At 33.7% G+C, this 144179-nt stretch overlaps 7 protein-coding genes across 9 annotated transcripts in view; 4 read left to right on the plus strand and 3 right to left on the minus strand.

Annotated features, from left to right (window-relative positions):
• The first annotated feature begins 5493 nt into the window (after nt 1-5493).
• On the plus strand, nt 5494-62350 carry LOC130654181 (protein sidekick-2-like). 2 transcript variants are annotated; one of them, XM_057456722.1, is made up of 29 exons: nt 5495-5601; nt 8561-8627; nt 9435-9743; nt 14199-14248; nt 14744-15023; nt 26265-26318; nt 32480-32617; nt 45521-45691; nt 45761-46057; nt 46982-47275; nt 47357-47653; nt 47819-48121; nt 48361-48526; nt 48610-48737; nt 48817-49119; nt 49195-49494; nt 49665-49842; nt 49958-50088; nt 51105-51348; nt 51860-52008; nt 52177-52467; nt 53977-54285; nt 54401-54864; nt 55469-55563; nt 57669-57828; nt 59825-59891; nt 60081-60343; nt 60423-60660; nt 60960-62350. In XM_057456722.1, the coding sequence occupies exons 2-29, from the start codon at nt 8561-8563 to the stop codon at nt 61295-61297; spliced, it is 6084 nt and encodes a 2027-aa protein (XP_057312705.1). In that variant the 5' UTR covers nt 5495-5601; the 3' UTR covers nt 61298-62350. The 2 variants fall into 2 exon arrangements, with proteins under 2 accessions (XP_057312706.1, XP_057312705.1); XM_057456723.1 differs by lacking the exon at nt 26265-26318 and having other exon boundaries at nt 5494-5601.
• Nucleotides 62351-71763: 9413 nt separating this feature from the next.
• Nucleotides 71764-87836, plus strand: LOC130654216 (disintegrin and metalloproteinase domain-containing protein 12-like). Its single transcript, XM_057456759.1, has 29 exons — nt 71764-73198; nt 73458-73567; nt 73755-73834; nt 74163-74223; nt 76729-76811; nt 76979-77030; nt 77333-77396; nt 77479-77537; nt 77615-77695; nt 78324-78395; nt 78487-78662; nt 80210-80291; nt 80382-80460; nt 80764-80815; nt 80888-80987; nt 81169-81240; nt 81317-81487; nt 81561-81611; nt 81753-81819; nt 83930-84047; nt 84468-84578; nt 84651-84729; nt 84894-84977; nt 85178-85336; nt 85806-85967; nt 86327-86459; nt 86720-86855; nt 87263-87484; nt 87753-87836. The coding sequence occupies exons 1-28, from the start codon at nt 73141-73143 to the stop codon at nt 87474-87476; spliced, it is 2766 nt and encodes a 921-aa protein (XP_057312742.1). The 5' UTR covers nt 71764-73140; the 3' UTR covers nt 87477-87484; nt 87753-87836.
• Nucleotides 87837-88532: 696 nt separating this feature from the next.
• LOC130654217 (calnexin-like) lies at nt 88533-97307 on the minus strand. The gene is made up of 18 exons (XM_057456760.1): nt 97108-97307; nt 95710-95792; nt 93645-93703; nt 93322-93386; nt 93123-93199; nt 92685-92835; nt 92143-92456; nt 91860-91973; nt 91562-91715; nt 91414-91488; nt 91092-91195; nt 90737-90785; nt 90211-90333; nt 89727-89852; nt 89573-89650; nt 89288-89335; nt 89165-89217; nt 88533-88966 (listed from the first exon to the last, which is right to left on the minus strand). The coding sequence occupies exons 1-18, from the start codon at nt 97201-97203 to the stop codon at nt 88930-88932; spliced, it is 1806 nt and encodes a 601-aa protein (XP_057312743.1). The 5' UTR covers nt 97204-97307; the 3' UTR covers nt 88533-88929.
• A 1739-nt stretch (nt 97308-99046) lies between these two features.
• Nucleotides 99047-112753, plus strand: LOC130655761 (pre-mRNA cleavage complex 2 protein Pcf11-like). The gene is made up of 14 exons (XM_057458552.1): nt 99047-99347; nt 102607-102732; nt 103363-103581; nt 104860-105018; nt 105110-105259; nt 105333-106901; nt 107934-108780; nt 108854-108986; nt 109068-109251; nt 110128-110173; nt 110296-110420; nt 110500-110592; nt 110716-110751; nt 111594-112753. Exons 1-14 carry the CDS (start codon nt 99186-99188, stop codon nt 112350-112352), a joined length of 4608 nt encoding a protein of 1535 aa, XP_057314535.1. The 5' UTR covers nt 99047-99185; the 3' UTR covers nt 112353-112753.
• Nucleotides 110892-129043, minus strand: LOC130655764 (spermatogenesis-associated protein 4-like). Its single transcript, XM_057458554.1, has 8 exons — nt 128905-129043; nt 127593-127722; nt 115601-115719; nt 115261-115354; nt 115116-115184; nt 114843-114903; nt 113986-114093; nt 110892-113879 (listed from the first exon to the last, which is right to left on the minus strand). Exons 1-8 carry the CDS (start codon nt 128982-128984, stop codon nt 113794-113796), a joined length of 747 nt encoding a protein of 248 aa, XP_057314537.1. The 5' UTR covers nt 128985-129043; the 3' UTR covers nt 110892-113793.
• A 4372-nt stretch (nt 129044-133415) lies between these two features.
• Nucleotides 133416-138123, plus strand: LOC130655763 (histone PARylation factor 1-like). The gene is made up of 7 exons (XM_057458553.1): nt 133416-133564; nt 134249-134282; nt 134381-134482; nt 135498-135687; nt 136297-136395; nt 136911-137149; nt 137651-138123. The coding sequence occupies exons 1-7, from the start codon at nt 133481-133483 to the stop codon at nt 137956-137958; spliced, it is 1056 nt and encodes a 351-aa protein (XP_057314536.1). The 5' UTR covers nt 133416-133480; the 3' UTR covers nt 137959-138123.
• A 1354-nt stretch (nt 138124-139477) lies between these two features.
• The window catches only part of LOC130655122 (vesicular inhibitory amino acid transporter-like), a 6240-nt gene continuing 1538 nt past the window's right edge, over nt 139478-144179 (minus strand). For both annotated transcript variants that reach the window (XM_057457820.1, XM_057457821.1), the window contains exons 2-3: nt 143163-143318; nt 139478-142897 (exon numbers count right to left, since the gene is read on the minus strand). In XM_057457820.1, coding sequence (XP_057313803.1) covers nt 140286-141635 — 1350 coding nt within the window. In that variant the 5' untranslated portion in view covers nt 141636-142897; nt 143163-143318 and the 3' untranslated portion in view covers nt 139478-140285. The remainder of the gene's footprint in view (nt 142898-143162; nt 143319-144179) is intronic.

The following is a 144179-nucleotide window of genomic DNA, read 5'->3' on the forward strand; positions in this document are numbered from 1 at the left end:
GAACATCAAAGTTGTCTGTCAGAAATGGAACCCTATCCGAGAGCATATTCTTTTTGTACATGCATTTTGCGGCTGTGATAAAAATTTCAGATACAATCGAAGATGTTCGGGCAGACACCAGAGATGTCGAAGAAGCTGCCATTAAAACGTTTCAAATCATTTATTGTGGTAACGACTTGACTAAATTATGCAAACTTAGGTGAGTTTCTTAAATATAATAACATTTATTTACAATATAAAAAGGTTCTCTTCATTTAGTATAATCTCAAAGCATGAAAATAGGGTGTTGATCAGAGAAGACTTTGGATACAAACATTACCACCAATATTTCCATATCATTTTGCAGATAACAGAAATATCTCGATATATGTTGTAAAGGAAAAATTCATCCTGAAAAGATGCCACCTTCAAAAAGTGCTGCTATTCTACACGGTTTTTGAGTTCATCTACAGATAATGAATTAGAAGATATTAGAGGAAGAAGAAGTATAAATTTTTAATCACACAAGTGTCCAAGCAATGTCAGTTAAAGTAGCAATTTCTAGCAAATTGATCCAAGCAAATGGGGCTGGAAAATCAAAAATTCTCAAATGATGCCAATAAAGACAGATAAACAAGTCGCCCTTAATAACCTCCTAAAAATCATTACATGCAACTGCAAGGCTACTTCGAAGTCACCCTGTTCCATAAATTTGTGTTCGTGCAGAAAACATGGTCTGAGCTGTATGCAGTCTTGTGGATAATGGCATGGTGAAATATGTGAAAATAAAGAGGTCCGCTGTCTATAATTCTTCATTTTTAAGGGCAAATCTTATAATGAGTCAGTTAAGCAAAAAAGCCAACCTTCGTCTTATTAATTATTCTTTCTTAGGTATGCGATGAAGATGATTTGGAAGATGAAGAAGAGAATAGAAGCATTTTTGATATATTTTGATACATATTTTTACTTTTTCTATGATGAAAACTATTAAAGAGAGTCCATGAATTTAAAAATAATGATTTTTGAGAGTTGGTATGAAAATAGTTTTTGTTCTAAATTGACCAACTTTCGTTTTCTGGAAATCTACCATTTTTAAAATGGGCGCATATCTTATTTTCTACAAATGCTATCGATGAGGATTTTTTTCTGGTCATCTACATATTAAAAGAAGTAAGTGTACTAAATTTCAGCTCTATAATTTTTTTCATGGTAAAACACTTAACGACTGGACTAAATCAGCTCCCAGTTTCAGTTTTGGACCTGGTGGGCGCTTAATCGGAAACCTGGGCGCTTATGAAAAAAGTTTCCTCCAGACCTGGGCGCTTAATCGGCCATTTACGGTATAGATAGCTAATAAAATAATGAGACAAGGTTAATAATAGCGCGCAATTACGCGTTCTGTCGTAACACTTTTTACTGATTACAATGGATACAAGTACAATTATGATAGCGTTAAGGGATATTTGTATATCGTTCCCTTTAATTAGCGCCCTCCTTACGCTCGTTGTACCTTTAAACGCGTAATGTTTCACAATAAAGGCGTTAATACGCCCATAGTGTTTAAACAACGATTTTTTCTATGTCTATAGGTTTTATTAAAATAAATTCATTTAAAAAAAAGGTCGTTTAAATATTTTTGATTTATCAAATGACATTTCAAAGTGGATATATTTTTCTTAATTTTCAAAATTCTCTTTCATGAAAGTGTTGCAATCCTCTTGTCTTCAAGGCCTCAAATTATGCTGCATTCAGTAAAAAAACGAAGATTCCAGTACCGGATTTTCTGCGTTTGGTCGAACTTGTTCTAACCAAAACATGGTATCTGTTTAATAAGAACTTCTACACTTAAACAAACGGAGTTGCCATGGGAGGCCCTGCATCATCAATAGTCGCAGAAATATACATGCAAGCACACGAGACAACAGCTTTAGTCACATCAGACAGACGTCCAAAGGTTTGGAAAAGATTTGTTCACGACGTATTCGTCATAATCAAAAGATCTCATCTAGAAGAGTTCCATGAACACATCAACGGCCTACATCGACAAATCAAATTCACTGTTGAGCTTGAACACGATGGAAGTATCGCTTTCCTGGACACTTTGGACAAACGCAAGAATGGTTCCCTTTCAGTTTCAGTGTATCGTAAACCAACACACACTGACCAGTACCTTAACGTCGAGTCAAACCATCAGAAATCTTGCAAATAAAGTGTCATATCTACATTACTGAATCGTGCCAACAGTGTAGTCAGTGACAAACAGGAGAGGAAAATAGAAATTTGACGTGTAAGAAATGCATTAATCGCAAATGGATACAGTCATAAAGTCATCACGCAAGTAGAAAATAAAATGAAGAAAAGATGCAACGGAGACAACAAGGAAACATCAGAGGAATTTATCGCATCAGCATTCCTAGCCTTCTTACCAGGTACCAGCGAGATCCTTCGTCGAGTTTTAAGGCAACACAAGATCAAATGCATTCTTAACTCTAAAGACACCCTAAGAAGCACTTTGTCTAAACCAAAACACAAAATAAACCTGGAAGAACAAAGCAATGTTGTTTACGAAATCCCGTGTAAAGATTGTGATGCAGTGTACATAGGCGAAACAAACATATGCGCGCAGTGAGAAACGGAGATGTGAAGAAAAACGAAATTGCGGACCACAACTGGAGCAGAAGTCATCAGTTAATTGGGATGAGAAGAAAATCATTGACAGAGAATCCAGAAAAACGGCCAGGAAGATTAAAGAAACCATCAACAGTGTAGAACGTAACAAACACATAAACAACATCTCGTATCAACTTCCTGAGATTTGGTTACCAGCCCTAGAGAAAAAGTAGTTACCTACATCTAGGTCCGAAAATGTTAATTACTGTAATTAACTGTAATTCTCAGCTCGTTTCTGATTGGTTAATTTTTATGAATTTCGATCCTCTGCAATTATATAAATAAATGCACAACATCATTATACTTTGCATGATGATGGGAGAAGGATCTCCCGAAACGTCGCCTACTAAACTATCATGTTCAAGAAATGATAAACTTTCCATAGTAATTTGAATACTGAACAGACAAACCGAAATAATATCTTCAATAGGATTATTATTGTAAGACCAATCACACAAACTGTCCACACATTGTGCTCAGTTGAGTTTTTCCGCAACCCCTATTTTTAAGTTTACTGCACGGCAACCGGCACCACGGTTTGCCGCATTTTCAAGCTTGACGGTGGCTTTGATTTTAGTCGTCCGATATGTTGTTTAACGAGCTGCCACTTATGTTTATTCTAGCTAGATCTCCCTGTTTGGAATGGAAGGAAGGTCAATTTCAAGAAACAAAGAAAGGGTACGTTTAGATAGTATATCATTATTTTTTACATGTAATGAAGCCATCTTAATACTTTCTGTCCTCACTCCTGATTAATGTGTGGTCAGGTGTAATCGTTTACGCTGCTCAGCCACAAAGGGCAGTTGTTAACGTTGTATGACGTGGAAAGAGGGGGACTGGAGAGATAGATAGATGTGCATATTTTACATAGCTAGCCTCACAATTATCGAGGGATATACCCTGTCTAATATTTCCAAGAGGGGCCATGGCTTTGCTGGGGAGTCCTGGACTGATTTAATGCTTTCTTTAAGCTACACAATCTCAATTAGGGTCATCGCTCTGCCAGACAACTTCCTGGCACATCCAACGGCCCACACAGTGCGCTATCTATCCAATTTCCTTCACATGGCTTGGGTTAACCCGGGGCTATGGTAATATTCAATTGCCCATATTGAATCGCCGCCAAGAGCCAAATTTTTGTAATTATTTTTGTAGGCACGTCACAAGGGATCCGGGATAGTAGACATTGCTATGTTGTAGTTCACACAATTGACTTTCTTAGCTGTCAGTAGCATGCACCATGAATGTGTGACACAGTTTACAATTACTATTAATCGCTCCACCAGACCACTTTCATTTACATTATCACAAAAATGCCATGTTTAAAAATGGCAGTTATATTTGTTCGTTTTGCCATGTTTTAAGGCATCTTTTCAGAATAAGGCCCAGTAAAAAATTTCGTTTGTGAACCTAAGGGACCCTGTCCCACCCATTCTATATTCTTCAATAAATTACACTGCCGCCTAAATCTACCATTATGTTTTTTCCAATCCGGCGGCGAAATCCACGTCAGTATATACTTGACATATTTTGCTTTCCGCACTATAAGGAGTTATCGAGGCATATTGAGAATAACGCTAAATGACGACACAAACCCCTGTTTTGCGGAAAAAGGATGTCGTTTATCGACTTTTTGCTCTTACAGTCTTAATAAAGGTCTAATCTGAGAGGCAGAAAATGGTTAATATTTTTCTTGTGGAGCAATATTCAGCACAGGCAGCATAATGTGACTGGGTCCTTTGTAGTGCGGAAAGCTAAGTGTCATTCTGCGGTCACGGTATAAGTCACCTGCGTGTTAGTTTAACAATGGAATTTGCTATATCTTTCGGCTTACAATAATCGTAACTAGATATATCATCAGCAAATTTGTAAATCGTTCCATGTACTGTATCCTGTAAGTCAGTAACGTGGTTAAAAAGAATCGACCCAAGGACCGATCCCTGTGGTACACCAAACTGAGCAAGCCCCATTGTTGAGAAGCAATCATCGATTTGGACGTACTGATGTCGGTTGCTAAAATAAGAAAACATCCATAATAAAGGTGGTTTAGAAAATCCAAGATGGTGCAGTTTTGTTAAAATAGTTTTGAAATCAACTGTATCGAATGCCTTGGAGTAATCTAGAAACATGGAAAGTGTCACTTTTATTGTAAATAAAATGAACTTAATCAATGCTTAAATTCTTCCTTGTGTTAAAGCATTTTTAGAGATATAAGAACCACGGATATAAATACAGAATTATGGTTCAATTGGAGATTTGATTTTTTTTGGAAGAACTAGTAAGTTTAGCTGTAAGATTCACTATTTATTTATTATAGAGAGTTAGCCATGTTTTTAATTTGTTCTTGTTCTCAGTGCAAAAAAAGTTATTCCCTGATTTGAAAAGCAGTGTTTTGGATTTTAGATTATAATTACACCATCTGCACTTCATATGCACTTTGTAGTATTTCGATATGATTGTTTATCATGTCGTGAATCTGAAGATTTACGTTTGGCGACGTTTCGAGAGATCCTTCTTTGTGGTAGTAGATCTTTTTTGTGGTATTAGGTTTTTTATATTATTACTATATTATTTTTTTTTAATAATGTAACTGCAGATTATTTAAAAATGGTAGCTAAATTTCTTATATGTTTAGTATCTAAGGGATCTCAACAACAAAAACAGTTCTATTTTGTCATTGCATTTAATATTCTTCGTCTGTTAGTTACTCAATAAGGATTCACACCTGTAGAGCGTTTTTTTCATTAGTAATATTAGATGGCGGAGCATGTTAAATTAGAACCTGTGTTGCAAATTGATACATCATGCTGAGATGGTATATTTCATAAATGTTTAATTATTCGAAAAAAAGAATGAAAAAATAAAGTGAAGGTAAAATGTGACTATTTTGTGACGACGTCGGAAGAAAAAGGTTTTGTGTTGATTGATTGTGTTACTTCCACAAAGTTAATTGTAAGTTAAGGTTCTGGTTTTTTGTTTGTTTTCTGTTTGTTTGTTTGTGTATTGTTTCTAGTTATTGCAGTGCATTCTTAAGAAACTTCGTTATAAGTGGCGTGCGGTAAATTCTGTTGTAAGTAAACCTACTCACATCTTCCTCTTTATGTATGTAATTTTAATTTTTAACATAACTTTTGTAAAACTACAGACAAAAATTATAAAAATTAATAATAATTGCCTTGGTAACTAACTTTTTTTGTACCTTGATTGAACAACAACTTTGTGTTGTTGTTTTTTTTCAAAAATGTAAGTAACTAAATTTCGGCAAGTTTAAGTTTTGTTAACGAAGAAACTTTTGTGAGATAGACTTTCACGAATCAAAAAACTCAGGCAATATTTCCAATGAAATTTGCGAATCCATAAAAAATTTGGCGGGTAACATTTTCGTAATTCGTGTTTTATTTCGAATTGCTGAACGGAAATAAAAATGTTATTAAAAAAGCAATATTTAAACTGTAAAGTGGAATTTAAATTCATAGTTAATGTAGTTTCTTTTTCGCCGTAGTAAATGTATATTAAAACGACATGTTTAAAATATATATGTGTATTAAATTAAAACGAAGCTTTTTGTAAGTATACTTTCATCATCATTAAAACATCGTCTAGGGGATTTATACTAAAATCTAATTTGTCATAAAAATTTACTTTTTTAAGTTATGCCATTATGAAAAAGTGTTATTATGATAAGGCCAGTTTACACTTGTATAATATCATGAAATATCTCTTTAATAATAGCCGTATTTTGTCTGTCTGTCCGCGAAAACCGCGTCCTGTTACAGAAACACGAAATGCGATATATAAAGGACGGGCGACCCCGTGGATTTTCCAACGGGTAAACGGCTAGTCTATATTATAATACCCGTATACGTCTGTCCGTCCGTCCGTCCGTCTGTCTGTAACGCAAAATGGTAGCTTAGCTGCGCAGATAGCGAGACGCACGCAATGCGGTATAAAAAGGACGGGCGAACCCGTGGATTTTTCACGGGCTAACGACTAGTGTTCTATAATACAGTTATAGTTTTTCTACAATATACTTATAATTTGTTAAAATATTGTTATAATTTCAATTAATTTCATAACATCGTTGCCACAACAACGCTAGCTGATAATAGTTCTATTGTCACACAAACAAAAGGCATTCGAAACCAGATCACCAACAATATTATTAAAATCAAATTCGTTTAATTTTATTCAAATATTATAGCCATGCCACAAATTATACATTTATAGCTATATTATAAGAAATTATAAGAAATTATAACCATATTTTAAACATATTTTAAGAAATTATATTGATATTATAAGTTATATTTCAGTGATATTGTACAAGTGTATCAAGCTCTTTAGAGTCTAATTGTTTATTTAAAGTTGGATTCTGTATCCGTATAAAATATGCTTAAGAATTTTTCTTTTACGAAAACCCTGAGGCGCTCTTGAAATTATTTTCCACGTAAACGAGTGACCACTATATGCAACAACATGCATGGCTGGCTCTGACTTTCCTTTCATCGATTCATGCTCTCTCCAGCGGATTTTTGCATTACGAATTGTTTCGCCAATGTAATTCTCGCCACATGTTGTTGCATATAGTTGATGCAGAAATCAAGCACACTGAGACCATGTTCACGTTATACCGGATAGATTTTCATGCCGTTATGGAAATCTATCCGGTATAATGTGAACAGAATCGTTGCATGTCGACATGTGTCATTCACGAGTGTTCACATTACACTTTTTTGACTGAATCATCCCTTGCAGCACAATTTCAATTCAGAAAATCTATCTAAAACATCAACGGGGAAGTGTATTTCCTGTATTTTTGTGGGCATGTTTGGTTCAAAGTGATATTGAATTGCTCTTCTACAAAGTGCTTTTTTATCATATAAGTATAAGAGTTAATTTATTCTTATGTTATTCAAAATGCTGTTGATTAGTCTATGATGAATTACGATCGAGCAACTCCAAAGATTTTGCAATGTGTTAAAGATCCGTAATAATTGATGGTTTGATAAAACTGTGCATTATAAATTGAAAAAAGAAAGTATTTCAGCATAGAATCCATACAGTATGGCTGTTCACATTATGAAACGTTGCGTTATGATAACCTATCCGATACATAACGTATCACTTATTGAATCGTTGCGTCATGATAGCTATCCGGTATGAAAATGATGCTGCATTCTGTGTGAACAGAAGGCCTATCTGATATGATTTTTATAACGGCATAAAAGCTATCCGGTGTAATGTGAACATGGTCTGAGTAGCATGGATATGCAGAGAAAAGATGTGTTTTTTAGAAAACGGCTGATATCAGCAAAATGTTTTTTGACAATTCATTTTTGTTGATTCTTTAGTTTTATTCTGCGATGCTTTATAAATAAGAGTTAACCATTACCCACCGTTATCACCACCGTCAACATATATATTTTCGAATAGCTTTTTAATTTTTCTTAAACTTTCAATTTTTCGTTACAAATTCTAACAAAAAAAGCGAACGCACCTATTTCTTTATTGAATTTCTGTTATTTACAACAATGTAAAAAAATTGTTTGAATAAGTGTTTTATTTTGAAGATACCCACAAGCAATAATTTACGGCGTTTCAATATTATACCCACGCACTTTAGACTTGTCAAAGTTTACTTGTCATAAAATCTTAGGTTATTTGTTTAGACCTGTACCCCAAACTGCGATAATTCTTTCTGATGATACTTCGCCAGGTGGCGCGTTTTTGTTCGACAATACAGACATCCCAGACATCGCAAGAACAGCACCCAGTGCATTTTTGACGCTCTTCACCAGGCCCTGCGTATCTGTGAAAGAAAAACACTTGCAGCCAATGTAGTTTCCTTATCACACGTAAGGACGCTGGGCTTAGATATTCCATTTATAGAAAATGCTATAATTATTTTTAGATGCGCTATATTTTGATAGTCACCTTATTATCAATATTATTGATAAAGTTAATCTATGGTGGGATTGGTAAGTGTTTTACTAATTATGTTTCGTCATATTTTGTATTTAAATTTAAGAAATGTAGTTCATATTTCTGAATGCAATGTGAATGAAAAGCCTGGAAGTTTTTCGTGTACAATACAACTTGTATAATGCTTTCTTTCCGCTAAGAAGACAACTATATCAAATTTTAAAGTTAAAAACAATTTCTCTGTAAAGGATATCTGCTTAACCTTACTATGGTGCGGACGTCCATTATGGATAACCCCTGAGTATGTCTCAGTATTTTTAAGCGAAATAAAGCGAAAAAAGAACAATAAGTTCACAAAATATTACTGGCAATAATACTGTCATAAAAAAACAGACTAAACAATATATTTCTTTATTGTATACCTGTCAACTCTTTTTATATACAATAAATCTAAAGGTTCCGCACAACCGCGCACGCTTGTTTTAGTATTTTTAATTTACAATACAATGACTTCTGTAAAATGCAATGACTTCCGTAAACAAAAACAAAATCGAGATATCGTTACTGCATTTCATACTCGGCTGCGCCTCGTGGAATATTGCCTCACCAAAATTCAACGAACGGTCCTGCAATATCTGCCTAATTATACAGTTACCAAAAAAATATAATTTGTTTTATTATTTAAAGAAATAATCTTTATTAATATTAAGTTTTACAATTTCCTGTACTATCATTCATAGAAAACTGATAGCCACAACAAGTTTTAAAAGTTAATTAAGTACTTTTTGTCCTCTTGATGTTCCGTGAAGATTATGTCTCGGATTATGAATCTTTCTATACTCTATTTTAAATTTCATTATTAGGAACCCCTGCGCAAGCCAGACAAACAATAAAAGCAAAAGTATTGTCCTTCTCTTCACTGGTTATATCTTGGTTAGATACTGATTTTGATGGGGACGATTTCACTTCATTTGAGTCAGTAGAAATATCATATCGTGATGCTGAAGATGAATCTGCTACAGTTACAACAGAATCTGGTATAGCTAGAACTGATCATGGAAAAATTATAACTGGACTTTCAGATACAATTTTTTATATCTTCTGGGTGAAGTATGTTAACCCAGGAGAGTTGGAAGCACTACCATTTATCGTGGGAACAAGGCATATATACCGTAAGTTATTTTGTCGCAATCGTAGTAGTGATCACACAATGCCAAGAAAAAAATAGGAAATACTGTTTTAATTTTTTTATGTTCTTGTTTACACATATGGCGAGCATGTAGGCGAGTGAAATGTAGGAGAGTTTAAAAAACAAAAAAATATGATGATATTTTTCCAGCACATGTGCGATAAACCGAGCATAAATCATTGTAATTTGATATGCTTGGCATGAAGGTCAACACCCTAAAAATTATTGCAAGATAATATATGTGATCATGTCTTTCAATTCAAAATAACTTTTTTTAATTAATGATACGATGCGCGATACGATACGATGCGCGATACAATACGATGCGCGAGATGGAAATTATTTTTAAAGAAAAACAAAGCGTGTTTATGTCACGCCTCAATGAAATTAAACAAGAAAACCTGTGATAAAAAAACACTGTAAAGAACATTTACAATAAAAAGACATTAATAATATTTTTGTTTTCTTTTTACTTTCTTTTATTTTAAAAAAACATGAATAACAAAATAATATACCCAATTGACTACAGTATTTAATAAAAACATACAACACTGGGTAAGCGAAAAAATCGATTCCTGTAAAGCCCAATAGGCAAGTCTCGTTATCACTTATGAAGGCGAAGGAATTTATAAAAAGTAGCAGCTTGGATGTGATTCTCAAAAAGTTTAAAAACAGGAACTTCAGACTTTAATGCTTAAAAATTGTGTTATTTAACACAACAATAAGCGTTAAAACTGTGGCAAAAGAGCAGACAGTTATTCACATACACCCCAATATTGACATTATATAAACAATTATATACATAAAATATAATATTCATCCACGTTGTTTCCCATTTTTTATATAATTGCTGTAATTGTAGTTTTTGAAAGTGAAAAAAATGTAAATCCTCTATCCATCTTTTTATTAATTGATTGTATAAACAAACAACTCCAGCGACGACCTGGTGACTCTGCTTGCCATATAACTTCATGGTTCTTATTCCATAAAAAACTTTGCAAAAATGCAAGAAAGAAGAAACATTTCCCCGGGTTGAGCAAAAAAGAAATCAGCTGAAACATCAAAACATCGTAGTTTACGTCTTAATTCTGTGATGTGTTTTTTCCAATGCAAAATACACTGGAATTATTTCCGAAGTCTACTTTACTAATGATCTGATAAGGATGTTATATAGTAGCCATTATGATTTAAGGGGAATACACACCCTTCACGCTGTCACCTCTTTATAATTAAGGGCTGAATTTTTCGTAGAATCTTTATTTTCTAACTTCAGACCTGTCATATTGTGTAATTTTAGGTGAGTTTTTGCTAGATTAGCTATAGTTTAATTTAGATACTTGTAGTTCTTGTTTAATCGAAGCTTCTTTTGTGAGATTTTGACCGTGAAACGTCTATGTTTTCCCTCAACTGAAAGTTGTACGACGTGACATTCCGACCGGGAGAATGTGGGCAATAAGACTCAAAATGACAGAAAAAATCAGCCAAACTTTTATACGGAAAGCAAAAGAAGCGCCTTTTGGGGAAAAATAAATAAACGGCGCGCCATCAAAAACTTTTTGTTCCTGAAATTGCATTTTAAACACTAGCCACCTCTAAGGTATGAGTCAATAACATGTACAGGATTATTAAATAGGTTTATCTTAAGCTAAACTTGACTACACTGTAATAAATACAGTATTATGAGCACTAGATCTTAAGACATTCTTTTAAAACCAATGTCGACCTACTTTATAAATAAAAATTTTACCGACTCGGCTAGTTTTTCATGTAATCATGCACATGAACGGGCTCCGCGTAAAAGATTCACCAATGTGCTCATTTTTTTTTCCGGGGACGAAGAATGGCTAAACCAAATGCACATTCCTGCGGATTGTGTGAATAAAAATAACTTTAGAGTAATATATTCATGTTAATTCAATACATATTAGTTGAAGCATGGAGGTAAAAATAAAAATTTATCTCCATGGTTGAAGTGAAAGCAGTAAACACGACAACAATAACATGTTGTATTATTTTAACAAAGAAGCAAATATGTTTTAAAAATTTATCGTCTGTAATAAGAAAAAGATTGGCAGGATATCTTGATTTCTTTTTAATAAAAAAACACAAATATTGAACGAACAATCTTCACACGGGATCTATATAATAATACGCCAGTTCCTTGTGTCTGTAACAGGCAAAGCTGATATGCTTATTTTCTTTGATGTTGCCGAAGAATGCATGTCTAATAAGCTAAATTTTTTAACGTTACGGCGCGACAAAAATAACACTACTTTAACGTCAATCTCTTATAATAATACGCTAAGTGTGTCTGTCTGTCACTTTTGCAAAGTGGATTACATTCTTCAAAATTTTCTTTAACAAATTCTATAAAACATCGCCTATAAAATTGTTCTGTAATTTACCAAACTTTACCGATAAAATAGTATTGACGTCAAAGGAAAGTTAATTAAGATTAGTGAAGCCATTACAGTGCACCTAAAACTTTGAGGCCAAATAACTTGGAAACGAGGTGGTGACGTCAATGATTTTTCACCGCGTGGGTAACTAGGGTTTTGACGGGGCCATTGCTGACGTCAGCAAAATCTTTAAATTCTTATATCTCATTAACATCAAAATTTTTATCCTGCTTTAGTAGATTTTTCCACGGGCTTTATCGACTAGTATCCTATATTAAATTAATGAAGCGATTACAGTGCACTTAAAACTTTGAGGCCAAATAACTTGGAAACGAGGTGGTGACATCAATGATTTTTCACCGCGTGCGTAACTAGGGATCACCTGGGATCGATTTGGGTAAGTTTCCCGAACCTGGATCCCCAAATCCGTTTTAAAATGGACGGATTGATGACGTCATCAAGAAACCTTCAATCCCTAATATCTCATTAAACGCTTATCAAAAGCACATGAGCATATACATTTTCTTGATCAGCAATTTAAGCTCTGCACAATAGACGCAACGAATAAACTGAATTTCGTCAATTGTTTTTTTGCATATGCACTACTGACATCAGCGAGAAGTCTAAAATAACCATTTTATATATTGTCCTCCTGCCTAAGTGGATTTTTCCACGGGGGCCTTATCGACTAGTTTTAAAATAATTGGACTGTGAATGTTTATGATTGATTGTTAGTTTGTTTCGTAAAAATAATTGATGCTTTTTTTGAGGAGAAAATTATGAAACAAATTTACTGACAAGTTCTCTTTTTTCAAGAAACAATAACTTTACTCACCGAGTTATTAAATAATCAGGACAAAAATATTAGCTTCTTGCAAATATTGGACGAACAATCTCGGTTTTTTAAAAAAACTATCACACTGGGTTTTAGAATAATCAGACAGCAAATATTTATCTCTGATTGGCCAAAATAATTCAGCCAATCAGAGAAAAAATAAAAGCTTTTTGCGCTGTAGAATTAAAAATTGCACTCGTTTCCCAGTAGAAACTAAAAATATAGCATGAATTTCATGTAGATTAGCTAACCACAGTGCAAGAATAATTCTAATTATATGAAAAGTTCATAGAACGTAATCTCAGTCTCAAACCATATCTTTGAATGACAGACAGAAAGTTGGATATTAGAGTAATATTAATTGTTAGCCACTGGAAGAATGCACGCTTTTGTAGCTAGTCAGATTTTCACCCAAAACACATACTGATGTGATCAAAGAAACTTGAAGTTGCTATAATTTGTAGTTTTTAACTTGTGTTAACCATACGTTAACCATATAGAAGAGAAAAAGGTTAAAAGAGACCTACAAAACCCGACACCATCACTTCCAAACCAATATAGCCTTCGTCGCATGTTTCCGTTTTTTGGGTATTATTAAGTTACTTCTTCAGTAAACATCACACACCGTATGTGAAGAGAATTGTAACTTTGACTATTTATAAAAAAAGATTTGAGCGAGTCGACTAGCTGCTGACAACAATTAAAAATGAGGTTTGTGTTGCTTAAAAACCAAATCTATTTCTTTTTCTTTTCTTTATCCCCTCAGGCTATAGAGTGGTCACTTGTAGAGGATAATGCAAATTTGGACTTTGTAAGGGCGTCTGTTTTTGAGAGGTGTTCGCTATAAAGGATGTCCTCTAAAAGGAAGTCTCACTATAGTTAAAGGGTTGAGGATGACACTAATGACACTAGTATAAATACAAAATACATTATTAATACCTGTGTTTTTATAAATAATCAAAGTTACAATTCTCTTAGCATGAAGTGTGTGATGTTTACTAAAAAAATAACCTAGTAACTTTCTACAATTGAGTTCTTTTGTTGGTCGCCATGCTATGCTTACTCCATGGCGGTAAAAAAACATGTAACGGTATTATTGAAACTTTTTTACTCGCGCCTTTTCGTTGCGACCGCACGAGTTGATATTGTGGAACACTTTAGGGACACCAAATACTTTAATTTAACCTACTTCATTTAACTTTAGATCGTGATGATGGTGTTTATGATCTCCTCCTAAAGGCAACTCCAACGCAGGTAAATCGATTTATATTTTAGAAGAAATGTAATAACCTAATAGATTTTGTAGAGACCTGATAACAGCCTTTTTAGCATAATTTAAATTTTTCAGATATTCTCATTAGTCTTTGCGCACAAGGGTTGATTTTTTTTAGTGTTTATTTTTACTATATACATTGATAAGGAAAATAAAATACAAAGCGAAATTAAACATTCTTGTGCACATGTTGGCAATTATTTGAATTTAACCTTTGTTCACAAATCGAATTGTTAACCTTCACTAACACTACTTTTCGTTCTTCTAGATGTCTAATGTTCTCTACGTACAAAACACTGAAAAACAATTATATATAGCAAATAGCACGATGCACAAGGGACATGCAATAAGACGGTACAACGCATAAATCGTCACTGTTACGCACATCATGGATTAAATGTTCTAATAAAAATATATCATTAACACTCTTCTTTATACACTTTGCCTAATTTCCATAATACGCTTATGTTTTTTAGCAATGGGATTATGGTAATACTGCATGGGAAAAACTTTTTAATGATGAAACAATCAACACTGGTTTAAACACAGGATTTGACAACCAAGATGCTTTATCACCATTTGCATCAAGTCAAACTTACAATCGTTACCTAGCAGGAATGAGACCTGCATCATCTGGCACAAAATCTTACTGGTATTATTTTGGCACTCACCATTGGTCCTTAAAGCTGGTGCTTGAAACACACGCATATCGGGATGACAAATATATTGGCAACTTTATGCACATGTATGGACCAGGTTGGTATCATGCTTGCGCTCATGCACTCATGCAATATTTCATAATAATAAATGAAGGCAAAAGGTCAAAACTTTTAATGTTATCTTTGTTCTATACCAGTTAGGATACACTTTAAATTAATACAGGTGGAATTAAAGTTTTGCGTTAAAATGTGTTACAAAATAATTCCAAGTATACAACATCATACAATTGTTATAGGCTATCCCCTAATTAGTGTCAAATAAGGTCCTACAGAGAGCTTTCTATGACTTTATTTAACAGTTATTTTTTGTTAGCAAAATTTCCTTTTCCCACATTTCGTTCTTTTTTTACCAATCAGAAAAAAAGGTGTTAAAAATTGAAAATGCTGTAATAAAACCTTCAAAGTAGAGCGATTGTATATTTCGTTCACAACGCCGTTAGATATAAGGAACAAAGCTGCAAAACTATGGACAAAAATACTAACTAACAAGTTTCAATGCTCCTCTTAAATGGAGAATATTTAAATAATATAAGATGAACGAAATAAAATGTTGTTTCATATAAACATGTTTTGCGATAAGTGAATACAGCCACTACATTAGAGAAAGTAAGCTTTCGACAAAATTATTGACAATGTAACAGTTTTGGTTTCTTCTTGTCCTAAGATCGGATCCTTATCAGTTAGATTAAGTAGACGATAAGCAGGGATACTTTTTGCATCGTAGCCGCTATTCATCGACAATTTCCTGTTGTATTGAAGGCATTCTATAATAAAATCGTAATTGTCTTTTCGTAGAGATCTAGGTAGTCGTTCCTCGCAACAAACACAGCAGATGTAAAAAAAAGCTAATATCAAAAGTATCAAAACTTTCATCATCATAAAATTTTACATACGCTTAAATTTTCTTGTCAAACTAGTCTACATATTGACACTTAACTTTAAGATGCTCTTGTTTCTGTCGTTCATTTTCAACATTGCAATTTAAAAAATAAGTACGAATATAGAAACCGTTTTTAAGTTAATTAATTAATAATTTATTAAAAGGAAAGATGTTTCCATTAACAAGTAGACGGTAACGGTCGATAACGGAACGAAAAGCAGTTGATTTTATCACACTTGCAATTTTTGGCGCACCTTGGATGAAATTCCGAATTTATTGGATCCTTGTTCTGTACACGTTCGGACCCGATAATTCCAAAATCGTAACCAAAGTGCTCCAGAAACGCAAGTCTGTTAGAATTCGGCTGCTTTTACGCCGTGATCCATGATTCCTATCTACTACTGTTCTGATCCAGTGGAGGGGGCATGGATGATAATGATAATAATAGTTTTATAATATATGCGCCAGGGTTAAAAAGATTCAAAGCTAAAGAAATGGATGCAATGAAATAAGCTGCTAAATCGTTATCCCTGACCAAATAAACGCTGTTTGGTCTGCTATCAAACCCTTTATAATAGAGAAAGAAATTTACAAAATAGTTTTAGGAAAAAACCTAAATTAATAGAGACTGCGTCATTAATGGTGTGAAAAGTTGCTGTTTTGATGGTACTGCAGATCTTGATGTCAATCGATATGTAAAGATATGTACAGGCGGCTTCTGGAGGGTTATAAAGGAAGAACATACAGTCGCCCATGTTGAAATAGTAGAGTCATACCCGATCACAAATGAGTACAAAGATGATAACAATAATCCTTGCATATCCAAGATAAAATATCCATGACGATCAATTTGATCATATTTTCAAGGAATTCCTCGACAGACTGGAAAACTGGGCGATTCTAACAAATCTGGTTCGATGATGACATAGATTGTAGCTATGGATGTGGAAATCTATGTGTTTAAATGACATAGATTGTAGTGACATAGATTGTAGCTATGGATGTGGAAATCTATGTGTTTAAATGACATAGATTGTAGCTATTGATGTGGAAATCTATGTGTTTAAATGACATAGATTGTAGCTATGGATGTGGAAATCTGGTTCGATAATGACATAGATTGTAGCTATGGATGTGGAAATCTATGTGTTTAAATGACATAGATTGTAGCTATGGATGTGGAAATCTATGTGTTTAAATGACATAGATTGTAGCTATTGGTGTGGAAATCTATGTGTTTAAATGACATAGATTGTAGCTATGGATGTGGAAATCTATGTGTTGTCATTTTTGTAACGTTTATCACAACAAAGGTTGTGATAAACGTTACAAAAATGACAACAAATGTCTTACGTACACAATACTATCAGCACTTTATCAACAAAAGGATGCACAAAGAAGAACAAAATACAAAATGCTCTATCTCAACGATCTCAACTTCAACAACATTGAATTTCCGGTAGCCATCATAAAACATAACTAATTTTGAGCAACAAAACAATATCAAGATTAACGTCTTCGGTTATGAAAAAATAGTCTAACTCGCACGACTAGCACACTACAAAGAACCAGTCAATATTGTTATATAAGGAACTTTCCAAAACTATTATCATCACAGATGAATTACAATGGTCACGCCAATTTTTTATGCAAGCGTTGCATCAACCCTTTCCAGGTAGAATTTGCATGTCCAAATATGCCAGACAAAAAGGGGTTGTTGTGATCGATGTGTTGAAATGCCATTTAAAGCGTCATTCAATTTCTATATCTTTCTGTGACATATTTGATGAATTTTAATGTCGCCAGGATTGTATACTGTGGACTGCGAACACAGATCTAAATGCTAGAGATCATAGTAAGGCGATGATTGCGGGTGCAGATGCTTATGCCCCTACACCGAAAAAAGTACTCACACATTCAGCTCTACAACATAACAACACTTTACGGACGATCTCTTGCAACTTTATGCTTATCCACATCTTATCCCTTGTTGACCTCATTTCGCTGCAGTACACCTTTATAATATCAGCATTTCCTTGTTTTTATTCCGGTGGAGCGGATGGAAGTTTTGGATAGATCTCTTAGACTCCCATTTTTGCTTGCCTGGAAAAAAGCGATGGATGGACCTATAGATATGCAGAATTTTGATGATGGTATGCTGAAGATGATAATTTTTATGACACAGTCGACCAGGAAGAGGAGACAGATAATGATGAAAGTCTGTCACAACTGACCAGAGTGGTGGGAACTAAGATGAATGATGTTTATTAAAATATTGACAATGAGTTTGCGTATTTATCAGTTTCCATTGTTAAATGTTATGATATTTTTAATATAGAAGGAAAAATCAGATGGTAGTAATAACAACAAGGCAAAAGGAGGAAGAGATAGTAGACAAGATACCAGATGCTGTTGAGATATAAGAGTTGGAGGTGAAGGTGATAAGTTGGTGAGTTTTTCGGGCATGTTGAGATTTTGTAAAATATTAATGTAGACGCTTTAGTTTATGATGTATTTGAGGGATATAGTGGTTCATTGCGGGATATTAGGGGTGAGTTTAAGGTTGCTACAACGAAATATGTTATGGCTAAGAATCATTTGGATCTGGAGTATGTGCATGACGAAGAAATTTTGATTTTAGTAGGTAAGTTGTCCAGTGGGTTTGCAAAGATTAAGTAGTCGTTAAGCAGTTGATAATATCTGATGTTGCATTAAGGGAAAGAGTAAAGACGTTGCTTAGGGAGCAGGGGATTACCATTGTCTCTATACTGGAATGACAATTAGTACTTATGTGTTGGCTGTGGAGAGTGATAGTAGAGGTGGTGGTGATAATGCTGGCCGTAAGCCCAAAGGTGGGGCAGGTGAATGGGCTAAGAAACAATTGTGAGCTTTGTCAAGGTTACTGGGTAAACTAAGGGAGAAGGCAACGGATGCGCTTCCTGGTCTTATTGGGTCTGTTCTAGCATGGCTGTTTAATGCTGCTAACGGGACTATGAAGTTCGTTCCTTGTATATCTCAAGAAGAAAGGAGTATTTATAACTACAAAACGGGTGTGAGTTATTCGATTGTGACAGGAAGAGAGTATAGAATTGGTGTTGGGTTCCTATTTATTGTGCTTCTACGTGTTTAGGAGTTTCAGCCGAATATTTAGAGAAAGGTACTTGGATGTTGAAATCTCTTTATAGGTTGTCCGAAGGATGTTACACAATCTTCAGGTGAAGTTACCTGGTGAAGTGGTTTTTCTCAAAATTATAATGTTTGGTCGGTTGGGGGTTATAAAAGTGTTTTTGATGAATATGGTACTGATAGGGACGTGAAATATGACCCTGAGAGGTCGTTTATGTGTTGGGATAAGAACGGTCAAAGTAATTTGTTAGAGAATTATAAGTATTTCGGGTGGAAAAATCATAAAAGTAGAGGATGTCGAGGAATGATTTACCGTTGATCTCTGGAAGTGTGAGAGAATATTGTCATTGGTTAATCGTTAGTCAGGTTGATGCGAAGAGGAGTATTTATCACCCGGATGACAGGAGGAGATATCTTCAAAAAGTTGAGGTTATGATTGTTGTTGACGGTTATATTAGGAGATGTAAAAGTTTGTTAAAATATGTCAGGAGTAAAGTTGATTTATCTGTAGCTTATTTTAAGGTCGAATACGTTGTTAGGGTTTGGTATTTTTGAAGGTTACAACTATATTACTAAGCTAGCGGGAAATAGTAGGAGGATTGAGGAGCCTAATATTGAGGTTAATATTAATCATGTGTCTAATAATCACGTTTCGAAGATGAGTCATGTTGTTGTTGTTTTCCGTCATAATATTCATGTTGTTGGTAGTAATTACGTTACCACAGTAAGCAGTTTTTCGAATATTGGTAGATTGCATGAAGAGGAAAAGACGGCGTTGGTTTAGTTGGTCGGTGGAGGAATTGGATTTATTTTGTTTTTAAGGAAGAATAGCGATGATGGTTGATTTTGTTGTGGTTAATGCTGTTGCTTTTCTTGGTGGTGTTGTGATTGCGAGAATTCTTAGTGGTATTGACGAGGAAAGTTGTGGTTAAGATTGAGTCAGATGAACTTGTGTCTATTGACGATTTTGATAAGTTGAGGAGGTAGGAGCGAATTTTGACTGGAGTGGGGAGAGGGAGAGTAGGGTTCGTCAGGTCATTCGTAGTGAGAATTTAAGGAACTTGCAAAAAATATAACGCAGCAATGACGAGGTTGTTAAACAGTGCAGTATTTGCAAATTTATAGCTGCGATTTCATGTGCCAGGCACGCCTCCTGATAAGGCAACCCCTTAGTATGCTCAAACCACCTAAAGTGTCAACCAAAAGTCTTTCAAGCATTGGTTAAAGAAAAAGTATGTTTTCTTAATGAAGTCAGAGTTGAATACAAGGGTGTTTGTTAAGAATACCAGTTGCGAATAAATACGATCATGATGCTATACTTTAAGTGTAAAAAGACACCATCCTCACCAGGTGTCCAGGAATCGAGGTTGAAGATTACAATAAAAATATACTGAATATTATATATAGCACTGTATTTCCTTAAAAAAAGCACCGACTCATGCATATTCCATTCCTTTACTAGTCAAAAGTCCGATTTCTTGTAGAAACACTAAAAGTTGTTGAGCTAAAATCACTTTAACATTTTGCCATTCTAATTTTCTACCACCCAATGAAAATTAATATAACCTAGAAGAATTTATTACGGCGCTTGAAAATTTTACAACCCTGATATAAAAGTTGTTGTTGACAAGTTGGCGATTATTTATTACTAGAAAACTATTATTAAAAACCGTGGTGATAAGTTATTTAAAAATTAATCGGGTTAATCTTCTTCGGCATTAGTTCTTCCAGCTCCTCCACATCTATCAGGTGCATATTTAGGGAATGATGACGTACACGCATGAACTTCTCTTTCTGTTGCATACTTGTGATGTTTGATAACAATTTCTACAACGTCACAAAATTCTTATCACATATTGATGGAGGTAGTTTACAGTACAACTGGACAAATAGATTTCCTCAGATTAATGTGTATTTTTTGCCCTGAACGCCGACTACTTAAATGTCACAATTTTTTGCGAATCGATCGAGTTCAGATATTTCGCGGGAATAAATTTTTGTCAATATGACTTTTCATGAAATGTTAAATTTTTTAAGTCAAAACAAATTAGAAGAGTTTACATGGGCTTTGGAACAAAATATGCAGCTTTTTAAATATGATGATGTATAAATAAGAATTACTAAATACTTGATATTTAACTTCAGCTATATGTACATTTTTGTCACAATGTTTTCAAATAGATTGCTATAAATGCTTGCATATGCCAGGCACGCCCTCTTATAGGGCAGCTTGTTAGCATGCTCCAACCACCTGTGTGTGTGTGCATAACTGGTGCACATGAAAGCACAATAGCAAAAATTTTAAATGGTTATTAAATCAAAAGTTATATCTTCAAATAGATTGCTATAAGTATGCTTGCATATGCCAGGTATGCATTAATTTCGCGAATCAGTCAATGAAAATTTTCTCCGCCAAATTTAATTTTTTTTGTTATCTGCCAAATTTTCTTCCCGCCAAAATTTTTGGATTGCAAATATGTGTAATGTACTGTAAAATAATAAAAAAAGCTGGAAATACAAAATAACCTGGCTGAACATTAAAAAATAAGACCACCTCAGCTTGGGGATTATATCCATTAAATATTTTTTGAGAAATCTAGCTAGCATTGTTTTTTCAGAGATAAGTCTCTGGAACTTCATTCTGAAAAATCCCCATCTTTCTTGTACTGAAATGCCGATGTGTTGACATGCAGACAAATAACATCATTTCGGCAATTTTTTGCTGACATGGAAAAAATTGATTTAAAAGAGTAGGGTCAAACGATTTATTTCTAGAATTTGTCAAATATCTTTAGATTTTGCTACGAATGCGACCGAAGCAAAGTTTACGAATTAGCATGTAATGTACAGAAATGTTCTGTACATGTTGTACAGAAATACTTTACTCACGTCTGTGGTTCTTCGCCCTTTTCGCCTTGTGAGTTGATACGAAATTCACAAATCTTGTAAAGGGGCTTAGGCGCGAATTTCCTCATCAAAAGTTTCCCGTCAATGACTAGAAAGGATATTACATGCGACAAAGTAAAGGTTTAAATATGCGAAAGCGAAGTAAATAAACAGTTATTATGGAATTATAAATTATAATTTGACAAAATGGATTGTATTTTAAATGTCTTACATCCATAATATAAGTTGAAATATTTGTTTCTCTCGAAATACGAAGACAAAAGACCCCCTGATAAATATTACAAAAAATAAATCGAACGTTTGTTACGCTCTGTTGAAAAAAAATCCATTGAATGTTTTGTGTACGTTTCATGTTTGTGTTCATTCATTCTCTGATGTTAAATCACAAACGTTTTAACATAGCATAAGAGAATGATGCACATTCGGCTCTTATGTAAAAAAGTACATAGATGCGGCTGTAGTAAAACTGCGGTAAAATTAGCGATACATATGAAAAACAACATAACGTTGGCATTCATATATCCAAAACAAAAAAATAAGTAAAACGTGCGTTGTTTATTCCTAGTTTGTGACAATCTTTAACAAACACCGAGTACGCTTCGTTATTTTGTTGGACAGTTTTGAACACTTCTATGAACGTCTTTTTGAGATATAACTTTGCAGGCCAGTGTGTGACGAACTAAAACAAATGAGATTTGAACGAAACAAGGTCTCGGTAAAAATTTAATTTGATGCAACGTTGAATAAACGTCGATAAGACGTCGGTTGAATCAACGTTGCGGGTGGGACGTTGAATTGACGTCGGTTCAATCAACGTTGCTGGTGTGACGTTAAATAAACGTTGATAAGACGTCGGTTGAATCAACGTTGCAGTGCGACGTTGAATAAACGTATGGTTACGGTCGTTGAAACAACGTCTTTTTTTCGACGTTGTATCAACGTTGATATCACGTCGGTTGAAACAACGTTGTGGAAACGACGTTGAAAAGACGTCAATGATGCGACGTTGTATTCATATCGGAATTTACGTCGGTTGCATTGACGTTGCAGACCCAACGTTGATTAGACGTTGAATTTTTGGTTGCGACGTCGCGACAGAATATAACGTCTAATCAACGTTGAAAAGACGTCGTGTGCCCACTGGGTCATGATTTTCATAACTTAATCGCATCCGAATACGTTTACTTTGGTTGCTTTAATTCTTAGCAAACATGTTAGTCAATTTTTAAATAGGTGTCTTTTTAAAGTTTTTCTAGAATAAGCTTGGGTGTTATACAGTTACGTCTTAAAACTGTGAAGAACCGCAACTCAGCTCTCCTAACTGTTGAAAAGTGCCACTTAGCTCTTCTAACTGTTGGGATTAGACAGTTAACTTTTACAATTATGAGTGTACCTAAAAATGTAATATACATGCCACCGTAAGTTTATTGTGCTTTTTATCACTTACAAAATAACTTTTTGTCAATTTCATTTAAAAGAATAATTGAACAATCAATTAAAACATTTAGTTTGAACGAAATAGACTACAATAATAACAACTTTAATTGATGGTGAATTTATCCGGAAAATAATTTATAATAAAGCATTACTATTAGTATTATTATTTAACCTTTTACCAGCGAAGGGGGTCCTAGTGGACTTAAAACTCCCATTTGAGCTATGGAAGGCGTGCCTTTACAACAATCAATCAATAGACAACCGCCTAATATATAAATTATATTTCCATGCTAAGCATTAAGCAGAAAGGATCTATACACGCTTTCACAATCTCTGGCATGACTGCACCGGACGCAAACGCTCTACCGCAAGGCCACCATTCGAAAAATTTAGGCTGGAAGTCAGCGACTAAAACTTTGGCATAGAAATTTTATAATGCTTTTTGAACGAAAACAAAACGACAATGTAAAGAAAAAAATGTGTACTTATGGTTATAAAATATATTTAGGAGTCTTTTTAAAAGAAAAAAAGATCGACTAATTCACTAAATGGCAAACAGTCATGAAAAACAACAATAAAACGGTTTAAAAACATAAACATAGGGTTGCTTTTACAAATGAAATAGCTATTTAGGCGGAACAACTTTGGTAGAAGTTGTTGTTGTTCAGTCATATATATTGAATAATATAGATATTATGATGTCGTGAGTAAGCGAGTTTATTCTCGGCTACGGCTTTACGGAACGGTCGAAACGTAGCCTACATAAATGATACAGAGTTTTCATTTTAGCATATAGCATTTCCTCCTACTAACTTAAATTATATTTCAGAAAAAAAAAAGCTTTCCTCATAAAAAATAAAAAATGCTATTTTTTAAAAAAAAATTAAAGCTCATCGCTACGAAATCGCCATTTTGATTTTTAATTCCCGCAAGGACTTTCCGAAAGCAGAGTACAAGATTGTTGTTTTTAGCAATCCTTACACACTTTTTCTATGACGTCGTCGGAAGCTTGGAATGTGTAAAGTTAGTTCTAAAACAAATTTTTACATTTTTAACATTTTTAAAATTTATTGAATAAAATTTTCTGCTTTTCACGTAATTCGCATAGAAAAATCCGTTTTGTTTTTTAATAACACGTTTAAATGGTGTTGCTAACCCTCTTTGTGTTATATTGACATGGGTAAGATGTTGGAATCGAAGAAAACTTGAATTACTGACTTTTATAAAGAGGCAAGAGAGGATATATTGTTGATGTTGGTTTTAGCGGTTGGCTTCCTGTTGCAAGCTACATATACCATACATTTTGTGTTGTGAGGAATAAAGTAATGGTTAAAAAGGAACACTATTCTATCATTATCAGTGCACTTTGGCAAGAAGAAATAAAAATTACAGCTAGCTATAGACAGACTTAAAGGAAGTTTTTTTACAGTAAGCTATAGCTTAGCTAGCTATATATGGATCTGCAAGTTTGACATGGATTAACGTGGAAGAGCATTTAATAAAGTATAGCTAACTAGTTATATAAAAAAAAGCACAGATGAAATCGATTGAAAATAAAATACACACTTCAATGATATAATGACTGGCTTTGACTTTTTGTTAAAAATATTGTATATAAATATTACATAACTAGCTAGGAAGGGATATATATAATAACATGTTACACTGTATTACTGTGTTTTTAATTTTGGTAAAATGCAGGAATAAATTTAGGCAAAGTTCACTTTTACAATTTTGTGATAGCGTACTAATTTTGGTACATTGACATAAGAAAAAATTGGCAACCGAAAATATTTGACGAAAACATTTAAAGTCACTAAATTTGTTTAAAAAGTTATTTTCTATTAAATTTGTTTATTTTAACCGCAGTATATTATTTTACACAGCGGTCGAAACTTTGTACTTTACAGATTAAAATTATTCCAATGCAAAATTGAGACGTAGCAATTTTTAAGGCTAAGTTGTTGATCAAACTGCACTGTTTGATGTTTTTTGAAGGTGAGTGATCTTAGAAATGAGTTTTTATGATCCTATTTTTAGCATCTTGGCACTTGCCCACCTATATATCTGATTACTCTATAAATAAGGCTGCGATATATATGAGTGACCCAGTGTGACCCCTAGCTAACAAAAATTACGAAACAGATACAGCCAGCTTTTTGACAATTTTAAATTTGGTTTATAAAAAATGTAGGTAGCTTCGCCCTGGTTAGTTAAATAAAGTTTCCTAGCAAACACAAAATAGAAACACAAAATAAGAAATTTTGGAATTGTTTTTAAATATTATAGCTAGCTAGGTATCTTTTTAATGGGCATGAAACTATTAGTTTAGAAAAAAAACTCATTGTTTTCTTTACTTGTGTTTAATGAGCTACATTATTTTGGCTGTACTAGTAGTTATATAAATCTTGAATGACATACTAGCAATTCCTCTTTGATCAGCACTGTGACATTTTTAAAACAATATTAAAACTTGTGATGTAACTAACTACCAAAATATGGTTTCTTTCTCTTTTGGCTGCCAACTTTTTATGATGAGTGTACCCCACAACTTAAAGCAATTAAATTAATATCCATGTTTAGATCTTGAACTTTCATAATATGCAATCTGATGTCAATACTGAGTATCATTCCTTTAAATAAATGTAGAATCAATATATTGCACCAGTTTAAAATGTGAAAGTACAAAGAAAAAAGTGAATAATTCTCTGCGTACTGCATGTTTTTCTTAGCAAATGCCTTACGCTCTGCGGGGGATATAAAAGTTTGTCCCTACAAGCGCTTCGCTAGTGCCCAGACCTGGGCGGTAGGAAACTCCGTAGAGCAAAAAATTTAAACAAAAAAGATTTAGGACAGAATAGTTTTTAGAGACGAGAATATAATCAACTCTTACAGATAAATAAACATGATATCCATAATCTTTTTTAGACATACCAAGCTACAGTGATTATCATCACAAGAGATTAGGTTACGATATTTACAGTAAGTAATATCATTGGTGCTAGAAATAACTTTGCTTAACATTACCTTTGTTTAGAATCTATTCTAATAATGCGCAGACTGTGTTCGTCTGTCACAGACAAAGTGGATGTGTTCATTTTATTTTGATGTAGCCATTAACGTCATCTTTAATTTGGTTTAGGCCATCAAAAAAAACTTTTATCTCCCCCTGTAACCATAAAGCGTCATTATTCCAGCCTCGAACCCAGGGCCTGTAGCGTTTTTTAAAAAACTTATGTAAAGGAATTGAACTTTTTTTTTCAAAATATTTTAAAAAAATTTCACTTTTCTTCATGGTCTTTTTAATTTATAACGGTTTACTTCCTTTTTTTATTTCTCAATAACTGAGAGTTGTAACAACAGAGAGATTTATTTAAACAATAGTTAACTGAAACTGTGTAGTCGTGTATTAAATATTTTTCATCTTTTTTTCAATTTGATGACATCTGGTAGCTAGCTAACAGTTGAAAAATTAAAGATTTTCCATATTCTTTCGATAACACTACAATGACTTGTCCTCGTACTATTGACTCTAAGCATTTGACGTGTTAAGGTTAGGAAAACTTGGATTCTCCAAAAGATCTCTGAATTTTCTCCCAACATTGCTAAGTGGTTCATTCTTTTATCTCTTATTTTTGCAGCTGGTGTAAATTATTCTTTAATATTCATAAGTACTGTAGTTTTTACTATATGTATCATACACCACAGGATGACTAGAAAGCCACCAAGGTTTATTTATTCTGTAATTTTACGGTGTGGTGGCTATAAGTAGCTCACTAGCTATAAAAAATCCAGTAAAAGACTTTTATAAACTACTGCCACTAAAACTCCATCTTTGATCGAAAACGTCACGCATGCATTACTTTTCTCTCATTGCTAAATTTTGGGCAAATTTCAATCTGTTGTGCCAAGGCCTTGTACGCGTTTCATCTTCATATCAAAAAAGGCTACAGGCCCTGGGTTCGAGGTTGGCATTGTTCTATACATATTCTTTTATCAGAATTTTTAGCTCCAAACATAACAGCAAGGCTAAACAGACTTCTTGTGTGTACATCAGAGGAACTGCTGAAAAAACCTATATTTTTTCCATTTGTCTTCAATGGGTTTATGGACTAGTCCATTATATTAATACGTGTTTATGTTTGTAAGGGAGTGTGGTGACATTTACTTTTTTTCCTTAAGAATAAGTAATTTACTATATCTCAGTTGCTAACTAACACAATGTCTTTTATGGGCCTTTTATTTGGAAAAGACGCTATAGAAAAATAAAAAATGTCTGACAGAAAAAGAGAGGTTAGGTATATAATAAAGCAGATATTGCAGAATCATTTGTTGAATATCAAGATTTATGCCATCGAGGTGAGAAATATTTCACAAGGGGCAGCAGAGTGGAATATTGCTCACCAAGAGTGAGTTATTAAGTTATTATAGAATTATTAAGTTAGTGAAGCCATTGCATTTCACTTGTAAGTTTGAGCAAAAAAACGTGGAAACCGGTAGTAATAAATGACGTCTTCTCCTGCGTGGGTTATTATAAACCACTTGGGATTAAAGTTGCACCAATGGCCTACACCTGCGTTAACTCATATTATTTTTGTTCTTTATATTTTCTCTTTGATTTGAATCATTTCTAATGACTAGATATAGAGCGCCAATACTGCCTCATACTACTTCCTTATTATGCGAGTTTTTAACAATATGATGCTTTGCCGTTAACACTTTAACATTATATTATGACTAGTCGATAAGGCCCGTGGAAAAATTCACTGCGGCGGGATAAAAATGAAAAAGAATCGTCATTTGAATTTTATGACTAGCAACCCATCCACAAAAAAAATTGGAACCTTGTTTTCACGTTGCCTCTATTGTGTAGAGCTTAAAACGCTGATCAAGAAAATGTATATGATCATGTGATGAGGGGTTTTATGAGATATAAGGGTTTAAAAATTTTGCTAACGTCAGCAATGGCTCGTCAAAACCTGAAATGCTTTTTTTTCACCACCTCGTTTCCAAGTTATTTAGTTTCAAAGTTTTAGGTGCATTGTAATGGCTTCATTAATTTAATATAAGATATATAAGATCGTGAAGTAGTAGAATTGACGTCTCGCCGTAACGTCAGAAAATTAAACATATTAGACATGCACTTTTCGGAAGAATCAAAGAAAAATGAAGACATCCACTTTGCCTGTTACAGTCACACAGACACACTCTCCGTATTATTATAAGAGAAACTGTGGCAAGGTATTGCGATAGCTTGACATTATGATACTTGGCATTATATTATGATAGTTTAGCATTGTATTATGATACTTTGGCATTATGATACTTTTGTAATATGATACTTTAATATTACAATAGTTGAAAATTATGATAGTTTGACATTATGATACTTGGACGTTATTATATAGATGATATAAAAAAGTTAAAAAAGGCTGACAAAACATGTGTAGAGTGCTACAAAAACTGAATCTAGAGAAAGAGTTGTTTCTAGAGTTTCTACAAGAAAAGATAACTGTCGTCATTTGTAAGCTAACTTATGCGCAGCTTGGAGTTGTGGATATAACTTTATTTATGAAACTAAGGGTTGAGCGCTTGAAATATGGCAGCGAATCTTTAATGACAGTATCAGAAACTAAGAAGTATTATAGTTCAAAGAACGTTCTAGAGAATCTCATTAAAAAGGGTTTTACTCTTTGTAAAATAGCTGCTATCCTGTGTGTTTTAAAGAGAACCATATCGTCATATGGCAGGGTTTCATCTCTTAAGAAGAAGTCTTTCAGAGATAACTGATAAAGAAATTGATTGTGTTATCTCAAACTTGGTTTAGAAATTCCATGTCATGGAGAATAAATGCTTAATCAGCTATTGAAAGCAAGAGGTTTACATGTACCAAGATTTCGGCTTAGATGAGATTGGTGTGCAACCTAGGAAGAAAGGTCGACTTAAAAACAATAAGACTGCCGAAAACCACCTTTGGCATGTAGATACCAATCATAAATTAGTGAAATGGTATTTCGTCGTCTTTGGGGCTATCGATGGCTTTAGCAGACTTCTTGTATCTTTGAATGTATTATCAATAACAAAGCGGAGTTGTTCTTTTCATCTTTTTTGTCTTTGATGAAGTGTGATCACTTCACTATGAAATGTTTTACTTCATGGAAGTAAATGATATTTTGGATCCCCTGATCCAATTTATATTTCAGCTCTCCACTACGTTTAAAATTACACACATGAAGGACGCTTTGCTAAAACATTGAATACGCAGTATCAAAACTTGACCAATACAGTTATGGGTACCAGGACAATTGAATTGTCCCGTAGATGTTGACATTGGAAGGGCTATTATTTTATTTACAAAGCACCTATTGACGAAGGCGTGTCAGATTCATTGAAAATCATTCTGATGGAAACTTTTCCGTTTGAAACTAACCCTATCAATCATGATATTGACAAATTCATTCCTGTTTAATCCTATTATACCTGAGCTTTTTTGGCCATTGTTACCCTATGGGGATGACAAAGTGCCCACGGGCCATAAATCCTGAACCACTTGTGCTTAAGTGATGAAACTTGGCTCAGTCGGAGAATTTCTTAATACAAACTCAATCCAGGTAATAAAATAATTTGATGATGTCATAGGGATCGGAAATGAAGTCACACATGTGAAAAAACACATTTCATTTTCCCAATTTTTCAGTACGTTTTAATTTCTCACGTGTTACTAATGATTCTTGCTGGATTTGTGGATTGAATACCAAAATATGTGTTTCACATGAAAAAAATAATTTTAATGACGTCATTGGGATAATAAAAAATGACGTCATTTCGGCAAGAAAATTTCTTATTTGAACGATAAAGATAAAAAAGACCCGTCCTAGCAAAAATATTGATGCTCATGTCATTAAACTTGGCATATGTGTAGAACAGGGCATTTAAAGACAATAAAGGGAAGGAAAGCAATATAATGACGTCATTGGTATCCGAAATGACGTCGATTTGCTGGATCAATATTTCTTTCAAATCTAGTCGGTTTTTTCTCCTTAGTAACCATGTATCACCTTAGCAACACCTTGGTTACCACTTAGTAACCAACATACATGTAATAAATATTTATATGCCCAATACAACATCTTATGACATTCTTACTTGAATGTCAACGGTTTTCCAAATTCCAAAAAATTTACCCCTGTCCAAAAAATGCAACACCCCCCGCAAAGCACAAAATTTTTTCAATATTTTTTTTTCATCAGAACCCCTAATAAAAGTTAGAAATAGTCCTAAAATTTTAGTATCCAAAGTTATGCCCAGTCAAAGAGTCCGCGGGTACTTTGTGCCAACACCCCCCAGGTATAATAGGGTTAACGAACCATTGATGAACATCAAAGATTTATAACTTGATAAATCACTTTTACAATGAAATAAAAGCCGTGAAAATTAGTTTTAAAAAAGATATTACACTCTTTTTATATAAACAAGTATATGTAAGTATATAAAAAATATGTATGAAAATATATAATATATATAAAATATAACCAAAACAAAACGATGAAATAAAAATATTATAACTAGGTCATAGTATTCATTTTGAAAAGCGTAATCGTAAAAGGTAAAAATAAATGTTTTTAGCAACGGCTTCATTGGTACCGCAAGGAAGTTTTAACTGGCTTATACATGTGTAACCTATTGGATCTGTGGAAGAAAATTTAATTGACGAGTAAATGGTGAAACCAAGGATAGGCTCATTATCGGCTCCTGTCGCAAAACGTAGTACTTTTTCCAGTCTCATCGACCCACGCCTTCCACCTTGAGAGAAAAAAAAGTGGATGCAGATAAAAGTAATCTTAATCCATAAAACAATAAGTGGCTTTTTTGTCCTTTTGACAATAGTACATATTTGAAGACCAAAAAATATGAAAAAACAATAATAAAAATAAAGGATTTTGATTGAACTCTCCACAAATGCAAAATGAATTGTAACTTAATATTGCAACTAATAACCTTGAGCAATAGTGATATGTGAAAACAGCATAACCCTCTTTTTCCATATTAAGATTTAAGGCCTGCATTCTATAGAACCAATTTTTGTGTCAGCGTTGGCACTTCTGTGCTTTGAGGGTCTGATAGGTACACAAATTGAGCATTCCATATTTAATTTTTTTAACTGCATTTTCCCGTTACTTGCAGATTTACTTTTTCTGTGAGTTCCAAGATCTAGCTAGAAAGATCTTCATTACTTGAATAAATGATGACATCTACATCACTTTTCTCTGCATTCAAAGTGTCAATGAAGTGATTTCCTCTACCGCTGTAGCTGTCATCCTGGAGATGTGTACAAGTGTTCCCGCGTTCAGACCAAAATGCATTACGATTACTTAAAGAACAAGCCAAAGGGGCAAAAGGGACAGCAGTTCCGCACACTACGTGCCGAATGAACTATCATGATACCAAACTATCATAATGTCAAATTATCATAATACAAAAGTATCATAATGTCAAATTATTATAATATATTTTCAGACTAATATAACTTAATGCCAAAGTATCATTTTGGTAAAAACTCGCATAATAAGAAAGTAGCATAAGGCAGTATTGGCGTTCCATAACTGAATACAAGGAAACATATAATTCAACTGTGCATAATTATAATGGAATGACCGAGAAAACATTAGTTTTACTTACTAAATTATTACCCAAACAGGAAAAAATATAAGTTTTTCGCACGCTTTCTTAGCCAAACAAAAAAAATACAAGCTTTTTGCACTAAAGCGAAGCAAAGAAAGAATATTGGCTAGCAGAACTGAGAAAAGGAAAAAGTGGTTTCTTAAAAAAAAAAAATAGCATACATTTGTGCAGATTAGGCAATCAAAATTTTTTAACATCAGTGCCTCCAACACATTTTGCAACATTAGGCGTCAGATGTGCTAAAGTTTCCTTCTATCTTTTAGCAGGTGAAGCCTTTTTATTCGTTGAAAAAGCGTAAATCATACCTCAGTTTATTACTGAACAAAAAAAAGTTCTGCAAATATCTGTAAATTAAGTTTAGAGGAACTATGTTGATTTAAGATAGTCCCTCTGTGATCAAATAACAAGCAAGTGAAAAAAGAAACTATTAATAATCTCCATACAAACATCTCTGTTTATAGATCATATCATGTTTGGTTGCTGGCACACACGGGGCCATAATGACTATTACTTCGGTTTTGGGTTGAATAGGAGCCCTTACGTAGGTTTCCTCGAAGAATCACCTGATACAAATGTGCCATACTATGGCTATATACTAGGTAAGTTCTCTTTTCCTCGTGTGAAGATATTGAGTTGATTTGCGCGTGTACAAAATACACATCACAGTGTTAAGCAATTTTTCAAAGAATATAAATTTGTTTGTTTTTCAGATTTTCTTTAAAAAATAATATGCCGATTGCACAATCTCTCATAGTGTTTTTTTAAGAAAAAAAGTTTTATTCGCAATCAAACGCATTAGGGATTAGGGATTTTGTTTTATCACCAGAAAAATAAAAATTTTATATTAAAGTAAAAAATACCTTTCTTGAATTTTTCGCTCAAAAAAACTCACAGTAACTTACGTTATTTTAATAATAAAAAAAATGATTGACAGTCATATTTTAAACAGCGCCTTTTTTAGATTGCAAATTAATGCATAATTACCCTTTTTAAAAGGGCAGTTTATTAATTTTTCATTAATTAAAGGAATTCCGAGGTACTTTTTAACGTTGGACTGGACTTGAAAACTTTAAGGAGGAATTCCCAATGACGTATCCACTTTTTGTCAAAAATTCATGTAACCCCAGATATTGCTCCTCGACCACCACTTTGAACTTCTTCTTCGTTACAAAATGCAAACCAGTTCCACTCTTTTTGTGTGGAACGTGACCCTAAGATTTACTTAAGATGTCATTCTGACACTAGAATTGACGGCTTTCATAGCCAAAAACACTTAATATCCCTTCACAACGACATTAACATCGTTATCTGCACGAATGATTTTTGTTTAAAAAATACAGTTAACATTTTATCTTCTTATGTGACCAATAAAAATATTTTTTATATATTAGCAACAGGTGTGTACATGATTTCTTGCTTTGAATTTAAGCTTGGTTTTCATTGCGCGCTAACGCAACGATAATCTTGGTGGGCATATTTGTGTTAACGCTGAAAAAAAATCAAAAATTTTTATTTTGATTTTCCCGTTATCGCGATTCTTAGCAGGTGTCCAATGGGTGCCGACAAAAAATGTTCTGAAAATAAGCAGTTTGTTTTGAACATGAAAGTTTATGTATGTTTCTGTTAAAAATGGCGGACGGACAGATCAGAAATGCGTCCCCCCTTTGGCTGTCAGAAGAGGAACTTTTAGCAGAAGAAGTGAAGTGTTTTTATTGTCCAAAACCGCTTCTTCCTTTTCTGAATTTTTCCCATCTTTTCTTCTCTTTTTCTTCGCCTTCTTCGCCTTCTTTGGAATAATAAAAGCAGCAGTAATTTTTTCTTAAGTACAAGTTTGTCCGCCATTATGTTTTGTGAAAGTGTTAAGATAGAAATAAGTTTAGAGGTTGTTATGTAAAGGGGTGGATCGGACATAGCTATGGCGTACTGGCATAAATATTTTGCACTCGAAGTCGGACAACATGCGCATGCCCTCGGCGTATAAAACTGGTTTTCGGAGTCCCCGTTCCTCGCGTCCGGGTTTGATGCTCTTGTTTTTGTGAGAAAATACAAATGTGGCATTTCATCCTGCAAAATATTTGATTTTTCGTGTCGGTGCTACACCAGTTCTGCTGGAGAACATTAGTTACAAGAGTCCATTGGTAGGTTCAAAATTTCGCAAAAAAAAAATAATCCAAGTTCAACCTGTAGTAAAGCAATAACTCTTATCCAAATCAGCCAAAAATACCCAAAAATACGTTCACACTTCATTTCCAGGCTTTCCTTTCTTTGTTCGATCTCTTCATTTAGCACATTCTCCTTGCAGTTGCTCATGTCCGCCATTTGGGATACTACAAAGGCATAAAATGTACTCGAATTTAGACTAATTTAGAGATACACACGCTGTTTGTTTCACGAGGGTATTTCACATTAGCTATGCATATCCAGTGCAGGGATCCTGTGTGCCAATCTCGTTCCCAGAGCTTTTTTTCACTTTATGTATGTTTTGATTTTTTCAAAACCGTTAGCCAGCGCAAGCGTTGTATCAGGGTGTCTATCAAATATTGGGAACTGTTTACGCAGTAGATTTTGTGCCATGTTGATGGATTCATCGGTGAGCATTTTGTTTTCCAATATGACGTCTTTCTCCTCAGGTAAAAAACAAAGTTTCCTCTGGGTTCTTTTCGGTCCTTCCATGGACCTTTTTTGCTTATGATTCGTACTTCGTCATTTTCCTAACAGTCCACCTGTACATCACAATCTTTTGGCAATGATTGCCTCTACCCCTACAGCGTTTGTGTTTTCATCGTCTTCAAGATTCTCATTTTTAATCTCATTTCATCATGTTCCGTTTCATTAATTCATTCATTCGCGATAGCTTTTTAAAATTCTTCATCACTCGATGAATCTAAAAAAAGATGTTTTATAGGACCATTTTTTTCTAATGTAACATAAGAACAAGCATTTTTTTTTACAGTTCTAAACTTACCTAACGATATTGGATTAAATTTAACCTCCGCCATCTGGTAAAGAAAAACATTTAGTTGGTAAAAAAACATTCAATCAGTGAAAATGGAAACCAGAACAAGTACTAACAATAACAGATAATAACAAAAACTGTACTTTCATTAAGTTTTATTAATCAGCCATATATCTTCTTCTTGTCCTTTCCCCAATCTGTTTACCTCCAACGCCAAAATGAAGGCGAATCGATCGCGAAATGTTTTTAAATGAAATGAAATAAAATTAAAAAAAAAGCACGAGTTATCAATTTTATATAAATTGCAAATCTCACATTTTTTTACTAAATAGAAAAACCACGTGCGCAAAATTTTATGTTACTGTGTTGCTTTGTTCGGTATTTTCTCAGTTTGCTCTATGTTCGGCAATTCTCCAGTGCAAGTACGACATGATAAAAAAACCAGAAATTAAAAAAAAGGTTGCGAAGCATTTCGTAAATTGCAAGCAAAATTAAACTAAAAAATACTTTGTCCCTAGCGCTTCTTGTTTCTTTGGCGCTAACATCTTCCGAAATACATCAAAATTGAATATCATAGCGTAGAAGAGCCCTGGGGACGAGGTAGGAAAATGAACGCTCTGCAGAACAATTAGAATCAATGGTGTCTTTATTTCACTAAATAATTTTTTTTACAATACAACACTAAAGGACGTAGACGTTATACGTGGATAGATAACAAAAAACATTGATAGTTAACATTACTGAACGACACAACATAAACTAAAATATCGATTTAACAGTTCAACTTTCTCGGATTATTGCTAACTCATTTGTAATCCGCACGTCGTCGTCGCACATGCTACGGACGGAATAGTTTCTGGAACCACGCAGACATAGAATTGCCGAACGCACCAAACTAAACGAAATTTTGCGTCTCAGCCACGCTACCACTTCTCCCTTTGTTTCATCTTTTTTTTCCGCGATCATGTCGGCTAGTCTGGATACGAAAACACTTGTTTCTCGACTCATACCCTCATTGATGCTAAATATCAGAGGTGTAAACGTCCCATGTTCGACGTCTATGATGCGTCTGTTATAAGATTTTTTTTTCTCTTTTTCTTGAGAAGTAAATAATGAGAATAAACGTTGTCCTCTCTGCCAAAAACTTCTTACACTTATGTCAGCTCTTGCTTCTGCGTCTGTAACTGCAGAACGGGGAAAATCAGTTGCTTCAGTGGTCAGGGGAATCAGGGGAGGTTCACAGCGTATGTCCCTGCATACCTCCTGCAATAAGGTAACCATCAGATCGCGCAGTTCGTTGTGGCGAATATTCACGAAACCATCAACATGACATGACAATGCATGCTCAATAGAATTTTGTTTGCCACAAGCACAAACTAGTGGCAATCCTTTAATGCTCCATCCGTAACGTAAAGAAATACTGTCAAGAAATTCACGCTTATTCAGGCAAAATCCATGGTCTTTTAATGGTAGAGTTGTTAACCAACTAGAAGCACCATTCGACCTTGCAATTTCGTTAATTTTGCTTCATCTTGGGATAATCGTGTCGTCACATCTTTTAGCTTGTTTAAATAGAATACATTTCTTTCCCTGGAAACCTTTGACTTAATTTGTTTGCTCGTCAAAGCACTTGTTGTCACCATCAAGTTTTGATGCTTTATCTCTTTCGTGAGTTCGTTGGTGACAAGTTTTGAAAATTCATATTCCATTTTCGAGATCTCAACAACATTTATCAAACCAAGGCCTCCCATTTTCACCGGAAGAGACAACAATACTCTCTCGTCATCGCTACATGCCCTTCCATCACATAAGGATGGGATCCATTTTGTGCGAATTACATTTTCTACTGGTTGCAACAACTCCGAAATACCAGGTATTGTACGAATATAATAGTTAAATTTATGCCTGTATCCAGATATAAAGGCAGAATAAGCAGCTTGAGGTTGAACCTCTGCAATTGCTGATAAACTCAGCAGTTCGTTCACCCATGTATTGACCAAGTCTTCTACGTAACGCTTCTTGTATTTAAGGGAACCAATTGAGGCGCCTAGATGTTTTCTTCCTTCCGATGTTATGTTGATGTTAAAGCTTTTGAATACCTCACTAGCCAGCTCCTCCTTGTCAGCTTTATCTATCAGCCATGATTTGGACGCTTCTGGATAGTAGCCAATTAACGGGCCCTTTTCGATAAGCATTTGCCACCAATTTTTTAAGCGGGCTAGCTCGCCCCCAGCACTGATATCATCAGCATAAGCTACATGTTTTACCTCGTGTATCATCAAAAGTTCTAGCAGTGGGCGAATACCAAGTGCATATATTGCCATCGCTGTAGGATCTTCCTGAGTGGTTCCCTCACAAGACGATATCTCCAGTCCACCAGTAACAAATAATCTCGCTTGAGTCTGATAGCAGTTGGTAACATAAATAGCTAGTTTCGGATAAATAACTTTCAGATTGTGCAATAAAACTCTTCTGTTCAAACTATTAAAAGCATTTGATGCGTCTACTAAAAGTACACCATCAGTTTCTTCATCTTCGAATATATCCTTCATTGCATGAACCGCTGCTTCGCACTCGGAGTCTTGTCCAGCACATAGTTGGAGATTTCCAGCTGCATCGATAACGTCGCTTTTAACAAGACACATTATGGATTTGCCAATGATTCGTCTTAGTACCTCCCCAATACCAATGGGGCGCACACCAGGTGATTTGTCCAAGGGTATGAGGCGACAAGCGGTATAGCATTCTAGAGAATTGTCTCTCTCACTAATTTCTTCCATACACAAGGTTCTAGTCATTTTAGCGATAGCATTGCATAAATCTGTAGAGTATGAACCAAATGATTTCGACGCCAATATTCTTCTCCACCCATCAGCGTCCAGATTTGATGGTCCAGCAGCACCTTTCGTTCTCAAGGCAGCCTTTCGTATCGCATCACCGGTTAATTCATTAAATGCAGCACTATCAATCAATTCAACAGGTCCTTGAAGAAGAAATTCATCAAAACGTTCTTTCGCCGCAGGGTGTTTCATTTTCAAAATTCTTTCAGTATCATCATTAATTTGCAATATGCCCTGTTTTCCTTCACATGATAGTAGCTTCAATGCCGCGTTCACTTTTCCTGAAAACATCAAATCTCTAAAAGACTTTGCTAGAGATTCTGTCGATCTTTGATTTCTGCCAGCTATTAGATTTTTTTTAATCGCTCTGGACTCTCTCACAAGTGCATCAAAATCGCCATCTATCCATGATTGCAAACGAATATTCAAGCAATTAGAGTGTTCTTTTGATATTGATGACCTGCTTGGTTTCTGTAAAAGAAGGGAAGGCATGACCATCAGCGCTTTAATAGCCACATTCCGTAATGCGCTGTTGTTGTTCCATGAGTCGATAAGTCTCGTGCATTCAGCAATGAATTTCTTTCTTTTCTTTCTTTTCAATTTATTTAAAGTCGATTATTCACATATTTACAATAGTTTCCAAAAAAAAGTAATTAAGAAAACTAATCTAAATCGATTAAATTTTTTTTTTGTTTACAATTAAATAAAATCATTTTTTTTATATATATAAACAATAATAACAACAAAGTTCTATAAAGGGACCTTACATTCATCACAGTTACATTTAGATCCGTCCCACATTTTATTCATGCTTTTAAAAACTTTGAGGTTGTCACATCGTTTCAAATGTGATGGTAGGTTATCCCAAATCTTTGGTCCCAGGGCTGATAAGCTATTAGTTCCAAAAGTCGCGGTCCTTTTCCTTGAGACTACCAAATTATTTGTATTTTGTTCTCTGACTATCCTACCGTTATCATTTAAACAAAATATATCTTTCATAAAAAGAGGGCTGCTGTTATTTATAGTTTTAGAGATTTCTATACACAATGACCGTAAGCAATTTACATTCATGTGACTCTTGCTGGAATTTTTAAGTAAATTTTCGTATGTACTTACCGTATCATTATACAGAAATCTTAATGCTCGTTTTTGTATCATTTCGACTTTAGATAAAGATTTAGAAGAAGAAAAATGCCATATAAGGGAACAATAATTGAAATTTGCGTTGAACTAAAATATATTTTGCTTGAAAGGATAAGAAACTTCTAAATCGAAATAAGGCATTTAGTTGGGCTGATGCTTTGCGACACAAATCACTAACGTGTCTGTCAAAATTTAATTTATTGTCTATAGTCACACCTAGTAATTTCACGTTATTTTCACTTTCAATAGTTTTATTTCCTATATTAAATTTTAGACCTAAATTATCTGCCTTATTCTTTGTCAGAATTATCGAGTGAAACTTTTCAGGGTTTGCAATCATTTTATTCTCTTTTAACCAGGAGAGGGCAGTTTTAGCTTCGTTTTCTAAAGTATTTATCAAATTAGGAATAGAATTTGAGAAGTTGGATATTGTGTTATCATCAGCGTAATTATGTAGCTTATATTTTTCTATAAAAAGAAACAAATTATTTATAAATATATTGAATATGATAGGTCCCAAAATAGAACCTTGTGATACACCAGATAAGATAATTTGAAATAGACTATAGATCCCATTTATTCGAGTGGCTTGCTATCAGTAAGATAAGATAGAATGAATTGAAGAGACTTATTGTCAAATCCATAAGCAGCTAATTTCGCAATTAGTAAGTCATGTGGTACACAGTCAAAAGCTTTTGAAAGATCCATCAAGATCGCACCCACCACATAATTCTTATCAAGTTTACTCTTCCATTCCTCTATTAAGCGAATTAGTACTTGTTGGGTACTATAGCATTTCCTATAGGCGGAGAGAAAGGTCGACAATTTTGATTCCATATAAGCGGTTATTTGTTCTTTCATAACCCTTTCGTAAAATTTAGAAAAAACATTTAAAACACTGACAGGCCTGTAGTTTGATATTTTAGTTTTATCTTTTCCTCCCTTATCCAATGGCGTTACAGCAGCTCGCTTAGCTTTGCTTGGAAATTTGTTTGAAACTATGCTACTATTTATAGCATCTGTTAGTGGCGTTACTAGGTGCCTTTTTGCTAATTTTGTCAGCTTTGATGGTATTGTATCTTCACCTGTTGATACTTTGGTGTTTAAATCATTAAACAGTTTAGAAATTGTATTTTCATCAACTTCTTGGAATGTAAAGTTCTCATTGTTGTTAGAATCATTGATTTCCTTTATTTTAATGATACTTGGATGATTTTCAAAACTATCAACAATTTCTTCAATCATTTTTGACTTATCATTTACATTCTTATATTTTATAGGATTTGGTTTCATGCCACAAGAATTTTCTAAAATATTGATGTAGTATTCGTTGAAAAGTTTGGTTAGCTGTTTTTTATCAGTAACTAAACTTTCATTTTGAACGATCGCTATATCTCCTTTGCTTATTCCACTTTTATTTGATATCAAGGGTTTAACAGTTTCCCAAAACGTTTTTTTGGAAATAAAACCTGATTCTGTTACCCTTTTGAAATGGTTTTTGATAGCCTTTTTGCTTAAATTTACACACTTGTTTCTCTGTTTCTTGTACGTGATTTTGTTTTCAGAAGTAGGATTTTTATTGTATTTATTTTTGAACCTAGACCTTGTATATATTGCCTTTTTTAACTCTTTTGTCATAAATGGTGCCTCGTTTCCACGCAGAATTTTTTGCTTCTGTGGGGCATGCTTTTCTATAATAGATGTGAAAACATTGATGAGGTTTTCATAATTCAGTTCAGGATCTTTACTATTACAAATAAAATTTGCGTTCTCAACATCACGTAAAAAGTTGGCTTCATTAAAATTTTTGTAACTTCTGTAAATAATTTTTTTGGATGCTAAGCGTGCTAAATGAGATTTTAAAAATGTTGTTACCATTTGATGATGATCACTTAATCCTGTTTCACATGTTAGTGTGTGTTAAAAACATCTGGGTCTATTTGTAAGAATGACACCTATAGCTGTTCCGTTAGGACTAGCAAAACAGGTTTTGTTTTTGACAAGATTTTCAAGACTAAAAATATCACAGAAATTATTTAAGGTTTCGAAACCAGAATCGTTCGAGTTATGGCAATCGATATTTATATCACCCATAATTATTATGTTTTCGACTTTAGATAGAGCTTTATTTAAAGCTATCTCTAATTCCTCAAAAAAGTTGTTTAAGTTTGAATAATGAGGTGGTCTATAAATACTGATAACTGTCCATTTTTTATTTCTTATCGTTAATTCTGAGCAAATGATCTCATTATTTGTTATACCCAAATCATTAACTTGTCTACAGGCTATTCCTTTCTTAACATATTCAATTAACCCTCCTCCATTTTTGTTCCTATCTTTTCTAGTTCTAATTTTATAGTTATCAATATAGAATTGTTCGTTTGGAAAACTCTCATCTAGTTTGGTTTCAGCAAATACAAAATAATCAGGTGAAAATTTTGTCAGAATTTCTCTTGCATCAATTATTTTGTTTCTGAGACTATTAATGTTTAAATAGCCTAAAAGAGGATTGGAAGGGTACTTAATTCGTAATTTATGTATTTCATCTAAAGAACTTTGGTGAGAATTATGTGTCTTTCCAGCAGAGCCGCTCGGCAAAATAAACATATTCCGTCTCCATTTGACCACTTCATCGTACGTAGCATTTAGGATAACTGTCAAATCATGGATCGTATGATGACCCCAAATTCCTTTAAAACGTAAAGATGATGGCACTGCTTTCGTCAAATCATCACCGTTGTAAAGCGCTGTAGTGGCTTCACTGTCGTTTCCGTTATCTTCCAAATTCTGTTTTAAATTAAAAACAGTGCAACTTCTCTGGTGGTTGTTAAGTCCAGACACGCTCTTTAATATTCGTCCACAACTATTACAGGTCCTATTAAAAATGCCTATATTAACTGCCGACTTCTGAATCTTTTCTGCATTATTGTTCGTATCTTTAAAAATAATATTCGTAGCCATTGTCTCAGTGTCATGAACGGAGGTGTTGTTGGAAGAATATTCCTCGACTGAGACGTTTAAGGTTGTAGAATCTTCTCTCGTTGTATATGCATTTTCCGCGGAAAAAAATTTCTTTATCATTTCATCCATGTCTAGTTGTCAAATCATTGGATCACTCAAATTTCTTTTGGTATATAATGAAAGAACACTTTAAATATTATATATCAGCAACAAAGTCTCTGAAAATAATCTAGTAATCTTGCGGCAGTGTTTCTTTACGTTTTAACGTCACGTCGCTGCATTACCAGATAAATTTTTCACTTCCGATTACAAATTCATATTCATGCATCCGCCATCATTAATTTTTTTTTTTTTTTTACATTATATTATATTTAGAAATTATAAAATTACATAGTATCATCCGTTTATTCGGCTTGATACCTTGAAAATTCAAACATACGTTATTTTATATAATTTTGTTTTGGTCTATTTCTATAGCGAGAGACCGCCGATCAAAATATATAATATATAATGCTATTTCGGCTATCGGAATTCCCTTATTTCCGATAGTGTGTTGGTCAAAGACATGTCGATATCAGATATGTTAACATCCCGCCGCAATGATCTTGATCCACGCAGGCATAGCAATGTCGATCGGAGTAACGAAAAGCAAATTTTCGTTCTGACAAACGTCGTAGCGATAGACGTTGGTATACCACGTTTATCTGTTATCAACTCAGCAAGACGTTGATAGAATCTCTTGCATTCTCTTCCTAACCCACCGTGTGTAGAAAACACCAAAGGTGTAAAAGAACCATTTTCAACCTGCAAAACCCTTTCGTTGTATAACCTTTTCTTTTCTTGCTCATTTCTTTCATAGCAACGTTTGATTTCTGTGTTCCTATACCTCTGGGCGTTAAGGTCAAAGACCCTGACATCGCAGAATACCCGTTGGCCAGGAATCCAAAAACCAAGTGCGCTAACATCTAATCGAGCTTCATTGGATGTGATCGCACTTTTCTGGTCAAAGCGTTCGTTTTGTAGTGGAGCAAGCATCGGTTCAATTCGTACGTCTTTACACACTTCTTTCAAAAGCTGAGCAGTTATATCACGAACTTCGTTATGACGTTGTGTGACAAACCCACCCTTTTTGCAGGATAACGCATGAGCAAGATCAAACTTTGAGCCACATGCACATTCAAATGGTAACCTGGGTAATTCCCAGTTATATCGAATTCTCAATGCGTCGAAAAACTGCTCCTTTGTGAGGTAGTAACCACTCTCTTTTATTGGCAGAGTCGTCAACCATTTTGACGCACCTATTTCCTGATTTGCTTCGTTCTGCCTCTTAGCACTTTCATCCATTTGTGACAATAGTCCTTGCAGAATATTTTGATGGCTTTTATTTCTCTCAGACTTTATTTGGCTTTTCGTTTTGCTGATCTCGTTCGCATTTTCATTTTGTCTGAGAAGAATATTTACGAGCTCCGTCGTCATTTTCCGAGAATTCTCGTATTCTGTGTCAGAAACATTCTCAAGGATTTTTATTCCTAGACCCCCGAGACGTGGTGGCAAGGACATTAGCTCCCTCTCTACATCGTTTACAATATGACCACCAGTAATAGCCGGCAACAGTTGGTGTCTTATTACACTTTCCACTGGTCGCGATGATATTTCTGTGATGGTCCGTAAATAGTATGTGAAGCGATGTTGATATCCACTAACATAGCATGTGTAAGCTGCTTGTGGTTCGATAACAGCTATTTCTGAAATTAGTGTGATTTCTTTCACCCATTTCGCGACAATGTCTTCAACGTACTCTTTTCGAAAAGTCTCACTGCCAATAACTGCTCCGAGATGTCGTTCTCCTGTACATGTAATTTGGATATTTGTTTCTTTGAAGTGTGTTTTTGCTCCTTCAATGTTCTTATCTTTCACAATTAGCCATGATTTCTTTAGCTGTGGTTGGTAACCAAATTTTGGGCCTTCCACAATGAGCTCGTCCCACCATTTCCGAATGGTGGAAAAATTTCCAACAGCTGTTAAGTCATCAGCAAAAGCTACCAATTTCATATCCATATCAGCAATGTTTTTCATTCTATCAAGTAATGGTGTGAGTCCTATTGCGTAAATGGCCATCCCCAACGGGTCGCCTTGAGTGGTACCTTCTCTTAAACTCAGTTCAGTTCCACCAATCACAAAAAGTCTCGCAGGCTTTATGTAGCAGTTGTTGATGTATGTTGCTAGAATCGGGCAAATGATCTTGGTATTATGAAGTGTTGCACTACGGTTCAAGCTATTGAAGGCATTTGCAGCATCAACTAATAAGACACATTCGGCTTCTTCACTAGAGTATGCATCTTTCATTGCATGTATAGCAGCTTCGCACCCAGATTCATGACCGGAGCACATTTGAATTTTTGAACAAGATTCAATAACATCATTCTTTGATGCGTGCATCACGGCTTTTCCAATAATGCTTCTTAAAACCTCTCCTACTCCGATAGGTCTAAGACCAGGGTTCTTGTCTAAAGGCACAAGACGACATCCTAAATACGCGTCTAAAGAATTATCGTTTACTTCTTCATGGCAAAGTCTTCTTGCAAACTTAGCTATCGCTTTCCGTAAATCTGTTCCAGTGTCGCCATAAACTCTAGACGCTATGATTTTGATCCATCCATTCGCATCCATTCCAGATGGTCCGGAGCCGTCTTTTGTTGTCTTCGCTGCTCGCATTATCATGTCTTCGTCAATGACGTCATATACAACGGCATTAACTGATTTGATCGGACCTTGTATCAGCGTGTCTTCGTATGATTCACTTCCTTCAGGATGTTTTTGTCTTAGCATTTCAAGAGTTTCGTCATTCAAAGGAAGTATTCCTCCAGACATATTGTTCGTCACCACATTAATCGCTTTATGAACATCTCCTTTTTGCATATGGTTCCGGAACTTCCTTGAAATAACTGCAATATCTTGCTTTTTTATTACTTTAGGTAGTCGGCTTTAAATCGTCTGTGCCTCATCCATTAGGCTCATAAAATCTCCTTTAAACCATTGTGTTAGACGTCTGTTTAATGCTTCTACGTGCTCCTTAGATTTCGATGCTTGTGATGGTTTTTGCAGCAGCAGAGCAGGCATGATATGTATAGCTTTTAATGCTATAGCTCTTAAAGGTGTGTTTTCAATCCACGCATTGAGCAATCTTGTGGTCTCACGTATGTAGGATATATGTATGTAGGATATGTAGGACGCCATCATAATTCTGTTAATCGCCGTTTAACTCTGCAGAACAATTCGTTGCGCAAAAAAAGTTTTTTTTTTTGCGAATAGACTGCGGGAGTATTTAATGTGCGTGGGACATTCTTTTCAAAATGTGCGAGAAAATTAGATTACGCAAAACTAACAAAACTTATTAAAATACTGCCGCGGAATTTTAACTCGTTTTGGTAAAAAATTTGTAATGTAATTTTTTAACTTAACAAAACAAAAAAACTGTTTTAGCTACCACTCCCCAAATCAAAAAGAACAATTTTTACTAGACAAAGTATTATATTTATAACAAATAGTTGTCTAAAAAGTCTCAGTACTAAGTTAATTTTGATGTAACAACGTTTTTTCAGGACATAATAGCAAGAATTTTATCATATCCACTTCAAGTGCGTGTCATTATTCACAATGTGGTACTGGTGTATTAGTATATACACACAATTGTGAAGTCAACTATCCTTTATGGAAAGACAGTTTTTGTCCTCGATACAGTAATGGCACATGTATCGAGAAAGAATGTCCATGTGAGTATTAATTACAATTATCTCCTATTGTGTTTTACTTAGACAATAGTACATATCTAAATGTTCTAGTTGATGAACCTCAAAATCTACAAGTGTTAAGCACTGGTCAATATAACATTCACATTGAATGGGATTCTTATGACTTAAGCAGCTTGTATTCGCAAGGCAGTTTCATTCTTATCGTAAGAGCATATGACAGTGACAATGTGTTGGTTGCTTCCCATCATATATCGAGAGGAAGCACTCAATATAACTTTGGTGGACTTAATATATTTTCAAACTATACTTTGAGCGTAGAGGGATATTCCCATCTTGGAAAAGTTAGAGGAAATGCAACAAAAATCTCTTCAAGAACTAAACAAGGAGGTAATATTTATTTAAATATATTTCCAGCAATTTTGCCTAACGGTAAACTTTATACTCCAGTTGTTAAATCATTACCTTAGTTAACTAAGCTTGTTTGAGGATGATAAAATTAGTTTCATTTATACATAGCCAACGTGGCTAAATTTTACTCTTTTAAGTAATAGAGGAATTAATTATGTTACTTGGAGTGAGTGAGGCCATCCGCTTTTCAAAACTTGAGGAAAAACTTGCAATAAAGATCACGTGAACAAAGAACAATAAAAGAAACCAAGCCCTGTCATATTCTGACTGTAGAAAGTTCATTTGCAACCCCAAGTAATTTTTCTTCCCTCAACTATTTCAATTATGTAATAAGAAAATTATGCTAAGGTCTTCTGGCTATAAAATCATTGTAATAAAATATTCATAAGTCTCCTTCGTTCTTCCATTGATCGCGTGATCAGTGACGCTTAAGTAAGGAATACCACAAAAATGTGTTAAAAGGTGAATAAAAATTTCTAAGTTAACACTTACCATACATTCCCTAACAGAATGGAAGTAAGGTGCTAGTTTGAGGGAAGTGATTTTTGTTAGAACTTCTTGACCTTAAACTCTAGTGAACAAGTTAGGAACAAAAACACTTGGGCTTGAAACACTTTTGACTTAACTTGGGATATTTTTCAAGCAAAAATACATTTTTTTATATTTACGCGGCAGCAAACATGACAAGAAACCAAAACGCGTTTAGCTACATCACTCATTCCCTTCAAAAATAGGTTTATTATTTTTAAAAAATTGTGAAAATTATTGTTGCAATTGATCATTTTTTATTGATTCGGCCTGAATTTTCTATTTAGGTAGACTCAACCCAATAACATTAAATTAGGTCACTAATATTCCATCTTTCTTTATATATAAATATATATCTTTTCATTGATTTTTTAGTCCCAAATGGTGCAGCATCGTTTATATTTGCAGAGCCCTATAATTCATCCTGCATGGAATTAAAATGGGAGCATATTCCAGAAGAGAATGTATTGGGTTATCTTCGGAGTTATGAACTTAAGTATTCTCTTTGGCCTCCTTCAAATTATGTATTTGTTGAAACAGGATTGGTTAATGAATATTTGGTCTGCGGATTAGATCCTTTCAGTGATTACAGATTTGAATTACGAGCAAGAAATGATGATTATCTTTCAAATATATACGACCAAATTGAAAACAAAACAGGAGAAGCAGGTTAGTGGTTGCTCGAGATTATTAAACTGAAAGCATTAATATTATTGTGCGTCCTTGACAAGCATTTTATATTTGTTGTAGAACCGTCAACAGCTCCTGCTATCCAATCAACCACGAATTCAAGTAACACATCCATTTTAATCAAATGGAATAGTGTTGAACTACCAGAATGGAATGGCGTTCCATACCTATATTACGTTTTCTACAGTTTAAATGGAACACAGTCATTTCAAAATATGACAGTAGATGCTCCAAATACAGAAGCAAATATTGTTGATTTGTTTAGCTACACTCTGTATGATTTCCAGGTTGCGGCAGCAACTAGGGCTGGGATTGGACCTAGGAGCAGCATTGTGACAGAAATAACTGGAGAGCATTGTATGAACTTCTTTAACTAAGTTTTGTATTTCCATTCAATGTCAACATTGTACACAGTGTCTGTAAATAAAAAAATCTTGACTAAGAAAGGTTCTGTAGTCGAACTTTAACTATATATAGCTGTTGAACTTTAACTAATATATATATAGCTTTTTTTTATCATAGTACCACTGAGTCCACCTCTCAATGTAACAGGTGAAGACATTAATGAAACAAGCATAATTGTTCATTGGCTAGAAGTTCCAGAGAGATTACGCAAGGGAATAATTATTGGCTATAATGTTACATGTTATTCCAGCAACTTGACGGAAATTATTCAAATCATCCAAATCAATAATGGATCACAACTTGCAACAAACATACACAATTTAACATCATTTACTTGGTATGCTGTGACTGTCACTGCATTCACATCTGTAGGTGCTGGTCCGGAAAGTAACGCAACATTAATTCAAAGTGGTATTGGACGTAAGGAAAATAAATTATATGCATAATTTTACTTGTTTTTACAACCTGCTTTTCTGTCAATGCACTCTCTCTACATCTCGAACTAAAAGTTATCCAGAAAATGTTTCTGAAGTAAAGTGTAAGAGTTAGCTAAAAGTACGAAAAATTACCAATGCATGTGTTTTAAGTTGGAGATAGTTTCAGTGTATACGTTTGTAAAGAAAAAGACAATTTTTTACTCATATGCACTTTATTTTTAGCACCGGATGGATATCCCTTGCATATTTCGGGATATAACATGTCTTCAACATCTATTTTTGTACGATGGGATAATATTTCATTTGATCAGTGGAATGGTGCATCAGATGGATTTACTCTTCATATCTCACCTCCCGACATTCCTGGTGGTGAAAGAAGCTATCATAGGTAAATTATCGCAGCATATAATTCCTAGATGCTAATAACGATGTAATTGCTAATTGGTACCTTTTTTTTTCTTTTTGTTTCAGAAGTATAACATCTGCTGTAATTGCAAATTTGGAAGAATTCACACATTACAATATAAGGATTAAATGTTACAATGAAAAAGGATCAGGACCAAAATCACCAGCTGTGACAATCTTAACGGATCAATCCAGTATTAAATTTACTTTCTCTATTACTTTCAGACTATTTAAGAAACTTTAATCCTCTTTAATTTCTGATTTTTTTTATAGTTCCTCTAAAGTTTAAAAAAAATGTGTGGGGATATGACACTGGTTCTTACTCACTTAAAGTTAAATGGAACGAAGAAACAAATGTAAGAGAATGGCTTGGTTATCCATACCAATACCATGTGTACTATCGTCGTGTTGGAAAGTCGGAATTTACTGACCACATAATTGTTAATGCAAGCACTTATGAAGTTGAAATTGATGATTTGGAAGGTTACAGAGAATATGAAGTAGCTGTTGCAGCGGCAACAACAATTGGTGTTGGAGCATACAGCGATATTGAAATAATAAAGACTGGAGAAGCTCGTAAGAAAAAAGTTAATTTATTTTGATGAATTTTAATGCGTTTCCTAGCTAGCAATAACATTTCTTCTTTTAAAGCTCCTACTGGACCGCCTCAAAATGTTACTGGTGCGTACAATAATTCCCGTAGCATTTATGTCAACTGGACCGAGCTCATTGAAGAAGATACGCGTGGAATTATCACTAAATATTTAACCATTTGTATTACATTGGATGAAGTTGAAATGGGAAGGCAAAACATCTCAAGTAACGATGAACTAACTACCATATTTGGAGGGCTTGAAATATATACACCATATCTAGTTACTATTGCTGCATACACTGTTGCTGGCCTTGGACCTTTTAGTGATCCAATCACTGTTTGGACAGATGCAGAAGGTAAACAGCAAATAGAAAAGCTAAGCTTAACCCTCTTTTCTCAAATAAGAATTAATATGAACCAAAATGTTGAACCAACAATTGACCAAATTTTAAGTAAATGTGCAGTTGTCTCCTCATAGCTAATGTTCTTTTTAGCGTATCCTCACCTATAAATTTCTATTTTTCAGCACCATTTAGAGGGCCTTATAATCTCACGGGTTACAACACAAGTTCGACATCGATCTACATTGAATGGAATGACATATACGATATAGAATGGGCTGGAGTTGTTGGGGATTTTAGGTTGACTATCCAACCTGTTGACAATCCAACGGACAAAAATACCACAAATATAACACGAAAAGGGTTAGTGTGTGTTAAGCTTACAAAGAAATAATTAGTTTATCTTTCTGTAAAGTACCAATTAGACAAATTTATATTCCTTTTTCTGATTTAACCAATACAGTATGACTCTTTTTAGTAACGAAAAAACATTTAGCTACGAAGCGAAGGATCTGAAGTTTTTTACTATCTATCGGATTGAAGTTACGTGTTTTAACTTTAAAGGAGTGTCACCTGTTTCTAATATTACTGTAACAACCGAAGAATCATGTAAGTTCAGCATATATTTATTCATTAAAACGCTGTCCTACATTAGATTCCGCTCTGGATGTTCCAAGTGCTCCATTTGGAGGAACTTTTCGAAGAGTAGTTTACTTGGAGCATTTAGAGCAATTCGTACTAATAATTGCACTGACTACAGTCATAAGCCTCCTTGTTCTAAAAACCTATTTCTTTGGCACAATATTTTTTCGCTGGTAAAACTCTTGCAGTGAGAAACTATTATGAACACTTTGCATAAATAAAAAGCCACGGGAGTGGCAACTTAATTATGCCCAAAAGCAGGACAGCTTTCATTATAAATTAACTATCCAAGTCTTACCAGATATGTCTCAGATTTAACAACTACACACACGATTTCCAACACATAGTTTCAAGCTTTGTCTATTGGACTTCATTACATTCAACTGTGGAGTGCTCTGAAGTGAACGTTTTGGCCAAAAACATTCTAGCCCAGCCAGCTCAGGGACTTTCTTCTTACTTTAAGGAGTACTTTTTGTTTGTAGCAGACTATGCAAAGATCATGTTAATACTGTATTTCCATTAGTTAAAAAAATGAAAGAAAGCATTCTTATTGGTTTCTCAAAACCCCGCAATATCTGAGGCACTGGTTGAATGGACTAGCAACCCTACGCGTCCAGGCTCCGCGCTATCTCTATTTGTATATCATCAGGCGATATTAAGGATTTCTCCTTACATGGCAGAAATCAACAAGGTTTAACCAAAATTAAAAGTAATGTCATTTATAACACTCATGCCGTGAATGGAGATGATTACAAAACTACAGTTTGTATTTACAGTGTATATGGGGGGAAATGATGTAGCTGGAGAACTACGATAGATGCAAGCGCCATAATATGACCTGTATGTTCATATCAGATTAAGATTTCGGAGCACTTAGTAACAGTGCTGTGCCGTTTTTAGAAAGAAATATCCCCTAACTCAAACTTTCCTTAGTATGTCCAATTTTTTTAGTTTGTTTAAACTTGTTACCGTATTTACTTTAGGGTCAATTATTTCTCCCCCAAACCTACAGGCTGTGGCTACAGGGTATAATAATATAAGCATTTCATGGGAGCTTCCTGACGAAACAAAAATTCCAGGCATTATAAGAGGTTACACTGTGAGGTTGCAAGCGATATATAGAGCTGAAGATTTGACAATTGGAACGTACTCAACACGACAACGAAGAGATGCATCAAGTGCACTCTGTGTGGAGGGACAGTACTGTGATGGATTGCCGATGGAGATGTAGATATTTTTTATTTTTTTCACAAGTACTTTAATATGATATATAACACAAAGAGTTTATATATTAAAAAATGACCAATACGTGCCTTATTTTTGCCGCACCATAGTTTTTTTATGCTCCTATGCTTCAGAACTTTAACAGAAAACATATAGAACAAAAATAAAACATTTAGGTTAGAGGAATGAAATCACTATGAAAAAATTCATAAGGTATACTTGCCTTTAAAACAATAGAAGTAAAAACTATAAGTAAAAATTGGTTGACATCCACGTATGTTTTCTTCTGTATTCTCAAGTCAGTTATTTCAGATTAGTTAACCTGTGATAGCTAGTCGTGCGCGCTGTGATGGATGAATTTATGTGGACTTTTTCGATAGCTTGCTACTAATTTAAGGTATTTGCACTGTGAACCTGAGAATAAATCTATTCGCGTATTAGTTTTGTAAAGAAAAGATATTTTTACTTTTGTTGCGCTCACTTGATTAGTAATTTATTTTTAACTTTCCCATAGGGACAACATCACTGTTCCTGGTACTAGTACTGTAAGCTTCAACACTACTGGATTGCGTGGCTATACATTCTATAATATCAGTCTTTCTGTTGATACGAAATTTATTGGTCTGGCTAGTCCACCTATTCAAATTTTTACGCCTGAAGGAAGTAAGTATTAAATAATGTGTCAGGTTTCTATATGTTGAATACGTCGCAGAGATGTGCTGTTTAATGATTCTTCCTGCTTTTCGGTAATTTATCCTTGCCAATAATAGGTGATTTCTAGGATGAAAGGCTATATAGTAATAAACTCGTGCATAAACCGTTAACTTTTAGCACCATCGATGTCTGCTTACAATTTTACCTGCGAAGGAGTGAGTTACAGTTCACTTCTACTGCAATGGAAACACTCTCCTCCTGCTTATTTGGAAGGTATTCGAACAAAATATATGATTTACTACCAACTTGGCAATAAAATAGTCAATGAAACTGATGAACCATATAAAAGAAGAATGGAGTTATTTTTCTTGAAAGCAAACACACAATACACGGTTTGGATGACAGCTTTTACCAGTGTGGGGGAAGGAAAGCCAACTGAAAAGTTAAACTGTTCAACGTTTGAGACAGGTAAGAATCTAATTTTAAAGTATGACTGATGAATTTGCAACATGACTAAAAAATTTTACTCTATAAAATTAGGTAAGGAAGCGTTTTAAAAAAGGAAACATTTAATCAGATTTATTTTATTATTACACATTTTGGTTAACTCTGATATTTATTTTATTTTTAATATAATGTGTATTAACTTTTCATTATCCAGGGTTTCGCGGAATTTGTGTCAAATTAAGTTCTCATTATTGGCACTAATATTTGTTTAAAATGATGTATGTCTCAATTTATTTATTTATTATTTTTTTTAATGAATACATTGACATTACAACACTATCCGCTAGAAAATTTAAAATTAATAAGTATGTAAATTAAAAACAGGCTTAAAATAAGTGAAAAAAAGACAAATGACAAAAACCGAAAGCAAATATATGCAAGTTATGTATTATACTAGTTAGAGATATCCACAGAAATTTCCCCAAGCTTGGTTCTGACTACGGGCTAATGATAAGCTAACCATAGTGTGCATGGTGTTAGCTGTTTTCAATTCTTAAGCTACAGCTATCTCACGTTTTCATTTCACTGTCACATTGCGAGGCATCGTTAGCTCTTTTGCAGCCGAAACAAATATTATTGCCAATTAACACTTTCCATTTACGATAAATTCAAGAGAATTAGCAGTCTTTCTTTTTGTATTTCCTATCCGTCTTGTCAAAAACAAAATTTTAGAATGACCTTTTACAACGATCCATACTACTATATTTAAAAACATAAATCCATACTACTATATATAATCCATACTCTACTATATTTAAAAACATAAATCGCTTGTAGCACGATTTTTTGCCGGCTGCCTTTATAGATTGCTGAAAGTCAGATAAGTCTGCCGATTTATCAAAACTAGTCGATGTCTTGTGGAAAAATCCAAGGGTTCGCCTGTCCTATTTATATCGCATTGCACGTGTCTCGCTACTTGCAGTACCATATATAGATATTTTGATAATTTTTTTTCGGCTAACGACTGCTGCAGCGAGTTCAAGCTAAGCAGATATTTTTATGTTCACACTATGGGCTAAGGTCTCTAGCGAAAATTATATATATTTTTGGAGTAGATGGACTTTTCTTCAGCTCTAAATACAGTTTTTGTTCCTGAATTAGGTTTTGGATACGTGCTTGTTCTTTCAACCAAACATTATATAGCAAAATGAAGTAGTACGACAACACGTTTGTAGTATTCAATGTTCAGGCAGAGATAACAAAATTACCACAATTATAGAATTTTTAACTGAAATTTGTGAACTTGCTCTGCAATAAAGAACCGCTGATAAAAATTAATTTTGCTCTTTAAAACTTCTGTACATAACTGAAAGTAACTAACCTGCACCAAAACTATCTCGTATGCCTTGATTTTCCCATTCTATATTGCGTATTTATTATTTAAAAAATTGTGGTACTATCAGTAAAAACGTCTATTGCGCAAGGACTTTTTCAAAATTTCTTTTATTCGTAAGTTTTAAATTTGTTTAGAACCCACTGCAGCTCCTTCTAATGTACGTGCATCTAGTTTCCATTATCCATATGCAAGCTTAATTCAATGGGAACATATACCAGATGATCAATGGCAAGGATCTAAACAAGGATATACTATCTTCTATGAAAAGTTATCTACCGGTGAAGTCGATGTTGATGATGGATGGATAAAAGCTACAAGAGTCGATGTCCCTTTAACAACTTCTTATGTTCTCGAAGGTTTAGAATTGTATAGTGTTTACAGAGTTCGTGTAGCTGCAAGAAGTAATGCAGGTGTTGGTTTTAAAAGCGATCCAGTTCGACTTGGTGAGTTACAAGTTATATTAAAAAAACTTCTGACTATTTCATTTTATTTTATTTCGTTTGATTTGATTTTACTTTATTTTACGTTTACAGCGCATTTTAAACTTTTCACACTTAGAAACATGCCATGTTCCACAAGCAAAGTTGATTCTCAATTACATGGTATATCCTCCCTATGTTGATTATCCAAAAGGTAACAATTTGCGTCCAGAAGGTATTGTAATGGATTTAACTGAACAAATGCTGCTGACATGTGCTCACAATTGCACTTCATTCAATCAAAGTGTTTACATCTCTTACAATCGCGTCGATTTGGACTCGTTCAGTGATATAAAGAATTTTACGGTAAATGGCACTGCATTGCAAGTTCCGAGGTTGGACACCGGAAAGTTTACACCCCATTACTCTCTTGTTGTTACTACAACCAGTCCTGGATTTATCATTCTTGAAGTTCCTGATAGTCCTGCACAGGCCTCTGCAAAAGTTGAAGATGGATTACTTGATGGGATATTTTCCACGCTGCCTATATGTGCTCTATATTTTATTCTCAATTGGTTCTTTGGAGCAATGTTTTGGTTTTGTGTAAGTCTAGTTAATTTTTTATGCACTTTAAGAGCATGAGCATGGATAAAAATAAAATATTTCATATCTTTAACTTAAAAACTGCTGACATAAACAGAACGAATCACGAGACTATAGCGGTATCTATGAAAAAAATAAATGCTCTATATCACTTCTTATTCACTTATAATTGAATTATATTTATATTTGGCATGACTTTTTAAGTAATTTAGGTAATTTATAAGACGTGTAAATAGCTGGTTACGTAATCAAAATATTTCGAAACTTTTACGATTATCTTAAGGAATACTTGTTCCATATTGTCAAAATGAAATAATTTGATGGTAAAGTAGTCGATTACAAAACAGAATATGGGGAGTTGTATGAACCAGAGAAAAATCTGCTATAAGAATTAAAATATTTAAAATGGTTAAAGATTAAATCCTTTATTAGATAAATTAAACTTAACTTAAATGTCAAAAATGCTTTGATAATAAAATCATTTTTTGTGCAACAACTATTTCCCCATGAGAAAATCCACTTACACCTATCATAAATATCACATACACTCAGGCTTATCGTATTATTTATAGACGATAACGAAACTTAACTCATTATTCTTTAGGAACCAACAAAAGTCGAACACAAAGGTCGTGGAATGTCACTTGCTGGAATATTTGAAGGTTTATATTTGGCTATTATGACAAGCACCACTGTTGGGTCAGTTCTTGTTGTTATTTTTATTGTTTTTGTTGTTGTTTTTTGTTGTTTCCTTTTTGTGTTAATTATTTTTCCAAAGCATCATAAGTTTTAAATTAAAGGGGATGAAACACTTAAGCTTGGTTTCCAGTGGTTTACTAACATAAAATAACATGAATTAATTTTTAAACATAATTTCTTACTTCATTTTAGACCACAGTGAAAATATGTTAAATTTCTGTTATTTCAAAATCACCTTCTTATTATTTCATGAAATAACGTGAACTTGACATACCAAGTTCACGTTTATTTAATAAGATAATAAACGTTGAATGTATACGGATATTTTCATGCGAATGTGCAGTGTGAGAATTTGTAAAATAAAGACATTTCAAAAATCAATTTTTAAGGTTAAAAATTGAAATTTTATGCTCTTTTTTTTAATTTAAAGTGGTAGAGCGCTTACTACTAGTGTGGGACGTCTTGGGTTCAAACCCAGGCCGAGTCTTGCCAGAGACTATAAAAGTGTATATCTATTATTTTTCGTTAGAGTTCAGCATGAGAATAGGATTGATATCTTAGGCGGTTGTCTAGTTGAGCGATTGCTGTGCTTGCACGACTTTCGTAGCTCAAATGGGAGATTCAAATGCACTACAACCCCCTTCGCAGGACCCTTGTTGATAGCAGTATCAATAGGAACTGCAGAGCCTATCCTGGGTAAAAAAATTCAATAAACTGAAACATGACTACCTCGTTTCTTAACAGAATTTAGAAAAGACAATGGTACTCCCTTATTTTACTTTTTTGAAAATGATTTTTATCAGGACTGAAGGTGAGAAAGTTGGTATGGCTATATTTTGCTTAGGTCTGCAAAAATTGTGCTCAAAAACAAGCGAAAAATTGATGTGTGATAATACCTGTGGATGTTTCCATGGGTACCAACTATTTTAATTGAAATTCAATTCTATTTTTTTTTTTTTTTTCATATTTTCAACAAGGACAACATTATCAGCCTTTTTCAAAAATGCCATGCCTTTGTTGGTTCTCTTACCGGGAAATAATATTTATCCTCAGTTGAAATGCAAAGTTTAATTGGTGAAACTTTCGCGAGAGAAACTTTCTCGAATTCGCGATTTTTCGCCATTTTCGCGAAAGTTTATCTCGTGAAAATGTGCGAGTTTCTTCATTCGCGAAACTTTATCTCGCGAAAGTTTCGAATTTTTTCATTCGCGAAAGTTTACCCAGTAAGCTATTTTATCTTTTTTTTCACCAAAAACGCACAAAATACTTAGAAATCTTATTTCAAGAAAGAAAATTTATAACATTTCTAAGACTTTTTAGGTTTTTTCTAACTGAAAAATCCTTGTTCGCAAAAGTTTATCTCGCAAAAATGTGCGGGTTTCTGCATTCGCGAAAGTTAATCTCCCGAAATATTCCGAATTTCTTCATTCGCGAAAGTTTATCCAAAAAATTTCATAATTTTTTTTTTTTTTTTTTTTTTTTGCGAAAGTTTCTCCAAATAAATTAATCGATTAGATAAACATTTGGTAAACGAAATTTCGCGAAATAAGGCTTCTTCCAGCGAAATATTTTGATTAGATTTTCCGCGAAATAAATTTTGCGATCGTTAAATTTTCCTCCAAATCAATTTTATCCTTATTGAGGTTCCGTGCGAAAATTGATAACCAATTCTTTGAAACGATCCAAAAAAACCTGTTTTTATCGTTTTGATGTTGTTAATATTTTCATACTTATTTGGACAAATAATATGCAACACTATAAACTATCACTATAGCCTATTGTAAAAGTTGCGTCTAGCACAAAATTTAAAACATTCCATTGCAGATAGTTATTTATTTTAATTTTGCGATATTTTGATTTGCAAAAGTTGCTTCCTCTAAGATAGACCAAATCTAGGCAAAGTTCAGTTGTCACTACTAATGATAACAACGAGAGAGAGAAATGTAAAACCTATCAAAAAGGTGTTTGACAATAGGTTTATGTAGTCTGTGTGCCATGCAAATGAGATGTAGTCTTTATTCTTTAAAAATAGCGAAAATTATATGTACTTTTTACCTCTTAATCAAAAGCGAAATAAAATAATACGTAAAATTCTTTTTATTAAGATACGGTGATAAGATACCTGAGACTACATCAGGACGTATATACATTGTGTTTTGGACACTTCTTGGTTTGGTGTTAACTGGAATTGTTACTGGTAGTCTTTCGTCAGCATTGTCAGTGGCTTCAATTAATTCAATGAAGCAAAACCTCCCTGATGATAAGGTAATGTCTTTATGAGTTCTGAAAAACTGTGTTTCTGTCGTTGCATAAATAACTGAATCAGGTTTGAGGTCATTCACCATGTTTCTTTGCTAGAAAATCAAATCTTGTTGCTATATATATTGCTTAAATTTGAATCGAAGTAGTATAATCTTTGTTAGCAAAATAAACAGAACATAAACAATTTTGTAACGCATTGACTGACCGATTTAAACAAATTTATTTCTTTGCAATCCTAATACAAAAGAAGAATGCTTTAATCCCACTTATATAATTTATTTTATCCCACTAATATAATTCCTTGAATACCATGCCATGGATCCATAGTTGGAACCTCTTTACAAAGGAGAGGAGGGGGTTTCGTCTTTCCGAAATTAAAAATAGAGGGGCTTGAAATTTAACAGTAAAAAGGGTGGGGTGAATCAAAATAGGGGTAACCTTACCCCTCTGGCAGCTATGGCTAGCTATGTTTACAAAAATGTAAAAAAAAATTAGCAAAAAGCTACTTCAATGGGATTAATATTCGCGGTTTAGCTTATATGCGAAATTTTTGCATTTCGCGGGGACTTTTTTTCGCGGATGAGGGATGATTTAATTTTTCGCGGGGACGTAATTTCGCGGATAAGGTCATAATAGCAATTTTTGAAAAAAGTAAAATAAATATCTCTAAAGGGTTTGGGCCGAATGGCACTATCTTACACCAGTCAATTCTACACTGACCGAGACAAAATGTAGTATTGCATTTTACTTCAACTAAACGTCAGGTAGAATAAACACAACTAGATAAAAAACGAAATGAAATTCTAATTGAATTCAAAAAAAGTTGATTCTTCATCCGTTACATCTACTACTACTATTTCACTTCGTGGGGTGTGAGTTCAATTGTTCATCCGTAAGGCTGGAAAGAGAACTCAAATTCGGTTCATCATCTGCAATAGAAGCTGGGAGCAAAGGATTAATATCCTTGAAAGGGTCAACTGATTCGAGACCTTTGTCAGTTTTCCCTCCTCTTTTCATCTTTAGTACTCGGTTGATTAATTAAGCCTACAAAAAAGGAAGCCTCAGACTTTAAAAATAAATAAAAACAAAAATATAAAATTTCGCGGATCAATTTATATGTTCAGAATCCAAAGTAGCTTTTATACACTCTCGGCACTCTCGGATAGTTTAACAGTCAATATCTCGAATACGCTTGTTGCTCTCTTGAACCCCCACTCGCCATTTCCATACAAAAAACTCGTTATAGCTCAAAATATGAAAACTACATCTCATCATCTTAAACAAGTTTGTTACCCCTTGATAAATTTCTCTGTAACTTAAACCAGTCCCAACATCTTCGAGATTTTTGAATAGAATTTTAACATTCGAATGTTTTCGATTTACAGTAGACTCTCGATATAACGAACCCTCAAGGGAAATGGAAAAAAGTTCGTTATATCGAGGGTTCTTTATATCGACAGATCAGAAAAAATGAAAATTTTTTCCCAATATTCTCAAAATCGCTTAAATTTTTGTCCATTAGAAGAACTTGGATGAAAAACACTTTTTATTAATCGACTTATTATTAATCGACTTTTTTGAACAGAAATGCCAAAACAATTCTGACCTGATTATAGTTTTTAGACTTCTCGGCAGGTCGAACTCTTTTTTTTAAAGATCCCATAAGACTTATCGGGAGTCAACTGTAGGTGCAAGCTCTAATTCAAAGTTTTTTTCTGTTCACTGAGCTCAAAATTAACCATGAAAAGCTATAATGAACTGTATACAACAGTTAAAGATTCCTAACTATTTCTTCATATTAGTGATTTTTTAAATTTAACAGTAATACCGCTTGAAAAGTCAGTGGTCAGCTTCATACCTATAAATTAGCTGGTTTCATAAATAGTTTAAAAAAGACCATAGTATCTTAAGGGAGGAAATTATTTACCTTATGGTAGTTAGATTATTGTTATTACTTCTTATTTATATCCTCACATTCCTGTTTTTTTTTAAAAAATAGATGTTAGCATTGTATGGCAGCGCAGAATATACATACGGCAAAAAAAGGATTAAGAAATTTGAGAAAAGTAAGTCATTTGTATTATTATTTTTTGTAAAGTTATGGAAAACCGTATAAGGTAAAACATGTAGCAGAACGTTATTTTATCGTCATCCCAATTGGCACAATTTAGAAAACTTATCAAGTTAACCATGTGCGAAATTTGATATCAGACAAATGTAAAATGCAGTTGAGTTGTATTGTACCTCTTTTCTAGACGTTACTTACTACTCATACGAAGAACTTTTTGAACCATTGAAAAACAAAACTGTGAAATATGCATTACTGGATCGATATGTTGCTGAAATTCTAAAAAGCAATATTTCTGCTTATGGTTTGACTGTTAATAAAGCTTTTGATGAACCAACTGATTTTGGCGTAGCTGCATTTGGTGAGATGGAAAAATTGAAAGTTTGTGGGACAAAATTTGCAAAGGCGAACACAGACCTGACCTCCAAAGCTATTTCAAAGCTTCTACAGGTAATATTCTATATCCTCTTCCTTAACTTTACACACATTTTTTTCCTGTAAATTATAATTTTCACTTCGTTATACATAGGAAATTAAAAAATCGATTGAAATTAAGAAAGCAAACGGAACGGCTGAAACATCAAGTGAAACAACCACTGCAACAGAAGGGGAACAGGATATCATCAGCTTCAATGCACCATTATATCAAAAAACGCTACGTATAGTGCTCATAATGTGGTTGGTGTTTATAGTCATTGGATTGATCTATGAAGCGATCAGAAGAAACAAGTTAGCGAAATTGAAACGTAAAATTTACACCAACAAAGGTACGTTTTTTTCGCCTTTGAACTATTATATAATTTGAATTCATGATGACTTTTGTACCGAAGTTAATGTATATAAATCTGTTTGAGTCGAAGTTTACCTTCTCAATCCTTTAGAGCAATTCATTATTTTTTCCACACATTGCTTGTCGTCACGACCGATTCATGTTTCTCCTTCCCTATTTCCCTAAAAGAGTTGTTCTTTAGCGATAATATAGTTTTTTTAAATTAAACTAAGAAAATGTGAAGACTTATCGGAGCAATATAAAAAATTGAGGCTGGTATTATCAATTCTTTTATAGAATGCAAGCTTCAATTCCACAAAGAGCTGAAAGAATTTGCAAATGAAACTATCGAAGAATTCCGTGATTTGGTCGAACGAGTTGAAGATAAAATCGAAAGGCTTAATTACAAACACGGAAAAGAATTGCTAAAGATGCGAACAGCTATGTCAAAGAAGTATGGTGTCAACTTTAAGTTTGTGAAACCAAGCGAGTTAGGTGTATCATTGGAAAAGATTTTAGAATACAAGGAGGATGTAAAGAATAGACCGAAAGTACCATTCTCGGTTAAAATGAGAAGAATTGGAGTAACTATTAGTGGTGTATTTTCGCGCATCACTCGACTTTTCAAACGCTAACAACTTGGCAGATAAACTCACCTCAGGATCCGCTTATAAACTCACTCTTTTTATCACCGTTTTAACTTTATTTGGAATCTAAACTTTCCTGCTTGTGTTATATATTCGAACTCAAACAAAATCGGTTAATCTTTCGAGAGATGCACTGGTCAGATATCGAATTTGATTTTTTTTTTTTTGTTATTAAATACAACCTTTTCTACCGGTACTCTTTGTTGGTAGATACCAAATCAGATTGCGCATTAACCCACTCATATAAACTAAATAAAATAGTATCAAACTCTAAGAAAGCAGAATTTTTACGCAACTTTTCCACTTTATGTGCAAACGCGGAGTCAATTTATTTCGCATTTATTTATTTATCCTCATTTTTTTATTTTAATTTTCTCTTTTAACTTAAAAAATATATAATCATTTGAATGCATTTTGATCGCTAAAGGTAAATAGCGACCGATGTTCTGACGTCATGGACCAACTGAAGTAAGGTCCATGCAAACAACTGAACAATTGTTCAAATTACCACTGAAAATTTACTGTATAAACTTTACGATCTTTCACATTTGTAGAGGTATCATAATGGTTTAGATGGTAAAAAAAAAGCTTTTCTATATATTTGTCACAATTTTTTAACATATTTATTAATTTATAATATTTATAATATTTCCTAAAAAAATTATTATATTTACAAAAGCATTTTTAGAATTTACTTGGACACAAAAATATTATTTCGGGAATTTTCTTGCTTAAGGCTTGGCTTAAAAAGAAAGAAAAAATATTTTGCAATTTTTTGGAGTTTAGCAGATATTTTGAACTTATGAAACTTTCTCCTTTGACTCATTCTCGTCTCCAGAGCTCTTTGAGATTAAAACCTCGAAAGTAGTTTATCTCAAAGAGCTCTGGGGACGAGAATGGATATAAGAACGATGTGACGTAATGCGTTGTGGTGTAATGCATTGTGATGCATCATTTTTTGCAAAATATATAACAACACAGAAAAATGTATAAATATTGTATTCACTCTTTTTTTAGGTTGAATAAAAATGTTTGCACCAATCACGTTGTTATAATATGACTAAATATAAAGCCTATACCATATCTGTTTCTTCCTGCAATATACACATGCGAAAACACAGAACAACATAAAAATGAAAAAATGAGCTAATTTTTAGTAGTAGTAGTGGTAGTGGTAAACTATGTGTGATGAAAGCCTGCAACTGGGTTGTTATAAGTGACTAGTTTGTAATTTTTTCAGTTAACCAGCTAGGTATACTGCCTTTAAATGTAACTGTATGACATGCGTAGATAGATAGCTGGCTTATTCAAACAAACGTGCAATTTCAATCAAAATTAGTCATATTGCTTTCTATAGTGTCAGTTGACCTATTATGTAACGGATTTGATGCCTGGTCTATTTTTACCAAGTTTTTATGCTAAACTGATATTCCACACACTTGTGATTTTAGATTTCATATTGCACTTCTTTAGGAAAGTTGGACTTTAAACCCCTCATTCTCAGTATTGAAATGTTAACGTATAATGGATTTTTTGAGTGATTTAAAGCTTCCTGCGGTATGTTCTTGCTTATTTTTATGCTTCATTTTGAGCCATCTAGGTATGTTTGAAAAAAATATTAGTTCCAAAATATGTCAAATAAGATAGATTGAACGTTCATGATAAAATAAATTTAAATTTACAGTGATTCAGTCCAATATTTTAAATTTTAGATATAAAAACTTTAAAAACACAAAATATTTACTCGAACCATAGTCACAAGAAAAAGAATAGTCTGGGTAATCGGCCATTCCGGGCCGTATCGTAAAGAGACTTCAAAAAACTGGGGTGGCCGGAATATAAGGGCACCAAAGTTTAAAAAATGGCTGCGGCTGCAGAGGATTTCCTTTATGGTGAAGATCTGGATGCTATTTTGGAGGCAATAGATGAAGATTTTTTACAAAGTAATACTGAGTTTGAAGTGGAACTAACTTCAGTAATTGACGAAATACCCAAACAAAAGGCCAAGGTTACATTTACCTGTAGTTTGTGCTCTAAAGTTTGTGTATCACAAAGGGGGTTATCTCGCCACAACAACACTAAGCACAGTAAAGAAAAGGAAAGTGATGCAAGTTTGGAAGCTGAACAGGTTCTGCATCCACTGTATTTTAAGCGATATATCGAGGATTCAATAATAAAATTGACAGGTGATGAATGTTATCCCTCTGAAATCACAAACGAATTCAAGTTTTTTAAAATTGGTAGCCTTGACAATGTTTTGCCATCATACAGTCTGGTAAAAAATGTTATCAAATCTTTTGATGGAGATGCTGAAAAGTTTTATCCATTATTTTATAAAAATATTTTGGACATGGAGCACCCCTTTGGAGCAAGTCTAAGCCACAACTGTACTGTTCTTCTAGGATTTGAGTTAGCAAATCAAGTATGTGTCACTTGTCTAAGTCTGATTTCAAGGATGTTTTGCAAGTTCCAAATAAACCACACACCTTTTCAGATAAGGAAACGTCCATCATATCCTATCTTAGTGGATACATCTTTAGTACTATGTATCGGCGAATACGTTTCTCCTCAAAAAACACATGTCAACAAATATATCATCAACAGTATTTGGCAGTTCTTCTGGCTGGAAAATCTGATGACACAGAAGATATACCAGAGTATAAATTGGTTAATGCTAGGGATCGTGGTGGTCTATGGAAAGTCAGAAAAGAGATAATTTTAATTTTTACAGCTGCCGAGGAATATTTTCGATCATATACCAATAAAGGGTGCAGTAAAATTGATAGCAAGGAAATAGTTTCCTTTCTTATGAAAAATTTTAATGTGAAGTCAAATTTCACGAAAATAGTTAACCTCTGCGATGTATCACTGAAAAAAGAAGTTTCTTTAAATCTTCTAGAAGACCTACTTATGCTATATGTCAGAGTGAGAACATTTTCTTTTGTCAAAGATAAAATGCAGCTTCACAAAATATCGGCCGATACAAAGAGATCAAAATCTCTACGCACAGAATTAAAGAAGAAATCATCCACCCTGGATCAAGGTCATTGAAAGTACTGCAACCACTAACAAAACAGCTATTTTTATAGCTACACACCTATAAAAATCATTACCTATGGCATTATTAGCACATAGCTGGATAGCTAGTTACTAGCATATAGCTAGCTAGGCTAGCGAGAGGCATAAGTGTAACTGTTTTAAAGCCAAGTATAATGTTTTTAAGAATGTGTGGCTATAAAAATAGCCGTTTTTTTAAGTGTTTTTCTTCATAGTTTTTTCTTTTTTCTGCAAGGAACAGGTTCATCACTAAAATCCACTACAGCATTACCAGCTACATTTCCTCCAGAAATAGGCCTGAAGATTTTTTGGTTCCTGATAGTGTTATCATTGTAGCCAAAATCACGCATTGTCTTTTCGTGCTCCCATGGATCTCTGACGACCAAAATAATTCTCTAAGGGATCTTGACATAAACGTTCAGTAAGAATATAAGGCACATTATTATTTACTAAAAACTGAACCAACTCTATAATAGAATTGACAGTTATTTTGAGGCCTTCATATGTCTGCCAAGATATAAACATATTTGACTTTGCGTTTTTAAAAAAATCACCTGGTCGTTCCTCAATGGACTTTAACCAATCTTCAAAATATTGAAGGAAAACTTTACGTAGCCATACAAAGCGTGCGTCATCGACTGATGAAAATGGAACAAGAAATGGTTTCCTCTTTTGCTTGTATTCTTCCGTGTTTCGGATGTTCAAAATATCGAAGAACCCATCCATCATCTCGCAAAACTTAGCAGTACCACCTGCTTCTGGAGGGCCATAATTATTCAAACTTGTACTGACTGTTGAACTCAAAACTTGTGCTGCTAGCTTAACATTCATTACAGAAAAAGATGATAATTTAATGTGATCATGTGATAATTTAGGTAGAAGGTGTAATCCACATTCACGATCCTCATAAAATATATCAGCCATGTGATTCCAAATGAGGAACATTCCATCATTCCACATAAACCTTGTGCATCTACCAGCACCAGAGTTTGACAAGCAATTACGAGCAGTTTTTATCAGATGAGGTGGATCAGAGAGAAAGTAGATGTATCGTTTTTCAGCACTAAAATAATTTACTGTGCGTACTGTGTAACATCAACATCTGGATTTATATCGTCAGCTTTTGTTAAGTTGAAATGCATACGGAAAAGCTTCCTGTTTGGTGATGCTCCATCACATGTTGCGGCAACTACTTTTAGATTGCATTGTAGTTCACATATGCCAACTGCTTTCCAAAACAAAGGAAACATTTGACTTGCTGTAGCTCCAGTTGTTGCAAAATTAGCCAGACTGAACTTAAAAGGGTTTACGATACTCCGAACAAGAAAAACCAAAACATGGGATGCTAACTTTTACACTTTTTGTAATGTTGCATAGTTTATATTTATGTCTCCGAGATCGACAAATCCAATTAGTTCGCCTGTATGTTTATCCCAGACTAAATTTTCTTGGATTTTCATTTCGTCGAATAAAAGGACAACAAACTTTTCAATGTCACTGAAATGCTCAACTTTAATTTTTAATTCTTCAACTATACTTTTATTGAATCCTCGTTGTGGATGGATGTAGTTCTTATAATCTCTCAATCTACGTCGACTAGGTAGAATCACAAAACCAGTACCAGATTTTTCATCATAACGGATATCATCAAAAGTAGCTGGTGACTTTGCTGCCAATGACAAACAATATCTAATTACCATTGGGTGGTAACGGACACCAGTTTTTGTAGACGACAAATACTTTTGTTGCTCCTCCCAGAAGAATTTCATGAATGGAGAAATTTTCGATGTATTGGTGTTTGACATAATGGTTTTTAAATCTGAACCTAGCTCTGAACTAACAGGGACTGAAGAAGAAGATATTTCCTCTTGTAGCAATTTTATTTCATGTTTTAATGACATGTTCTCAATTTTCAAGGACTTGTTTTCTTCACGTACATTGCGAAGCCTTAGCACAACACGTTCTGGTGATGTTAACGAAATTGGTGCATTTAACTTTGCTGGAACAGTCAAATTTGTTGATAAACGTTTTACAGATTTTTGCGACTTTTAAGCAGCACTGTCACATTGCATGCACATTTTTTCATCGTTAAATTGTAACAGTGAACAATGCATAGATCGATGATATTCTGACTGTTGTAAGGGTATTTCATCAGAATGAAGACAAAAATTTTTCGAGATGTTATGTTTCTTTAAGTGGTGTGAATGTACAAATGACAAATCAATAACTCCAGGACAGAATTTGTAGGTGGATACAACTTTTATTAAATTTGACAGTGTAATATTTCGGACTGATCGTTTATATGTACTGTATATTTCGTGATCATCAGCAAGACTCCATGTATAGCCTAGAATAGTAAATGACAAACTATCGTCAACATATATTTCAAACTGTGCACTGGAATGAATTTCATCGCACATCCAAACCTTTACTAAGTCTGGAGATATATCTACACTCCAACTCTCTGGAAGCTTTAGTGATTTTACTCGGCCGATGAAGTTGTCAAAGGATTGATAGAATATGTGTTGGTTTTGATCAACAGTTATTGTACTGTTTCTTTTCACAGCAATCTTTTCAGCAGAAGGTCTTGGCTTGACTGATGTGCTAAATAAAAATATAATTTACTGTAAATATATATTTTTCCTGTGGTCATATTTTCTGTATATGCATAAATGTTTATAAATAGCTAGCTATATACGTATCTGTACAAAAAAATATATGGTCTCATACCTGGAAGAGGGAATGCTTTTTATTGGTAAATTTAGTGTTGGAATAGATCCTGGAATTAGTGTTCTTCTTTTTTCATCTTATTATCAACAACACGATCCTTCGTAATCACAGCAATAAGTTTCTGTCTCCAAGATGTGTTGTACTCATCATTTCCTTGTGGAATACAAAATATTGAGATGCCAGTAGTTCTTCTCGAAGTAGAGCAACCAAAAATCGAACAATTAGCACCAGGCATAGCAAATTACAGCATAAATGAAAAATTACTTTAAAAAAATATAAGCTTCGCTAAGGTTTCCCGCTTGTTTTTTAAATTTTGGTGCCCCTAAAAGTAGTCTGGGTACTAGAAATGTAGGAACCCGAGTTATTTGCCGGGAGCAGAGCGCGTTGGCACGAGTCTCCAGACTATTCTTTTTCTTGTGACTATGCTCGAACCAAAGAGGTTTAAAGAGAGAAGATATATCTCATAGTTTCTATTAAAACAATCCGTTGGCGATTTGCTGGTTGCTGTATTGTTTTCACATTCAGTTTTGTAAACAAAATGTTTTGAAATTTCGCGCGTAAATCATAAAAGTAACCGTTGCTCATTGTTATTTCTGCATAATTATAAATTATTCTTCTAGCGATAAACTTGTTTATTTTGTAATTCGAACGTTCAAAATCAGTTTTTAAACATTTCTGGTGGTATATGCAGAAAATAAGTAAAATCAGCCGAATATGAGGGTTATTTTTTGAAAATTATGATAAAATAAAAATAAAAAAACAATCTCAGAAAGTAAGAACGCAAAGAAAAAAAGTTAATCATCGCCCAACGAAAAACGCTTAATTAGAGATAGTAACAAATGATTAATATTTTTTTTTGTTCTATGAAAGAAACAATAGTCACCGAACACCGATTCTATGACGAAAATTCATTAACATTGAAGAAAAAACTATGTACCAATATGCTACCTCTCCTGCAGTAATATTTTTTTAAAGTTTTATCAACCTTTTAACTGACGCTGTGTTAGAAGGGAACATACAGAAATATCTACAAGATAAAAATTATATCATGTATTAGGACAACAATTTACACAAGCTGAATCGTTTTGCAAGTTGAAAAAATAAACTTTGCCAGCTTTAATTTTTGTAGTTCAACAGCGCCATGTATTTTACTTAAAGGTTACCTCCCGAGCAAAAATAAGTTGCATTAAAATGATCCACAACAACATGTTATTCGGCAAAATAACAATGTTTTTCCCTATATTTACAGAATAAAGGAGTACCATTGGAAAAGAAATTGACTTACTGCGGTTTAGCTACCTCTCCAAACCCTAGTCACGCGGGCATTATGAAAACGGTAAAAAATGCTTACATCAGCAATGTTACGTCATCACGAGATAAGCTACTGCCCAGAACGAAAATTGTAGTAAAGATTATGCAGACTTTTCACTTACCCCGCCCCCCTTTTCCTGTATTATAAAGTGAATTATAAAAGCATGCAGAAGTAAAAACAAATTTTTAAGGAAATTATTAAGTACTGTAATTGTTTGAATAAACCCCCCCCCCCCCCTTCTATTAAACGAACCCCCTCGAATAGCCGCCCCTCCTTTTCAGTCATTTTTTAAATAGACGCCCCCCTGTTTATGCGAGGCGTTAGTAAAAGTATACTTACCTACTTTTTTCCTAAACCTTAGGTTTAAGGTTGAAACGGACGCGAAGCCCATGGTTATGTGGAAGTGTGGTATTTTTTTAATTCCTTATAACTTTCAAAAACAACATTTTTAGTAGAAAGGGATGTTTTATTAACTATATTCTACTTACCTATTAAGCACAACTTGTTTGTGCTCGGGAGGTAACCTTTAATAGGTTTTTTAAAAGTTCTGCTTTGTCGTTAAAACTCTCGTCTCACTCTCGGCATGTAAAAGTACAGCAAAAAGCGGTGCAACGGATGGGTTTATAGGAGCACGTAAACAAAAGAAATATGAATAGAATTCAAGTGGACGTTGCTCAGATGTATCTGTAACAGGTCTGACTGTTTTAATGAATAGAAAATTTGAAAAAAATCTCAGTGTTTTGCAAATAAATAATTTGAATACTTCTACAAAATTATTATTTTACGATTTTGCATACAAAAGGGGTGGTAAAATGGTTTGCATTGTTGAGCTTTGTTTGTAAGAACTTGGCGGCTGAAATGATGCCCTTTTTTTATTTTTTAATAGTTACTAAAAACGCAAAACTGAGCACTCAGGCTATATTCACACATTGAGGATAGATGTCGTTCCGAAATAATTTTTGTTGCGGGTAGGCCTCGCGTTCACACGGATTCGAAGCTATCCGATATGCGAAACGGGATGATTCCGTTCCGCTATAAATAGTAAAATGATTTCGCTCCTCTGGTTTTCGAAAAACATGTTTACACGTCATTCCGGAACAAAACGATTCCGAAATGAAACCTATCCGCAATGTGTGAGTCTCAAAGTAGCTTAAAAATTTCCCATCCCAGCTGCTTTTAAGAATGGTATGATAATCGGTTACTTAATTATCTAGAGCACGATTTTACTAAAACTTTCCATAGACGAATATTGCTGTTGGAGAATATACTAGATATATTAAGTCAATATTTAGAATTTGTTAAAAAGAAATAAAATTCAACAAAATCACTACCTTTTAGTCAGAAAATTTCGCGACATTTTAATTTCGCGATAAAAATTTTGGGACAATTTCGCGATTTTTTTTTCGCGGTTTGTAGCCTTGAATTTTTTTCGCGACATTTAATTTTCGCGAATTTCATAGAGTTACGGAGTTGAGGAAAAACAAAATATGATTTTAAGTACGTTTGCTACTCTAATAATGACATCTGTAAAAGGAAGCTTTTTTTCATAAAAGCTCAATGTTATAATCAATAAGGTAGCGGAAGAACCTTTATTTTTGATCAAGCGATAGTACAACCTTTCAACTCGCCTCGGCGTTTGCCTAAATAATGGTATTGACGTTAATAATGTGCCTATACCGGTTGAAAATCGAAGCTTCTCCACTGCCATAGGTAAATATTGAAGTGAATTTTAATGATGTAACATCAACAGACAAAATATACTCTCGATAAGAGTTTGTATAGTAGATGTTTTATGTTTATACGAACATAACAAACACGAATGTCCTTTGCTTTCAGCTTTACACAGCATGATACACCAAATTTCTAACATTTCTAAAATTGTGTTTAAAAGTGCATTTCTTCCTTAATTTTCCCGGGTTTTATCAAACTGGGTATCACCAGAATTACTTTGTTGCGAAAATTTTACATCTACTACCCTGTGGAGTCTAAAAAATGAAGAAGAAAAGTAAATATTTCGCGGTTTTTATTTTCGTGATTTCGTCAATTAAATTTTTTTCGCGGCATTTTAAATTCGCGAAAATTCTTATCGTACTTTTATTATTTAACAGAAAAACTGTTAAAAAAAGCTTTCCTATGGTCAGAAAAATTTTAAAATTGTAAAGTAAAAAGCACTGTTTCTAAAGAACATTTCACAGCAGAGGATCCAGATTATTCCAGAAATAAATAAAGAAATCCTTTCGAAAAGACTTATTTTGATGGCTTGTGAACTTTACTAGTATTTTTTTTAAACTAACCTATCGAACAGAAATTCCACTTACGTGTTTTTTTGTTAAATTCAAAAACCAGGAAAATCTTCCAACAGTACGCACCTAATTCTAAATAACTTTATGCCACCCTGTACCACCCACGGCAAGCGAAAAAACGGGTTAAGATGTCCAAAATTCGGAACAACTGGCAAAGTTGTTTGGCAGCCTTGATGGTAGTACCTGCAGAATTTTTGATATGATGAGGAAACCCGCACGACAATCAAGCCTCACTTCAAATTTTTAGTCACAAAATCTAAAGCTAAATATGGTTATTCGGCAGCTATTTTTTTTGCTTCAAAAATTACTCCATGAAACATCAGTTCCTCAATAACAATTGCTTTGAAAAAACAATTATCAAATCTTAATTTATTTATGGCAAATAAATCAAATACAATTATTTTGAATTTTTTGAAAGTTTTTATAATTGCAATCTCGTTCCCAGGGCTATTTTGTTTTTTTGATATTGTAAGAATATGCAGGGTTGTTAAAGTAATGGAACATCACTTCTAGTTTTGCGTCAACAAACACGCCATTTTCTAATTAAACATTATTTCTTCTACTTGTTTTATTTCAGGCATACAGTAACATGTCTTATACGCGTCCTATCCTTATATCAAAAAACGCTACAGGCCCTGTCAACGAGACTTGACCAAACCAACAGAAATTTTTCATTTTACCACTTGCAGGAATTTCCTAAACATTACCGTAAGAGTTAGAGAATTACACATTTTGAAAATTGTGTAGAATAGAAAAATGCGAAAAATTTAATTAGCTTTAAAAATTGGTGGAGGAGATTGGAAATTGTTGTGTAACCTTATGCAGTCTATCTATTTATAATTTATTCTCCTGTAAACGAATTGAAACTGCGCTAGTAGGTCTATTTCCAACCCTATTCAGGTGAAGGGGAAGGCAAAAATAACTAGGTCTTTGGATTGTAATTTCTAATTTCTTGGAGTTTAATATATAGATAGCTAATAAAAGAATGAGAAAAATTTAATAAAGCGCTAAGCGATATTTATATATCATTCCCTTTAATTAACGCCCTCCTTACGCCTGTTGTAGGCTTAAACGCGTAACGTTTCGCAATAACGGCGTAACACGCCCATAGTGTTCCTTTGAATGATATTTTGCCTATTTTTAATAATTTGACAACTCCCAAGTGTATGTTTTTATGTTTGAGGGTACATAGACATATCTTTTGTTTTTTTTTTATTTAATTTTAATGTGTGACGCCTGTAATAAAGAAATATATTCATTAAGGCACCTTATCGTAGCTACAAGAAGATTGTAAGTAGAATTAGGCATTTCACTTGATGATAAATAATGTATGTTTTGATTTTAATAAAGTAAAATAAAAATTTGATGATGGAAAATGTAGCGTGCGATCACTGACAAACAATCAACTTTATCGAAACATACGATTTTCACTAAAATTGTTAAAATATACATTGAAGTGAGGTGTGATCTCAATATATTACTTGTTTGAACATCTCGTATGTTAGCAAAAGAGTCGTAAAAGTAGGCTTTCTTTGATCAGTTGGAATATTGTTTGGATATGCTTGAGTGTAAACCCCTCCTAGTATTACGTCTTAACGCGTTTGTCAACAATATCTTTTAACTGCTCGAAGGTACACTAAGTCTGTAAGGTATTTGGTAACGTCAACAAAAATCTAAGGGAATACTTTTTTATAAGCAATATAAAAGTTTGCCTGATGCTTGACGTGGTTCACGTTATTTTCTTTACTACACTCAACTATTTTTTACTTTTTGTTTGTTCGCTATCTACTTGGAAAGGTCAAATTGACGTGTTTACCTCGAGCATGTGGATCAATTGAAATCAAACTTTGTAGAAAACAATATCTCAAAATCTATTTTCGTGTTCTATTATTCATATTTTCCTTTTTTATTGTTTCTGGTTGGGATTTTTGTAAAACCTAGGAAGATCACGGTAGAAAGTAAACGTAATGCTATCCAAAATGTTCTTTTTAAAAAAATGTTGTGTTTTTGTTCTTCAAATTTCTTCAAATTAAATTAAAGTTATTGTAAAAAAACACGCGTGTCACCATCTAGCTGATTATGCAATTGGAATCCTGGATAAAAACGTCACCAAACATCCATTCTGTAATTTGAAGTATGCTTAATGAAAATCTTTTTAAAAAGTACCCGTTAAATATTGCGGAACCTATTTCTTTCTGTAAACTTCCTTCCAAAAAATTATTCATTAATTTCTTATTTTATCTTATTGGTTTTATTTTTAGAAACATCAACATACTTTAAAAAAGGCGTGAACAAAAGAGATAGGTGACCGAAAATAACATTCAGGAAAAATAAATATTACGTCACTCGCACGTTTTGTACGGACGAAACGATGAAGAAGGTTAGTTTTTAAAAAGACATACAGAGAGGTTGTGAAAATTGATTCCAACATGCTTTTCACTGTCTGCTTTTTTATCTCGTGTTTGAGGTTATCACATGCTGTACTGGGTAAGTCGTCACATTGTATGACTTCAAGAACGGTTATGTAAACGAATTCATTTTTTTTGTTTAAATAAAATAGCATATTTTTTTCACCTTAACTTGGGTTGGAAGTTTTGACAAACAAATTTTGAGGACAGTTTCCTGTTTCCTTCACATTAATTCCTTATTTTTCTTATACAAAAAAATCTCTACATATTGTATCTATTCTTGATTTCGTTGCAACGCTTTGCTAGTCATTACTTTAGGTTTGTTACTTCTTTATTAGATATACCGCAAAGTGTACGGAGATATCAAATCGTCGAACCCATTCAAGTTACACCCTTTCGTAACAAAAGAATATACAGAAGAGACTTGTCAACATTAGATCACAAGCAGGTATAAAAAAACTACTTTGTGAACCGAGCGTTCCGTTCTATCGTCCTATTCTTGCACTATGACTTTGACCACAGTTTCAGAACAAGTAAGTCGTACGAGTCTAAACAATTTTAACTTACTACGCATGCGTCGAAATCTCATTAAGACGGTTTCTGGGTCTATAGAACATTTTATTTTATTATTTTAGGATGGTAGTCATATGAGCAAGGTTGAATACTTGCTGCGGCTGAAGAATGAAACATTACATTTAGACTTGATTCAAAATAAGTGAGTTTATTGGATGCATTTGAGATGTAAAAATATTCTTAAGTGATTTTCTTAAGCGATTTAGTATTTTTCATATGGACCCTAGCCGCATACTTCTTGTTTCATCTTAAAAAAAAAGAAAAAGAGATCAGTTCCCGGCAACTTTGCTAGATTCATTGACATTTAAAGTTGCTGCTAGCTAAATATTTTGTTGAATTTGATTCTTAACGTTTGGTTTTGGTTGTCAATTACATGCAGACATTGTAATCATCAACATTTGTATGGATTTTATTTGTGGAGTTGAAATCACACAAAGTTTTTTCTGACAACCCCTTAACATATATTTCAGATATCTGCTGGGATACAACTTCAATGTAAAGCTTCAAAGTAATTCGACTCATTCTGTTAAGGTGGGTATTTGTTCTTTTGAGATAAGGCACACAACGGAAAGGTGGGATTTCTCTTTGACTGACAACGAGTAATTGTTGTGTATATATAGCACTCATTCTTTTTGTGAAAAGCCGTGTGTCTTTTCGCTCTAACACATAGTGGAACTGCAAACTAAGCATAAACAAATGGTTGCTGTGAGAAATTTTATTTAAGGTTGACAGTTCTCAGCGCTTAATAATCGCTTTCTGATGTTTGTATAAACACCGAAAAACACGGTAAATAAACTAGTCGATAGCCCGCAGAGAAATCGCAGTTTTATTATTTCACCCGTCCTTTATTATTTCACTCGTCCTTTGTTATTTCACCCGTTCTTTATTATTCCATCCGTCCAAAATGTCCAACGAAATCGAAGGTGTCTAACAACCGTTATAGAAAAAAGCTTAATCTGCTAAAATTATATATTGCTTTGCCATGCCAGAAGTACAGCAGGGAGAATAGTATCCCAAAAAATACTCAAAAGCTTTTTACAGAAATTCCGCAATGCACAGTTTATAATGCATCAATACCAAATCAGATATTCAGTCTATCGCATACACCCTCCCAAAATTTCACTCAAAATAAGAAATCAACGTTATTAACACATAAAATAGAAAAATAAAAACTTGAATCATCTCGGTATATTGTATATCTACCGTAATATTCCGATCCAAAATTAAAGGACCCAAACTCATAATCAAGAAAATCAATTATTTTGATTTTATGTAGCAAGAAAACAGAGTAAACGTGCTGTGCATGCAACAATGCAGTGTTTTCGAATTTAGAATCGAATATATTTTAAACGATCGTAACGTAACAGATGTAAATATTGATTTAAGTTTGTTTACATTTAGGTTTTTCATAACGACATCAACACTGAATCACCCACTTTGTAGCGTTAAAACTAGTAACAAAGGAAAAATTACTTTTTACATTTTATAAATTTCTTCTCTAGAACATACACCAGTGTATTTTATAAGAATAGTGTTTTTTTCGTTTCAGCCTTGATGTTCTTAACTTTCTTGACAAATACTATCCTCATTGTTCTTAACATATTCTTAGCATGGCTATGGCCTGAAAATATATAACTTCTTAATGAAAAAGCCTCTATAAGTTGCTATAGCCAATGTCAAAGTCTGCTACATGTAACAGCCCGTTGCTTTGGACAGAAAAAAGTTCTGTTTGTTTGATAAGCAATAAAAAAGTAAACTTCTAATCAATTTGTGCATCATACAAATTTTTATATTTAGAACAAACAATCAAGCTTAGACATATTTTTAGGATATTCTGAAGTTCTGACCCATTGGTTAGAGTTACAAACAAGGTGCAAAAAAAGTACAAAAAAAATTTTTCGGCTCAAGACGCAACAGAGAACTTAATATTTAATGGAGAATTTAGCTCTGAAAGTTAAAACAGCTAAAAAGTCGCTAGACACCTGAGTTCATTTCTATATCAGATAATCTAAACAACACAACTGCTATTCTTTGGCTTTCTCAGTAGGTCGCTTGCTAGAGTTCTCTGGCTAAAAGTCCAATCAGTTATTTTTACTTCGGAATAATAAACTTTGCTTCATCCCAGAGAGACGAATTGAAAATGTATACAATTGTCTGATACATTTCTAATCAGTTCTATTTGTGACGTTATATCATCGTACGTTTTTCTTCTTTTTAAAAAATATTACTGACAACAACATGAACTTTTTATACTCGTTCGACAACAACAATTTTATTTTTTACATTTTAGATTCGGATTATTCATATTAGAATGCGATAGTTTTTTTTATAAAAGGCAGCAACCTTGGTCCCAGAACACAAAAATGGAAAATATAGAACAGCAAATAAGCTTTAAGCTAACCTCATAATGAGTAAACATTGGCGTGCCTGGCTTGAAATAACTTTTTTTAGGATCAATTTGAAAAGAGACAACCTTCTTTGCATCGGTTTTCTCTTTTCAGTTGATAAACAACTTGTTTCCGTAAAACACGGCGCGCGCATTGTAAATCAGGAGTAGAATTAGATTATTCTAACCGTAACGACCCGTACAGCTTTTAAAACAAACAACAAATAAACCCCCTGTGTAGCAATTTTCTTTAGTTTAGTAAATTTGAGGAGGCAATGCATGAGTCATAAATAATTGACCCGTGATTTTATTTATAGTCGATAGTCCCGTGAATAATTCCATGGTTCTTTGTATATCGCATTTCATGTTTCCGTAACACGACTTCTCGTGCACAAACAGACATATGGTAAAAAGACGAATTTCGAAAATTGCCTGACTGCTGCAAAAAATATTTTCTGTTTAAAAGATTTTAAGAAAAACTGAATATAAAATGAAATCTGTCGAATTTTTTATAAGCAACTCTAATTTTAGCATAAAAAATCCTCCACATTGATAGATTGACTGACGGTTGCTTATAGTATTATTTGGAATTCTGTCTACGGTCCAAATAAAAAGAGCAACATTTTTAAATAAATTTATCCATTTTTTAGCTTCCCGTGCAGAATTGCCATTATCATGGAAAACTAAGAAATAGACCCGGTAGAGTCGTTTTGAGTACTTGCAATGGACTTACGTAAGTTTCTTATAGACAATAATATTCGCAAATAAATTTCTCTGTAATAATAGTGAGTGATATGTTATGCTAGAATTTAGATGTTACAGTAGAGTTTGCATATAGATCACTTTCTGTGAGAAAATGGCAGTAGTATTTTATCAAACACATAATTTGTTCTTCATTAGAGGGACTGTCTTCGATGATAATGATGGGACTCAATACTATATTAATTATCTGGTAATTTCATTTTTTCATCACGTCTCAATTTCCAAACATTTTTGAAAAAGAATTTATTTATTGACGAAGGGCTGTTAAAATTTAGCTTGATGGAAAGCGTTTTAATTCAGATGATTAGATCTCGAAGCTTTTAAAAGTATCCCGACTTTTCCTGCTATTGTACCTGCATTGTTGTTCCTGGATTTTGACTTGGTTTGCAATTTTTTTAAAAACTGAATTCTTCAGAAAAATAATTTACCTTCTCGGTAAACGTAACATATTATTTAAAAGTTCTTGCAATACTTTTCTCTTTTTGTATGCAGGAAGGCTCAAAGAAACATATAATTTACAGACCAGAAGATATGAGAGGAACTCCAGATATAAAATGTACGTAGCCGTTGTTAAGATTTGTCAAAATATTTTTTGGATGGAGACAGATTCGGTTTTTAACGTGCAATTTAATTTTTAGATCATGTCGACAATATGAAGGATATGTTACTTGCTTCTTCTACAAGCACTCATAAAAGAGTAAAATGCTTAATATAAATTCTACACAAATAAATATTAAAAATCAAATATCCAGTACTGATATTTTTTCTGTTTAGTTCCGACGCCATTTACGCAAAGATCAGGACAGCTCTGTCACAAAATATATATCTTTCGCGATTGTTGCTGACAATGCTTTTGTAGGTTTCCCCATTTTTACATTGCTAAGCAAATTTTAAACGACTTTTAAAGTACGTATCATTTTTGTGGTTTGATTGTTTTTCGCTGAAAAGTAAATTGGTATTGCCACGACAATACGTGTTTTTAAACGTCTTCAGAACGCGCAATTAGTAGATATAATAAAAGGAGAATATTTTCTCCAGCCATCCATCGGACGCTTTAAAATTTGTATAAGATCAAAACTTTCAGCAAATTGAAGAGCCTTGTCTTTTATCATAGTGCCATCAAAAGGAACGTTTTGGCTCCTTTGTAAATAGAACCATTTAAGAACATCTTTTTCGGATTTTTTGGCTACATTCGAACATTTATTTTCTACTTAGACACTAAAAAGTTCGAGTTATTAATCCGAATCGATTATTATTATTACTTGTAAAGAATATCTATACAGGTATAAAACTTCAGCTACATATAAAATATATACACACAACTGTTATCAATGTTTCTCCTGTCTCCTGATCAACCAGCATTTCTTGAGTAACAAAATATTCTTTGACTTGTTCCTTTACGTTAAATACGTTAAAGCAGGGATATCGAAGAAAGGCTGGAAAATATTATCATTCTGAATACGTTTGCATTTTTTTCTTTCAGTTAAAACAGAGAAAAGGTGATGTTCAAAGCGCAGTGAATTATATTATGACGCTGGCAAACCACATGGACCATGTAGGGCACTACACATGATTGTTCAACTTTCTATCAAATAAACACCAATTCTATTTTTTATTTTTCACAATTATTTGTTTTACCATCTTAGATGTTCAAGCCAGCTAACGTACGAATAGCCCTCACCAATGTGGAGATATGGGACAAAAAAGATATGTTTTACATAACATCGGATGCTGGTTTAAGCTTGAATATGTTTAGTATCTACAACAAAGGAGTGCTGACTCAGCAATATGAGTGGAAGCATAGTAATGCGCATTTGTTGACGTTAGTATGTTAGTATTTGTATAGTGCCTGGCAGTGTAATGTCTTCTTCATATCTTACGTTTTTATTGGCTTATATCGATCACGTGAGCGGGCGCTATTTTTCTGTAGCGACCGGTTAAAATGTACACGCAAAAAGTGAACGCTGTCAAACGTCCAAATAAGATCCAAGTTTTGAAGTAATTGTTTTTCAGAGTACGATGAAATAGATCAATTTATAATTGACCAACAGTCTCTGAAAAAAAAAGTATGCTACAAAATATGGAAGCAATACCTCCAATATGTTTTGTCAAAACATTATAGTGGCTATAAAAATAGAGACTTCTTAAAAGCTACAAAACAGCTAGATAACAAAACTCACCGTTTCTAAAAATCTTACATCTTGAGTTCTTTAAACAGGGATAAAAAATCCACTAATCATCAACTATCTCTTTAAAAAACAAGTTTACCATGATCTCTCTACATTTTTTTGTTTATTTCTGGTTAATTTCAACAATTGTTCACTTTCAAATAATCGGACCATCCGAGAAATGCTCGCAGCTCCAAAGAAGAAAAAAACACCAAGTGTTACTGTAGTTGATGACGATCAAACAAGAAATAAATCATTACTTTTTAAAATTGCCCCGTTTTATGTTGTTATTTTTTATGGTTTCGCGTGAAGAAACTTTCGCGTTTTGATAATTTAGAATATCCAAAAGCATAAATTTTCGCGAAAATGACCAAAAAACGCGAAAAACCCGAAAGTTAATGCCCGCGAAAGTTTCTGCCCCTAAAGTATATGAATGTTTTCATTGTGTTCGAAAAGAAATTCTTTTCCTTTAATTGATCGAACGTTTACATTGTCAGAAGACATGGTTTCCACATACACAAAAACATGTATTTTATTTTCATCCAAATGCCAATGTTTTTGTGACTTAGATCTACTTTGGCTATAGATCACTTCATTTCTTTTGTTTTTATCAGGCTACCAGGTACTAAATTGCTTAATGGCTTACCGTTCATCCGGGCGCTACGTGGGAAAATAGCAACCTCGGTTGTTTGTGTTCGGCCCATAACGTCACAACCTCGGTCGCTATTTTCCTGTAGCGCCTGCTAAGTGGTTTATAAGCCATTAGTGCTCTTATATTACTCTTCAGAAAAACTGATAACGATAGGATGTTAAACTTTTCCGACTTTGTCCTGTCGTAGTCAATATAGTTTTCTGGTTTGTAATTTTAATATTTTACATTTAATAATATTATGCACTATGTATGTTTCATTACTACGTTTCACGTGAATTCCGGTTGGGTTGAGAGTAGGTAAAATTTTAAAATGAAACTTTCTCTCGAACCATAACTTGTAAAATAAAAATACATAATGGATCTTGGAATAAAATAAACAACTGTTCTAACCACACGTTATATCGTGTTTGTGATGTTTTTTGCGACCAATTTGCGTAAATTAGTACAGTTACACGCACAAAAAAATTATGCATAATCCTTGTTTATTTTCCTAAAAGAAAATCCATGGTTTTATTGTTAATGTAAAACGTTTTTACTATCTGTTTGTAGAGGAGTCAGAATGCTAGGAAGTCTTGTTGGACTGGGAAATACTGGAACCTTATGTTATGGAACATCTGAAGCAATTAGTCACGTAAGGAAGTAACTATAATTTTTCGTGTTGAGAACTTAATGCTAAATATATCAATGTATATACTTCTTAATTTTTTTCTTATATTTTTAGTCTTGGAGTGACAATCCTGCACTAACTGCTGGCACTGTTGCTCACGAGTTAGGTCATAATTTTGGAATATTTCATTATGGTAAGATATTAAACATATTGTAAGAAGAGTCAGGTTGGAGGACAAGAATCATATACCGTACAACTCGAAATGTACTCACGGGTTTATATTATCCAAGGTTGTTTTTTGTAGGCTTAACAGTATCCTTCCCAAAGTAACAATATTCAAACAAATAAGCTAAAATGTTTAAAAGTTAATCTGTCAGTAAAAGCATATATATGTTACAACAGCAGTCTTTTGAAAGGGCTTTTGATAGGACGTCACAGGACATAAACATTCATTGACAATGTTAACTGTTTATCTTTATAAAGTTATTCATTTTAGGAAAAGAATGCAAATGTCAACAGCCGCCATGTTTAATGGCTCCATACGCTAGGTACGTTCAGAAAAACAACACGTGTAACAACATCTTAAGGTGTGTAATAAAAGCGGGAATATTTTTTTTCAGTTGGTCGACGGTACAAGGGTTGACAGATTGTACATTAAAAAAGATTAACAAAAGGTGTATGAACGGTTACTGCTCCTGTTTAATGGACAAGCCTAATAAGGTAATCTCTCTGCAACATCTCACGGTGTTTGCACTGCATAACTGCAACCTCGTTCCCAGGGATAATTTTTTCGCACCGAATGGGATAACAAAAACGCGAAAAATTGTCCTAAAGACAAGGTTGAAATAAAAGTGTTCTTAAAATGGAACAATAATAATACATTTAAGACAACTATTTATAGATTTATGGTGGTCCAACTTGTGGTAATGGCTACATTGAGCAGAATGAAGAATGTGATTGTGGGATAGCAAAGGTAAATTAAACGGCAGACGAAATAATGTTTGTGTTTGCAAGTTATAGTATTTCTAAGGTGTACATTTTTTACATAGCATTGTAACAATCGATGTTGCAACCCGATGACATGTAAATTGAATCCAGGAGCAAAATGTGCTCACGGTGAATGTTGCGAGAATTGCCAGTTGAAAGCAAAAGGGACTTTGTGTCGGTTAAGTGTCGGCGAGTGTGACTTAGACGATAAGTGCGACGGCAGAAACCCGCAGGTGAATGAAATATCTCATAAAATTATTACCCAGTGAAATCGAGTTACGCGTTTTTTTCGTTTTTTTTCTTTAGTGTCCAAAAAATATTTATCTGGAGGACTATACGTCTTGCAATGATGATAAGGTATAATAATTTATTTTGTTGATGATGGTTTACTTGTGTGTTTTTTAATTTCAATGTTTGTTTGTTTTTTGTTGTGTTTTGATGGTTCATCTGTTCGTTGGCTTGTTTGTTTGTTTTGAAAGTGTGGGATTTTCATTGCAGGGCTATTGTCACAATTCATTGTGTTCTGAATCCGTGGATGAACAATGTGTTCATATGTGGGGACCAGGTATGACATTAATTCTTTGTACTAGCTGAATACCCGTGGGGGAATCCACTGAATCTCTCATTAAACCGATGTAAGGGATACCAAACAAAACATACAACACAGTAATATGAATCTTTAAAAGTCACAATTTGTATTATTCTAGTTTATAACCACCAGAACAAAACGTCCAAAAATATAAATATGTGCAGCAATAAAAAAATAACAATAAAAGAGAAAAAAACCCTGGGATTGAAGTTGCTCACAATCTGCGTTATATTTGTACCCGCTGAAGCAGAACGCTTAAAAATATAAGCATGTCCAGCAACAAATAAAAATGCAAAAAGTTTAACAAAATCGAAGGTGGCTAACAAATCTGTTAAAACTATATACTTGCTTTGTCATACCCGAAATATAAAAGGGAAAATGGTATACCAGACATTAGAAAAAATCGATAAGTCACACAAATAAGGTTATTGCAAAGTTTCCACAACGTACAGATTCTAATGCATCATACCAAATTAGCTATTTAGTCTATTGCATATAGCAACCTTCCCAATGCGCAAACGTGCAGTGCATGATAACAATGCAGTGTTTTCGAATTGAAGAATCGAATATTATTTTAAACGGTAACGTAACAAATGTAAACATTGATTTAACTTTGTTTACATTAAGGTTTATTATAACGACATCAACCACTTCGTAGCGTTAAAAACAGTAACAACGAAAAAATACTTTCTACATTTTATATAAACTCTTCTCTATTATATACACGCTGTATTTTATAAGAATAGTGTTTGTTTTTTTCGTTTCGGCCTTCATGTTCTTAGCTTTCCCTGGTGTACTTGCCCATTGTTTTGGAGAGAAAAAAGTTCAGTCATACAAATTTTTATATCAAAAGAAACAACCAAGCTTAGACATTCTTAGGATATTCTGACCCATTGTTTAGAGTATATTCTTACAAAAAATGTTAAATATGTTCAGGCTAAAGACAAAACATATTTAACTTTATATTAAAGGGAAAGTTTAGCTGGAAGCGTGTAAACGGCTTAAAAACGTCGCTTTACATTTTAGATTCTTATAAAAATTGTGTCAAAAGAAAACGCATTTAAGACTCAACAAGGAACTAAAAATTTAAAGGAAAAGCTGAGCTCTGAAAGTTAAAACGGTTAAAAAAAAACGTTACACACCTAAACTTATCTCTTTACCAGATAAACTAAACAACACACCTGCCTTTTTTTGGCTTTCTCAGTTAGCTAGCGTCTCTGGATAAAAGACCAATCAGTTTTTTACTTCAATTATTAAACTTCGCTTCATCCCAAAGAAAACAAATTAAAATGTATAGCTAGCTACAATTGTCTGATACATTTCTAATCAGTTCTCTTTTCGACGTTATATTATCGTACGTTTTTCTTCTTTATAACAAATATTTCTGGCAACAACATAAACTTTTTTATTCTCGCTCGACATCAACAGTCGCTCTACAATGACAACAGTTTTGTTATTTACTTCTTAGATTCGAATTATCATTCGAATTCGATAGTTTTTTTAAAAGAAAGCAACTTCGGTCCCAGAACACAAAAAAGATAGAAGAAACAAATAAGCTTTAATCTAACCTCGTGATGAGTAAACCTTGTTTGAAATAACTTTTTTCAGGATTACTTTGAAAAAGAGACAACTTTCTTCGCTTCGGTTTTCATTTTTCAGTTAATAAACTTTGTTTCCGTGAGATACGGCGCGCACATGGTAAACCGGGGGTAAAATTTAATTATTCTATCTTAAACGACCAGCGGGGCTTTTACAACAAAATAACAAATAAACCATTTGAAATTAAAATAAAAATTAGTTTTAATGAGTAAGGAAAAAGAGTTTTATTTAAAAAAAAAAATAAGAAAAGAGAATTAAATATTTATATAGTAACCCCCTGATTTGCGTTTTCTTTAACTTGGTAAATTTTAGCGTAACGCCACGTCGTAAGAAAATGACCTGTGATTTGTGTGACGTGGCCTCACCGTGCGCACACACACACAAGGCGTATTAATATATAGATGTGACCAGTCTCTTTGTGACTGATGCAAAAATCTTTTTCCATCTATTTAAAAATATATATAAAAAATTAATCTTATTTGCTCAGGAGCAAAAGGTGGTGGCGAGAAATGCAAGATGGGAAAGAGATATATCAACATGGATGGTAGTAAATGGGGACACTGTGGGCAAAAGGATGATTTCAGCTTTATTAAGTGCAAAGAAAGGTGATGAGCTTTCCGTCTCAACCGCGATCCCAGGGTCTGTAGCGTTTTTTTAATATAAGGATGAAACTCGTACGCGTTTCATCCTTATATCAAAGAACGCTACAGGTCCTGGGATCAAGGTTGCTTTTTGTCTGCGAGCTAAAAATGGCAGTTGCGAGTTGCGATGGGCGCTTTCCCGTGAATTTCACCGGGCACGTATTTATACGGAGATGAACTAAAGTTCGTTGGAAATGATTAGCTGGGTAGTTTAAACAACAAGTCGTTTTAACGAGTCCATCTTTTGACTTAAAACTTAACTTGTTGATGTAAAACAAAAAAAACAAAAAATTGTAAAAAAAGTGGTATCCACCAGTCGAATTGGATTTTACCAATTTTATTAAACAGCAAACTTCTTTGTGTAAACATGTCATTTTTATCTAGAGATGTTCATTGTGGCAAATTACAATGTTATGGAGATGGATTGCCAAACTTTGTGATCTATGGTCACACACGGACAACGATGTTTTATAATGGTGACGAAAAGAAATGCCGGTAAGTGAATATTTATGAAGTAAACATGTATATAAAGTATAAATTGCAATATTATATTTTCTCTTTATTTAGTACGGGAATCACTCATTTAGGGAATGATCTTATCGACCCTACAGTAACAAGAACGGGTACACGATGCGGTCATTTAAAGGTTGTACTTTCACTTTGAGCATTTGTTTTGGGGTGGTTTCCCCTCTCACAGACTTGCCAATAATTTTGCTTTTTAATGTGATTTGATTTTATGTAATTTATATGGTAACATCCATTTAGCTGTCGAGGTTTTTCTTGTTTTTCATTTATTTTTTTATTTTAAAGGTTTGCCATGAACAACAGTGTATTGAAATTTCAGCATTGAAAGAAGCCATCTCCAATTGCCACAATAAATGTGGAGCACATGGCGTGAGTTTAAAGTAACAATTTTTACAGTAGGACGTTTGCTGCAACATTTTCTAACTGTTTTGGAATTATTTTGGCTATCTTTTCGTGGCGATTTAACCATTTTAACTACTAAAACCAAAAGAGTTTAAAAACTTGGAAATATTATACGCTTTGCGACGTTAAACTATTAATCTGAACTTAAAAACCTTATTCACTTTCAGCGTTGCACAAATGCTGGTACATGCTACTGTTCACCTGCATACAAGTGTCCCAATTGTGTTGGTTTTGATTATAAGAATTACGCCGGGAAATTGTGCGAGTTTCCACCAGTTCTACTTACAACGAGTAAAAGAAAAGGTTGTGCTTGCAAAAATGGAGGAGTGAGTTATAATCTTTTCTTTTGTTTATACAATCTGCAAATATCAAAGAACGTACAATGCATTTAAGGATGGTTCTACACACTCGCTATACTACAGGTATCTAATTTGATTGTTACGAGGTAACTAGCTACTTCGCGCTTAGTAGGTATTTTTTACAAGGAACGTCATAAAAGCAATTCTTTTCTATCTTAGGATAACAACAAAAGCGTTATTTTTTATATTTTAGTAATTCTTGCCGGTATAGTCTAGCATTTTGGTCGCATATGTCCTAGAACACTCCCCCCGATTACTTGAATAATCACCGATAGGAAGGATCTTTCAAAACGTCCCTAATTAAACATTGTCAAAAACTAATCTCATTTTTATCCGCCTACAAAATTTGAATATTTGAGGTTTGAAGATGCTATCAACTTTGAATCTCTAGCCTCTCTATGTTCACAGTATTTAAAGGCCGCATTTTTTCCTTTAGGTATGCACATCGGATAGAGCATGCGTTTGCAAACCAGGTTACAAATGTCCAGACTGTCAAGATGCAGACCCAAGCAACAAAAAGGGAAAGCTTTGTGATCCCATCTTAACACAATCATCAGGTTTAACACAGATGTGTAAAATCAAATGTCAAAAAGGCGGGGTAAGAATTTCTCGATATATTTACAAAAGTGTTTTTTAATGACGTTAATTATCACAAGCGAAAGTTTATATTTTGGAATCTATAATAGAAAAAATCGAAAATCTTTTTTTTTTTTCATTTTTTGCCCTGTAAAATAACGCTCTTTTCTCTTGTCTCTCGCGCACTACAACGTAATAATGACTCTCCTCCTTTCTACCGAATGTATAAATCAAGATGTAAGTTACCGAAAAGTTGAAAGAAGTTACTGATGAGACGGTTGACCAACTTCGGCGCAAGGATTTAGGAGAAGTGACGTTGGACATGTGTGCATGTATTTTCGTTACTTATATGTTTATTAACTGTTACTTTAATCTATTCAGATTTGCAACCCTTTCACAAATACGTGCTACTGTCCTCCAGGCTCGAGATGTCCGGGCTGTAATGGGAAGGATAAAAGTAATTTAAATGGAAAACTGTGTTATCCAAAGGGTTACAACAAGAAGGATGTTATTGGTATGTTTCTTTTTCTTGTTGTATAAAATATTCTTGTGCTTAGTCTTACGTAAACAAAAACTTTGCAAAGTTAGGTCTTGCCTATGTCAAGGAAGAAACATCGCATCCGTCCCCAGGGTTTATGACCTTTTCGTCGCCACCAAGTTAATTATAAAAGCAAACTGCCTTGGGAAAGATTGGAATTGATGGGCCAGTAACAATCTCGCGTTACAGACGAGGTTGGGTTAGTAAACACACTTGTCCTGAACCTTTATTTTAAGATTTAAAATGTCAGAAGTTCAGCGGTTCATTGCAATCTATTGGATGTAAAAGAGGATACCTAAAAGACCATTTTGATATGCTGATGGGATTAAGAAATCAAATTGTGTGGGGAATAAAAGGATATAACATGGAAGAGTAAGTAAAAATGCATATGAAAAATGTTTTTTTAGTTATTATAACTTGGTCTTATTTTGAAGGGCGAAAAGAGGTATGTGTCCCCGTGAAATGAAAATAATTCGTGTTTCTGTTGCTGATTGAGCTCTAAAGTTAGACTCATAAACAATCGGGTCAATATAAATATTATTTTGCAGTTATTGTTGGTAAGAAAAGCAAAGCAAAGAATTACATCCGAGCTCATTCTTAGTTTTAAAAGCAATAATTTGAACCTGAAGCTATTCTTATTATTTATTTATTTTTTTCGACGAAACCCAACGTTCGTGTTCTTACAAAATTTTGATTATAATAAAATTTGCTTGCGTACTAGTTTATATAATAAAAATTTGTCTTTAAAAGTTTGTAATTCATTGAAATATTCCGCTTAGGTTATTATGTAAGTGCATAGCCACAGCCGCACAGAAAGGCTATCAATTTGCTGGGTTACAATACTGGGGTGAATGCTGGGCAACCAAAGAATATGAAGCTGTACAGGGACTTTCTTCTTCAACTGATTGTACGGCATATAATTACAGTAGTTGCGATGGAAGTAAACTATGTGCTGGAAAGAACTCATTGTTTTTGTATTCAGTTCTTCAATAGCTAACTTGGTATGATATCTCTTTAGTTTACCGGGGGTATTTTTTACGGAGAAGAGGCGAGGGATGGGGGGGGGGTCTTCGCATAAAATAATACGCAAGAAAAAAATGCGCGACACGACTCTTATTAGTAGGAGTAAAATAAGCGATTTTAAGTGTGTGTGGTGATTGCTGATGAAACTTTTTTCACCTTGTATCAACCAGAAATATATTGTGGCTGAGTTTAATGACATGTTATTTACGTATACCCTTTAGTAAAAACAAGCTTACTTCATTTTAGGCACATCGTGATGTATATAGGGATTGACATTAACGCTTCATGCAAAATTGTAGATTTTCTTGTAGATTATAACGTACTCATAAATTATTTTTTTTTTCTGTGTTAAGGTAATGTTGAGTATTATGCTTTTCTTGTTAATTTGCAAATCGCTTGAGGGAAATTCTGCATTTCGTGAGAATGAGATCCAATAGTAAAAAAAATTGCATAATCTTTGCAATTTTTCTCGTTTTTTTTCGGGTGGGTAAAAAATGTTTCCGAAAGTGCTTGTGAACTTGTCATAATGCAACAACAGCCTGCACATGTACAAATGTTGCTGAGATTGGTCCTATATACAGGTACATGAAAACCTGCGATTCGTCCTTATACAGGTACATAAAAACCCGCGATTCGTCCTGATATAGGTACATAAAACCTGCGATTCGTCCTATATACAGGTACATAAGAACCTGCCATTCGTCCTATATACAGGTACATGAAAACCTGCGATTCGTACTATATACAGGTACGTAAGAACCTGAGATTTGTCCTATATAAAGGTACATGAGAACCTGAGATTTGTCCTAATACAGGTACATAAAACCTGCGATTCGTCGTATATACAGGTACATGAGAACCTGTGATTTGTCCTATATACAGATACATGAGGACCTGCGATTCGTCCTGATACAGGCACATAAAAACCTCCGATTCGCCCTATATACAGGTTTGCGCGCATCTACCCTCTACCCCACCTTGGTTTAATTGCATTGTGTGTGTGACAGACTTCAATAAAGACGCAGATTGTTTAAAATAAAACTGTATTCATTAACACTATTTTCGTACCACAGGAAATACTAAAAAAAGAACGGTGAACAAGAACTATAGACTAATAAAGACAGAGAGAAAAAAAAGAAGTGAAAGAAGTAATTCCAAGGTATAATTCTACTAATTTACATGTCTATGAGAAAAAGGCCTTTAAACGGCGAAGCAGAACAGAAAGAAGAACAAAATCTAATGCCCTAAAAAAAGTTCAGTAACTTTCCTTCGGTTGCCCGATTATAATATCATCTCACAATGCAATTCAAAACAGTTCCGTCATTGCCATGTCATTATCCTTATCGCCTGATGACAAAACTACAAGTTTAATGTTTCTGCACGAAGCACACATTTTAGTAGTCTTCGCCTTACTTAGTACAGTCTAATTATCTTTGCGTGTTTTTTTTCGTGCTCGTGTTCTAAACATAAAAACATTAAATGTGGTAACACGTTTACAGACTTGTGAAGGAAAAATCGTACATAACATTTTGATTTAAAAGCAGTACTTTGTCAACGATATCAAAATATAAGGAGCATTAAAAAGAAACAACTGGATATAGCTCCCAAATTTTTTTAAAAACAAACAAAAAACAGCGACATCATACAACGTTTCTCACCTAGATGGACTAGCCTGCACTTCTTCTTTGTCACAACCCCCGTTCTTTTCATCCTAAAAGCGAAGATAAGATCAACTCTTCTTTTAAATATGTCTTATAGTGATAAATACTAACAATTATTACCTGAACAGCCTCCTCTTCTTCTTCTTTGCCTTTCTCTTCTTCAGAAACCTATATTTGAAGTGAATTATCTATACTACTTTTATTAAAGATGGATCACGTTATGTAGAGATATACGCGTGCTCATAAAAAAAGGTTAGCACTAGGAAGTAAAATGTATAGGCTTATCTCTTAGGTAATCTCAACTGCTAACTCACGAAACATTGCGATGATTTAATCATCAATTTTACTTAGGAACCTTTATTATAAATAATGATGAATAACAATGTAAAGATTCAAATTACACACCGCATCATCTACTGCTTTTTCGCCATCTTCTTCATCCTTCTCTTTTACAACATCTTCTTCCGGTTCAACATTTGTTTTCTGCGAATGGAATTGACAAGTGTTTAGATTTTAAAATGAACATATGTTCTCTCATGTATGAGTTATATAGATATACCTCTCCTTCTGGTGATTCTTGTTCCTTTTCAGAATCTTGTTCTGGTTCTTCCCTTTCTTTATCAGAATCATGTTTATCATCTGGCATGGGTTCGTCCGTTTTTTTATGCATAGCTGCCTGGTCTTCCTGTGTAAGATATAATAAAGGTAAGTTCATACAATGCTCTATAAACTCGAACTTCCAGTACTCGAATCTCTCTTAACTTCAATAATTTTGCCGATACGGCGAAGATTTCCTAATAACTCTCTAAAAAAACTCTAAAAAATCTGTTAATCGAACTCTCTCAACTCGAACGACTTTTGATTTCCCGTGGCTATTCGAGTTATGAGAGTCCACTGTAGTAAAATAAAGTCGCTGTTTTGTAACTGTTTAATTAGACAATACTTTATATCTTATGCAAAAATATATAAACTGACCTTTACGTAATAACAAAACTAAGAAACGTACATAGCCGAGAACGAGGTGGGTCATATGTTATACTTACTTTTCCTTGTGAAAAACAAAACACGTATAAGAGGATGACAGGGATCAGAACAGCGACAACAACGACTACCCACAACCACGGCTTTTCCTTTGTCGCATCCATAAAACTCTTCATTGCGCTTCCCTACATGATAAAACATCGGTTAAGAAACTACAAAGCAGTAAAAAACTGAACAAGTATACTTTATTAATAAATAATTTCTTTTTTTTGATATGCTAGCTAAATTCTTTTTCTAGTATCGCTTCGTATGTAACGAATGAAAATGAATCTCAAAAAAGACCTTGAACAAAAATGAAAAATCTTCAGTCTTTCCCTTCATCAAGATGGCTTTGTTTTCTAACAAGACACTCCGCACTTGTTGATAAAACATAAATAGGAAGCAAAGTGTACTTTTTTTAGATTTTAACATTAACATAAAAATATATAGTCCTTATATAGCTAGTCATGCCAACCCTAAAGTATTTCAACATGCTTAATTGAGTAGCAAAAGTAAAAATAAACAAAACTATAAGAAGACATAACCAACCACTGCGCTGGGTTCCTTCGCAACCTCTTCTGAATGTTTTAAATCCCATCTAAAACAACAGAGGTAGATAAAATACTGTTTAAGAAGTAAATACTGGTAGTTACAAATTTTGATAAAGTATAGCAGCTTGGTTACTTCTGTTTCCATTTGTGAACTTTTTTGATGTTTGTTTGTATTTCATGCTACCATTATTAAACCTTTTTTACAGTTGCTATGGTAGCAGATAATTATGCATGTCACAACGTAAGTAACCAATCACAATGCATGATTTTCCCAAAAATATTGATGCAGTTAAAAGGTTTTGTTCAGGTTAATTCAGCTAAAGTTTCCGCTTAAGAAAGTCCTGTTAGCTTACGTTTGCGCGGTCCATTGGTTGACAATCTCCTGGTCATCAGCAATGATTATGTTATCAAATAATATGTCAGACTGCATAGACCACAGTTCAAACCCAACAGCACCCTGAAATATATACATTCTAAAAATATATACAAAGCAGAAAAACTGGAAATGGAAATATTTAACCATCATGTACGGACTACAATAGTACTTTCAACATGAAAATTACAGGTCACAGTCCTTGAAAAAAAAGATCACAAACAGAACATATCCACATATTAAACATTAAGTAGTTGAAGTCCCTCTAGAGCAAGTTTTGGTTTTAGGCATATAAAACATACAATAGATTTCATTGCAAATGGATTGTTGTCTTCAAAAAAGGCAGGATTTTGAATCTTCCTTGGTGCCCAAATACCCTAAAAAGACACAGAAAACAATTACTAGAGCTTACTACAATCAATACTTATATTTGCTCAAACCATCTCTTACCTTATATTGTGGGTTTGCAATAAGAGGAGGAGTCCACTTTCCTTTGTAAGCAGGATTCTGAATGATTTGAGGCTTCCACTCGCCACATCCAACAGCCTTACATTTAGGATTGTTGATTTGTGGTGCTTCCCACTCACCATCCTCTTCGTCATCCCTAGAAATGGAAATTACCATCACAACAGAAATCTAAATCTATTTGTTTTCATTATAAAATACTTGCTTCACAAATATACAGTTAGTACTCCTTGACTAATACTGTGTTTTCACAGTTTAAAAATTAACGCTATTATATACGCACCAATCAGCTGGTCTTACAGCAGCTGGATCTGGAATAAGATCAGATTCGTCATCTAACCAACCAGCCGGTTTGACTCCATTTGGATCAGGTATATTTTTTGGTGCATTTTCATCCCTTTCAGAAAAAACACAACCTTTTTATTAATAAACATACTTGTTTATATCAATATATTTGCACAGAATTTAAGCTTTGCCCCCATTCAAACTTTCAGACACTTTTAAATACCTTCAGTTATCAGGTATATGTAAAGGCCATGTTTTAAAAAAGAAGTGTTTCCACTTACCAATCATCTGGTTTGGTAGCATCTGGATCTGGAATTTTTTCACGCTCGTCCCAATCTTGTGGCTTCTTATCATCAGGATCATCAATTTCTTTGGCTGGATTAACAGATGGATCCATGTCTTTTAGCAAACTGCCCTCATTGACCCTCTTTTTGTCGACCAACACTTCAAAGCTATTATCAGGACGTATAACCAGTGTAATAAGATGGGTTTTGTTGTCATCAAAAATATAGCTGAAGTCACCTTTAGGCTTTTTGGCATGCTTCTCCTCCATTTTATGTGTAATGGGGTTTTCATGTTGAAAGATAAAATGTAACTACAAAAGATATAATAATAATTGCATCAGAAACATTTTAATTTTATTTTGATTGACACATTTTTCCCACAAAAATAGTAAGAGTTATTTTCCTTTCTAAAGCCAGGAAAAGAAAACCTAAGCATGAAACTTAATTCAAACGCCGCATTATCATTTTTTTGTCTTGTCACATTAAAAGTGAAAATTAGAAATACATAGAGTAAAATTAAGACAGCAAAATATGTTTACTTTTTCATCACCACCACACTTGTCTGGACCAAACATTATACTATACAGAGTTTTATCTGTAAATTCTTTTATATTAAGGGAAGACGTCTCTGCTAGCAGTTTAATGTAGGCACCGCCACATTCTTGCTTGTTTTGGAAGCGCACCTCGTACCTAAAAAGCGTAAAAAAAACTGACAATAAAAAAAAACAAAAAAAATGAGAGAATTGATAACATTAAAATTAAAAAAAATTGTTTAGTAATTAAAGGACTTTAGTTTTATTAAAGCATGAAATATACAATTACTCAAAACGTTTGTAAATCTTATGTCATAGTACATACTTATTACATAAGATTAGACTAAGCAAATGCACGACCACCAGTTCAAAGTCAACAATTGATTTAATGCATGTGCAACAAAAAAATTAACATGACAATATTAACGGAAATTACGGACTTACTGTGCAATTAACGGTTTGTCTTCAAACTTGAATGGCTTGTTCAGTATAGCAGCAATAGCACCATGTTTAGCTTCTGACTAACAATACAATTAAATAGACTTTAGTTTATCTATATTTTAAAATTCGTTTAATGTCATATGTCATGTTTAGGACTTTGGCCATGATAGTCCCACAAAGGAAATCATCTATTGTCACATACCGAGAATATTAACCCATTATCGCCAACCATTGGATTGTTTTTGGGCTCTTTTATGCTCCATGTTCCTGTGGCAAAGAAGGTTTTATAATATATAAGGTAGCTACAAGGAGGCAATGGTAGGAATGACTGAATACATCAAAGAGTGTGCGATAAAATTATAAAATTGAAACTTCAATATTTTTTGAGAATAAAAAATTCAGTTATTCAATTCTATCTATAAAATAAACTACTGCTATCAACATGTGTATCTGATTGTATTTGTGTGGATACTAAAGTAGTGATAAGGCGTAAAACAAATATATGTCACTTTGTTCAATTCTTACCGTCATATTTAGCTATGTTTTCATCTACACCATCTTTTTTAGCTTGTGATCGAACCCATCTAGATCAGAATTAAAAAAATCATTGACCATGAAAACATTTTGAAATGGACAATCAACAGGTCACTCTCAAATGATAGCAAGGGACCTGTCAAAAATAATGTATACAAAAAAGCCTAAATATAAACATTACATAATGAAATACATTAAGAAGAAATTTTCGACAGAAAATGTTTTGGTGGAAAAATTCCAGACATGATTTAAGAAGTCATAAATTGTATGTCTTTTGAACGAATTTTAACCAAATTTCAAAAGTAATGATTGCAGGAAATGAAACAAAAAGAAGAATATAAAGTGTACATATATTCAATCAAGATCTAAAAAGGGTCTCCAGGGTCTGACAACTACAGTTTTTTATTGATTTTATGTTTACCCTATATATAATTTCTATGCACTGGTCCTTTTTTAGAAAAAACAGAAAAAACAAAACTTTTGGACAAAAATATTTTCGGCCGACACAAATTTTGGACCAAATATGTTTTTGACAAAAAAAATCCGAAAGTTTTCCATCTGAAAATTTTTTTTCTAATGTAGAACTGTAAATTTTAACCCTTCCCGCCCCAGGCATTTTTTAACACATTATGTCCCTGATCCCAGGCGTTTTTAGCAAAAAAACACATTTTTCGTAACTTTTATAATATTAGTCTAAAATAAACCTTAACAACTAATTTAAAGCATATACTATGTTTAAAATGCATGCAAGGTATTTCTCTTTTTTTAAAAATGGCCATAAAGCATTATCTAAGTCCCGGTTCGACTTCGGTAATAGACAATTCAGTAAGAATTGTAAGTATATAAAAGGAAAGTTGGCAATCCGTCTATTAGCCATGCTTAGATTGTGCTTATTGGACCACAACCTATGCTTAGTTAGTGCTTTAGACCAGCAAATAATAGGAATGTAAGAGGAACTTCTTATCAAATATATAAAACATAATTTTGAGATATATAAATCATAATGTATATACTAAAACGTTATCGGTTTCTCAGTTCTCTATTCGGACATCATTTGAATATATTTACCAATGAAATCTTTATAGTTATGATAAAGCCTAAAACAAGGTTCCACACAGAGTGGAGTAAAGCATTTGTCACACTCATAAGATGATTCTGCCACTTCATCATTATCAGTTGAACTTTCATCAACACATTCTTCCCCACCATCAGAAAATCTCAAAAAATCTTCGTCTTCACTATCACTATCACTCTGGCCAAATAATCTGTCAATTGGATCATCACTTGCTACTACATTCCTCATCACTATCCTTTTCAAGGTTTAGTTCATTAATAGAGAGGCCAAATGATGCATTACTGCTGCTAAAAGGCGAAGATCCAGAGCCACAGCATGCGCTAAATCCAGTCGCCATCTTTGTTTTAATTTTGAAATGCAAATCTGCATAACTTACGGTAGCCGAATTTAAAAATTGTCAGATCGGGCGCAAATAGAGATAGATAGATGTGCATATTTTACATGGCTAGCCTCACAAATATCGAGGGATATACCCTGTCTATAATTTCCAGGAGGGGCCATGGCGTAGATGGAGAGTCCTAGAGTATTTAATGCTCATTTTGAGCTACGCAGACCCAATTAGAGCCCACGCTCTACTAGACAACTCCCGGCAACATCCAACAGCCCACACAGTGTGCCATCTTCCCAATTTCCCTCACATGGCTTGGGTTAACCCGGGGCTATGGTAACATTCACTCGCCCATGTTGAATCGCCGTCAAGAGGAATCGAACCCCGGTCTCCCGCACAGAGTACGAGAGCTATAACCACTAATCTACGGCGCCACAAATGAGAGATAAATTATTTTAGTGTTAAAAAAAGTTGATCTTGTTAGTTTTAAAGATACCGGCCGGCCGTGAGGGCCGTTCAAAGTGGTCCTAGTAAAATCCCGGACAGGTCCGAGATCGGGATTGTTTTAGCGTAGCAATATCCCGGACTAGTCCGGGAACGGGACGGGAAGGGTTAATAAAAATCAATGTGTTTATTGCGTTAAAAAAATGCACCTTGATTCAAATTCTATTTCATCATGGAAAGGTTCTGTGAAGTGTACCAAGTCTGCTACATCTGGCCGGATATACTTCAATTCCTAGAAAAAACAAAATATAGCAGTTCATAAAATAACATTTTAGGCTTCTCACAGGGAGCAAATTATCTATAAATTACATAGCAAAATAGCCTGCAGCAGGTACAATTTTTTTGGCATTTGTGATATGTAATTGAAATTTGATTACTTTTTCATATTTTCGTATTTGAATTACTGTACTTGCTGCACACATTTTTAGATGCTATCAGTATCGCTAATATAGTGCAAATTCCATCCTCGTAATTGCATATGCCCACACACGTGCAACGTAAGTATATCACAAAATAATTTGCTGGAGTAAAGGAAAGTTGCCCAATACAATATGCATGACACATATATACTTAAACCACTTTTTTAAAGATCAATGTCAAACATTTTGAGCTTAAAGTAATTAAAGAAATCTATCCAAAAAACAAATATTCGCTTAAAATTAGTAAAAATTTTTAAGCAGAATTAAGAAAATTTAATTCCAGTTCCTCTTGGATTACCTAAAAAACCCTTAAACTTTATTAATAGCCAGTTTGCTCTGTGTGAGTACTGCTTTTTTTAGAATTTAAAAGTAGGTGCTATTGTTCATTGTTCTTAAACTAAAACCAAAACAACTACGTCACCAGAAAGGTATCTAATGCTTTAGCAAAGTAAATATTATTTCCCTTTGCAAATGAAACACAAAAAAATTGAAAGGATATTTTTTTCTATATATTCATATATAGATGGATTCCAGACCGTCATTTGTTTACTTTTCAGTGGTAAGCTCTTTGGCTATGGCATTTCCTTAGCAAGAAAAAAGATGCTAGGATTTCGTGAAGAGAGGTCTTTTTGGTGGATTTGTCAGTCCTGTGAATTTATGTCAACATTGGGCATTGCTGACCTTAAAGCCGAGCTACAATAATTCAGGGACAGTTTTTTTTTTTTGTCGCCCAATGTGTGACAAGTTTGGAATGTCAGAAAACTTTTCTTACAACGTTGGCAGAACCAATCCAGTTTTAAAGGATGTAGAAAAATATTTAACATTCAAGTTTTTAATACATCGTTTGTTGCACACAAAGGAAAACCACTTCACTCCATTTTAATCTTACGTAGGATCCGCATTTTAAGTGATTTTAGACCATTGAAAATTCAACATTGTCGCTCTAAGAAAAACAATGTCTAAGTTGTCAATGAATAGGAAGAACAACACGTCGTTTATAGAAAGGTGCCATATTGATGTAAATTTATTGCTATGAGAAATCACATTACATTGAATAAAAATAGTCTTGGGTCAAGCTATAGCTAGCTATCTAGCAAACCAAAACAAAAGCTATAGAGCTACAAGAACCTTCTTTTCTTTCTTTTCAGCATTCTCTTCTCCATATGAAAAGGTTGAAGTGAGAAGAAGAAGAATTAATAATGGCATTTCAAAAACACCCGTCATTATTACATCTGCAGATTGCAATGTTCAACTAACTCCTGTCTTGGAATTCCCTTTCACCAGCTCTTTAGCTTCCTTCCAATGTCCAAATGAAAGTATGATTTCGTGTAACAATTTGAATCGCGGGCAGAATAAAAGAAGTTGGTCTGTCATACCAAGTAACGCTGCTTTTTTTATAGTTTTACGTGCTTACACGCTTTAGTGTGCGTAAGGCCAAAATACACGATATGATTTTTCGTACTCTTTTTGTCTCTTTCATGACCACCTTATTTTTTCTGGTAGAAGTATGAAAAAAATTAAAAATTTTGAATTTGTTAACTTTTCTTTTATGAAATATCAAATAAAAATACTTTTGAGTTTACTTCGCCTCTAAGGTGGTTTCGTAAGCGACTATTTTATCGAACGCTTCGGGTCGACTGGTATATATATATATTTCATCTTTTAAATTAACACCCATTCGGAGTACAAACAAAAATAAAAATAAACAAAAATAAAAAATATATGTTATATCGCCTGATGTTAGCCTCTAAAATCGATCTAAAAAGCAGTCTGTGGTGTTCGGGGATATACCAATTTTCAATAATCCTTCTCAGTTTGCCTTTTACTATGTCTTTCACATTAATTTTTTCTTCAGAACATGTGTATTATTTGAAATCAACAAATCCAGCACATTAATATGTTGTCTGCCTATCTGTATGACGTCACCTAAGAACAAGCAAGCTCAAAGATCTGTAGACAGTTGTGTGACAAGTATTTTACGTGTCACTTCATTATGAAAAAATCGACGTATCAAATCGAGTTTATTTTTCACATTAATATGACAGATTGTATCTAATTCAAATAGCTTATGCTTGTTTTCACTGCATCAAGATACGTTAAATAAATATTTCAGTGCGAATCGTGCTTGAATTTCGAGCTTACGTCGTGAGGACGCCGGAAGTGAACATAACTTTGAGTCCAATGTGAGGTTTTTAATGATGATAGATTTGTAAGGTGTTATGATGCTAAAGGAATGCCAGAAACGAATACCAACGTTTATAAGTGTGTTGGTAGCAGCCCACATTTCACAGAGTCTATGAATCATTGGCGATTGACTAAGCTCAAGGTGTAATTTATGCATAGACTATACAAAACCAAGATGTTTAGGAGAGTCAGCCAATAGGATATATTGTTAAGGCCCGGATGGACGGAACAATTTTGTAGATCAATTTTCGAAAAATATTATTTGTCGGAATATTGTTGAAAAAAATACACGGAAAAATTTTAGGTCAATAACTATTCAATTTTTATATTGATTTAATATTTTTGTATACATACACGATACAATATAAGGAAAAATCTGAATTTAATTTATCATAACATAAGGCATGAGACAATTGAAGGAGAAAGAATTTTGTGCTTTTAAATCTTTGCAACCAATTTTATTCTTTCACATAAAAAAGTTAGAAAATAAAGAACTGTATCACCTATACAAAGACTAAACGAATTAAAATTAACAGAATTTAAGAGCTACCGAAGTTATTTCAGTATTTCAGTTTGCCTTGCGGCTTATACGACCAAAACGTACTTTTCTGACATAATTTTCAGTCGCGTTTCTTTTTGCTACTATAATTCTCTTTTACGTGCATAAAAATATTTAAAATGAATGAAAATCCGAGCGTGAGTTTTGAAAGAAGGTGAACAGGTCGCCATATTTCTTTGAAATAATAATGCCTCTGACGAAAAATTGATCTAATAAAATCAAACCAGTAAACAGAGCTTTACAGTAATATAAAACTTAGTTCGGGCGCCAGCAGCGCACACGCGCTTAGCGTAGACTTCCCCGCAAAGGATTGTTGTCTAGTATCGTTACGTCAGAGGAACAAAAGTTCATCACGAAGCAAAGTGGTGGGTAGCTTCAGAAGCTATGCCTATAATTTGTTTATATTTTTTTACATTGCCAGATTATCACTGCACATTGTAGACAAATATACAGTTAGTTAAACATGTCTGGAAAATCTAAAGCCGTATCAGACGAGTACACATCTGCACTTTCTGATCTAAATTTTAACTCGAAACCAATGATAAACGTCTTAACGATGCTGGCAGAAGAAAATAGTGATTATGCACAAGTTATTGTTCAATGTATATGTGACCGAATTAAAAAGGTATAGCAATAGTTTTCTTTGCAGCATTCCAGCCCTCCAGGTTTTAAAAAGTTCAGGGGATGAGTGTGGTGACTACAGTTGGAGGGGTGCCTTTTTCCTTTCACAGGAGCCACACAGTGCAAAAATTACAGGAGATTTACGGCATTTTGAATAAAAAATTGGCATTTATATATATATTTTATGAATTAAAAAAAAAACTTTTTTGTTGTAGTAAAGTATCATAACATATTTTCATCTTGAACCCCCACTGTTCTTGCAGTCAGATTCGCGTCATAATACTGGTCGAACAATCACGGGCCAGTATTCAGATTAAGCAACCATTATGAAATGGTGTACAAATGCCATAATCATAATGTTTTTGTGGTGAAACCTTCATAAATACAATATATATATATATACTGGATTTTTCAAGGAATTCTTTTTTTTTAGTCAATTCTTTAATACTAGTCGATAAGGCCCGTGGAAAAATCCACTTAGGCAGAAGGACAATGGAGAAATAGGTTGTTTTAGATTTTTTGCTGACGTCAGCAGTGCAATTACAAAAATTTTAGGCAAAATTTAGTTTATTCGTTGCCTGTACTGTGCAGAGGTTAAAACGCTGACCAAGAAAATGTCTGTAATCATGTCTTTTTGATAAGCGGTTAATGAGATATAAGGGTTTTAAAATTTTGCTGACGTCAGCAATGACCAGTCAAACCCCAAAAATTGGCATTGTATGGGTCTTGAAACGCTGATCAAGAAAATGTATAGGATCGCGTTTTTTGACAAACGGTTCCAGAGATATTAGGGTTTGAAGGTTTTTTGGTGACGTCATCAACCCGTCCATTTCCGAAACGGATTCGGGGACCCAGGTTGTGGAAACTTACCCAAATTGGTCGCAGGTGGTCCCTAGTTACCTACGCAGGAGATGACGTCAGTTATTTCCACCCATTTCCAAGTTATTTAGCCTTAAATTTAAAAGTGCAATGCAATGGCTTCACTAATCTTAATATACTTTCCTTTGACATCAATATTGCTTTAACATCAAAGTTTGGTAATTTACAGAACAAATTTATAGAGGATGTTTTATAGACTTTATCTAAGAAATTTTATCCACTTTGCAAAAGTCACAGACAGACAGACAGACAGAACTGGCGTATTATTATATAGACTAGTCGAAAAGGCCCGTGGAAAAATTCCACTCAGGCTGAAAAATAGATTGTTTAAGGTGTTTTGCTGACGTCAGCATTGCATATACAAAAAGTTTTTTTTCAAAATTTGTTTACACCTTGCTTTCAATGTGTAGAGCTTAAACTACTGATCGAGAAAATGTATATGATCATGTGCTTTTGATGGAACGGTTAATGAGATATAAGGGTTTAAAAATTTTAATGACGTCAGCAATGGCCCGTCAAAACCTTAAAAAACTTTTTTAGACTTTGTATACCTGTTGCCTTCATCGTATAGATCTTGAAACGCTGATCAAGAAAATGTATAGCATCATGTATCTTTGACAAACGGTTGCAGAGATAATGGGGTTTATAGGTTTTTTGATGACGACATCAACCCGTCCATTCCGAAGCGGATTCGGGGACCCAGGTTTAGGAAAATTACCCAAATTGGTTCTAGGTGGTCCCTACTTACCCACGCGGTGAAAAAATCATTGACGTCACCACCTCGTTTCCAAGTTATTTGGCCTCAATGTTTAGGTGCACTGTAATGGCTTCATTAAATTAATAAATTTGACGTTGAAGTAGTGTTACTGACATCGCATTGTAATGTCAGAAAATTTAACATATTAGACATACACTTTTCGGCAACATCAAAGGAAAATGAACACATCCACTTTGCCTGTTACAGACACAGAACTGGCGTATTATTATATAGATGTTTTAGATACTGCCTAATTTTTGCCATTTTACGACATTTCACCCCTTTTTGCTTGTAAATTCTGTTTAAGTAAGATTGCTACTGTGAAGGTTTGACCATAAAAAATTCCACTTTGTACCCCATCAGAGAGCAACGAAGGAGAACATTCCGACCGCATGAATAGATAGATTCCAGCGTGACATTATTTGTTTGCTTTTCAGCAGTAAGCTTCTTTTGGCTTTAGCATTTGCGTGACAGGAAAAAAGATGACTGGATTTGTTGAAAAGGGTTGTTTTACTGTGGATTTCATCTAACAGGAACATTGTTGGGGTTAAAAACTATTAAGTGTAGGTTGATGCCTTCTGATTTATTTAAATTCATTAAACAAAAGTCCTAAAAATGCCTTTACATGAAGAAATTGACTATTAATTATATACTTTGCTTCACCTAGCGCCCTCATCTTTTTTCCTGCCACGCAAATGCCAAAGCCGAAAGAGCTTTCCGCTAAAAATGAAAACAACGGAATTCATCTATAAATCAAAAACTCAGAGTTTATTTGTCTATGAACAAAAATTGCCTTGACCAAACATGCCTTTCCTAGTGACAGGAGTGTTTATTGACAACAGGACATTGAGCCTTGCATTGTAAAAGTTTGGCACATAACTTCAGGAAAAACATAATGGCGACTGTGATAGTATCACAAACAAACTTTGTTAAAAGTTTGGTGCTGTAGAGTCTTTATTTGATACAATTTTCTTGATAAACATATTAATAAAGCCACACAATTCTGTTGGGTGTTTTTTGTGGCCAACCAACTCAAAGCGCTAAAAGCACTGTTTTGCATTTAAAAAAAAATGGGCAAGTTGGGGTTTGTTGCATGAAAAATGTGAATTTTTGTCCAAAAGTCACCAAAGTTTGTTCTCCTATATATATCTACAACCATTTTCTCTCAATCGTTAAATTATGGAGTTGAACAGCAAATAATAAATAATAAGTTATTCTGATTCTGTCAACAATTTGAAGATAAACTTGTAAAATCAAGTGAAAATTATGCTTACGTGTAGACCAGAATCCTCTGTTACTCCAGGATAAAATACATATCAAATCATGCATGGCATTTTAATCATTTTAAATCAGTTTTTAACCACTAATCAGGCCTTTTCAGGAGAGGCGTGCAATAGCACACGCACACCTCCACACACACGCAAAATGGCTTAGGCGTGCTATTGATAGCACCTGCAAAATGACAAATTTTATAAGAAGTTAACCAGTGCAGCACACCCAAAAACACACCTAAAATACTTGAGGCGTGCTTTTTGGCACACATGTATTAAAATTTTCCTGAAAAGGCCTGCTAATCCTTCTGTTTCAGCAGCCTGTGTCATTATTGCAGAAGTTGTGTTCTTTCTAGGTTGGTGTTGATCAAAAGATGCCATCTCTGTATCTATTGGACTCAATTTTAAAAAACATTGGTGGCGAATATGTTGCCATTATAGCCAAACATATTGTCAACACCTTTTGTAGTGTTTTTGAAAGTGTAAGTTATTTCTTTGCTGAGATGTAGCCTGGGGTATGTTCAATACCAATTTTAATTTATTTTATTTGCCATAGAAAAAGCTGAAATTACAGTGGGTATAATATACAATATATAACTAGTTAAATATAGTTATATTTATGTTGTGTTGTATTATGGTTGCCACCTCTCCTCAAAAGTCTTCAATTCTTGTCAATACCGAATAGTCTCCATAAAACTTCTCAAAAGTCTTTTTAAATTATCATCAGTTTTGGTTTTACAAAACTAAAAATAACACAAATGCTACATGGGTATAGCAAAAATTTATTCTTTATGTACTCATAACATACCTTGAACATCTCCAACATTCTTAATTTTATCTGGAAAAATATAAAAATATCCTCAATTTTTTTTACAAAAATACCTGCATGTCTAAAAATTCTCATCAGAAGTCCCTAAATCTCCTTAAATTTGACTCTATAAAAAGAGTGGCATCCCTGAGTATGTCAAACTATGTTGGAACTGAAATGCTTTATATTTAATTAGTGTTTATTTGAGAATATTTATTGTGGTTTTTACTATAGCTTTAATAGTTTGTTATTGACTTAGATTCTGGTTATATTAGTTGCTTGATTAAAAACTTCTTTTTTTTAGGCTAATGATGAGAGAAAACGAATGCAGTTATTTAAACTAAGAAACACATGGGCACAATATGTACCTAATAGTACATTATATGAGTTAGATATACGTATAAGCAGAACTGATCCAAACTGGCCAATTGCTTCTCCTCATAATGGCTCCTCGAATGCTCTACCTGTAAAAACAAATGCTTCTCACCAAAAGATGATACATGTTAATCCTAAATTTCTACAGGTAAAAGTGTGTTTTTGTGATTTTTTTTTAAACTACCCAGGTCTACAATATTTATTGTACCACTTGGTTGTTCATCAATTAGTCTCAGGCTATTTTAACATAAGATTTCATGTCCAAACTGACTGATTCCATGTGTTTTTGTATATTTTAATTATAACGTGTTTAAAATGAGAATAATGAAAGTTTTTGTAAATCAGTTTGGTCAGTGATGATGAAAACTGGTTCAAGTCATGAGTATGGAGAGACAGGCTTGTCTTCCAAATAATTTTTTGTTACAAAGTTTAGATCTTTCGCTGGTTTAGGGCATGAATTATACTAAATTAAAAGTACTTTACTTGATTTTGGATAGTTTGAACTTTATAATTTTCATTATCAATCTCAACATAATTTGATTGGTTGTTGATGAATAAATTTAAACAAAAAAAATTTTGTCGAAATTTCCCAGCCGAAATATAAAAGTAGGTAACAGCTAGCAACAGTAACAGAAAAATGTTTAAAAAAGTAGAAAAACTTATGTGATGGTAATGTTGCTTTAAAACCTATGTATGTTTTGTGTAACCACTCCCATACATCAGACATCTGCTCTATTTTTGTCTATATGAGTAAAATTAAATAAATCTGCAGTTGCTATATGACTCATATTTTCCTAAATGAAAGAATTTAGAATTAAGCTACATACAATATATACTTTTGGGTCAAAGCAAGCTATGACATGGTATCCCAGCATGCTGGATCGTTATGCAGATGATTTTTAGGCGAATATCATTTGACAAATCTGTTTTATATTCTACACGCAAAAAACTAAGCATTTGGTCAAGCCTACAGTCTTTTAAAATTATAATTTGTAAGCCTCTAATGTTTTTTTAGTTTTTTCGTCAAAAATAGTTTCTGTTGTTACAAGTTTCTTAATAATACCCTAAAAACCTTATCTGCGCTAAGCGGATCATTGAAGACCACTGTTGTCTTTCCACAGACTTTAAAATGGTGATTTTTTAACTTATTACATATGTTTAGCAGATACAAAACATTATTTTTACACCGCTTTTTATTAAGCCCATGGCTTTGACAGATAAAAGGAAGTCAATCGTGGAATGCTATTAAGCACTTTTGCACTTTTGCACTTTTCTGATACAGGTTTTCATCAAAACATAGAAATTGTAACTAGTAAAATAATAAGACAATCACACCACTTGATGTTCCATCGTAATTTATTGCACAAACATAAGGTCTGAAATAAAAAGAGCTATATTTAACTTTTTCCGATCACTTTTACTCTAGAAAAACGACACTACCAAACTTGTAGCCGGGAACAAACTAGATACATCAATTTCTGGTGAAAAGTCTAATATGGATGCATCGAAACTTCAATCAAAAATAAGCAAACAAAGGTTGCTGGATGAGGAGAAAAGAGTTCAAGAACAACTCAAACTTTTGCAGGTACTCTCACTGTTTGCCAATCGTTCACATGGAGCAATGAAATAATTACAATGAGAAGAACACAAGCCTTAATATATTTCCTTTTATTTAGACTGAGAAATTAAAACGAGATCGCGAACGTCACGAATTAGAATTAAAACAACAGCATTTGGAAAGGGAGCGTTTGCTAGCTGAACAAAAACGACAGTTGGAAGTTTTGAGAAAGCAGCAACAAACTTTGTCATCGCCCAACGAAAATAAAGTACGTACACGTTTTTATTAATTAACTCGTTTTTGTAGGTCTTGAAAAAGTAAAACCCTTTTTTCGTTTTTAGAACACTTTACTTAAAGGTCAAACTCGACAAATAGGTGTAAAAGACCCCAGGCTTAAAGGTGCCTCAACCAGTTCTAATACAGTTCCAACCAGAGAAAAGGTGACCTCGCATTCAGATGCCTCAAAGCAATTTAAATTCAACGCGAAAGGGAACGATGGCGCAGTGTCCGTTATGAATAAAATAATGACAACGCTTAAAACAAAACCAACAGCGCAACAACTTGCAAAAGAAAGGATGACCAAAGGGAAACGGTCTCCCATGACGAGCCCTACAAATGTCAATGCACCGTCAACGAAGGCATCTAAATCAGTATCTCCACTACCTAAGTCAGTATCTCCACCAACTACACCTAACAAAACCGCTACTACTAACTCTACATCCTCCACGACAAGCAAAGTAACCGCTTCTAATTTAAACTTAGATTCACCCAAAAAGACTCGAGAAGTTGTTTCGGATCCGCCCAACCATTCAGGTACTGTGGCACCACCTACTTCAGTGCCTCCTTTGCCTTATTCTGCAGCATTCACACAGTTAAGTACACGTGACATGCAAATTGCAGCGCAAGCAGCAGCTATTGCTACTGCCATGCATCAGATGCAATCAGGTATCAACGCCCCGATGGTACCTGAGCAGTCGGCCATGATTGCAGCGCAACTCGTTAAAGTGATGCAAGGTAGCACGCAGCCTGCTCTTAACCCAGTCACAACCACAACCGCAGCCATTTCGAGTGAGGTTAATGCCGTTGTAACCACCACGTCCGTAACTTCCAGCCCGTTGCCAGTATCAGTGAATCAACAAACCTCATTCGCAAGGACGGATGGAAAAGAGAAAAAGTCTACTGAAGAAGGGCGATTGAATGAACGCCGTAAAGATCGATATCAGGAACGGGAGTCGCGTAAAGATGAATTCGCACGTGATGCTCAAGATAATACGCGTAAAATCCCAGGAAACGATCGCAAGTATAATGGGTCAAGAAATACTTCTCCACCGTCTGACCAAGCAGAGGCACGGAAGCAGAGGGAAAGAATCAAAGAGAGAAATAAATCTCCTGAAAGAAGGAAAGACCAATCGTCCAACAACAAAAGGGCAAATGAAGGTAACGAACACACTGAGAGGCCGAGAAAAGCGCGTGCTCGATCTCCCTCAAGATATTATTGCAGGGTGGAACAAAAAATGGAGGTAAACAAGCGAGTGGAGGAGAAAGAAAAACAATTAGTTTTACAACGCATTCGAAAAAACTCAGGTGGCGAAGTAGGTGGGAAAATGCGCAAAAAATCGGACTCTAGCACGCACGACGAAACCTTACCGGATGATTTGGAAAACATTGAATTACCGGAAGTTGAGACAGTTCTTACTCCAAACGTCCGATCTTCTACCCAACCAGCACCTGCTGTTAAAACGGAAAATTTGGTGGGGATGAAACCTGATAAAATGACGAACATGGAATGGGAAGCTCTTAAAAAAATTCGCAAGAAGGAATATATCGTATTAAATACGAAATTGCTCGATGTAAAACGAAAGAAGGAGCAGCCCTTGGACCCTAACGTGTTTTTAAAGTTAAAAGATGAGGTCATTAATTTAAATAATTACTTTTTATCTTCCAGTTTTATTTAAATTTATTTTTAAGGATGTCATAAAGCATTAGGTCGTTTGAATTTATTAAATAGTTGCTTACCGAGAACGATGAAATAGAAACTGTTTACAGTAACACAAGAACCTAGTTGTTTGGGTGTGGCGTTTATTAAAGTTAGGGAAAAGGGTTTTAAATCCATTAGGAGGTTGTTACTAAATTGAATTGGGTGGTGCTTTAGGGCGTTAATTATTGTAAGAGTGAGTTCACATATTTACCTTTTTCATTTCTAATCTGTATAATTAGGGGGAGGGGGCTTATAAAAAGGCGATTTATATTAAAGTGAGTGGTAGAAGTTTTTGAAATTTTGGGTTGTGTCTCCATTCCCTACAATTAGGCTACCGAGAGTATTTTTTTTGAAGTGTAAAGACAAGATTTTCGGAACATTCTTCAGATGTTCAACTCTTAAAAATTGACAGTTTACATAGGATGAACTTTAGTCCTCGACAAAACTGTTTATGACAAGTTGCTGACCTAAAACCTCAAAGCTGTTTTCATGTTGATGTGTACACATTCAGTTGACGTCTGTCAGTGTGAAACTGTCGTGACGTCCAGTGTGAAACTCAACAATTTGTCAAATTTCGCGGACTTTCTCAAAATCATCTTCTCAAGGTTTTATATTACAAGAATAAGTACTCGCCAAAAAGAATAGCCGCCCATAGAAGTTTGTGAAACATAACCAGGAAGCTTGGACTCAAGAGTTTAAAATGTTTATAACAACTAAAACAGAAAATTTATTTGCACATGTCTGATAATCAAAGTTAGCCTGAGGGAAGTTTAATATGGTTGGAATTCATATTGTATTAACATATCACTTAAAACCTGAGCGCTGACCAAAAAAGATTGCTAATAAAGGGTGCGAGAATGTAATCTTCGCGATAAAACTAACCAAGCGTTTATGCTTCTATTGAATTGAGTTTTGTTAATTTGAATCATAGTATGTATGATTCTCTATTGTTTTCACATTATAGGCAGGTTTTAAATTCAAGGAAGGGAAACTATCGAAAGAGCAGACAGATGATATATTTAATCAAATTGATGTGATAAGGAACGAAATCAAACTTCACCAGTCCAACGAGCACCTGCACTGGAGATCTCGCCAAGACCTCAACCATCTTTCACCACTGAAGCATCCTGCTGGAAGAAACAATGTACGCCCGAGGTTCAATGATCCCAGACACCCTGCTGTTTTCAACGATGGGTTACCACAACATCACATGCGAAACGGGCCACGTCATTTCAGGGGTGGACCTCCTCATCGCCCTCATATGGGGGAGAGATTACCTTTACACGTAGGGGAAGGTCCGTCTCATATTCGAGACAGATTACCGCCACCGCATATGGCAAATGGACCTCGCCCAAACATTAGAGAAAACGCAGTACCACCATTTATTCGAGAAGGGCCCCCACCACCACATATGAGAGAAGGACCTGTTCCACATATGAGAGAAGGTCCCTTGCCATCACATCTCAGAGATGGTTACCCACCAGACCACACTAGAGAGGGTCCCATACCACCACATCTGAGAAATGGACCTCCACCTGTACATCGAGAGGATGATGGCCCACGACCTCCTTTTATAAGGGATAGACCCCATTTTAGAGATGCGAATATGGGACATGAATTTAATGGACCACCGAGATTCAACGGACCTCCGAAACATTTTAGAGAGGGGCCACTACCTCCACATATGGCAAATGAAAACATGGAACCAAGAATGACAGAACAAAATTTCTTTCGAAGTAATTCACCCCAGCCGCCTATGCACTATGTAGAACCGCCATACAAAGAGTCGTTTGAACCAAGACATAGTGAAGGTAACCATCGCTGTAAGTCTTTTGACAACTTGAAAAGTAAATCGATTCTAAGTTTGTTTTTTTTACTTTTTAGCTCGTAAACCTGTGGACGTTTCCAATCTACTAGGGCAATTATTTCGAGCTGGCATTCTTGATAACGTGAAAACAGAGCCTGAAGTAGATTTGAACGTTCCAACGATACCCTTTAATCTGGATGATTTGCGCAGGTAGTTTGTTTGTGAAAAAAATAATTATTTGCTACTGTTATGATTAACGTTTATATATATACAAAATTTTGTGTTTTATAGGCGACATCAAGCCGTTATTAATCACTTGTTTCAAGGTCTGCAATGCTCTTCCTGTGGTCAGCGGTTTCCTGACGATGCTCGGCAACAATATAGCGAGCATTTGGACTGGCACTTTCGTCAAAACAGAAAGGAGAAAGATGGCGATCGCAAAGTTAGCTCCCGTACTTGGTTCTATGATCTTTCAGTAAGTACCCAAGTTCCATAAGTACTGGGAAGTCATCTAAATGACGTTTCAGGCCAAAATTGGTATTTGTTTTTGACAAAATTTGGCACAGTTAACAAAAAAGTATGCTGAACATAATGGTGCCATCATGATTTTGATTTTTGTCACCTAAATGTCATTTTAGGCCAAAATTGGTCCAAAAATTAAAACTACTTTATTTTCAACAAAATTTGACACAGTTAACGTATGCTGAACATGATGGTGACATCAAAATTATGATTTCTTGTTATCTAAATGTCATTTTAGGCCAAAATTGGTCCAAAAATTAAAACTACTTTATTTTCAACAAAATTTGGCACAGTAAACAAATAAAGTATGCTGATTATGGTGGTGAGGTCAAAATTTTGATTTTTTGCCACCTTAAATGTCATTTTAGGCCAAAATTGGTCCAAAAATTAAAACTACTTCATTTTTAACAAAAATTGGCAAAGTTAACAAAAAAGTATGCTGAACATAATGGTGACATCAAAATTTTGATTTTTTGTCAACTAAATGCCGTTTAAGACCATAAACGTTTCAATCGCAAGACTTTCAACCATAAATGATAGGCTGTATTTTTTGTTAGCAATTTCTTTTAAAATGTGAGTTTATTATGACACGTTTCGTTTTGTTTGCGTTTCTTGTAAGATATAATGTCACTTGTGTGCTTTATCTTCAGAGCTTCATGCACCAAACCTCTTCGAATGTTTGGCATGATAACACAACAAATTAGCAGGTTGTCATCAAATATTTTGGTAGCGAGCGAAAATTCTTAGAGCCCCCAGGGCTTCTTGTTCATTTTTAAATACGCCTGCGTAGCGTAAGTTTATTTTTAATCTTTTTATCCTCGTGTTTTAGGATTGGATTGAACATGCAGAAAAAACTGTGGGAGAAGACGGGAAGGGTGAGTTGATACGTTAATAGCTAAAATACGTTCTATTACGGCTGGATTTATTGTTGGAAATATTTTTATAGGTTAAAAAAGGCCAATTTAGGCGATTTAATATTTTCATGCGGAATTTTTAGTTCAAAGTGAGCTTTTTGAAGCAGAAAAAGCTGTTAAAAGCGAAGAGTCGGACGCTCCAATCAAGACAAGCCGGAAAAAGACGGAAGACCGATCTGTGCCAGTTTTGCCTGATGATGGAGAAGCGGTATGTAATCAATATTTGTCAAATATAAATGCATGTACTCGTGTCCAGAAGTTTTAGTTGACTTAATATTGTTTGCTAGGTATGTTCTGTATGTATGGAGCCATTAGAACAGTTTTGGGATGAAGACCAGGAGGAATGGCGTTACTCTAAAGCTGTTCGAGAAAATAAAAAGGTATTCGGCCTTCTCCGTTATTCAATTCATTGCAACTTAATGTTTGATTTATTGCAACTTAATGTTTGTTCGATTCATTGCAACTAAATATTTATTGTGGATTAAATGACTTTCCTTTCACAGGTGTATCATTACCATTGCTTTACCGATTATGTTCCCGTAAGTGATTTTTTATGTTTGTTTGCTTGTTTGCTTTTTTGACTTTGCATGTCCTATGCAAACATTGCTTTTTGCACTTGTATATTTATTACTAATTTATTACCTTTTAAAATCTCACATGTACAGAAGGGGGGGTTAAAAAATATATATAGATGCCTCAAATTTTTGAGATATATTGAAGTAAAAGTAGTAACCGAACAACAGATTCTTTTCCAAGATGTCTAAGGGGTAACTTTTAATCAATCAAATTTTGCCCTCTTTCCTAGAACCTTGACTAAATGTTTCAAAATTGACCCTGTACCGAGTATGCGCCGTCGGTCAATGTCGCTCCATCTTGACCTCCATTATCTGGAAATACACCATGTCTTTACTAATTTTGAGTCCATAAAAGCAGTTGCACAGTCATCTCAAACTATTTAAAAAGTTGCAGCGCATTCAAGTCAACCTAAGAAAGTTTGTGTATTTAAACGTTGTACGGATCCATTTTTCTATCCAAATTAAAAATCTGAAAAGCTACCTAGAATATATATTTTGACGTGTAATCTTTCGTGCAAGCACTACAGTGTGACAAGACATTGTTGCTTTCAACAGGAGAATTTTAGGTATGGACGAATAGTGGTACGGCGTACAGATGCACACAAGTAAAAAGTGGAAAACCAGGATGTTTATTTATTATTCTTGTATTTATTTAATAAGGATGCATATTGTTTGTTGAAAAGTGAAGCAACTCAAATTCTTATTTCGAATATAAAAATAAATTTCAGCATGAAATAATATTACATTCGCTCTTTTATGTTATGCCAGATTAGATCTTGTTTGATTTTTTGTGTTTTATGGTTTAGTTTGAGTTTGAACAATCGACTACCCCAAGGAGGACACCAAGGTCTTCGGTTACCGATGATACAAAGCAGGAATTTGACTCTTCGTTTTCACCACCACCTGAAATAAAAGAAGAGCCTGAAGAAACACAGCAAATAATACCCGTCAATACCAAACTGAACGCGCGTAAAGATGACGGAATTTCCGACGTGGCTCCCGAAAACAACTTGGAGTCTCAAAAGTGTTTAAAAGAAAGCACTAACGTCACTTCAACACTAACAAAATTGTCTCTGCCTAAACCTACAGAAGTCATACCTGCTGACAGTATCAAGAAGGAACCGCCTTCGCCCAACGACGAACAACAACAAAAATTGGTAGTAAATAAAGTAACAAAAGCTGACACCGTCAAAGAAAAACCCGTGGAAAAAATTGATCAGCAAAAGAATGAGACAGAAAATTTGGATGAGCTGGATGCTCCCAACTCTCCCGAGTTTCCGTTCGTATCGAGCGCAACTCTACAGAGTATTCCGGTATCGCCTACAGAAGAAGTAATTACGAAAAATGAGGACGGTTCAGTTACGAAACTGGACGCAGGAACTGAAAATGTTATAATTGGCGTCAAAAGAAGTATAGACAGCGATTTTGAAAGTAACGCGAGAAAGGAAATGAAAATGGACGTAAAAGCTGAAACGTCAATAAATGATTGTGCTATAAGTGTTGAAGAGCCTTGTGTAACGGAGGTTCAACCGAAGTTAAATAAATCTGATAACGAGGCTATATAACCATACGATAATATGGTTAGCCTCTTGTCGGTGTTTTTATTTTCGACGCGCGTGCAGCGGATAAATGTTTCTGGGTTTTTGTTTACATTATTGCTGCAGTGAATTGCAGTTCAAAATATGAGCGCAACATGCTGACATATCACGCGCTGTGCTTTTGTGTTATTGTTTGTGATATGACGACGTTCTTGAGCGTGACGCGCTACATTCATTTTAGTCAATTCTTGATGTGTTTAGTGATGCGCGTTCTATGTGCAGCATAATACACGCTCGTGCGCGAAACGCTGCGAAATTTCGTTAAAATTGAAGAACAATAAAATTGTAGATTTTTGGTACATAAAGTATTGAATATTCCACTTGGATATCGTCAGAAGAATTAAGAAGAATAAATTACCTCAAAGTGACTTTTGTTTTTTTTTTCTTAGACTGAACCTTTTGTAACTAAATGCTTTCATATATTTATCACCTTTATAATTTAGTGGCTTTAATAGGTGTTTTAATTACACTAGGCGATCTCCTTCGCAGGACCCACCTGTTAACAGTGCGTCATAATAATTAGTAACTTCGACTCAAATTTGCAAATATTTATTCTATTTTTAATTTTTTTGCGGAATATGTTTTTGGCAAATAAAAGATTTTAATAAAAAGGTGCGGAACATATGTTTCGATTGAAATATGTCTGGAAGAAATGTATTTAAAAGAAATTTACAATTGTGCGACTGAATTTTTTTAAGGTTTGCTTTATTATGTACAATTTTTCTGAAGATACTTTTGTGAATGGGATCTAAAATTGCAAAGGATTGCATATTACAAAACACATTTGTCAATTCCAACGTGAAAGGAGTATGCTAGAATTCACGTTCTAATTAATGGAAGCAACTCGTTCCCAAGGAAAGAGGTGCCTAGTTGATTAACTGGAAATTAACAACTTTTAGGTCCTGGAAACGTTTTGATTTTTGGCAAATCGTGTTAAGTAGATGATGACGTAATTTTGGGAGGGGGTCGACTGAATACATGGGGGAGGGAGGAGTAAAAAATAGGCAAAAATTGAATACGTAATATGTGAACGCTCCCTTATTTAGATTTCTTTCTATTGTGGCTTCTCGTTGAAGTATATGACATGCGTGTTTCTGGATGTCAGAAAATGAAACTAGTTAAACTTTAATGGAGTTAATATTTAATTTGGGGAGAGGAAAGAGATAGTGTACATCATTTTGATTTTAAGTGTCAATCTTAGGATAATCTCGATCTAAATCTCATAATAATTAAACTTGGAACCCCCAGTGTGTTTTCAGATACGGACGAATGTGCGCGAGTATTATGAACTCGTCTTGATTCTTAAAGAATTGAATAACTTTTCAAATGATAATTTTTTAACAAATTTAATTTAACAGCCAGCTGGAACAATATATTATGATTATAAAATTTTATAAACTTTATTAAGTTACTTCACGGTGTTTTTTAGTAAATTATCAACTCCGTGTTGTTTCACAGATATTTCTCTCGTCGTTGGTTGAATAGTCTTTGCAGCTATAACGCAAAACAACTTACATGAAACAGAACTATTAACAACAGAACGAAAACATAATTTCAGAATTGCCTCTTTAAACCAAGATGTAAAAAAAGCTTCACCTACATTGTATGTCTTTCTCTTTGCAACTTTTATTGGACGAATGAAAATCTTCATCATCAACTGACTTGCGAAGATTCCGCTCGCATATACTCGGTTTAATACCAAACCGCTCTACATAAACAAGTTTACCTATTATTACGTAACCAACAACCTATATCCGGTTGGAAAAATTGCGCAAATATTTTATCTGTTTTATCAGACGATTAGAAAATAAAACATAAAAGGAGATTTCATTTGCTGCTAATCAGTCTGTTTTGCTAAAAGGCATTTTTGGTTGTTTTTTAACTTTATTCACGAAATTTTCTTCTTTTAAAACAATGAAAGAAAGTAACGGCTTTAAAGGGAAAGTTCGGTCAAAAATTACATTTCAATAATCAATTCAGTTCAGTTCTTCCAAAGAAAATTCTGGTTCAAAATTGAAGTGTCTGAGTGTGGATAAATCAGGTATGTCATCGTTTTCATCTTCGTTAGAACTTGAATAGCTTCGAATTTGATCCATTGCTTACAAAACTAACACTGTATTTTCAAAGAAGTAATTTGTTACAGATTTGAAAAGAAATATAGCAGGAAAAAAGTAGATTCTTCTAGCAAACTGTGTAGCCTGTGTTGTGACTCTTTCAAGCGATGCAATGTTTTGAACTATGAAACGTCATACTTGAGTTGGAACCTAGCTTTTTTTTCTGACGCGCTTTTTTAAAAACGGAGCATTTTCAAGAAGTTTGTGTCAACATTAGAGACATTTCCGAAACTCGAAGTTTAATGAAGTGAAGTTTTTTTGTTTTTATAAGCATAAATACATGGAATTGTAAAATAAATTTTTTTTGACCTAACTTCCCCTTTAACACAACTTGTCAACCTACCAGGATCTTCCTTCCTTTGAAGTTGTCGATTTTGAATATGCACTCGAATGATTCCAAGAGCCTATAAGATCATGGTGATAACAAAAGTCTACAAGAGACAATCTTTCTTTGAATAATAATAAAATGGGCATTTCACATTTCATGGGGTGTTTCAACAGTTCCAAAATTTTAGCACGGTACTGTTTTAAAGTGATTCTTAAAGTAAGCCATTCGTGTTTTCTAAAGAAAATATGTGTAAATTCAATATGACTAATCTTTGATACAAATTATTACCTTTTGATTGCAAATAATGCTATCAGGATCTGTAATAAACTCCGAATTAGCAATGTTATTTTTTATTGCCTAAAACAACAAAAAAATGAAAAAGTTTCAACTCTTTTATCGTCTACCTTTTATGATCATTTAGCTTGCGACAAACCTGCGTTGCAGTTGAGCGCGCGTGAAATGGCAGGCCCTGCTGGTAACCGTTGTCAGAAAAATCAACTTCCCCTTCACTTGGTAAGGTTGATATCCTAAACGAGATAACAAATAAATGATCATGCTCTTTTGGTTATTAACAAGTGCAGGGTGGCCACAGATCTCACACGTCATAGTATTAGGAGATTGTAGGATAAATTAGTTTCTGGGTTCAAATTTTAGGCTATTTAGGAGATTTCAAAAGGTGTGGCCAAGCCAGTGCAGGAAGACATTCATTCTTATTTTTCACATAAGGTTTATAGTCAAATATTTGATGAGAGAACAAACTTGTTTTCACATACGTGCGATTCGTTAGAATAGTATATATCCTTTGAATAAGCAACGAAGCAGCCCTTGGTTTGCAATGTATGGTACCTTCAATTTCACTTTGTGGAATGGCAAATTCCTGTTGTCCAAAAAACTAAAAAAAAATAGAAAAAAAACACATACATATTCTGTTGCTTCGTATAACACTAAAATTTGTTAAAGGACCAATACTTTATAGAATTCTTTTTTTGAGAATCATCAATTTTCAAATTTAAGAATATTGTAAGAATAATACTCCATCATCAGACACCAAATAGTTTTGTTTTTCGACAAATTTCAAATAATCCGAATTATTTACTTTGCTTAGTACATACTAGCTTTTCCTCGCGATCTTTAAAATGTTATCACATTTATAAAGTTTTGAACTGAAGTATATAATGTGTGTTCTTAGATAACCGCGTAGATATGGAAGCAGTTAGTTTAAACATACTAATTTAATACGATGATTAAAAAGAAATAAGTGGATAGAAAATTGTTAAATATGCTATATGAAAAAGAACATATGCACATAGTACAACGAACAGGCCGTGGACAAGCCGTGACCTGAAACAAGAAGAAGATGCAAGAAGATATAGAAAAGAAACTTAGTCACTATGGTTGCGAGCACTAAAGGTTTCTTATTGTGCACATTCAGAACATATTGTTATTCACACATAAAAAAAATGTACACAAAGAACACTGTAGTGTGTGCCTTAAGATGTTTTTGATAATAATTTCTTTCATTGACATAAATTACCATTCTAAGTAGAGATAAGATACGTCTTGTAAAAATAATTTGATTGGTGGGGAAAACAAACAGGCTTAAAAATCATTGATGACAATCATAAGGAATGCTTTGTTTAAAATATGTTGTAATGAGGACGCATTTAAGCAGATTAGATGCTAATGGAGAAAAAAGGATAATGCATAATGTGTAAGAAAAAAGGAGGGAGCGCAGCTGTTTGATTGCTACCTTCTGTTTGTGGAATATCCTGAGTTATGGAAGGTTCAAAAATATCTAATGGAAACATCGGTACATCTTCAGTTCGAAAAACATCCGCTGCGATGAACTGGACGAAATTGATGAAGAAATCTTCAGAAAAACAAAGGTTAATTCGCGGTAAACTTTTATGCATCGTAGCAGGTGCGGGTTCAAGTTTTGGCAAAGCAGTATCAAATACCATATTTCAAGATGGCGGTATACTACCCGAAGCAATGGCTGGCTCGAGAGTTCTACTCATTGATAAGTGTGCCGAGGGTTTACGGGAGGCGTGCAATAAGAGAATGAAACAAACTCTGAAGAGCAAAAAGATTGAAATTGAAACGATGAATGTCGACTTGAGCGATCCAACGGATACGAAACAAATGTTAGCAGATATTCGAGATAAATACGATCGTGACTTTGAACAGGTGTTCTTCATTAACAACGCGATCAACCTGGAAAATACGACAAAGAAATTGACAGAATACGAGGATCCTATGGAAATGCAGCGTGCTTGGAATTTTAGTATAACTTCGAGAGCATACATTACAGCTCAAATTTTACAACTTTTTTGCTCCTCGAAAAGAACAGCTGTGTTGATAGGAAATAATGATCTTTCGAGAGCAGCACCTTATTTGGGTTTAAACGCCATGGCGTCCAGCGCCTTTGAAACATTTGGAGAGGTATTCGCCCAAGAAAATCCAACTGTTCGTGTCGTGCATTATGTTCCACGAAGGATGGATACCACAAAAACAAAAACTTTAAAAAATGAATGCAAAGAAGAAACATTAACAGAAAACTTAACAAGATTTTATGCAAAAAGTAAACCGTATACTGCAGTTGATGCTGCGAAGAAATTCGTCAATTTTTTGTCTGATAAGTCAGTAGAGCATACCCCTGGCCGGCCTTACTATGTTTTAAATGAAAATAACGATTAACAGATAATCTTGTTTCTTTAAAGATTAGAATTAGTAGCATATGACTTGTGAATAAAACTTGCAATGCACTGCAAGAGGACAATGCTCTCCTTCGTTGTAAGGCGTAGGAGAGCGGCTAGATTATGGTATCATACTATTTAGCATTTTTTTAATTCCCATTGTTAATCTGGTGAATAGAAAAAAATTCAATAGCTATGGAATCTATTATTCTACACATATTTTGTTTTTTCAAGCAGCCTTACATTCAGAAACATGAATTGGCACGGTGACATTTCGTCACTGCATATGATTTTAATAATCAGAAAGAAATACAAGACTCTACTACAGCTACGGACGCAAATATTGCATTTGTAGAAAAAATATTAGATTATATTTTATAATTACTTTAAAAGAACAAAGGAGTCAAAAATTTGTGAATCTGGTACAAAAACATTCTAAGTTTCGCCTGGATACGTACATGAAGTTGATAACAAAAACAAAGGCTTATAATAGCCACCTATTTTTTATAAGAACATTTTCAGCCTTTAAAATAGAAAAGTTTAAGAACGTCAAAAGGATTTTTTTAGTGTAGCGCAGATTCGGAACGTTTTTTTTCTTTTAAATTTTAGGCAGAAGTTTTTTTTCGCTTTTACACGCTTTCTCATAAGCAGCACAAACTTGTGAGTGAGATGCAAGGTTGCTGAGATTGTTCCATTTTACAGGCTCAACTGTAATTAATTTATGGATTTTATTTACTTGGAAAGACCAAATTTACCTGTTTGCTTCTTTAGTTAGACCTCATAGTTTGGTGCAGTTATCGAAATCAAAGTTTAGTCTACGTTTGTTGTATGAAACTTACGTTCTTACGTATCTTTTAGAAGAAAGAGAATGTATTTCTTTTTTTTTTCTTTTTTTTTTACTCAGTTAAAAGGCTGGCTGTTGTTTACAAGCTGTTTTGTTTTTTAAAAGTTTTGGACCTCGCGTCGCGTTGCTTTATGTTTCTTATAAAATCATTTAGTTAACATCTTTTATCACATTGAGTAGCTCCTTCATCTTTAAGTTCATCCAGATTTAAAATTTTTCTGTAGATAAAAAAGAGGCTGTTTAATTTGCAGGGTGAGGGTTTTTTAAAACAGATTTGTTGTCAATTTTTCGTTTTATTTAATTTAATGATATAAAAGTGTCCATCTTGACCGCTGATGCAAAGCAATAGAGATCTGTGAAAGTTAAACTCAATCTTCACTTTACTTATTTTTCCAATCTCTTTCGAACGAGCAACTGTAGTATTGCACGCTCCATGATTCGTCTTAAGTGTAGAAACTTTTGCGCATCGATGCTCTTGAAAATCCTTTTTTTGCGAGCATAACTGTCGCGAATCACCACAGGTTAGCCATTAAAATTTCAGGATTACACTTCAAAACTTATTTTTTTATTATGTAAACTTTTTCAAAATTATATAACCAAATTTGTCGCAAACAAAGAAAAGAAAAAGAAATTAAAATCTAAGCTCTTGAAAAATTTGGCGACCTAAACTTTCCAGAATTTAGCCAATCCAGGATAACAAGGACTAATGGGGATTGTGTAAAATAACTTCGCTAACGAAGCAGTTCAAATACAACTTTATCTGAGGTTAAAAAAATTAATTACTTTAACATATCTTTCTATTTGGTGAAGATGTTAACGTTGTTTTCAGAAATTGGCAAAAGCAGAATTACTTTTTGCAATCGCGATAATGGTTCAGCAATACGGGTAAATAAATATAAAAAAAAAGTAGCTAAATAATTAAATTAAATTGTCGAGAATTTCTTAGAAATTACGTTGGTGCAAGGTAATTATTGTCAAAGTTAAGATTGAGAAACAAGTTATTCAGAAAAACCGTAATTTTCAAACATTACAAACGCAAGACCAGACAAGTCAAAGAAAAATCTATAATATAATATATTATAACAATAGCCGTATTTTGTCTGTGTGTCCGCAAAAGACGCGCCCCGTGGCGGAAACACGAAATTTTTATAATGCGCACCAATACCAAATGCGATATATTTTTGTCCACTTTGTTGCAACAGGTTAATTTAAAGGACGGGCGACCCCGTGGATTTTTCCACGGGGTAACGACTAGTCTATAATATATTACCCGTATACGTCTGCCTTTCACGCAAAACTGTACTGCAAGTAGCAAGACACACGCATTGCAGTAAGAAAAGAAGTCCAAACCCGTGGTTTCAACAGGCCACCGACTAGCATAAGAAACAAAAGGGTATTTAACAAATTGTTCATGTACGTCCAACAAATAAGAAAGTGTACTTTGAGGTGAATTAATGCAAATACTACAAAGTATTACAGTGTATTACCGAATACTACAAAGTATTACAGTGTATTACTGAATACTACAAAGTATTACAGTGTATTACTGAATACTACAAAGTATTACAGTGTATTACCGAATACTACAAGATACTACAGTGTATTACCGCATACTACAAAGTATTGCAGTATATTAGGAAGTACTACAGTGTGTGACTGAATACTACAACGTATTACGGTGTACTACAGAATATACAAAGTGTTACACAGTGTATTACTGTATATTACAAAGATATTACACCAGGTATCAGAATGTATTAGCAACATGTATCCGATACACAACGTGTATCGGATGCAATTGCGCTGTCGTCAGGGCCAAGAATACGACATTGTCGGGTACAGTTGAGTTAGGGTTAAATGGAGTCAACGCCAGGATGAGTGTTGATTTTAAAGACCAGACTGACTGGCTTGGTCGTTTATTTTTACACATTTGCCAAACGGGTTTATCTTTTATTGTGACGGTCACGGGTTAATATACACAAAGCAATTAAAAGAAGTTGAAGATCAAAATAGCAAGAATGTTGAACAACATGTGAAAAACATTTTTTTCATTATTTTGTACTACTGAACTTGTTAAAAAAATTTGCGAGCAAAGATAAAAAAAGTGAAGATTCAATGAATAAAGACGAAGCCTCCATATTACGCTTTCGATTTGTTATTGAATGTTTCCGGTCTGTATATTTATTCAAATTTGGCGCTATCTTATCATAACAACCTTGGTCGTTCGAAGTTGATAGTATGTTGTGGAAAAGGGACTCAAAACTGAGAGAAATATTGAAGGTTATAAAATGCTTTTACCACCAAAGTACGCAAAATATTCTTGGTCATCTCGAGGCAAACATCTTAATCTTGATGTTTACTGGTAAGTACATCTAAAACCTATTTTTACCCCATACACCCATGAAAATTCTTTAAAACCGTTGCTAGGAACCGTTGCTTTGTAGTAATGGATACTTTAGTTGTGAAATATAGTTATTTTATTGTTATTATAGTATTTATCTTAATAGATTTTTGGATTTAGAAATCAATAATTCTTTTTCTCCCGCTTAAAATTTTTAACACAGAACACAAATTCATATGAATTATAGTCACGAAACATAACATCATCTTACCGTACCGCAAAAAACCTATTCACAGTGGAGAGCAAAACACTGTCCAAATCTTCTCAACGGGAAACAATCTTTTAACACTTTAATAAGGAATTTCAACAAGTTGGAAATTTTTTGGACATTTGAAAAACAGCCATCCCACGTAATCAGTCGTGGTACTGGAGATTCTGCTTCTACATTTATAATAATAACATTAGTTACATATGTTGCATTTAACGTGTATATATAGTTTTATTCAATTTTTATTGTGTTTAGATTCTTGTATTTGAAAGAGTTAGATGAATTCAAAACTTTTACATCTAAAATATGATAGATAAATTTTCCTGTCAGAGGGAAAATAACTAGTGAAAATTTGATTCAATAATACATATTGGATAAGGTTAAATTTCACCAAATTTTTAATGATTTATATAACTTGTCTTTTTTATAGGTAGCGTAAGAAAAATATAACACCAATGCCTGGAAAGTAGTTTACGAAAAATAAAATTTCCGCAACATTACGTAAGAGAGAAACGAAGACGCTCCACCATATCAATTTAATAAATACAAAAATATATTGTAAATAATGACAAGAACGGAATTCTTTTCGCTCAGAAAAATGACACACCAACATAGAGAAATATGATTTCGGAAACACTCCGAAAGAACGTAAATTTTCCGATTCCATTTTTGTTATTTGTCTCCGCGCCATAAGTGCACAGGATTCTTTTTAACGAAGTTTGCTGTTTGTGACAGTTCTGGCATTTTTCGAACAATTAAAATTTACTCATATTATTTTTTATTTTGCTTTTTCTCACTGAGTGCCTCTCTTATACCCCGTTCATTATTGGGGGGATCTACTGAATTACTGAATTTTGCAAATTTTAGGAGGGGTTTGTGGTCTTTCTTCTTCCTGTCAATTAGTTTACCCCGGACTGACCCATTGAAAATTGAAATTTCGAAGAATTTTTCGTTCAAGAAGATCTCACAAATTTGGAAAAACAACTGGTATGTAACAAATATTATTGCCTATCTGAATAGCAAAATATGTCGTGTCTAACTTCGTAACAGAAATCACAATCTGATACACAGCTTTTTGTAAACTTTATCCGCGAAGTTGTTTGCATATATCATACGTCTTTTTCTTTGTGCTCAAAAGACATCGTTAAATTGAAGCAACAACAGAGCGACAATTTGTGCTACAAGTTACTTTTTTACATTTGCATCATCATGATAAGAATACAGATGGACAACCGATGTCCAGGAACGTATGTTATCGCGGCCCCTGTTAACCAATACTTCTCTTTGATTGACAAGAATTAAATTATCCACTTTTCTATTTTCTATATGCTAACTTCGAGCACAGCGGTTTGTTCACACCGACAAGTTTAATACACATTGGAGATCGTTACAGCCATAGTCTGTTGTTACAGTTTAAACATATTTAACACCGCTCCTCTTTCGTGATTATTTTTTAGATTGCTTGTTGCGAAAAGAAAGGTATATTTGTCATTTAATATGGTAAAGAAAATAGTATTATATAGTTACCCAAAGAAATGAATATTCACAGCTTTGAAATCTTGCACAATTCGGGCTGTCATGCTGAAAGTCATAGGACGCCGTTGTCCTAGCTTTAATGTCAATATATTAAGATAAACATAATGGATCCAGTGGAAAATGTAAATATGAGTAATTAAATAAGTGAGAAATGGACGGTATGATTTATTCGAACTAATTGGATCAAAAAGCTGTTGTAGAACTCACACCGCAATGAAATTACATGCTGACGTTGTTTTATCAGTTCTTTTTAATTAAATAACCTTCACAATTGGAGGGAATAACAAATTATAAACACAAACAAAGTCAAGGGATTAACAAAAGCTTTTATTTTTTGTACATTGAATTTCAAACGTAATAGGTTCCTGTGGACTACGCTATTAAGTATTCAGAAAAGACTTTTCTTTGCACAATAGCATTTGCTTCAAGCTTCATGGTTTTATTGCTGATGAAAAGATTACTAGAAAAGAGGGAGTTTTGAAGGTATTTGTAGTTCTAAACGACAACAAAAAAATGTCCGAGGATTTTCTAGTAGAGCGACGCAGAAGACACTCAGCGCCAGCCATTGCTGCGTGGAAGAAACTTAAAAGCCACAAGCCATCAGAAAGGGTGCGATTAATTAAAGGCAAATACTTATGCTTAGTTACCGGGGCCGGAAATGGCCTTGGACGAGCAGTCGCTGGATTAGCCTTTCAAGATCAAGGGATTTTTCCTTTCGCAATGGCGGACTCCAAGGTTATTCTTGTCGACAGCGATGAGGAGGGTTTAAAAGAAACGTCGGGAAAAAAGATGCGACAATTTCTAAAGCATAGAAAAATTGACGTTGAGCTTATGATCGTAGACTTGAGCGACTTAAATGAAACGAAAGCAATGCTGGACAAAATCGTGAGCACGCATGCTAAAGATTATGAGCATGTTATTTTCATCAACAACGCAACAACCATTGGCAATGTTGGAAAGCAACTAACGGATATGGACGATATTGGAAATATACAAAAATTCTGGGATCTCAATATAACTTCGCGAATGTATCTCACAAGCCGATTTTGTAAGGAGTTTTATCGTTCAAAACGAACTGTAGTTCATACTTTTCGTTTCGATATCGTCCGATCAACACCCTTTTTGGGAATGAGCTACATGTCCCAGAATGCAATCGATGCATTCGGGGAAACCTTCGCGAAGGAAAATCCAGCAATTCATGTATTACACTTTACTCCATATCGCATCGACACGGAAAAAACTAAACGCGTAGCGGAAGATTGCGGTAACGAAGATTTACGAGAGAAAATTTCAAGTTATTACGAACTCAATCAATTGCAACAACCACTCGAATCCGCTAAAAGAATGACGAAGATTTTAGAGGAAAATGATTTTAAAGAGGGTGAAGTGATGAGAATCGAAGAAGAGAGCTATTTTAATAGCGACAACAACAATAATAAAACAGATGCATGAGCTTTATTGCAGATAATCAAAAACAAACAGAATATAATAAATTCTATGGTGAAGTTATGGATGTTATTTCCTGTTTTGTGGTACACCGCTTGTAAATTAATTTTTCTTTTTAATATCTTTTATATTAAAAACAAATTATCTTCGTTATACAAAAACCACCTGTGGTTTGAATAGCAATGAAAAAAGGGCGAATTTAGCTTTTTAAGTTTTGCAGGTGGGAGACTGGAACGAGTTTTCCCTTTTACACTATACGCAATATAAAGTATGCATAAATAATTCGCACTGGTGTATTTTTTATGCTATCTTTAAATTTACTTGCATATTATAAAAGCGACACGGTATAAGATCAAGATAAGAAATATGATAGCATGAAAACAAAAAAGGAAACAATAAAACAACCTTAATTGATTTTAGAATTGTATATATATCACAAACGCAAACACGCAATCTTGATAAAGAAGTAATCATATTAATTTATGAAGTTCGTTGGCTGCTTATATTTATAAAAGACAATGTTTTATTTTTGAATACAAACAGATAATCAGAGAGGAATTCCATTAAACACAAACAAAAAAATTTAGGCAAACATGTGAATAAAACTAACACCTGGCTCTAATTCTCCTGGTTCTTTTGTACAAGCAAGGAACTGTGGAGATATATGGGTAATACAAACTGGGGTATCATAGTTAAAAATAAAAAAAACGCTTAATTATATTTAGATTTAAGAAAATCAGTTTCCGATTAAATAAAGAAACATGTCCTGAGTATTAATCAAAAACTCTCCTTTGCAGATATCGAAGGAGTGTGATATATAAAAAGGCGGATACTCCAAAATTAATTCCATTCAAAACCATAAAAAATAAATTAAACTTCACAGCCAACATTTATTTGGAGAGTAATTAAAAATAAAGTTTTAATAATGTATATTATAGATATACTTTGAAAGAATGGAAAGTATGCAAAGAGAGGGAAATTTTCTCGATCTGCAATGACTTTTACATTCATATGAAAACTGTCCAATATAACAGACGTAATTCTGAAAATGCTGAACGAATTACTACTGCAACGAGGCGAGAGACATTCAGCACCAGCAGTAGAAGCGTGGAAAAAAATTGGACATCACCAACCCTCAAATAAGTTGTGTTTGCAGAGAGGGAGGTATTTGTGTTTTGTTATAGATGTCCGCAATGACTCGTGGCAAACTGCTTCCGAAATGATCTTTGAGGGAGAAGAATTATTTCCCTTCGCAAAGCCAGGCTCAAAAATTATTTTCGTTACCAGTGATAACAACACATCTCGTGACGAAGTTACAGCAAAGATGAGAAAATGTTTGGATGATAATCGGTATATAGATATTGATCTAATCATTGTTGATTTAAGAGATTTCAACAGCATTAAGATTGGGCTTGACAACATAATTCAAAGACACAAAAAAGATTACGACCATGTTATTTTTATCAACAACACAACACCTATTAGTCATGCCTCAGACCAACATCACCGACAACAACAAGATAAAAAATTTAAAAGTTGCTATGACAACTTCAAATCTCGAATGTATTTAATGACCGAGTCATGTCGACATTTTTATCGTTCAGAACAAACCGTGGTTCATGCATATAATTATGACAACCTACAGTTAAAACAACCCTCTGATAATTTCAATTTACCCGCCGAGAGAGGGCTGTGCACTACAAAGGAAACATTTAGAATTGGTCCAAAATCTTCAGATGGATTTTTAATTCGCTACAAGAGCGAGGCTAGTGAGAACGAGGTCATGAATAAGAAGAGTGACACGGAAAAAAGCTTTTATGACAAAAGTCAGCAACAATCGTTTACGTCGACAAAAACCATATACATTAAATCAAAACAGCCGTCGATAAATAAATGCCATGCTAAAACGACATCATGAGTTGTTTTAATGGCTGACAATTTAATGATGATAAGGATGTAATAAGATATGGCGTCTTCTCCAGACTAAACATAATCACTCACTTGATAAAAAAAGTTAATTTTGGCATTCTATTTTCATTAAAGTCAGACAGGTTTTTCCCTTTTAGTTTTCACCAAAACTTGTGGAATGCAAGAAACATTTGTAATTACACAAGCGCTGTGATTTTCAATTTACATAAGCTATAACGAAGATAAATGTAAATACTTTATACGCATTTGTTTTAAGGTAGGAAATGGCAGATGTTTGTTTTCTGTTTTTTGAAAAGAAATAACAAGGTCGTCTTACACAAGTATGGTCTAGGGAAAGAAAAATAGCGGTCACTGGTATCGTTAGAGTAGCAAATGACCATAACAGGGTGACTAATAAAATAGGAACAAAAGTAAGGATATTAAGGAGACAAATTGACATTATTTAAGAATATTTTGCTGCGAACGAGAATAATAAAATAAAAAATAATAAGGATAATTGAGGAGAAAAACAATTTTAGTTCTCTATCTTTAATGTTACATACTATTTTCTATGATAAGATAATATACAAATATACATATAAATTATGCCCTGAAAGATAGAAAATATAGGATTTTAAATAACAGAGAAATATGTCTTATTTCACTGGTGATGAACAATCCACATTTCCAAAAAAGTTACGATCAGAAAAAAAGGAAATACGGAGAAATTAAGGAGAATAGCTAAAATTTTAATTTTTTTAAGTATATTTAAGTACTTTTAAGGTTATTTAAGGAATTTAAGGAGGAGTGGTCACCCTGCATAAAACACATTAGGCGACCTAAATATGGTGGTCGTTATACCAGGTTTGGTTGATAGGGTTTTTTTTACGAAGTTATTTCTTCCCCATACTCTGCGTTTAATAAACACTTTCCAAATTTCGTTTTTTAAAACTTTCACTTTTTTAATTTTTTTTCTTCCTATCTTTAAATTCAGTATGGTTAAATTAGCATGCTTGTAAATTTTACTGATGTGAGTTCCACAAAAAGCATAATAATTTTTGATTTTTTATATTTTGATTCAGGGGTAACATAAGTATTACTTCACCTATCGAAATTATAATCACTTTCAATTCTCTATGGTGACGTCAGCAAAGATTATTGCAGAAAATATTTTCCCAGTTAAGCCAGATTCACTCAATGTTATAGAGTCAAGACCTGTGAAGATTTCTTCATTATAGAATGCGATTGTATTTTTCAAACTGCTGCTCTTTTTATAAAAACACTTTTAATTTTAAAGTTTTTAAGTCCAATGTTCCACCTACAAACAAGTGTCACATTTTCGCCTCCAAACGAAAAGTATATGTCATATACTGTATGTTCTATACAACAGTATAAACATGTTTCTATATTTATTTATGAGAATAAGTAAAAAAAAGCAATAGTCACATAGAATAAAACACCAATTTTATCTTGTGAGTGTAGTTGTAATTAGATATATATATATATAGACATGGTTTCAATGTTTCTCGCACAAATTTATAGTGTATGTTTTCTTTGGTAATAAGATCGAAGACAGCCTTACATTAAGAAAATTTTATACTTTTTTAGAGAGAGATTGACGCATTTTCAGTATCTGTTCAAAAAGTGGTTGTTCTAAACTAAATTTCACCACTAAGAAGAAATAAGGCTTTATCAGTCCTGTACATTAGTCAACATAACATCTTACCCTTTTTATAATTGACCAATTTCCAAGCTTTGTTTCAATGGAGGTACCATTGTCAAATGAATGCATTTGAATCTCTTGCGGATAATACCATGAAAATATCTCACCAATTAAATATCCATTAGAAAAGTCCCTAAAAATGTTGTCAAAAGATAGCAAAAAATGTATATTCTTATAAGCTGTTTCGATCTTTTTAAATTATACATCTACACTATATTGTTCAGATAACTTTATCAGCTCTTCGTTTTTTAGATCTAATTGCTGGTTCCTCTAACCTGTGCTTCTTAAGTAATTTTTTCATTGTTGAACTTTTTGATAAACAGTTACATTTGCGTAGGACTGATAAGCAGAAATTCTCTACAGTACATAATACTTTCGTAGCGTTGTACAGATACAAATAATTGTTCAGGATATGATAAATTTAAAAATGGCTATATACAGGTACATGGTGTAAAGAAGATTAGAGTGACCATTCATTTTTAAAGAGCAAAATGCACTGTCCTGACCTTTTCCAGGATTAAAGTTATTTGACAAATACAGTTATAATTTACTATAAATGCATAGGATCAGTTTCAAAAATTAAGGGGGGGTTTGTGACATTTCAACATGTCATCATTTGTCATTCCCTACAAAGTGTAATTTTGAGGTTACTGTTAACAAAAGGTAGGTACATTTGGTGTATAAAAATGGGCAACTTTTAAAAAAGGAAGCACATTTTGAGGTTATCTAGTTTTCAAGATATACTCGAAAATGTGATGTGGTAAATTTAAGGTTACTGAAATGAGGTTTACCCTCTTTAAAGAATCTAAGGATTCCTTGGGGTTACTTTAATGAAAAAAATTTTATTGAAACTTGGTACAGTGGTAACTAAATTGGTAAGCAACCCAACTAAATCTTTGAATAATTGAATTTGTAAAGTGTGTGAGTATATTGAGGTTACCAATGGTAACCACCATAAGACCAACATACTAAAATTTCAAGTAAATAGGGCAAGATGTGTTCCATTTGATGCTGAAACTCTAAAAATGCTCATTTTGGCACTTTCAGAAAATGTCACACTATTTTTGAAACTGATCTTGGTATAGAATAAGAAGTTCAGGGTAGGCCGAGTTTTTTCCTGAACAGTTCTCATAAATTGACAACTAAAAAAACCAAGCTTAGGAAAAGATAAAAAAGCAGTTATTCTTTAAGACTTTTTGTCATTTTTGCAAGTATATATTCCAATTCCAGAAATTCCCTGCATTAGTTATCACCTGAAAGTCGGAAATTAAAAAAAAATTATATTTCAGCTTTAAACAAAAACAAATTTCATTACCTTCTTGTATTTCTAACAGAATGTGTTAAATCTAAACTTTGCAACCATTTCAACACTTCTCTTGGTAATACTGTCATCATTAATAGATGGCTAAATTATTTTGTGTAAAAGAAAATAGCTGGCATATATACAAGTCAAAAAATTGTTATTATGTCAAAGGATTAAAGCAATATATCAGAGCAGCTAATTTCTATTTTCAAAAAACAGTATACAAAAAAAATAACCTTTGCAACTATTCCAGTTAAATATTTTAAAACATTTGGTATATATACAGCATCGCAGATCTAGAGCAACAGTAAAAGATTGTATTTCAAACACAGAGCGCAATTACAAAAAGAAATGATGTAAAGAAGTGAGTAAAGGAAAGTAAAATATATTTTTAGGGTTATATATCTAAAATGGCTCTTCGTTCTTGTCAAATTAACAAAAAATATATATTCTAAAATAAATACAAATAAATAAATAAAATAAAATATTAATAAAAGGAATATAGCAAGAGAGACATAAGAAAATCATACCTAAGGCATCAGCATTAAATTAAGTACACATAAAATAAGTACACAAAAGTGGGGGCAAACGTACATAGGCAACAAAGCAAATATCATGTAAAAAAATCTTTTCATTGCAACATCCGACAAGTAGGTTTTAATGTTTTTGCAGAAAGCAGAATGAGCATGTTTTTTGTAATCTTAATGGTAATTCAGTGAACAACTAATTAGCCAGGTCTTGTTCTGATACTATTGATGACCCCATGCTAATTTCAGCGTATTACATAATGATCTTGTGCGCATTTCAACAAATATTGACAAGTTAAAGGAAGGTATTCTAAGTTAAGTTAAAAGTTCTGCACTACTTGGTAGTCATTTTAATTCAACAATATCATTCGATTTACAAAATCTCCAAAAACACATCTACATTCTGCTTTCTGAATACACTGTAGTTTCGTCAGTTGTTTATTAAGTATAGTCATTGTAATAGATTCTTTAAACAGCTAAGCTCATAGCTAACTGTTTTCAAAGAAAAAGAAAGTGTATGTAGTTCTTGTTGACGTGGGATTGACATTGAATCATCACAAAATGAAATGACATTGTTTAAGCAACTCTCCCATTTTAGAAATTTGCCTTCTCTGTAAAGTTGAATTGTTACACAATATGTCGAATGAGTATTTAAGTATATATATTGTGCAATATAGAAAAACACATCATGTAGTTTTAACAGAATTAACACATACTAGCCGAATTCCTGTGAAAGAATCCACTGAATCTCTCATTAAACCGATGTAAGGGATACTAAAACAAAAACATACAACACAGTATGAAATTTCAACCTCGACCCCGGGCTCTTTGTCTCGTTTAAAACAGGATGGTGAAAGGAGAAAAAAACCCTGGGATTGAGGTTGCTCACAATCTGCATTATTCTATGTTCATAACCACTTAAACAAAACGTCTAAAAAACGTCTAAACATAAGCATGTACAACAAAAAAAAATAATAAAAAAATATGAAATAAAAATGGAAAATGTCCAAAAAAACCAAAAGGTGTCAAAAAAAACCAAAAGTCGTCTAACAACTGTTACGTAAAAAGCCAAATACGCTAAAACTATATATACTTGCTTTGCCATTCTAGAAGTACATCAGGGAAAAAAAAGATACTAAACATTAAAAAAAAATCCAACATTTTTTGTTAAGTCATACAAAATCAGCTATTCAGTCTATTGCATACAGCAAACCTTCCAAAGTTATACTCAAAATATAAAAATTAATAGTTGCAAACACATAAAAGAGAAATATAAAAACTTGAATCATCTACCAAAATATTTTAACCCAAACTTATAATCAAGAAAATCACACATAAAATCAAAGAAGATAACAATGCAGTGTTTTCGAATTTAAGAATCTAATAAATTTCAAACGATCATAACGTAACAGATGTAAACATTGATTTAACTTTGTTTACATTCAGGTTAATTATAAGGACATCAACACTTTAACAATTTAAGTTTAGGTTTTAGGTTTATCACACAATCAGTATTGTTAAAAACAGTAACAACGGAAGAATTATATTTTACAGTTTGTGTAAATTCTTCTCTGGGATATACACACTGTTTTTATAAGAATAGTGTGTTTTAGTTTCAGCGCCGATGTTCTTACTTTTTTGATAAATGCTTTCCTCAATATTCTCAATATGTTCTTAGCATGACTATGGCCTGAAAATATATAATGCCTTAATAAAATAAAGCATGCTATGAGTTACTATAGCTAGCTAAGGACAAGTTCTACTACATAAAATGGTCCAATGCTTGGATATAAAAAAGTTCAGTTCGTATACAATAAAAAAGTAAACTTCTAATCAATTTGTGCGTCATATACAAATGTCCATATCTAAAACAAACTATATCAAGCTTAGACATATTTTTAGGATATTCTAAACTTCTGACCCAATATTCAGAGTATATTCTTTACAAAATAAGTGCTTAAAGAAAATATTTTCCTGCTCAAGACACAACAACAAACTTAATATTTAAGGAAAAATTTAGCTCTGAAAGAAACGGCTAAAAAATCGTTATACACCAAAATTCATTTCTCTATTAAATAATTTAAAAAACACACCTGCTTTTCGTTTGCTTTCTCAGTTAGGTCGCTACCTACGGTTCGTTGAATAAAAGTCCAATCAGTTTTTTACTTTGATTACTAAATTTTGCTTCATCCCAAAGAGAACGAATTGTCGCTAAAATTGTCTGATGCATTTCCAATAAATTCTCTTTTAATGTTATATCACCGTATGTTTTTCTTCATTGTACAAAATATTTCTGTTAACACTTCATTCCACCACAACAGGTTGTTTTTTAAATTTTAGATTCAAAGTACATTCATATTCGAATGTGATACAACCTTGGTCCCAGAGCACAAAAATGGAAAATATAGAAAAACATAGAGCTTTAAGCAAACCTCATGATGAGTTGGCATGCTTTGTTTGAAATAACTTTTTTCAGGATTAATTTGAAAAAAAAGACAACCTTCTTCACTTCAGTTTTATTTTGTCAGTTGGTAAACAACTTGTTTCCATGAGAAACTGCGCGCACATTGTAAACCAGGGGTAAAATTAAATTATTTTGACTGTAACGGCCAAGAATGGCGCCGTAGCATAAATGACAAATGGACCCCCTGTTTTCTCATTTGTGGGCTTACTTATTTTTTTAGTAAATTTTAGCGTACGTCCACGTCATAAGAAAGTGACCCGTGAATTTCCATGTTGTGTACTCACAGTTTTACTCACGCTAGGGAAATAATATATAAAATTGAATTTGTTGTGGGCCATATTGATAAATTGTGAAGATGTGTAGTGATCTCATTTTCACTTTCAGTTATATAGCTGGAAATCAGTACTTAATAGATCGTTATGTCATCGATGTATTAAATCATGCCATTGATAATTATGTTTTGCAAGTCATTTGCATACTGGTTGAAGGGGATCAGTCCTAAAAATGACTTTTGAGGCACTCTTGTAGGTGCATACATAAAAGAATATGATGGATCAATTCAGCGCAAAAGCAGAGTTGTTAATTTTACTTATCAATAGACATTGGCAAAATGGCTGCCTAGAGTCCTCAAAATTAAAGTAGTGTCCACCAAGCAAACTACATAATCTTTCTTTTATAAAAATGTGCTTTATAAGAATATCAGGATTTTAGGTTAAAAACAACAGATCTTATGTTTAGAATAGAAAAATTAGTATAACATTATATATACATATAATAAAAAAAATTTAGAAGTTATTAATTACTAAGAACACTTTGAAAATTACATTTTTTCGCGGTAAGCCCTTTTGGCTCTAAGAGCTGCGTGGTAGATAAAAAGATGGTCTTTTCAGTCCATTTTTTCTTACAGAAACATTGTTTAGGCTTTAAACTATAACCAAGTGCAGATTGATAATTTTTAATTGACATATACTGATATAAAGTTGTAACAATACGTTCTTGTGAAGTCACAGACTATAAAGGACCCAACTTTACCTAGCACCCCACATTCTTTTGCCTGCCATGCAATGCAAAGGGCTTATTGTAAAAATTGAAAACATTCAAATAGGTCTATAGGGCCACCATACAGAGGATGCATTATTAGCCAAGCTAGCTAGCTATGTGCACTTATTTTGCTGCAAATTTGTTTAGCTGCCTAGCTACTTTTAGAAAGGATATCTATAAAGAGGCATGGAGATGTTCCAAGTAATGTGTTCTGTAAAAAAAAACCAGCAATGAAATTAGGACAATAACGATCAAGTTTTTCTATACAATGCATTTTTATTAAAACTTAACTAGCTATAGCTGGCTAGTATATAGCAAGACTTTAAGTATTGCATATGTTAGAATTTGGCACAAAATTCAACGCATTTTTTTACAGAAATAGAGGTCATAAAAAGGAAGCAGTTTACTACAGCTCTCTTGACTGCGCTCTTGTTTACTTTTTGATGAGTTTCCACGAAGAACTGCATGATGGTTCGTGTTTTAAAATTCTTAGAATTTCCCGCCAGCTACTTCTTTGGCAAAGTTGTGTTGTTGTTTTTAAACAAGTTTGACAAAAATGGCGGGCAGGAAAAGCGCGAAAAAAGAAAACACACTCTCCAAAAATGGAAAGGGAAAAAGAAAATTGGATAACAAATCAGAAGTAAGTCTTTCTTCATTCATTTTTTTTTAATTTCTTATTAGTTTTCCCATCAAATCATAAATTAAAGACTGGGTCATTCAGGGATATTTTTTTTCTAGCTTCCAAGTCTTTAATATGTTTTAGTTAGATAGCTAGCTATATAGCTAGCTATATATACTGTTTGACCACAAAAATTCCATGTTTACCTCATCTGAATGTGAGCACGAAGAATATCACTTGACAAAGCCGTCATAAGAATTACTGTGACAGTCTGTTGTTAACATTATCTACCAGAATACGTGTACATTTTTATTTCCTTTTCTTTTCAATTTTCACAGATTATAAAATGTTACTATGTTTGATTGAGCTGAGGCAGTCTAAGGTTTATCATTTTTTTATTCTAGTGGCATCCACTGGAAACAATCCACTAACTATAGGTTTTTCTGATTTTCTGGGCTAGCTAGAAATTGTACCTGGTACGCTACTATTCCTTTAAATATTTCAATTTCTGTTTTAATATCTTTAAGAACAAACTAAGGCAATTATGGTAAATGACCTATGAAGTTGTTCTGTAAAACGTATATATTATATATAAGTTTTGACATCGTGACAATGATTATATACAATATATATGAACTGGCTAGTATATTTCTTCTTGTGTCCATTTTTATAGCCATTAAAATGTTTAGTATTTTGTTCTTATAGGAATCGCCCAGTAAAATTGTAAAATTGAGTCAAGGTATTTTTATTACTTTGTTAAAATGGTTATTTGTACCATGTGCAAAAAATTTAGTCATGTTGTTTATTTGTTTGATAAATATTGTAAAATTATTTTAGAATGCAAATTTAAGGATGAGTTTGGGGGTGTGCTACAAGAAAAGTATGGCATGGCATTACCAGATGACTTTTTCTTGTTTTTTGATTTCTTGGTTAACAACAGTAAGTAAAGTTTCAAGTGATTTTTATCATTATTGTTGTTGTATGTGCCAATATTTGATGTGCAATTTTTTAATAACAAGAACTACTTACTGAAGTTTTTTGTGTGATCACATTTAAAAATTTCTTATCGTTGAAATTTGGCACCTCATTTTTTTGTTTTAATCATGAGATGTTGTACTGATGTGCAGTATTTAGAATGAATCACTTGAACAATGTTTGTTTAAGATATTGAGTAAATCAGTTGGTTTTCTGTTAGAGTTGTTTTTAAAATTTTCCAAGTAAAGTGAAAGAAACCTAATAAATGTCTCAATTTTAATAGGATTTGTTCGCATCAGATATTTGTGGTAATTTCTTTGATGTTAATTTTTTGCCTCGTTATTTTTCTGGAAAGATGCATGCCTGCTTTGTTACCAGTTCAACATTTTGTTAGAAATCCTGAGTGAATTAAAAAGTTCAATAAAAACGAAATACATAAGTTGTTGTTAATGTTTATTTCAATACACCTTTACGATAATTCAATTCTAAAGCGTGTTTTCTCAAGTTTTTAACTTTCTTCGTGTCAATTTATTTCAAATTTTCAGGAAACATTAATAATAATAAGATACAATTTATGCGTACCTTTCATTAAAAATAAAACGCGGCAAGAAAAGTCATCACGAAAGAACATGTTTTCTCCCTAATAAACTCTTATAAAAGTGTGATGTTTACCTCCTCTGATTGCAGACTGAGCTGCGATGGAGTGTTAGTTTTCCTGAATTATTGTAGTTTTTAAGACATTCAAGACAAGTACTTTAACACAAATTCTTTCTAAAGCAAAAATTTAATTTATTTATTCAACCTTGAATTTTTGTTTTAACTGATAATTTATATATTTTTACTAATTTTTTACTTATTTTACTAATTTCGACACATACGCACATACACATTGACGCAGGACAAACATTTATAGCAGTTTTTACAAGTGAAGTTTTTATCCTGTATAAACATTTTTAAATAATAATAATAATAATTTCAGATTTATGTCTTGATTGTACTGGTTTGAAGTTAACAGGACCATTTGATATTTTATCTGGTAATCTTTCTAAAGACAACACACTAGAGAAAGTTGATTATCACCTGCATGGCAGATGTTTTTATGATGTACCTGAGATGATGACTGTCTTATACACTAATGATAATGATGGATATCACATATCTTATTTCAGGTACTGATTCAGGGAAAATATAGTAGTCGTGTAGGTAGAATTCTCCATGTTTCATTATGTTTGATATTAATTTTTTCCAAACCCAATTTGTTTTCTAGTTAAAATTTCTGCAAAAAACTCATGTAATTACTTTTAATGTTGGAAAAGTAAAATTGTTATACAACCTTATAAAACACCCTCTTTTTGAATCATTGACTTTGACTTCAATGACATCAGAATGTTACATTAAAGGTAGATCCAGCAATCAATAGCATTATCAAATTTTATTCTCCAAAGTAAAAACATAATTAATTGATTTGTGTGTACAGTAAAAAACATCTATTTTTATATCCTATTTCCAAGCAGCAATATATTAGATGACACAAAAATCTACTTACTTTTAGAAAGGCAGCAAAATCAAAAAAATCTGAATTTTTAAAAGTAAAACAGTGTAAAATTTCTAATAGGTTAATATTTAGAAAAAATTAAGCATGGTTTTAATGTACTAAAAAAAGCTGGGATACACACGTTGGCTGTGTAATAACAACATGTAAATATAATAGCATATTTTAACGTAAATTTGACCTGAGTAAAAAATGATGCTGTATATACATGACACCTTCAATTTAGAGATTTTCCAGATCAAATGCCTCAACTACTTGTGTCAAGTAAATCAGATGTTAATGGTGAGTTATCAACAAGTGGAGACAATATATTTGCAGCTGTGTTGTAAGTTATGCTTTATTATGACACGCTTTTTAGAAGTTTTTTAACCTATCCTAGGTTACTGATAGAATTATCTCTATATAGAGAATATGCTGATTGGAAAAGAAACATTTTTTGCTATAATTTTGCGAATTTATCTAAAAGGCACACAATTAAGTGTTATAAATAAATGCGTAATTTGGATTCAGAGAAATTATTCCCAAAATTGACTTCGCAGCTGTGAAAAACGTCATCGGTCATCATACGTATACATTATACTATGACATTATTCTACGGTCAATGTCCTGTTAGTATTACAAACAAAAGTGATAGCAACAACAAATCAAGTTTTTTATTAAAAAGGTGGCATTCTACGTTTGAGGGGCGTTTATTCAATGAGGCGTTTATCTTAGGACGGTCGTTTGTTCAATTTTAGGCTAATTATTTCTTTATTCAATTTTAAAAGATCTGTAAAAAAATTACCGTAAGTTTGAGTTTGTGCGTCGTGGATCCGTCTAACGTGTTGTTTTATACATTAGCCTGTATTGTAAAGACTTACTTCGATCAGCGAATGACAAAACTAAGATAAAAGAACTAAACAGTTTATGCAAGCGCATTGAAGATAAAGCCACATCTTATGGCTACCAGTTAGAACGAACAACGTCGTCACATAAAGCACGTAACAAAAACGTGGTAACGAAGTCCTTCCATAAAGCAGGGCTGGTGGTGATACTTGATGAGAATGATGTTGGATATCGGGAATTACCATCATCTGATAGTAAGGGTTACGGGATTTTATTCTTTCGTTTTAATATTTTATTTTATGCCCTTAATCCATGTAATTAAAGGTTATTTATTTTTGGTGCAATACTGGGCCGCGTGTGTGCTGCGCAAAATATACCCAATTCGCCCATTATGTGTGTACGGAATTCTAAACATTTATAACTTTATCACAACTCATTTTACTAACAACATTAACAACTGTTGCGTCTCGACTAAACGTTTTTTTGGCTCCAAATCTGCAAAATTAAAATCGTACTCTTTTTTCCCAATTTGATTTGCAATATTTTATATCCTGCGAGGTATGAAAATATTCACATGTTTGTGCAAACTTAATTTATCATTGTTTTGATTTGAACAAAAATTATCCTGTCTAAATAGCGAAAAAATACCCAACATTTATATCAGCCACGCTGTTTTATTGTTTTATTAAAAGTTTTTGTAACAAATGTTTTCTGGTTTATTATCACCCTTTTATACCAATCTTTTTATTTCATAGGAGATTTAAGAAAAATACTCCAGAAAATTGTTGATGCAAAATCAGACAGTGAACGAGATAGTGCGTTTGACGAACTTCAGGAAATTATTACGCTTATCCAGTTCGCCAACGATGAGTGTGACTATGGAATGGGCTACGAATTAGGAATTGACTTATTGATATTTGGTCACGAACAATTTCGTCGCACGATTTTGCATTTGCTGCCATTAGCTTACCAACTACTGCAACGAGATATTTACGGTGAAATTCTTGAGAAACATTTAGAAAATCGAAAGAAGGACGGGCCTATAAGTATGCTTTCACTGTGATTGAAAATATTGTGTAGATTGGAGAATTATTGGTCGTCAATGTTGAGAGAAATAAAACCATCACACACGTTTAGACGTGCACAGAAAGATTCCGTGGAAATAAATTACCAAAGCAAGGTCTTCCTTACACGCTAGAATCTGGTGCGCGTAAAAAACCTCCATAAACATTAAAAAATTAAAAGTTTGTCATACAATTGTTTGTCAACAAATGCTAATACTTAATTTATTTTGTATATACTTTGTTATCGTATATGTGCATATGTTTATCACTTTTATGAGTTAAGACATGTTTATCTCTAGTAACTGTTTCAGCATTTTTGTTTCATTTCAAAAAACGTGTACCTATTTTATGAGGAACATTATCTTTCTTGACGCAGGGAGCAAACAATGTAAACCTTGAAATGGAATACTCTACTGTAATATAGTCAACAATGTAGGGCTAATAAAAATTTCAGTCACAACGTCATAAGATCTAGCTTTTCTTAAAATATTTTATAAGGTACTTTCTAAAAATAACCATCAAAATGGAAATTCGTGTAGCATGTTAAAATTTTGGAATACTGAAGGAAATTTTTTGCATTTCTTGGCGAAAATAAAGAAGTTATTAGTTTTGAAGTTTATCATTTCTTAAACATAATAGTTCAGCAGGCGATGTTTCGGGAAATTCTTCTCTCATCGGGCAAACAAAGGTGATGTTGTACATTACATAGTTACACAGGATCTAAATTCATAAAAATTAACCAATCAGAAACAAGCTGTTAATTACAGTTATATGCCTTCAGTAGTGATATGAGCACTGAACAAACCGAAATAATATCTTCAATAATAAAAAATTGCTCAATGGCCACTTAAATTGACATTAGAAACTACTGACTATTGTTCGACAAGCAAGCTAAGCTCTCTATCTGGCAACATACTCTTTTGTGCTTAGTTGTAGGGGGAGTCAAATTGCACTTTTTCGAATTTTTCACCCCTAAAATTATTTTATTATCAAAACAAATACTATTTACAAGTGAAAAATAACAAGTATCAACAAAATGTCAGCACAATTTATTTCTTAAACATGTCAAAAGCATTTTTATCTTTACTTCTAGTTGTTCCCCCCTGCTTATTCGACCCCCCCCCCCCCCCCCTACAATTAAGCACAAAAGAGTAACAAAATCACAGTTAAAGGTTGGTCTAGCATATAGATGGAATTTGTGTAATTTGTGCTTTCCGTTAATCCGTTTGGCACAAAATTAAATTTGCGCAACTCAGATTTTTCATCAATGGAAGTTAATTCCCACGCGATGTCAATAGGAGCGTTGTAAAAAAGCTCTGTTCTACGCCCACAAGACGTTCTTTTTAATTAGTTGGGCAAGGCCAGGACATTGCTCAGTTCGATCTCGCTGCAAAAAACCTGGTCGGTACGGTGTTAAATTTCTTTAACACAAAATTTTGAATTTGTCTGGGTATTTTTGTTATCGCATCATTTATTCATTTTTGTTATTTTTTTGCTATACTCAGGATGCGAAAACTATTTTTTTATGTACAAATATTTATTTATAACATATAATGTATGCGTTTGATATTTACATAATAAACTTTCAAAAAGTGATCAATAACGCGGAACCTTGAAAAAAGGATTTTTTGCTTAGGCTTTACAAAGTTTCGCTGAGTTATAAAACCTAAAAAATTACTGTACTGATCGATAGGCCTTAGTGGACCAACGTCAATTTGACGTAACAAAAGTTAAACCAAACTCAGACAAAATTTAAATATTTTTTGGGAATGGAGAAGAAGAGATCGGTAACAACCTCGTCCCCAGAGATTTTTTCTACGCCAATGATATTACGATAGGTTAAAGGAGCCCTGAGGTCGAGGTTGGGTCGGTAACTAATGTTTAAGATGTTTTTGACTAACCTTCCTGGGGCATTTCAGCCTTTTTTGTTTAGCGGCACCCTAACATAAAAAACATAATAATTTTTGGGGAAGTTTGGTTGACAACACACTTTTATTGATCAAATATGAATTTGGAAAGACAGCCCTTTCACTGTAACTGTAAAGCATGGATTTACGCACATGGTATCTGCTTCCACTTGATGCGTTAAATTTTTGAAATGAACTCGAACGATCGATTTCGTAATTTTTTTCTATTCCGGGTACATAAAAATTTAAAACATTCTTTTCGTTGGAGACAAAGTGACGAATTCAGAAGTGAAAAATTTTGATCGAAGGATCGAAGAAATTTCTTATCAGAAGTCTGCCGTCATTTCGTTAGTTAAAAATTAGCGTTACTATATTTTCTGCTTTTAGCGATGAATACTATTACCTGAACAAGCTACATTTTAACATTTTTCATACACGAAGCACGAATACATAGACACCCATGAAACAATCAAACTGATAGTCATACTCAGCACGCCAATAAACACAATGGCTATGTCCATTGCGAACTCATACCATTTAAGATGCGCGCAGTAAATCTTCATGTGAAACAAAGCAGGAAAAATGAATTCCAATGTTATTCCAGTGATGCTTCCCACAAAAGCTAACAAGTAAGTAAATTTGGGAATAAAAGCCGCCATGAAGATTGTGATCAAAACTAGCCCTAAGCGGAGTGTCTGAACAGGACATTTATATATGTTGTCTCCAAAGCCTAACGGAACACAAGGCAAGTTTGATTTCTCAATGATGTCGAAACTAGTAAACATCGGTAATGTATATGAAGTAAATGCTAAAATGGCCGCCATTGCGTTTACAACCTGTCGGAAAATTCCCTCCGGTAAGTTATTCGTCACGACTTCGTCAAGATCTGGGTAAAATGTCACTGCAGCGACAAAACCGATGACGACGTTAAGTACAGTCATTGCTATAAAAGAATAATTTAACGTTGAACTAAATTTTTCGGGTTTCTTCATCGTACTTTCTATGAACGGTACGAAGGGTTGGGCTAAGTAACAGGAGACTAATATGCCCAACGCGGCTGGAAATTCTTGCGGTTCGAAGTTACTCATGTTTTGTATTTCCCACTCAGCAACACGTGTGAAACTATAGATCATTATGCTGACGAAAATTATCATTGCGCTCATGACGGTGATAATGCTGGTCCAAGCGACCTGCGACAAGTTTTTTAACAGCGTATTTGGTAATAACGCTATCCCGCCGATCATTGTCCATCCCCATAATGGCACACTGGCATCAGGAAATGACTTTGAGAACATTGCACCCACCAAAATAGGATACATTGTTGATACAAATACCAGCTCTATCACCATGGTGATCAGAACTAAAGATTTCCCGCCACTTTTCCAAAATGCTGTACCAATTTCAATGTAGCTGTTACGCACTCGAACTTTTTCGCCATCCCTTATTTCGTATAAACTACGCACTAAGACGTTACTGGTATAATTAGAAGCGACGGCAATGATCATTAGGCTTAACAATGACCACCACCCTCCAGACTTAAAGGTGTAGGGTATCGCCAAAATGGGCAGACCCTGTATAGTATTGCATATGTTCCAAAATGTTTCGCAGACTGTGGTCAGTTCCTCTGCTTCTGCTTCAACATTTTCACCTTCTTCGTTGTTAGATTTCTTATTATTGTCATTTGCTTCTATGGTGCCATCTTTTTCACCATGCGATTCCTCCGCAAGTTCTTCGGCAGAAACTAACGGAGTTTTCTCCTCTTCGGACATCCTTAATTTTTATTTTTTATTTCTTCATATTGATCTTACCAAATAAACTTTATTTTGATATTTCATATCAACATTTAGAACACATTTCATGGTATTTAATTAATTGTTCACCAGAGCATGTATCGGTATTGAGTTATAATGTTCAGCGAAGTGTATATGTGAGTTAGGTTCGACCCATTTTCGGTATAATAGCGGTTTCGGTTTTATCGGCTTCTTTATTACCATGAGGTTTATCGTCGTTGCCATAGCTACCTAACGCTTATTTGTTAGAAGCGAACTAAATCCCGTAAAAAAAGAAAAAAAAAATTAATTTACAAGTAATTAATCTGTCCAAAATTAGTGTTGAAGAAAAATTGCGCATGAAACAGGAAACTTCGTAAAATGTAGTTTAAAGCTAATATTTACGAATTAAACGATTTCAACTTTTTGCGGGAATTAAAAGTTTGCGGTGACCTGATTTGCTAATAAATGATTCTGGCGAAAGCCGCAAGGGTGGGTTTTCAAAACGTTTTTAACAAAATTTGCTTTTTTCTGCATTAATGGCTCTAGCATCTAATATATAGCGGTACAATTAGTGAATTTTCGCGAAGTATATCTATCAAAAACTGTCACGGGAATTTATTTTAAACTAAATGCTCAAAATTTGAATTCTGCGAAATTGACAAAAAAACGCCAAATTTGGAAAAAAGTTCTCCCCCAAAAAGTTATTTTGTTAAATTTTTTTATGATTTATGATAGCAATGGAAATGTCGGTTTTCCTTAAGCATTCGTGAGAATCTGTTAAAAAGGAGTCTAATTTTCTATTGTCATTAAATTTTGTCGACCAGGTGACTCTCAGATATGAGAGAAACTCCTGCAGCTTTCTCAGTCTTAAATAAACCGGAGCATTTCACAATAGGACCAATTTAAATTTTCTTATTTTTTTTTATTTGTAAATTTCTTTGCAAAAAGCACAGGGCTTATCAGGCAGAGGAACATTAAATTTTCCCAAAGGCTAAGGACTGAGGCTTTTAGCATGTTAATCTACACAAAATTGCGCTTCTAATGGCACTATGTATCAGAATTTATTCCAGGGGAAAACACCAGCTGATCAATTCTTGATAGATTTCGTTTCGAAAAATTGATAATAAAATAACATCAACGTTTCGCGAAAATGTATTTCTTTAATTTTAAAAATATATCTTATTTACACCAACGTGTGATTCATGGATTGAAATCCCAAAAATGAACGATTCATTGAAGTTGTTCGATGACGTAGGGAACTAAAAAAAAAATAATGTACTGCATTGCCACAAACTCTCACAATTCTGATGTGAACAAATTTGCGGGCAACAAAACTAGAAGTTAAAGGACTACATTGTCAAAAATAAAAATAAAAAACTTTTAATTATAATTTGAGCCTAAATATGTCTATAAGCATTATGCTTAAAAAATATATTACATGTACCTAAAATTAAAAATTTGTGCGGCCTAAAATTCTTTTTCATCGCCTTTTTGACCCTCCCCCCTACTTTGGTCCTGACTTACCAATTTTCAATGTGAGGACTATACCAACAAAGAGCAGAAACTGTTGTTTTGTTTGTTGCCGAGCTTTCTTCTTTTCTACCTCTTTTTCTGCAGGAGTTCCTTCTTTGCCAGGAATTCGAAACATATTTATTTATTTATTCTATGCTATAATAAATCCTAAAAGAAAAGATTTAAAGATACTTTTAAACCTATTTAAAAGTATTTCTCAATCAAGTACACAGAAATTTGTACATGGCAAACTGAATTACAAAGCAAACGCGTTAATTAGGATTTTTTTTTAAATTACTGATTTAACTTGAAATTACAACAAATCCGGTTTAATGGCTGCTAACAAATAAATTTTATCAATGGCTACATATTGTTATATCTTGTAGCAAACATAAAGACATCCATGCTTTTCTAGCTTCACTAATTTCAAGGAGTTTAACCTGTCAATTATTTCTAGGAGAGACTGCAAAGACAGTTCTAGAGTGTTTAAAAGCCCCTATTCGACGTACAGAAACCTACTGAAATTTTTGCCCAACTAGGCAACAGGTAAGACTGTTGCCTAGTTAATTCAACGTACAATCTCTGAAATGTAAGTCAAGCTCTCAACTGAGCTAAGGGGACTGACATGATTTAACTCCAGTTTATTATGTGAATACTGCAGAGACAAATTACTTGTTTGTTTTGAACATGGCAAAACTAGTGATTTTATGTCTCCTAAAGGTTATTATGTGATATCTTACTCAACCTAATAAGGGCCTTGTAGATGGCAATGAGCGTTGTGCTTTAAGTCTCAACAGCATGGTGCCCGCAACAAAAAGCTTATGTCATGATGCTGCAATATGACTTCTTTTACCCTGATAATAGCCAAACACACTGCCAACATTTCCAGAAAAGCAGAACTAGCAACATTTTTGCTTCATTAGAGGATTAAACAAGAATTCTTGGTCAATCTTGTGAATTACATTGTGTATAATGTGAGAAAAGTTAGTTAGCTAGCTGAATTATAATTAGTCAATGACAATGACTAAA

Source organism: Hydractinia symbiolongicarpus, chromosome 8 (genome assembly GCF_029227915.1).
Source record: "Hydractinia symbiolongicarpus strain clone_291-10 chromosome 8, HSymV2.1, whole genome shotgun sequence".
In the NCBI taxonomy this organism is placed as follows: domain Eukaryota; kingdom Metazoa; phylum Cnidaria; class Hydrozoa; order Anthoathecata; family Hydractiniidae; genus Hydractinia; species Hydractinia symbiolongicarpus.

Excerpts from the sequence above, each read along its gene's own strand:
- LOC130654181 (XM_057456722.1), top strand. The coding sequence starts at position 8,561 with ATGCGCTATATTTTGATAGTCACCTTATTATCAATATTATTGATAAAG. Across the intron at positions 49,120-49,194 it reads AATAAAGACTGGAGAAGCTC|CTCCTACTGGACCGCCTCAA; the intron begins GTAAGAAAAAAG and ends CTTCTTTTAAAG. Across the intron at positions 49,843-49,957 it reads ACAAATATAACACGAAAAGG|TAACGAAAAAACATTTAGCT; the intron begins GTTAGTGTGTGT and ends GACTCTTTTTAG.
- LOC130654216 (XM_057456759.1), top strand. The coding sequence starts at position 73,141 with ATGCTTTTCACTGTCTGCTTTTTTATCTCGTGTTTGAGGTTATCACAT. Across the intron at positions 73,835-74,162 it reads TTAGACTTGATTCAAAATAA|ATATCTGCTGGGATACAACT; the intron begins GTGAGTTTATTG and ends CATATATTTCAG. Across the intron at positions 84,978-85,177 it reads ATAAATGTGGAGCACATGGC|CGTTGCACAAATGCTGGTAC; the intron begins GTGAGTTTAAAG and ends ATTCACTTTCAG.
- LOC130654217 (XM_057456760.1), bottom strand. The coding sequence starts at position 97,203 with ATGACGGGTGTTTTTGAAATGCCATTATTAATTCTTCTTCTTCTCACT. Across the intron at positions 89,651-89,726 it reads AAGAATCACCAGAAGGAGAG|AAAACAAATGTTGAACCGGA; the intron begins GTATATCTATAT and ends TTCCATTCGCAG. Across the intron at positions 88,967-89,164 it reads GTGCAGGCTAGTCCATCTAG|AACACGAGCACGAAAAAAAA; the intron begins GTGAGAAACGTT and ends TTTTATGTTTAG.
- LOC130655761 (XM_057458552.1), top strand. The coding sequence starts at position 99,186 with ATGTCTGGAAAATCTAAAGCCGTATCAGACGAGTACACATCTGCACTT. Across the intron at positions 102,733-103,362 it reads TTTGTAGTGTTTTTGAAAGT|GCTAATGATGAGAGAAAACG; the intron begins GTAAGTTATTTC and ends TCTTTTTTTTAG. Across the intron at positions 110,593-110,715 it reads CTGTTCGAGAAAATAAAAAG|GTGTATCATTACCATTGCTT; the intron begins GTATTCGGCCTT and ends TTCCTTTCACAG.
- LOC130655764 (XM_057458554.1), bottom strand. The coding sequence starts at position 128,984 with ATGATGACAGTATTACCAAGAGAAGTGTTGAAATGGTTGCAAAGTTTA. Across the intron at positions 127,723-128,904 it reads TCTGTTAGAAATACAAGAAG|GGACTTTTCTAATGGATATT; the intron begins GTAATGAAATTT and ends CAACATTTTTAG. Across the intron at positions 115,720-127,592 it reads ATTGGTCAATTATAAAAAGG|TTTTTTGGACAACAGGAATT; the intron begins GTAAGATGTTAT and ends ATTTTTTTTTAG.
- LOC130655763 (XM_057458553.1), top strand. The coding sequence starts at position 133,481 with ATGGCGGGCAGGAAAAGCGCGAAAAAAGAAAACACACTCTCCAAAAAT. Across the intron at positions 134,283-134,380 it reads AATTGTAAAATTGAGTCAAG|AATGCAAATTTAAGGATGAG; the intron begins GTATTTTTATTA and ends AAATTATTTTAG. Across the intron at positions 134,483-135,497 it reads TGATTTCTTGGTTAACAACA|ATTTATGTCTTGATTGTACT; the intron begins GTAAGTAAAGTT and ends TAATAATTTCAG.